Source organism: Panthera onca, chromosome A1 (genome assembly GCF_046562875.1).
Source record: "Panthera onca isolate mPanOnc1 chromosome A1, mPanOnc1 haplotype 2, whole genome shotgun sequence".
In the NCBI taxonomy this organism is placed as follows: Eukaryota; Metazoa; Chordata; class Mammalia; order Carnivora; family Felidae; genus Panthera; species Panthera onca.
The window spans coordinates 137,509,915-137,654,093 of record NC_138339.1 but is presented as its reverse complement, the minus strand read 5'-3'; the positions used below and the strand labels follow the sequence as shown (position 1 = coordinate 137,654,093).

Here is a 144,179-nt window from a genome sequence, read left to right as displayed (position 1 = left end):
TTCTTTTAAGTCTTTGAGGGTAGCAGTTAACTTTGTATTTCTACCCCACCTTTCCCAGCCTCCTCCCAAGGATATGATATGGCTTTCAATTTACTTTCTGACGGGAAGAGGAAGTTCTAAGAGTTTTCCTGGGTCCTTCCTACCACAATAGGCTGGGGTGACCATACAATGTATCACTAAAACCAGTGTATTTTTGATAGTGAATGGAGTACTCTTAATGATTATGCTGGAAAAACACATTTTGGTGCCTCAAGGGTCAGGAATCCAGTGCCGGGATTTGGTCAATTGCTGAGGTTATCTGTACGGATAGTGCACTTAGGAACCAGGAAAATCATCGGATGTGATCAGGAACATGCTGGGCCTCCTCAAGCTGGATTCGGGTCGCAACTATCATCATTACCTGATCTCTTTTAGCCTCCATTCTCACCAGTGGACCACACCAACAGTCTCCCCAAAATTAGCGTTCCCGAAAATTAGTGTTAGCTCAGAGCCAATGTCCAACAACCCCTGAGAGGACGGGGTATTTCCCTCTCCTCATTGCACAGTCGTTCTGGTGAATGAATAATTTCCTTTGTGGAGAGCTGGAAACAAAATCATAGAACGTACTAGCATATTACAGGGTGCTTTCTTCAAGGCATCATGCCTCCTCTCCATGCGTTAGGGATACATGTGTATGGACTCCGGTCTGAGACTTGTAGGTGAAAATCTGTGGTCATTCTGGGAGCTGAAAGCAGGCCTCTCCAGGCCCAGAGGGGGTATTGCTGTTGTTAATAGAAATCAAATAGAATCTCTGAGGGCTATTCTCTACAGGCTCTAATTATAGGCTTGGAGATTATCAGGGTCAGTGGAGGTCAGGCACAGGGACTCAGATTTCCCTTGCGTGAAAACTTCCTCAGGTAAGGCTATTACAAACGCTTCAAGCAAGATGGTTGCAGACTTATCCAAGGAGGAAAGAGACTACCCTTTGAGAAATTCTCCGCCTTCCACGTATCCTCATTGCTCTCCTTATAGATCCACTCTTTTTCCACAACTGCTCTAATTGTCACACAAGAGATGGAGAAGAGCTGTGGATTCCGTGGACATGATTCAACAGCCCACCAGATCAAATTCTGAATTTTATGTCTGGCCATTTTAGTCCAGCAACTTAAAGAGATGGAAGATTGTGTGTGTGTGTGTGTGTGTGTGTGTGTGTGTGTGTGTTTTGTAAGCCCTGCTGTAGGAAGTTGCTGTCATTCACCAACTTCAAGCCTTTGGGAACCAAATGGAGCAACTCTTTTGTCTGGTTTTCCTCAATCCTTATCCTAGGTTGAGCCTGAGATTCATTGTCCGTGCCAGGATCCTTGGGAGAGTGAAATGGGTATGCTAAGGAAAGTTACACTAGGACAGGAAGCATAAAGGATCCAGGAGACACTGGACGTGTCAACATTCACCTCAGGCTCTGTGTATTGTGTTATGGCATTAGCCATGGGGCTGCGGAAGGTCTTATCTTCAGTGGATATTTCATTCCAGGTGATCATATGATTAAATCTGAATGAATAGGCAGCCAGAGAAGCGTGTCTTAATACTTGCTTATAAATCTTGGCACAATAGATAACCGATCCCAGACTCTCCGCATTTCCGTCGGCATCTGTTGCCAGGAGTTTCCCTGTGTTCACTCGTCTTACCAATTTCTTACCAGTTACAGTATGACTATCAAATGATACCTGACAGAAAGCGTTGCATTGCCTGCATTCCCATTAAGTACCTGTTTTACTTCAAAGGATGGTATGTTCCAGAGTGCCCAGAAGATGTGATGTGGGGTCATCTAGTTCAGTGGTATCTGATACCAACATCAGATCTACCACAAACGGCCTAACAGCTCTCATTCAGTTATATGTTTGACATCTAATTACTATCATGTACTCTAACGGACCATCGCCTAATTCAAAAATAATTAACACGAACCATTTGCCTTCTACATAAATGAGGGCATATTACATAGTCATTTAAATGTGTGTTTTAGCCAAAGCAATATATTTGTGTAATTTGCAGGTCACTTCGGGCTCCATGATTCTATGAATGTAGAAAACTCCAGCACGGAAAAATATCTGAATAATTACTTATCCCTCAGTGTCACGTCAGAGTTACTGTAATTAATTAAAAGGTATGTGCTTACAAAGCTTAGGGTGGTTTTGGTTTTGGTTTTTCGTGCATGTAACAGAGGTGGGCTGAAGGGAAAAGAGCTGTCAGGTTTATTCCATGCTTTGGCAGAAGGAAGTCAGTGTAGGCGTAGTTCAGGAAATCACTCTGTCACCAGTCTGGAAGATTCTGAAGAGAGATGCTTGACAAGAGGGTGAGCATGCCTGAGTAGAGGGAACCACCCTTACGGACTTTGCAGATTTCAGCGTGGGTGTGGTGCTGTTGACTTTTTCCTTTTTGACATGGGTTGCACCCCTTACCTGCCAAGTTGGATTTTAAGCCTTTCCGGCTATAGGACTCTACCATTTGCAACAAGATATATACATTTCCTATGTGGTTACAAGAAGCCTTGCTTTGGGAAAGTTGACGTGACTCATGATCCAAATGTTGCATTCTGGAAAATGAAACGATCTTTTCATGGTTCTATTTTGAAAAGTTCTTTGGCGATTATTTAAGCGACCCATCTTAGTACCTTTGATGTCAAATAATTGTGGTCTTCTCTTGGACGGAAGCCTTGTTACACAGTAAATGTTTCCCAGAAACTATATTTTAGAAAAGAAACCGAAGGAAAGAAATATTTAAAAGCAGATGTCTTACAACTGCTTTTGTGCTTTAGAGGCAGACACGGTTCATCTTCTGCCATGTCTGCTTTGTGTGTGTAGGAACTCTTGGATTTGGTTAATAATGATGAAAAACAGTATTATAAAATCAAGAAAGCAACCACAGCTTGTCCCTGGAAAGTCATTTTTATTGAATTGCCCCAAAACTACTCAACTGACACGTACCAAGCAAAACTCTGTGATTTGATGTTCCTTTATCTTGAATCCAGTTTTCCCAGTTGGAAATGTGGGCTTTGATCTTTATCTGTGAATTGCTTAATGTAGGCCTCAACATGTTCCATTTTGTAAGAAATTACGGTGCTCCACTTCTGGAATGAATTTCCCCAGGGCTTCTTAAATGGTTTGCGCTTTAATGCATGATAGTTGAAAATTTTCCCAATTTGATCAATTCCTTTTAAATTTGAATGAGACGCTACTTTTCCTCACGTACTCAGATAATGCCATTGACTCACGGCCAGAGGGGTGTGCATTTGGAGTAGATTTTGTAGCAGTGGTGATGTGAATCCATCGAGACCTGGATTACTCTTGGCCACTGGAGATGCTTCTGTTAGGATACTGGTATAGTCTTTAGCTGTAGATCAGAATGAAACCCGGAAGTTCACACGGGCCCTACTTGTAGCCTGGGTCACCTTGCCACTGTTTTCTGACCAGTAGAATTAACTGACAGCAGACAGTTATTTTCATCTCTGAAGTAGATCCAGGCTTTTGCTGTCTTGTTTTCTCTTTCCATTTCCTTAGGTTGGAAATTGCTTTATTTGCTGATATTTCCTAGCTTGGGTTGAGTTTCAAGCCAAGGACATTACTGCAAGAGGAACAAGAATAGAAAATCAATACCATATTGATTGCCAGTGAGAACGATTATGAATAACTTCAGTTTCCTCTTTGCAGGTTTGGGCCCATTGTTCTATCTTCGCCATTTACGGCTTTCCGAATTTTTACAATGAAAATGTTGTGATTGAATCAAAGGCGTGGACAAAAATGATCGTGTCTATACAAGTTTGTAAATTCTTAAATGGTATGCATTTTGAAAAAAAGCTTTCATAATGGATATCAAAAGGATTATTTTCCTCTGTAGCTTTTTCATAAGAAAAATGTCATTTTCCTGATCACATTGATGGTAAAACGGTCATGTTTAGCTTGATCAAATTTAAGCTAAAAATACTTACCTGTTCACAGTAATTTTCACTCAATTTCAGTACATAGGAAAATATATTGTTTGTATGATGATGCATTTATTTTAGATCTGGCGTTCCTTTCAAACTTTGAGCATGAAAGAGACTATTTAGCAAGCCTATGAACTTAGACATGTTTTAAATTTTAAAGAGATCCTAAAGAACTAGGTCAAGGCTTAAGCAATTTTGGGCTTTGGAGAACGTATTCTTTAGCTGTGTCAGAAAGTGGGGTAGGAGGAGGTTGAGATGGAAGAATCTGCCTTCCTTAGTAGGCTCCTGAAGAAATACCGTTCTGCAGATAGAAGGCGGTTCTTTGGGGCCCTCTAAACTGCAAGGACATTGAACCCCACTTTACCTTTGGGAAGGCTAATTCCGAAAAGAACCAGAATCTTACTCTCCTCTTCAGTGCTGAATCACTGAAGCTCCTTTGGTTGCAGGCAACAGATACGACCTCAGCTCATCTAAAGGAGAAGTCATTCACTGGAGGGAGATGGCTATTTCCAAAATCCAGGAAATACTGACGATACAGACTTCAGTAAGGACTGAAATCAAAGCAGTGTTGGTGATCTAGGTGTCCCACTGAAGTCCAGATTCAGGAGTGAAACAGCATCGATTATTTTTCATCCCTCCTGTCTTTCCTTTCAGATTCAAATGCTGAGAGAAAGAGAGAGAGAGAGAGAGAGAGAGAGAGAGAGAGACAGTACGATTTACCTAGGTAGGGCTCTGGACCTAGGGCGGGCAAGGCTCTTTGATGGATATATTATTATGCCTTTATTCTTGGGGGATGGGGAGGGGGTCTCAAAAGGAAGCAGGAAACTATTACCAGAAGGGCAGGGACAAACCAAGAGATATCCCCTACAGGCAGTATTTTTCTCCCTCTAACATTTTAGGACTTGTTATAATCATTGTGCCCATACCTTCATAGCCCTATATACTCGACACTGTCCTCAGCTCTTCCCTACCCTTTCCCCACTTTTTCCACCACCCAAAAAGGATTTTAAAACTCTAGTTAGCTTTGAGAGGACTAGGCATTGAGGAGTTCTTGCTTTAGTTAGGCTATGCCTTATGGTTTAGTTCTAGCATAGGCTCTGCCTTGCTCTTGAGGTCCTACCTTCTTGTTTCTGAGGTTCCAGTTTCTGTTGACCATGACCTTATCTTATTTCCTGGATCTGAGTTGGACTTGAGCCCTGATTTGCTTCTTGCTAGGCTTGGGTGATTTCCTTCACTTCCAGTGGGTACCCGGTGCCCTGTTCTCTTCCAGAAAACTCCTCTGGAGCTCTCTGATTGCTTCTAGATTTCCCAGCATAGTGTTTCTCTCATCAGAACACTTTTGATATTCCTGGTGGGATCCTACTGAGGCCAAATGACTATTTGCCAAATTTTCTCTCTCTTTTTTTTTAATGCAGGAACACCTCTTTATACAGTCTTGGCTCATCCAATATTCCCATTTAACTCTACCTTTTAAATTTGCTTTAGTTAAATATTGAATAGACATAAAATCCTAATGATAATACATGTAAAGTTTAAAGAAATACCAAATAATGATCTCCAATGTACTGACCGCCCAGTTTAAGAAACATGATGCAGGGGTGCATGGATGATTCAGTCGGTTAAGCCTCCAACTTGTGATTTTGGCAAAGGTCATGGTCTCACTTTCATGAGATTGAGCTCTGCCTCAGGCTCCAGGCCTGAGAGATTCTCTCTCTCCCTCTCCCTCTGTCCTTCCCCCACTTGGGTCTCTTGCTCTCTTTCTCTCTCTCTCAAAAAAAAAAAAAGAAAGAAAGAAACAGGATGCAATGTCATTCTCTCTCTCTTTTTTCTCATTAGATATTAATATTTTATTTATTATTTTTATTTTTTGAAGTTTTTATTTAAGTTCCAGTTAGTTAGCACAGTGTTATATTAGTTTCAGGTATACGCTATAGTGATTCAATACTTCCGTACATCACCCGGTTTCATCACGACAAGTGCCCTCCTTCATCCCCATCACCTGTTTCACCCATCCCCCACCCCCACCCCCCTCCTGGTAACCATCAGTTTGTTCTCTCTAGTGGAGACGATTTCTTAGTTTGCTTCTCTCTCTCTCTCTTCCCCCCCACTTTGCTTGTTTGTTTTGTCTCTTAAATTCCACATAGGAGTGAAATCATATGGTATTTGTCTTTCTTTGACTGATTTTACTTAACATAATACTCTCTAGCTCCATCCATATCATTGCAAATGGCAAGATTTCATTCTTTTTATGACTGGGTAATATTCCATTATATATATTACATACATGTAATGTATATATACAAAGATATATATATATACTTTAATATTTTATTTATTTTTGATGGACAGAGAGATGCAGAGCACAAGCGGGGGAGGGGCAGAGAGAGAAGGAGACGTAGAATCTGAAGCAGGCTCCAGGCTCCGAGCTGTCAGCACAGAGCCCGACGCGGGGCTCGAACTCACAAACTGGGAGATCATGACCTGAGGCGAAGTCGGACGCTTAACCGACTGAGCCACCCAGGCGTCCCTATATACATATATATTTGTATATATACATATATTACATATGTATATGTATACATACATATATATGTATATTACATATTGTATATATACAATATATGTATATATACATAATATATGTATACACACACACACACACACACACACACCCCACCACTTTGTTATCCCTTCATCAAAGCCAGAAAGAATATCCAATGGGAAAAAGACAGTCTCTTCAACAAATGGTTTGGGATAAGAGGTCAGCTACATGGCAAAGAATGAAAGTAGACTGCTTTCTTACACCATACACAAAAATAAATTCAAAATGGAATGAAGACTTCAATGTGAGACCTGAAACCATAAAAGTCCTGGAAGAGAACACAGGCAGTAACCTCTTAGACATTGGCCACAGCAGCTTCTTTCTAGATATGTCTCCTCAGGCAAGGGAAAAAAAAGCAAAAAACAAATGATTGGGACTACATCATAAAAAGCTTCTGCACAGCAAAGGAAACAATCAACAAAAATGGCATTCTCTCTGAAAGTAATTCTGCCCGACTGGTTAGAATGGGCCCATCCACCTTCGAGGTCAGAGAAAGCGTGTTAGAGCCTCAGCTCTAATACTGCCTGAGTGATTTTAGGCTACTGCACCTCTCTGAAACTTAACATAACCTCACAGTTTTGTTATTTTTAAAAAAATTTTAAACGTTATTTTATTTTATTTTTTTAATGTTTATTTATTTTTGAGAGACAGAGACAGAGTGTGAGAGGGGGAGGGGCAGACACACACACACACACACACACACACACACACACACACATAGAATCGGAAGCAGGTTCCAGGCTCTGAGCTGTCAGCACAGAGCCCGATGCAGGGCTCAAACTCACAAACTGCGAGATCATGACCTGAACTGAATGAAGTCAGATGCTTAACCGAACCAAGCCACCAAGGTGCCCCAATGTTTATTCTATTTTTGAGAGAGAGAGACAGAGAGAGAGAGCATGAGCATGAGCATGAGCATGAGCAAGGGAGGGGCAGAGAGAGAGGGAGACACAGAATCTGAAGCAGGCTCCAGACTCCGAGCTGTCAGCACAGAGCCCGACGAGGGACTCAAACTCAGGAGCCGCAAGATCATGACCTGAAACGAAGTCAGCGTGTAACTGAGCCACCTAGGTGCCCCTCACCTCATAGGTTTGAATTAGATGACAACATGTTTAGCGCTCCGTAGATAGAAATGTACTTTTTTTTAATCTGAGGGCTCTCAGTGAAGGTCTAGCACACGGTCCCTCCTCTCAACCTTTTCAAGCCCATTTTGCTCTGATGTAGGATGTTCACTGGAAGTCGAATCAGAGATCTTAAATTCATTTTGATTGAATACTACAGGATTGGCCTTAGAGCAGACCAGTGGGGACCTAGGGGTCCTGATATGGGAAACAAGGATACACAGAGAGGGACGCCTGGGTGGCTCAGTCAGTTAGGTGTCCGACTATGGCTCAGGTCATGATCTCGTGGTTCATAGGTTCAAGCACCCCGTGGGTCTCTGTGCTGACATCTTGGAGCCTGGAGCCTGTTTCACATTCTGTGTCTTCCTCTCTCTCTCTCTCCGCCCCTCCCCCTTCATGTTCTGTCTCTTTCTCTCTCAAAAACAAATAACCATTTTAAGAAAGTAAAGAAGGATACACAGAAGGCCACGTTATTTGAGGATTCGTTATCCATACCCTGAAGTTACAAGGTTACATAGGGAACTGAAGGTTTCATAACAGAAAATGATCCATCTTTAACCTGATTGCTTAAACACTGATCCCCTTTAAACACCCCTTCTATCTTAACACTAAATCATCTTCATTGTGGGTCAGTCTTTGCTGGAGTGTCTCCATTGTAGAACTTATTGTGCTAGATGTTTACTATTTGTTTAAAGATTTTCTTTCATACTAGACAGAGCTCCTCAAATGTAGACATCTTTCTTGCTTTTCCTGTTATCTCCCTGTACTCAGCACTGACTGACTCTTAATAATAAATGTTTCATGAAAGTTGGAGAGGCAGGATTCAGCCCACCCAGCCTTTCTTCACATAACTTTGATCTAAAAATAGCAATTAAGTTTTACGTATGCAAAAAAAAAAAATGCTCTAAGATTGCTGCTTTGATACTTAAGAGGAACCAATAACCAAATTTCACACATGATTCCTAGAAACGTACAATGGTGTCAAATTGCCCTTTTGTATAAATTTTAAAACTTGTAGCCTGTGTTCCAAACTTCTATCTTGTGATTCCGTCGTTAACTGCTACCCGGTTCTGATTCTCTGTTTCAGGCTGGCCTTGCCTTTTCTTGAGTGGGCAGGGAGAATACTCTATATTCAGCCAGTGACAGTGTGCAGGAGCTCTTAATAGGAGCACTCAATCTGCCCCACAGCTACCACATACACCCTGGGTTCCCCACCCCCAGTGTAGTGTCACATTATGAATTTAGGGAATGCTCTACAAAGTTGGCAGACAGAACCACACCCATCGGTTAGTTAATTTCAGTTTAAATGGTTACGTCCAAGGGAATTGCCACCCGTATGTGAAATTCCCTGGTTTATATAATTCCAGTTTTTCTTATCTTAAAAGAAACCCCATTCTGCTGGGAATAAGAATTGTGCAAAATTCTCACAATTGCGAAGTTGCCTTGCAGAGGTCCTTAAGAGTCTTTTAAAATCCATCTCAGAGAAAAGGCTGTAAATATGTAAAATGTTGCATTCAATTAGGAAAAACAACAGAATTTAACGTATCAGAGTCTAAGGAGGACATAATCAGTACTTTAACAGTTACTGCGTGTGGGTTGATTCTGCAGTGGCTGAACAGCTCAGAATATTGAAAGAGCAGTATTTCTATGCGTGGGTAGTGGGCGGGAAGGGATGTCCTAGATGCAGGCAGCTAAATGGCAAACATGTTTGCGATTGCAACGCAGGGGGAAACACTGGCGAGGCTTAGGAGGGTAAAACAATTAAACACAGACTTCTAGTCGCCGGCATGCATCAAAGCCAGGGTCAGTAACCTAAAACCCATAGTCTAATTCTGGCTCTCTTAAAAGAGTCCTGAAGAATCCTCAGTCTGGCTCTCACCAGCCCAAACTAGATCTGGCCAGACGCACGCTGCCAATTTGAGATATTGTAACTTCCCTTTTTTCCCCCTGAAGCCATTAGGGCTTCAACAAAAATGTACCACTGAACCCCATTCCAGGTTCCTGAATTTAGAATTCAGTTGTGGTTGGCTTTGCATGACTGAGAAAGAGCTGAGTGACATTTTAATGAGTAAATTCCAAGGCGTATCATTCTTAAAAAGATGAATTTCTAGGCTTTTTAGGCATACTGGGCTTTCAGTCTTTCTTCTCTTGTCAGTTCTTGTTGTGTTTAACCACGTTAGGGAAGTGAAACCTGTTTGTTTTGGAGGGGTGGGGAGGATAAAAATCATATTCAAAGGCAATTTGAGTCTCGAATCCTTTTTAAAAATTTTATTTATTTATTTATTTGAGAAAGAGAGAGAGAGAGTGGGGGGGGGGGAGGGGCAGAGAGATGGAGACAAAGGACCAAGCAGACTCCACGCTGTCAGCACAGAGCCCAATGTGGGGCTTGAACCCACAAACTGTGAGATCATGATCTGAACCGAAATCAAGAGACGGACGCTTAACTGACTGAGCCACCCAGATGCTCCCGGAAGTCTTTTTTAAGTGAAGATAATTATTATTAGGTTAAGCACACTAGAGAAAAGAACCAGCAGAAAATGAAACAGCCATCACACGCAAACACACAAAAACACCAATCAAATGACAACTCTTAAATATAAAAAAATGTTTGAAAATGTACGGGAGTAGGACAAGAAGAGGCTCCAATGGGAGCACTCTAGGAAGAAGACAAGACTCTTGGGAAGAAGTCTACGCTTTTCGAGGGAAGACAGTTGGGCACTCCAGGAGGCTCATGCGCGGAGGTAAGGAAAACAATCACTTTCAGAGTTGGAGCCCAGGGATTCTGGGAGGGTTTGTCTGCAACAAAATTCTCACCTACTTTTTGGTATCTCTCTCCCTTGAAATTCCTCCTGGAGAGATTCTTGGGGGCAAGGAGTGTGAGGGGTTGTGTCCACCAAGTACCATGATGGGTGTTGCAAATGTCCCCAGAAGTGGTTGTTCTGCATTATTATTATTAATGGGGAATTGTTTCATCTAACATCTAAAGACTTGGATGTTCAATGAAAATTAAGAGAGGGAGATCATTTTGGAGCATGGACCACTGCCATGGAAGTATGAGAGCACTTGGTTAGGACTGGAAAGATGGGAAAGATTCTAGTGCATTAGGAAATGTGGAAGGAGGAGGCATGCTGGGGGATGGGGTGGGGAAGGCATTCTATTTAAGTTATATTTCTTCTTAGGACTTTAGGACTACTTCAGTTTTAGTTTTCTTCCTTTTTCTTTATGTTGATTTATTTTTGAGAGAGAGAGAGAGAGAGAGAGAGAGAGAGAGCTCGCGTGCACACACAAGTAGGGGAGGGGCAGAGAGAGGAGGAGACACAGAATCCAAAGCAGGCTCCAGGCTTTGAGCAGTCAGCACAGAGCCCCTCATCTGGGGCAAACTCACCAACTGGGAGATCATGATCTGAGCAGAGGTTGGACGCTTAAACGATTGAGCCACCCAGGCACCCCCAGTTTTAGTTTTCTAAAGTTAGGATAAGGATGATGTTTTATGCTTTCCGGTAGTTTCTCCAATCACGTGATACAATGTGAAGTGAAAAGAAGCCACGCTTCAGAATCAGAACCCAGTTTGAAACCACTCTCCACCTCAGGCAACGCGTGAAGTCTCTGAGACTTAAGCGGAGTTAACCATATGGTTAGTGGACTTATGTCAGTTACCTATCCAGGCTTCAGTTCTCTCATTGGCTGTCTTGGGAAAATCCCGTATGTCACAGCCAGTGGAAGTCTGGCAAAGATGAGAACCCAATCTTACCTCTAAGAGTTGACTTTCATGGGTGTAAGCCAATCATTTCACCCAATTTAGGCTAGAGCTGTATGGAGAGACATTTTAAGGGGACTTTCGGGATATGTACTAACTCTCCTACTGTAAGGAACACTCTATCCCTATATATGGTGCCGAGTGTTGATGGGAGTCTCAGAGCAGTTGCAGCCATTATTCTACCAGAAGGAAGTCAGCTGACAGTGAATTTGACACATGAAAGAGGGCAGGGCTAAGGAAACTGCAGAGAAATTCAGCCCCAGCAGTCTTGACACTGTACCTGAAACCCCACCTACTGCTGGACTTTTTAGCTGATATATTCCTTCTGTTACCAAAGCTGGGTTTTGGTGTATGTGCTGTTATTTGCCATCAAAAGATTGCTTAACCCATACGTGTGTGTCTTGCAAGTTTTGTGAAGATTATGGCCTAGCACAATGCTTCGTATATAAATAGTAGTTCAAGCAATTGTAGTTCCTTTACAAAAATTAATTGAACAAATACATGAGAGAACACCCATTAGGCCATTCTATATAAGATGTGGCACCAAGTTCTAGGTCTAATGCAGATAAATAAGACTGGATCCCTGCTCTCAAGGAGTTCACAAACTACTAACTGGTGTGTACTAGTCTTTCCATAAAGTCCTTGACGATCACTGAGAAAGTATAAGCAAGCAGAGACTGGATTCTTGCATGTGGAATAGAAACTTAGGGTACCCAGAACTTAAAAAGTTAATTCATGAATGCAGAAATAATAGACTATAACGCTAAGTCACCTGACTATATTAACATGGGCTGTAATAAATAAGGCAGTCTAATACTTTCTTGAGAAACTTACAAATGGCACAGAATCAACGTTAGGTAGGTTTTAGTTGTGCTTTCTATGTCTCCACAAATTCCAGTGACTGCGGGGGCCCCTCTTGGTATCGTTTAAAAATACAAACATTCTTCTGTGATTCAGAAGAATCCTGAAGTCTAAGTACAGCACGATTGTGAACATGTTCTATTTAAGTAAATTTAACACAGTTCTAAAGGATCTGTAGATATTTCGTAACACAGAAGCATTCCTTTCAAGACTTCCAGTTGAACCTCTGTTGCTAGTAGTGTGTGTGCAGTGGGAGAGTAGTATTTTTAGAGCCCAAATACAGTTGCTATTATGAGCATTTTCTTAAGAGGAGTAATACTCACTGGTAAATATTACTTAAAGCCAGTTGGCTTTTGTAGTGAGTTAGATCTATTCCTTGAGAGTTTGGGGAACACTACCTGGTATATTGTTATGACTCTACCTAATGTACTTCTTACATTAGTGTCACATGCAATTGGGTTTCATAACAATTATTTGCATATTTTAACTGTGCAAAGTAATTTCCTTCCGCTATGTCGTTCTTTGCAAATGGGAGCACCAACCCCAAAGTGGGTGGATCATCCTGAAGTCAGAATTGGGGCACCTGGGTGGCTCAGTCGGTTAAGCGTCTGACTTCGGCTCACGTCATAATCTCGCGGTCCGTTGGTTCGAGTCCCACGTCGGCCTCTGCGCTGACAGCTCAGAGCCTGGAGCCTGCTTCAGATTCTGTGTCTCCCTCTCCCTCTCTGCCCATCCCCCCACCCCCCAATAAACATACTTTAAAAAAAAGTCAGAGTACATCAATAAAGAATTTAGAAAATGTCACTTATGTGGTAATTAGGCTGGTTTCAAAAAAGCAAGCATGGGACCCAAGCTGTGTCTAAGATAATTTCCTCTGTTGTTTCAATGCAATCCACTTTAGCCAAAGGATGTGCTACTCTTTTTTTAGAATCTCAAATGTTGGCCTATTTAAATGAAATTTCAGTAAGGAGTTTCAATAAATAATATCCAGTTTCACTTTCACAGGCAAAAGTTAATCGATAATCAAGTGTATGGAGTTAAAGCAGCTTCTCTCCCAGGTAGGACATAATATCCATGTAGTGCTTCTTCAGGAAGCAATATGGTTTCTCGAAAAACGAGGATTGAACAAGAAAAGAAGGAAGATAAGGTACTAACATAAGGAATAAATACATGTTACTTCTAATCACCATCCTGATGTCTCATTTAATTCAGGGCTGCTCAGAGGCGCCTGGGTGGCTCAGTCAGTTAAGCGTCCGACTTTGGCTCAGGTCATGATCTCACGGTCCGTGAGTTCGAGCTCCGTGTCGGGCTCTTTTCTGACAGCTCAGATCCTGGAGCCTGGTTCAGATTCTGTGTCTCTCTCTCTCTGACCCTCCCCCTGTTCATGCTCTGTCTCTCTCTGTCTCAAAAATAAATAAACATTAAAAAAAAAGTTTTAATTCAGGGCTGCTGGATGATAAGACGTTCTGTGCTCGCCCAAGATTTTGAGCTAAACTTTTGAATCTCCTGTTTGATCGATAGCTACAGCTGCCCTCCACGTTTCAGAAATCTTTCCCAGTGCAAGTAATACAATGTTAGATATAAAAAACTTTGCTTTACATTGAAAACATGAAGCAGAGAGGTAAATACCCAGAAAAGATGGACTGGCCAGCAGCGATTACAAAGAAGAGAACTTTGTTCCCTGTTTCATGTTGTTGGTTTGTTTTTTCTTCTTTGTTCATTTGTGCTGTATCAGCTTGAGGTCAATTCCAGTGATGAATGGCTCTGTCTCCTCGTCTTCTTCATCGTCGTGGTAAATCCTTGTCTGCTTATGCAGAATTCAAGTAATTCAAGACCTTTTGGAACTGAGTCAGTCCTTGTGCATCTATGATGAAAAGTGAAGGTCACTTTCAAATGAGACAAGGTGGTGTAGACCTCTTTTTCCCCTGTGCCTTCCTGCTAAGCATAACTATAAGCCTTAGAAATGGTGCAAGAGACAACCAAAGGAGAAATGTAAAATGTGTTTACAAGAACGGTAGTTAGGGTGTCTCCTGTACTCCTACCCAACAAAAGAAGGTCACCCAGATCCAGAGTTTCTTGACTTTCAACTTAGCAATAGAAGGCAGCTCAGGTGGGCTCACTCCTTCCCCCAGATTACACTGAAGTCCCTCTAACAACATCAAGTGAGCCTGACATTGCCAAGAAGGGGGATGGATTAGGAACATTGCCAGAAATAAGAGACCAGAGGAGGTACTGTTTTTTTCTGCTGGATCTGAGACTCTCCTTTTCAATCCTTTCCCACTGAGAGATAGTGAGGGAGATAGGCAGGGCTAGCAGATGAGAGTCCATAGCCTGATCTGGGAGATCTCTTTGTCCCCACAGGTCTGAAACTGTCCTCCTTCACTCATAAACAGCCAGAGCAGCATGGGGAGGTGGGGTGAGGAAGCACAAGTACCAGAACCTCTTTTAAAGATGAATTGATACCCATTTTACACAATCTCTTCCAGATAAAAGAAGAGGAGATAATGCTTCCCAACTTACTTTTTGAGGCTAGTATTATCCTCATACCAAAACCAGACAAAGTCCGCACCCAAAACCAAACGAACAGCAAAAGTACAGACTAATATTTCTCATGAACATAGATGCAAAAATTTTTAACCAAAACATTAGTAAACCAATCGTAACTGTGTTAAAAAAAATGTACGTCATCATGAGGAGGGATTTATTCCTAGTTTTACAAGGCTGGTTAAATATTCAAAAATCAGTCAGTGTAATCTACCATGTAATAGGCTAAAGAAGAAAAATCATAACATCATGCCAGCCGATGCCTAAAAAGCATTTGGCTGCAAACACCTGTTCATGATCAACACGTCCAGAAAATTCGGAACATCAGGTCATTAGCACAACCCTCTACAGAAAACCTGCAACTACCATCATACTTGATGGTAGAAGACTAAGGTCAAGGTAAGCACACCCACTCTCAGCATCTTAATCACCATAACAACGGGAGTGCTAACCACTATGATAAGGCAAGAAAAGGAAAGAAAAGGCTTACATTTTAGAAAGGAAGAAATAAAACAATCTCTCTTGGCAATCGACAAGATTATCTACCCACAAAATCTCAAGAAATCTACAAAATAAAGCCCCATGGACTAGTAAGGAAGTTCAGCAAGATCACAGAGTACAAGATCAATACCCAAAAACCAAACACATTTCTATATACTAAGAATGGATATTCAGAAACTACAATTAATAATGCAGTTACTGCGGTGCCTGGGTGGCTCAGCCGGTTAAGTGTTCGACTTTGGCTCAGGTCATAATCTCACAGTTCGTGGGTTTGAGCCAGCGTTGAGCTCTGTGTTGACAGCTCAGAGCCTGGAGCCTGCTTCCGATTCTGTGTCTCCCTTTCTCTCTGCCCCTCCTCCACTTGCACTCTGTGTCTGTCTGTCTGTCTGTCTGTCTCTCTCTCAAAAATAAATAAAACATTGTAAAAACTTTTTAAATAATGCAATTACCATTTATCATTGCTCCAAAGAAAATGTAATACTTAGATATGCCTATAAGAAACTTTGTACAGAATTTGTATGCAGAAAATTCTAAAAGGCTAAAAAATTTTAAATGCTGACAAAGGAACTCAAAGGAGACATAAGTAAATGGAGAGACATATCAAATTCACAGAGTGGAAATCTCAACTGAGTAAACATGTCAATTCTCAAATTCTTCTATAGATTTAGTGCAATTCCTATCAAAATTCCAGCAAGAGTTTTTGAGGACATAAACAAGCTTATTTGAAAATTTATATGGAGAGTTACAGGCCCTAGAATAGCTTTAACAATCATGAAAAAAGAATAAAGTGAAAAGCATTACTCCTCCTGATAGTATGGCTTTATAATTATATAGCTACAGTAATCCAGAATATGGTATTAGCAGAGGGATACCCATAGAAGTCAATGCAACAGAATAGAAAACTTAGAAATAGACCCCCACAAATATACTTGACTGTTTCTTGACAAAGGGGCAAAACCAATTCAAAGGAGAATGGTAGATTTTTTCTTTAGAAACAGAGCTGGAGCAGTTGAAAAAGCAATTAAATAAGCAAAATGAAAAAAAAAGACCACACACACAAAACCTCAAACTTAACCTCAAACCCATATAGATGGCAAGGAATCACATGAAAAGATGTTCAAAATCATTAGCATTTAGGGAAATGCAAATTAAATAACAATGAGATATCACTACACACCCACAAGAATGGCTAAAATAAAAAATAGCGACAGCAGCCAGTGCTGGTAAGGCTGTGGAGAACTGGGGCACTCATGCATTGCTGATGGAAGTTTAAAATGGTTGGGCCATTCTGGAAAAGAGTTTGGCGGTTAAAACAAAAATTAAACATCTAACTACTACCCAACTCGGCGATTGCGTTTCTGGGCATTTATCCCGGAAAAATGAATACTCACATTCACACAAAAAACTGTACTCAAGTGTTGATAGCAGCTTTATCCATAGCAACTAAAAATTGGAGTCAGCCAAGATGTCTTTCTGTAGGTGAAAGGTTCAACAAAGTGAGGTAAATATGCTGCATGGAAAACTACTCAGCAACAAAAAAGGATGGGATACTGATACGTACAACAATTTGGGTGAAGCACCAGGAAACTTTGCTAAGGAAGCCAGTTCCAAAAGGTTACATACTGTATGGGTCCATTTACATCCCACTTTTGAAATAACAAACTTTCAGGGGAAGAACAGGCTGCCGGGAGTTGCAGTGAGGACGGTCTTTTCAGAGGAGGTGGGAGGAAGGTGAGTGTGCTTATTATAAAGGAACAACTTTTATTTTACAAAGAGAATGCAGAGGGATCCTTGAAGTGTTTAGTATCCCAACTGTGGTGGATATATGAACCTACTCAAGGGATAATATTGTATACAAGTTCACGTACACACAACTAGGTATAGGTAAAACTGGGGAAATCAGAATAAAGTTGATGGATTTTATTAATGTCAATATCCTGGTTGTGATATTGTACTGTAGTTTAGCAAAATGTTATCATTTGGGGTAAACTGGAAATAGTGTACAAGGGATCTCTGTATTATTTTTTTTTTTAATTTTTTTTTTAACGTTTATTTATTTTTGAGACAGAGAGAGACCGAGCACGAACGAGGGAGGGTCAGAGAGAGAGGGAGACACAGAATCTGAAACAGGCTCCAGGCTCTGAGCAGTCAGCACAGAGCCCGACGCGGGGCTCGAACTCACACACCGCGAGATCGTGACCTGAGCCGAAGTCAGATGCTTAACCGACTGAGCCACCCAGGCGCCCCTGTATTATTTCTTATAAATGCATATGAATCTATAATGATTTCAATAAAAATTTCAGTTAGAGGTGAAGAAAGTCAGCTATATACATCGAAACATAAAGTTTGCAAAGTTAGGACAATTAAAAAGAAATCAGTTGCAAATGTATGCACCTTCATGGTCTAATTTCAGAAGCTGGAAAACAAGGACAGAACGAAATAATCTGAGATAACTTTATACAAATGATGCATCCATAAAGGATTCTCCTAGGTAATTAGGTTCTTTGTCATTATATTTAAGCTTTAGGAGAATTCATGCCCTTTCCAAAATGCTCTTTGGTAGGGGCACCTGGTTGGCTCAGTGGGCTAAGTGTCCAACTTCTGCCCAGGTCATGATCTCACAGTTGGTGAGTTCAAGCCCTGCTGACCGCACAAAGCCTGCTTCAGATCCTCTGTTTCCCTCTTTCTCTCTCTGCCCTTCTTCCACTCACACACACACAGACACACACACACACACACACACACACACACACACACTCTCTCTCTCTCTCTCTTTCAAAAATAAATAACAAAATGTTAAAAAAACGATCTTTGGTGCTTCTGACAGAAATAACACAGTATTTGGAAATTGGCTGGTAGCAATTCTAGCATCAGTGACTAGAAATATTTTGACATGTTTTTGAGGAAATATTCCTGTATAAGTTCAAATTCCTCCAAGTATTTAAAAAATCTTGTAATGTTTATTTATTTTTGAGACAGAGGGGTGGGGGGGGAAGGGCAGAGAGCAAGGGAGACACAGAATCTGAAGCAGGCTCTGGGCTCTGAGCCGTCAACACAGAGCCCGATGCAGGGCTCAAGCCCACTGACCATGAGGTCATGACCTGAGCCAAAATCGGACACTGAGCTGAGTCACCCAGGCTCCCCAAATTCCTCCAAATGTTTTTAATGTACAAGGAACAATCTTGACTTATACTCAAATTTCGTGTTCTCAAGAAAATGTAATTTTTAAAAAAGTGTTTATTTATTTATTTATTTATTTAGAGACAGGGCATGAGCAAGGGAGGGACAGAGGGGGTGGGGGGTAGAGAATCCCAAGCAGGCTCCAAGCTGTTAGGGCAGAGTCCAATGCAGGTCAAACTCACGAATCATGAGACCATGACCTGAGCCGAATTCAAGCGTCCGACGCTCAACTGACTGAGCCACGCTGGTGCCCCAAGAAAGGGTAATTTTTAATAAAAGTATAACTTATAAGAAGAGCTTAGCCGTCTACTGTGACCATTTTCTACTTTTGTGCTGAACCAATTCATGAGGTCATCCACTGGGACGTTAAGTTTTCTACATGACCAACTTTATCGTTTTTATAATAATTAAGGTCATTGTAAGGAGGCTAAAATATAAATCATTCCAAGATATGTAACATATCACTCGTCCAATGCTCCTTTCAGCATCGTTTCAAAAGTTTTAGTGTAAGCAACCTTCAAACAAGAAATTTTGGTATGGTTCCTTAACATCTGTTGTCCCCCTTAGCACAGATTGGAAGAGAGCAAAAAGGAAATTGGTGAAAACATCAGTTGGTGCTAACCTTTTTTTTTCCTGTATAAGATGAATATATAGGGGTACCTGGGTGGCTCAGTCAGTTACGCATCCAATTTCAGCTCAGGTCATGATCTCATGGTTCTTGAGTTCGAGCATAGGGCTCTCTGCTGTCAGTGCACAAGCCTGCTTTGGATCCTCTGACCTCCTGTCTCTCTGCCCCTCCTTCACTTGCACTCTCTCGCTCTCAAAAATAAGTAAACATTAAAAATTTTTTTAAAAAGTTGAATATAGAGAACGACTTATCCATGCAAATGGATAAACCTATGCATGACAGTATGCCAAAAGGCTTGATATGTCAATATGGTTTTCATCGCAATGTGGTAATACGATTTCCATCTGAGCTTCGTTCTGAGGTTGTGATCTTCCCCGGTTCATCCCTTGGCCTACAGAAAACTATTGAAAGGTTTAACTTTAATCAAGGGGTCAGCCTATGATGGCGGTGAGGATCCCAAAACAACAATAACGACAGTAATAAATTAACGTATGAGAAGGCAGTGAAGTTAAGTCAAAGCTATAAGCAGACCAGAAATTACATGCCTAAAAGCCCTTCAGTGTGGAAATGGTCTGAGTCAGCCAGAATTCCCCTGGCACTTACACCTCCAAGAGTCAGTGGAAACCACATCAGTTCTCAGAAGCATGTGTGCGTTTGGAGCGGTGGGCATGTTGCCAGTGCAGTCTCTCCATGGTGATCGTCTTGTTATAACATCAACCATCAGAGAACCATCAGCCCGTGAAAGACAAAGCAAAGGCAATATTTTAACCTTAGTTAATATTTTAAAAACACATATTAATATTAGACATTTGTGTAGCTGGTACTAGTTTTATGGGCACTGCAAATTTGATTATAATTTCAACTCTTAACAGTCATTGGGTTATCTGTTAATCTTTCAAAATGTACTCCATGGTGTTTCAACCCCTGAGAGTTAATTAAGTTAAAATGAAATGCTATCCTGAGCATCAAAGAACAATCCCACTAATGAGGAAAATAAAAGAAGGTCCCTATTTTCAGGAGTTCTGCTATTAAAAAGGATATTATAATAGAAAAGGCTGTTTTGTGATCTCTTACTGATAGAGAATAAAGGACAAAAGCTGGAGTGTCTTGGCAAGCATCAACATCCAGAATATTTTTCTAGGACCTATACTGATACCAAGAAGTATTCCTAGTATGGTAATAAGGCAGATTGACATGGTCAGGTGCTGGACAGCCAGTTGCTAAATAATGAGGAATTTTGTAAGATGATTGGTACCACGTTGGCAGCTTAAAATTGGCCATGGTGGGAATATTTATATCGCAGAAATTAGCAAATTCTGCAAATCATATCTTCCTTCTCTTCGGAGAGCCATTAGTTAAACACTGACCACCATAGCACTGGATGTAACTTACGTTGGTGGTGTAAGTGGTCTCTTACGTTTGTAATTTTGAGAGGAGGATCTGAGAAAGGTCCTACCTATTTTGAAATCACTTCGTAACTAGTTTGCTACAATAATCATGAGGCCACCGTTCGATAGAGTAATGTACCCAGAAAGTCGGTCTGATGGTGAGCGATAACTTAGAAAATTAGAGCAAATTGCTGTGTATACTCTTGTCTAGGTTACAGAGCTCTCAACGTGGTTGGTGCCATTCGATCTTTACAAACAGTCCTGGAAGGCAGGTTTCAGTGTTATTCTCATTTTACAGGTGTGGTAATTGAAGCTCAAATGGATTTAGTATCTTGTCCAAGGTTACACACCAATGATGGAATGGATCGACTTAGGCTTTCCATTGCTAACTTCGGAAAACTTCTATGTCAGGTCTTAGAAGGAAAAGTATGCTAAGTTGGGCACACACGCTAATTTGTTTGGACTGGGAAATCTGGGTTGGAGAAGGGTGTGGACGATGAACTGGGGCTCCAATAATGGGTAGAGTATTCCCAAGCAGCAGGGAACAATAAAATAGTACTCGATAATTAAGCAGGGAATAGCTCGGGAGAAACTATAATATCAGAAGAAGGCTAGGGATTGTGCCAAAGGTAAGGCTGCCTTCAAACACAGGTGATTAACTGAAGTCATCAAAAAAAAATCTAAAGTATTATAAGATCTGGAGATTAAAATCGGGAAGTTAATGTCTGGAAATGAGCAGTTTTAGGAAGTGGCTCCACTCCTAACCTTGAAGATACTTAGAGACGTAAGTTTGGTTAAGGGTCACTTTAGCAATTTACATCATTCTAGTTAATGGGGTGGTTTGTGTGGGTATAGAAGTAGGTTGGTGTGGAGAACAGGAAAGGTAACTAAAGAGGCCAGGGAGAAATGATCATAGGGACTTTGTTCTAATGTACAGAGGCCTAGGATGTAGACCATTTGAACCAAAGAATGATGTTGCGATTAGCTCAGGTTCTAGAAGTGGGATTAAAGTGGAATTCATTTCATAACACTTGGATCTGACTTAGCTTCCAAAAACAGAGGTACCCTTTACTTCCTGGGCTTTATTTCCAGTAATTTTATGAAGCCAGTCGTCATAATCCAATCTGAGATCTGGGAGTCTACAGTTTGTAGAAAGAGATGGAATTAAAAATGGGTGGGGGGAACCCATTTATACCAGAGATCAACAAAACTTTACTCTGGAAGGGGCATGGGTCCAGGAGGTTTTTTGGAGGTTCATGTGGTTCAATTTGTTTGCTCACATGAGGCCATATGGAGTCAAGGTCCTTAAAAGTATGTGTGTGCTTGGGTGGTGGTGGGGGGGGGGGGGATGGGTGACATAAAAAACAACTACACTCCACAACAGAACACCTATCTGTCTTTCTATGTTATATACATAAACATGCTTATATATTATACACACATATATACATTCTGTAACATATATTATGTATGTGTTATAGAAAGGCAACATATTATACACACATACATTTAGAATCTGGGCAGCTACAAATTTACCGTGACACCCCTTGGGTCTGCCCACCCCATCCTGAATCTTGTTCAGGCCTGCCCAATGGTATGGTGGCAGTCTCCTGCCACATTAAAGAATCCCTGAAACATATAATCGACTTGCAGACAGTAGAGAGATACATGGGAAACTTTTATTACTGAGACCACAAGAGAGAGATCGTAAAGGGAGAAAATACATTTGAGGCAAGAAGGGGATAAGAATTAGACCTTTGGGGGCACCTGGGTGGCTCAGCTGGTTAAGCGTCCAACTCTTGGTTTCAGCTCAGGTCATGACCTCAGGGGTCCTTGAGTTCGAGCACCGTATCAGACTCTGCACTGACAGCATGGCACCTGCTTGAGATTCTTTCTCTGCTCCTCCCCTACTCATGCTCTCTCTCTCTCGCTCTCTCAAAATAAATAAACTGACAAAAAAAAAAAAAAAGAATTTGAGCTTTGATGGGCTGGAGTGTCTACAACATCATGCTAGATCATTTTGTGACACGTTTTGTTTTTCAGAAGCATAGATTTGATAACCCATGATAAACTTATTTTAGTCATGTTCCTTAGGGTGAGACCTGACAAAGATGTGGGCTGATTCTCACATTTTCACCTCAGACTTTCCAGGCTGTTAGAGTCCCTGCTGCATTGTTTACGTTACATGGGAAAACTCTGTGTTAAGGTGAGACGGGTGGGGAAGGCATGTAGAAGGGAAAAGTCAAGAAATAAGTAAGAGGTTTGGGGATCTAAAGTTATTTCAAAGTTTTTGTCTCCATAACTTCTGCTCCCCTGTGTTCCTCAACACGGTGGATTATAATGATCTGTTCAAAGGAGAACTGACGTGGCATTCACCAAACGGGAACAGAGTAAGGAAGGAGGCGGTGTTCTCTTATTCTCCCCACAACAAAATCACAACCCTTCACTGGAATGCAGCCCATATGGGTAGCATCAAATCATGAAGCAAAGAAGGCCCTGGCTTCACCCTCAGCATGGACTGCAATGACAGGGGCACTTTAAATTCCGAACACTTGACATTTGATAACCTTCATTTAGCCTAATGAAAGCCTCTTGGCTTGGAGAAAGAAAAGTGGTGTGCCCTAACACGCACACACACACACACACACACACACACACACACACATTAGTTATATTCTGAATCGAACACCTCTCCACACCTCCACACATAACTGCCTGCACAGTCTCACCTCTTCAGAGCCACGAGAGAGGTCTTCCCATGGAAATCCAATTATGGCCAATTCTTTTCTAGAATTCACCAGCCACTTCCCTTTACATACCTCATTTGCAAAATGGACTTAATAAAAGTCCGCACTCACGGGGGTTCTGAAATTAAAGGAGTACTTGGTATATGGTAGGCACTCCATAAGTGTTCAGTGGTATCTTTGTTATTATTAGTGTTGGTATTATATTGATTTGATGTGTAATGATTTGAGAGTTATTTTGTACTTAAGATTTTTGGGGGGAGGCGCCTGGATGGCTCAGTCGGTTAAGCATCTGACTTCAGCTCAGGTCACGATCTCAGGGCTCGTGAGTTCGAACCCAACATCAGGCTCTCTACTGACAGCTCAGAGCCTGGAGCCTGTTTCAGAATCTGTGTCTCCCTCTCTTTCTGCCTCTTTCCTGCTCATGTTCTCTTTCTCTCAAAAATAAATAAATGTTAAAATGTTTTTTTCCATCACTCATGGTGGTTTAGTTGATAGTAGCTTGGGAGCGTCATTAACCACTGCCAAATAAACAAGTTCCCGTGATTATACATTTTGAGGCAATACATAAAGAATGCCACGTGAAAAGCATCTTCTTGCGCAAATGATTGCCTGCCCTCGCTTCTCTGTTTGGGACTATATTTGAAAATGCTGTTTGTTTTCTCTGTGAAAAATGTATTGATTTAATAGCACATTTGTCCTAATTGGCAGTCATATGGGTTTCCTTGTACCTAAGTTTTGGCTGCATCAGAAGTGAAAGGCCTTTCTCTTTGAGGCACCTCTTTGGAACCCCTGGTGCGAAATTGCGGAGTATCATATTTAGGTCACACCGGCCCAAATACACTCTCCAAATTTGAAAGAACAAAACTAGTCATTTTCATGGAATGTGCCAAATAAACAAACAGAAAAACTTTTGTCACCTATTTTCTATACTTCTGTGTCATTATCAAAAGAACCACAACAGATAATAGTATAACAAGATAAAAATAATGGGGGAAGTAAGAATATGTAAAACAAGATTATTCCAGAGTCGGTTGACCAACATGCATGTCATAAGGTACATGGACTATTTAGAAATAGGCTACGAAGCCAGCTCTACACTTCCTAGGAATCAGCCCCTGAAGTAAATATAAGAGTTAAATGATTTATCACATCTGGTAAGATGAGAGCAAACTAGCTGTTTAAAAAAAGCACAGCTCCACCTGGTATTGTAACTGAGAAATTTGTTCCTTGGGTCCTCATGGAGAAGACATGATGTGATATAGCCAATATCATCCCTAAATATATTCCTAGTAATTACCATAATGAGTTTCACAGGCCTGTTCCTTATAATGTCCCTTGATGTCAGCAAGGTCATAACAGAAGGGAACGGTTTGGTAAAAGCAAATCTATAAAGGTGTGCATTGGGGGCAGCGGAAGAGACACAAAATAACGTGGGCCAGGTCTATCTGACTAAATACAATGATAAATTTAGGAGCATCTCCAGAAACTAGACTGTATATATTTTAAAAAACCCCCCAAAAATATTTTTTCAGATTCATTTTCAAGAAGTATTGCATAATAAGGCGGTTTAAAGTTACCCTCTCAAACAAACACCTCTCTTGCTAGTTAATGGCAGACCCTTTAATTACAGTGACATCCTCTTATCAAAGCCAAGTGTAACCAGGGCGTGTTTGGACAAACACTCACTTCGAACAATGTAACCTCCTACCGAGTCCTCAAGGATAAACTAGCTGAAAAGAGTATCTGGTATATGGAATTTTAAGGAGTTCAAAGTTGGAGAATGTTTACTAAGATTAATTATTAATGACGATTGTGTACATATGTGGCTGAAAAGAGCAATATACCGTACAATGAAGCCAATTGTACACAAGCAAATATTGATGCTTTGATTTAAAGAACCTCTCGCTCTTTGGGACTTGACATTTAGAGGCAGAGTTGATCAAGAAGCATGACTACAAACCGAGGTAATTCTCTGACTGGTGCTGTTTCCGGTGAGTGCTCTAATGCTCGAAGCTGTGCATAGAAAAAGGTCTCAGTTTTTCCTCGGCCTGCCCTTCTCCATCTCTCTCCCATACACGTCCTTACAGTTGCTCTGATTCGGCTTGGTATAAATTACTAATTTAGGATCCCTCTTCCCTGTGTTCCTCCTTCCCTCCGTCACTCCTTTGCCAGCTGCGATGCACGGGAGTCGTTTTACTAAGAAATTCCTCAGTATGATAGTACGTGCCAGGGTCTCCTTATTTACCTCTCCTGCTACATCCTGAACAGCAGTATAAATACACGGACTTTGGAGTCAGACACACCTGTATTCAAATCCTAGCTCTGCTATTTACTAGCTGAGTGATATGAACACTTTGCTGTAATTCTCTTCGAGTCTTACCTTTCTCATCTATGAAAAGAAGAAAATGGGGCGTCCGGGCGGCTCAGTTGGTTGAGCCCCTGACTCTTGATTTCAGCTCAGGTCATGATCCCAGGGTTTTAGGATTGAACCCCGAGTCGGACTCTGTGCTGAGAGTGGAGCCTGCTTAAGATTCTCTCTCCCTGTCTCTTTCTCTCCCTCTGCCCCTCTCCCCTGCTCTCTCTGTCTCTTTAAAATAAAATTTTAAAAAAAAGAAAAGAAGAAAACGATACTTCTCTATGACGATTAAGAGATGTTTTCTAGAAAGTGCCTAACACTTTATTTAGGCACTCAGTAGTTGTTAGTTTCACTCTATCCCGGTTCCTATTACATAAGGCTTACAGGCAATAGTGATAAAATGATTCTAAGAGTGATGTTTGTAAGTATGGGGTTCTTAACAACTGGGGTTAGGATTTACCTTTTTTTAAAAAAAAAAATACTCAAACTCAACAGAACAAATGAATCACCAAACAAAAAGCAGAATCAGACCTGTAAATATAGAGAGAACAAACTGATGGTTGTCAGAGGAAAGGGGAGGGTGGAGGGATGGGCAAACGGGTGAGGGGGGAGTGGGAGGAACAGGTGTCCAGTAAGAGAATGAGCAGGTCACAGGAATAAAAGGCACAGCATAGGGAACATAGCCAATAGCAGTGTAACAGTATTGTCTGGTGCCAGATGGTAGCTGCATTTGTGACTAGCACAGCTACTGTATAGAGAAGCTGAATTACCACACAGTGAACGAATGTGCCATTGTGTGCCACCTATACTCAAACATTTTTGAAAAATAAATAAAGTCCTCAAACCCTTCTGTTTGACGTGGTGCCTCCCAGAATAATGGCCCCCGAAGATACTCACACCTTAATCCCCAGAACCTGTGACTATATTATCTGACATAGCAAATGAGGCTTTGCGTTGAGATTAAGTTAAGAATTGTGAGACAGGGAGATGATCCTGGATTATCCCCGGTGGACTCAATGCAATGACAGGAGCTCTTACGAAGGAAAGAGGAAGACAGGAGAGTGAGCGACAGAGGAGGTGTGGTGAGAGAAGCAGAATTCAGTGAGGTGATGCTGGTCTGAAAAATGAAAAGGGGCCTTGGGGCGCCTGGGTTGCTCAGTTGCGTGGGTGTGTGACTTCTGCTCAGGCCACGTTCTCGTGGTTTGGGAGTTAGAGCCCTGCGTTGGGCTCTGTGCTGACAGCTCGGAGCTGGAGCCTGCTTTGGATTCTGTCTGTCTGTCTCTTTCTCTCTCTCTCTCTCTGCCCCTCCCCTGCTTGTGCTCTGTCTGTGTCTCTGTCTCTCTCAAAAATAAATACAACGTTAAGAAAAATTAAAAAAAAAAAAAAAAAAAAAGAAAATACCTGTCAGGTCATGATGATTTCTTTGTGTGTGTTTATTTGAATTTCCAATTCAAATTCAGGATACAAGGCCGTTTAGTTGGTCTTCTTTTTTAAAAAAAAAAAAGGTTATTTATTTATTTTGAGAGAGAGAGAGAGAGAGAGAGAAATAGAGTGGGGGAGGGACAGAGAGAGAGGGAGAGAGAGAGAATCCCAAGCAGGCTCCATGCTGTCAGCACACAGCCTAACGTGGGGCTTGAACTCACTATTAGATTATGACCTGACCCAACGTCAGATGCCCAAATGACTGAATTGCCCTGTACAAGTGCTCTGTAGTTGGTCTTTTTTTTTTTTCTTTCCCATCTGTATCAATATCAGGGATGGCAGAATTAAAACACACCATAATTACTCATTTTGCTTCGTCCTATATCACAGTCTCAGAAGAACTACATCAATACTACTACCAACAATATCATTACTGAAAAGCCAAATCAAAACAAAACGAAACAAAAACCACATCTTTTTTTTTTTTTTTTTGGTAATTTTTTGTCCTTAGGATATATCTCATGAGGGATATATAGTCAAATTACTATATTTTAAAATCACTTGGAAATACAATCTTTTAAAACATCATTTAACATGTGCAGGAGAGAATCATCCTCTTTTCCCTCTACTTACCAATCATCATGTCCATATCTGCCAGATAATTATTTCTGTTGCTGTGGACAATGTTGTAGTCTACTGAGTTTAATACTAACAACAACGATGATGATGATGATGAACATTTACTGTAGCAATCACGTACAATTGGGTTTTCTTTACCTGGATATGAATGAATGCTGAAGCCAGCTTCTATTTTCTCTTTTGCAACCTTAATTGTGACTCAGTAGCCTGTTCAACACTACTGATAGACTTCCAGTAAGATATTAATGCCTTGTTTAGAGGCGCAGAGGATGAAAATGAGGACCACAGCCCAAACACTGCACACATAGATTCTCTTTAATATTTATTTTTTTAAATTTTTTTTAATGTTTATTTATTTTTGAGACAGAGAGAGACAGAGCATGAATGGGGGGAGGGTCAGAGAGAGAGAGGGAGACACAGAATCTGAAACAGGCTCCAGGCTCTGCACTGTCAGCACAGAGCCCGATGTGGGGCTTGAACTCACAGACCGCAATATCACGACCTGAGCCGAAGTCGGATGCTCAACCGACTGAGCCACCCAGGCGCCCCTCTCTTTAATATTTTAAGACCAGAACGAAGCTGATAAGGCAGCTTGCAAAAACAAAGACTACCCCATCACTAAGTACTGACATAACTGTAGTAACTTTAGAATGTGCAATGTGTTATTTGCTCCATCGTAAAGAGACCCAGCTGATTTGTCTTTGCTGATATGAGTCAACAAGAGTTAAAGAACACAGGTAATATATGGAAAGGAAACGAGACAGAGGGTGAGATTGGCTTTGATGGTCATGACAGTGATTGACAAAAATACACTCGTAGGAGTGAGAGTAACAGTTCTAGAAAGCAGCAAGTATTGGCATTTGGTTGAAGTTTCTTCTCAGTTACATCAGGTCACCCAAGCTGGCAGAACACAAAGCATTAAGTCACAGTCCAAAGGGTTAGGTCTGCGCTTGGCAGGGTTCCAGCCAGAAGCTGAGGTAGGGCTCCGGGTGACTGAAGCAGACAGCTGCAATGAAATACAAAGCTTTAGCAGGGTGTGGCCGGCTTTGTCAATTAGGAGAATATGAGCCTAAAGCCACGGATCCTCACGACAACAGTAAGGCAGAGATTATATTAGGGTGAAGCCAAGGGAGCGAAGCAGGACTGAACCACAGCTCGGAATTCAAGTGTTCGTGTGGACACAGAACCAGGCCTCACGAGAAAGGATACAAGTAGGAGACAGCACTGAGCGGAACCAAAAGCCTAGTGATCAAGATTCTTCAGTTGAAAACAGTAGAAATGGACTCTGGGGAATGCAAACAAAACAGAGTTGTATGAAAGTTGTATCTCTGGTTGGGGCCGAGGTGGGGGGGGGGTGGGTCTTACAGAATTGTCAGGAAGCTGGAAGTCCTATTTTGGGCAGAATCCAAAATACTCCGAAGGCTAAGATGCAGAATGTAGGAGCTACGTGGTCAAGGTGCTGCTCTTGGAATGAAGTTGTCATTCCAAATATTTTTAGATTCCATGTACCTCCGCTCAAGATTCAAATCTAGGGAGAGAGCATCCATTTGGCATTCTTTAGACAACGTGTTCCCCATTAAGTCTCCCCACCTAATACCACAGAGCCCCTGGCCAGAGACTACAATGACAGGGAGAAAATTCACCAGAAGTAAATTTGGGGGCTATTTAAGAGAGGGTAAACAGGTGCTGGACAGCCACTATACCATAAATGTCCAAAGATACATGGTAAGATCAAGAGAAACGGGGCCTGAGGCAAATTTAAATAATGTTTTGCCTGTAGACACAAAACCCATTCTGTATGTCTTAGACTTTTGAAGCTATGGAACTGCTTGGAGACCTGACATATTCTATTTTTTATTACCGTTCATGTTGGATTAGAAAATACAGTTTCCTAAGGGTCACGTGACAGCTAACAATACATATATACTTACTACTTACTCTACACCAGACACTGTGGTAAGCGCATTACAGATACGTCGTCGCATTTAATCTTCCGGTATCAGTGTGATGTAGGAAATACCGACTCACTTTACAGTTGAGCCAACTGAGGTTCAGAAGCCTTAAGTGGTTCAAGGAAGGGAAATGGGAGGAAACTGCAAAGCGGTATAGTCCTACTTATAGGAGAAGGAGAATGAGAACCAAACGGAAGTGAGGCTCTAAGCAGGGTATCCTCCCACATCGATTTTAACTTCTGTTGACCCTGCGACCATGTTCAGTCAGACACGGCAACAATAGCATAATAGGAACAGTGGGAGGATGAAGACATGTCAGGAATTTAGCAATACTGGTTGGTGAAGAGGGGGTTGAATTTAAGACCAAGCATGACAGAGACTAAAGAAACAATTAGACGCAGACCCAAACGAGGTAGTCCTCTGTTTCCTGTCCAAAGGGCACATGAAGGTCAGACATGACTTAGACAAGCTTTAGTACCAATGTGGTCTTGTCCAGAAGAAGATTATAGTAAACCAGTAAGCCTAGTCAGTGTGTGGTATTTGGAGAAGTTCATTGGTCTGAGAGTAATCCATCCTAGCAGGACCCTGGCCAGAGACGTAGGGTGTAGTCAGAGCTGGGATTAGAGAACAATTTTCCATGTTGGATGGAGTTCTGGGAAAGTCTATAGTTTCAATTAGAAAGGGACACTAAAGGAGGCGATCAGTGCTATGGACTGGGAAAATATTACAGGGGAAAACAGATAGGGAAGGGGCATAGTTACCCAGAGTAGCACTCTGCTTCTTCAGCCAGAGGACTGCATGATTCTCATGGGTGAGGGCTGATGAGACACTCAGTCTTGGTCAGATTTGGCTCATGCAGTGGGATCTTGGAAAATATAGTTGTGGGGAGAAAAAGAATACCAAGGGATGGAAAATGGAGCAGGGGTCAATCATTACAACCATCTCTAAACCTTAGATTCACATATTACCCGGAGTTCAAGTTGTTCTTAAAACCAATACAAAAAAAAAAAAAAAAAAAAAAAAAAATCACAGCTTTAGCTAACTCTTCCATTTATCACAAAACATTCTTCAGATAGCCACAGTTGCTCACAAGCTTCCAAAATTCAGGCCTACTAATGGAAAAACACAAAAATTAAATTGCCTAGCTAGAGATTTAGCCATTCTTTTTGGCAAGACTCTTTTACACTTTTCATGGTGTTTAGAGCGTTTCTCTACACGCAGTTTTCTTTATTGAAGCTCTTTTTCTCAATAATGTATTCTTTCCCTCTTTGAAGGTTTAAAATTGTTTGTCTACCAGTTGTCTTCCTTAACAAATGTCCTAACCTTCAATTTCTCTTTTATTTATAGATGGCATACTCTACGTAGAAAGTATTCCTTTGAGGATTGGTATGCCCTGAATTGTGTCCTTCTCCCCAAAATTCATGTTACTGCCCTACCCTCTAATATGATGATATTTAGAGAAGAGGTTTTTTGGAAATACCTAGGTTTAATTGAGGTCATGAAGGTGGGGGCCTCATGATGGGATTAGTGTCCTTTTAAGAAGAGCTAGAGAGAGCGTGAGAGAGATCCCGTGCAGTGAAGAAAGTCTGTAAGAACATACAGTGAGAAGGCGGCCAGCCATCTGACAGCCAGGAAGAGAGCTTTCAGCAGAATCTGACCATGTTAGCACCCTGATATCAGTCTTCTGGCCCCCAGAACTGTGAGCAAATAAATTTCCGTTGTTGAAGCCCCCCAATCTATGATAATTTTGTTTTGTGAGCCTGAGCTAAAACAAGGAGTCTTAACAATGTGATTTTTATTGCACATTACTTAAGATTATTATTATAAAACACAACAAAACCTTTCAGAGAAGTTTTGTTATTCTGTACCTGGTTGTTGTCTGTGACTGGCTTTTTCCCAGCATCTTTCCTTGCCTTCCCCTTGACTGCAAGCTTGACTGGGAAAAGGTTATTTTCCTGGTCTTAGTAGAATACGTTGCTGTGCTCCCGGGCTCTGACTGTTATGACAACGTCTCATTTTGCATCCCTCTTGTTTCTACTTGAGCATTTACTTTTTCTTGATTACCTCTTTCTTCCAGGTAGTTTACCTTAACGATAAAAATGAAAAGGAAAGACATAGTTTGGCAATTTCTCAAGTCCTAGACTTTGTCAGTCAGCAAATCACCATTCTAGGTTTACCATTACAGTTAAATAAAATATTTGCAAGAAGAGAATGAAGGCTTCTCGTTTTCATTTTGAAAAGTTTTCGTAAATATCTTAATCTCATGATTTTATATTTAAACATATTTACTTATTACATCATCTTGGGCAAGCTAATTAACCTCTCTGAGACCATCATTCCTCACTCCTAACAGGAAAAAATAATAACAGCTGCTATATTACTTGACAGGGTTGTTGTCAGAATCAGACAGAATGATTACAAGGAGTTTGTACAAATGTCTCCTGTTACATTGTTAGCTGGGAAATATCTGCCTGTATTTAACTCAGCCACATTGGCCACATAGTTGATACACTGCACCAGACTAGAGGGCTAGGTTCATCTTTGGTGCTCTTTTGTATTCGGGGGTTATTTCTTTTTTTTTTTTAAATTTTTTTTTCAACGTTTTTAATTTTATTTTTGGGACAGAGAGAGACAGAGCATGAACTGGGGAGGGGCAGAGAGAGAGGGAGACACAGAATCAGAAACAGGCTCCAGGCTCCGAGCTATCAGCCCAGAGCCTGACGCGGGGCTCGAACTCACGGACCGCGAGATCGTGACCTGGCTGAAGTCGGACGCTTAACCGACTGCGCCACCCAGGCGCCCCTCGGGGGTTATTTCTTGATGAATTTCTGCAAAACAAGTTTGGCCGAGGAGGGCAGTTTAATGGCATGAACAAGGTGTGTAGGATGGAAATGATTATAGTACAAATCTCTACGCTGATGCTCTCATAATCCTCAACGGTGTGCTAGGAACTTGGAATTATCAAGTTTCTCTTTTGACAAAATGCTTTCTTTCCAGGTCCTACAAACGCGTTGCCTGAGAGAATGTAGGTATATTTTGCGGAGAGTAAAGCTGGCCACTTCCACTTTTTGTAAGCAGTAAGACTTGAAGTGGAAGCAAGAAGGAAATGGAATTGTTTTCCTGCTTAAAACTCTCATCGAAGACCTTATTTCGACACTCTCCATGGGTGTGTGTGTGTCAGCGGGGCTACTAGGCATGCACAGGTGTGAGAAGGGGAGAAAGAGAAGAATCAGAACATGGAAGGGAGACACTGGAATATTCACACTGTCTCAGACGTGAAATTAAAGGCCCCCAGAAAATTTCACTTTCTTTTTCTCCTTTCCTCAAACATCCACTTGATAAATCCCCTTTTTTCCCCCCTAAGAAATATATGGGTAAAACTTCTGTTGGCTCTTTTATCCTGTTTTTCACAGTAATCTTTGTGGTTGTTACATGTCTAAACAGTGGAACAAATATTTACTTGTGTCAACAGAGGTACACATTCAAAAGAATAAAGTTCTGGGGAAAAAATGTGACACTGCTTTGCAAACATGTAAAATATTAATAGAACATAAGTATCTGAAGAGTGGCAATGCTAGGGAACATAAAAATTAATTGTCGTTGATGTATCATACAGCAGATGAAAAACTGTGATGTCTGTTTATGTTGAGACATTATGCTGCAAAACAAAGTTTTGGTAGAGATACCTGTGGTTTTTTCTGTCATTAACATAAGCTATCTTCACACTAGCAAAATCTTCTTACAATAGAATGATATGGCCATCTCATCGGCTTCCTACCTAGGTTACTTGCCAATTTTAATCTATAGCAACTTCTAAGCCTAACTTCAACAAAAAAGTCTTTACTTAAGGGTTAAAAAATGTAAATCTTTATTCCTATTCACATCTAGACATGTGATTTGATCATATACTTATATACCTGTATTTCCTTTTTAAAAAAATATTTATTTTTGGGAGAGTGCAAGTGGGGGAGGGGTAGGGAGAGGGGGACAGAGGATCCAAAGCCAGCTCTGAGCCGAGGCCAGCAAGCCAGATGTGGGGTTTGGACTCACAAACCACGAGATCATGACACTGAGCTGAAATCAGAGCTGAAGTTAGATGCTCAACCCACTGATCCACCCAGGTGCCCCCATATACATGTGTTTCTTTTCCTTTTTTTTTTTTTTAGCGTTTATTATTGAGAGACAGAGCATGAGCATGGGAGGGGCACAGATAGTAGGAGACACAGAATCTGAAGCAGGCTCCAGGCTCTGAGCTGTCAGCACAGAGCCTGATACGGGGCTCAAACCCACGGACTGTGAGATCATGACCCTAGCCGAAGTCCACACCCAACCGACTGAGCCACCCAGGCGCCCCCATATACATGCGTTTCTTAAGCATTTCTTAGAACTTTGAGGGGTGGGTAGGAGGTATTCTTGATCTAAACTGAGCTTTTTGAGGCAGAGTAGAAAACGGTTTGTTAGTTGCCGATTACAATGTTTGGAGTTCCCTGTATTGCAGACATTTTTTTTTCCCCTTTATTTGAGATAGGGTTAACTTTGTTTCCTGTCCGGTATTGGACCCTGGCAAAGATCAGAAACCTTGGGATATTCAATCTGATTAGGCAAATTATTCTCAAGTCTGATCATGCAAAAATCTTAGTTGCTTCTGAGTCTCTAATAAAATGATGGTGGTCTGGTAAACAGAGAAGCAGGGCTCTTATCAGTACCAAGTGATAGCCAGTTCTTCACCTCCAGTTTAGGAAAGAGTGTGAGGAGAGTGGTAATCAATCAATAAAAATCGATTGTAACAGAAAACAACAACAGCCTCTTTCCGTATAATTACGCCTGTGAAGTTTACACATTAACCTTATCATCAGGTAGGGAGGGTATCATCAGGTAAGGTAGGGAGGGAGAATATTTTCATTATTTTAAAGCGCATTGGTTTCACTGGAGACTTTTAAGTTTTTCCTGAGAGTGTGAGACAGAGACTCAAGCGTCGTGACACAGAGCGCATCAAAACATAAAACTGTTCGATACATGAATTTTTAAGCAGCGCCAGGCTATGAGTTTTCTTCATGCACACCTTAATGCTTGTCTTTTGAAAGAACTCGAAACGTAAGTAGTGTTAGGTAATCGCTAACAATTAAAAAGCTGTATTTTCAGAGTCCTCTGCAAATGTCTTCACGGCGAATCCATTTCCGTAGCGGTCTTTCAAAGTGGCATTATCTTCATCCCACTTAACCAGCTGTTAAGAGACAGCGAGAGAGCGAGAGCGAGAGCGAGAGAGAGAGAGAGAGAGAGAGAGAATGGCATCTTCTGCGTTTTCCGTGTGGGCAGATTGGACTGGGAAGTGGAGTTAGAAAACACCGGTTCCAGTCTGTGTTCGACAACTCGACGACCTGACGGATGTTTGGCCTCCCGAAACTTCAGGAGGTTCCCTTGAGACACTGAGATGGTAACGATCACGTTATACACGACCTGAGCCCACCAACGGAGTTCTCTACAGGCAGCAGCTGGGATGCAAACGTGAGCCACAATTTCCATCTCCAAGCAGCCGCATCCCTGCTACAGCACTGGGGTTATAACAAAGTGTATGTAGGGGGGGGGATGTCAACCCAGTGAGGTCACTCCTTTAGGCCGGGGCCCCCAAATTCTGCACCTGGAGGGCTGTGCCCCGCAAAGCCTCGCCAACCCGACTTGGCACAATGGCGCCCTTAGGCTCTTGGCTCACCCAAGCCGCGGAATTTTTAGCAGCTCTCCTTAATCACGGGAGCCTTTTTCCTCCCAGTTCTCCCCAGAGACCTCGTCAAGCCTCTCCTCCCCTGGCCTCGCCCAGGGAAACGTACCCGTATCCACTATTACTCCACATTCCCCCTCACGCACCGCTCGTGCGGAGGTGGGGGAATGGAGGAGTGGCTTGGCTTTTATACGCCTTGCCAGCCAATGAACGTGCCGCCGTTCTTCCGGTCGGCGAGCCGGCCAATCCGAACAGGCCGGTGTAATCTTCGGCTCTACTCGGCTCTTTTCGCTGATGCGGGAGCTTGGGGGCCACCGCCGCTAGAGAGACGCTTTCCTTTTTTTATTTTTTTTCCATGTGTTCACTTCCGGGTCCGGCGCCGATCCGGATGCCCGAGGCAGAAGGATGTTTGACCTCCGGATAAGCGAGGCGCCGCTGTGCATTCATTCCCGGCTGCATCGGTGGCGACAGCAGCGACCCGGGCGGCGACTCTCCGGCCAGAGGCGGCGGTAGGAGGCACCGGCAGTAGTGCGGGGACCGAGTCCGAGCCGAGCTGCGTTCCCTCCCTCGCTCGTTCCTTCCCCCCCTACCTCGCTCGCTCCCTCCCTGCGTGGCTCGCTTTCCTCCTCCGGTCGCCGGCGGGTGTGATGTGCTGCCGCCGCTGCCCCCGCCGCCGCTGACTGACGGAGCAGGGGGCGCCGCCCGCGCCCGGGACCGACCCCGCGAGCTCGCGGCCGCGCCTCTGAGGTAAAGCCCCCTCCGCGGTGGCGCGCGGCCGGCCGGCCCCGGCCCGGCGGCAGCCTCGGCGCGGCCGCGGCTCCCTCCTTCCCGGGTGGGGCTGGGTGGGCTGGGGTCCCGGGCCGGGAGGGCTGGGGGTGCGGCGGGGGCGGCGCCGCGGGCGGGGGCCGCGGAGGAGGGGGTGGGAGAGGATCCCGGCTGGCGGAGGGTGGGCGGGAGGGGCCGCGGCCGGGGGTGAGGGCGCGGAGGGGGGCGCGCGGGGAGGGGGCCGCGGGCGGCGGGCCGGGCGGGTGCAGAAGTTGCCGAGCGGTGCGGCGCGAGTGGGGACGCGGGGGAGGTGGGCGAGCCGGGAGGAGGCGGGGGCTTCCTCGGGGAGGGGTTTTGAGGTCGCGAGCGCAGCCCCAGCGCTCCCGATTGTGTCCAAGACAATTACCTTCGGAGTGGGGGTTCGGGAGGGCGGTCGGGCGGGAGGCATCGGGCTGCTGGAAGGAGGTGTCAGGGGCCAGCATTCATTCCAGGGGTAAACTTCCCGCTGGCGTGTTTGTTGGGGGCTGGGGGGGGGGGTCCGGGGTTTACCTATTTCATAGAGCTTTCGACTTAGCTCAAAACTTAACCGAGGCATATGTGGGGGGTAACAAAATTTCTCTGCTGGCTGCTGTTACCGTGCTGGTTTGTTTGTTTATCCCACATGCAGGGGAAGTGACACACGGAAGCGTCCACAGCTCCCACATTTCTTTTCTGGGCGGTGGGGGGGGGGGGGGTGGTGATGGAGATGTGTGTGTGCTCGTGGGGTGAGGGCAGTTAGGCCTGTGTTAGGATCCTTCCAGTTCCCCCAGGGAAGGAGGAAAAGTTAATGGGTGGGAGAGAGCCAGGGAGAGTCTGTGTGGGAGATGGCTACTGTTGCTACACTGTGCGAATTAGTTGTAACTGTTGTAATGAGGACCCAGGCTGGCCAGTAAGTGACCCCTTTTTAACCTTTTGTTTTAGAACGTCGACTTTAATTGGAAAACTAGAAACCTACTGATTTTTAGTAAGTGAAGAAAATAAGTCAGTATTTATTTCCTGTGCAGTTGCTTCTTGTGAATGACATTTGCCCCCAGAGAGGAGAAGATGTTGAGCTCCATCTAAGGAATACTTAGGATACTTTTTAAAATGGAAAATACCTACTTTTTAAAGCCTTGTATGTATTTGTGAGGAATATTTGCTTTCCCTGTAAATAGAGAGTGGAAGAAAACACACATTGTAAGAATAAGGCAGGATTAGAAAGATTATGAGGCCCGTTTAAGAAAACGTTTTCCACCAAAAATCAGTTACAGTTTGTGACATTCTTAATAACTTTTTGGGGGGGTGGGGTGGAGAGATGTGCTTAGTGTATTTCATAACTATTCCCAAACTTTGTTCCAACCGTGTTCTGTATTTTGTATATATTAGCTTTTATAGTTGGACATAAAGTGAAAATTGTATTTATGGGCATTGAAAGAAAGATACCAAATAAACTGCATTGGCATAGATTCTCTGAAGTGTACAGACTCATTTGCTTACAGGGAGCTTGCATTTCTGGAAATGCATCAGGTAGTAGTTTTTATTAGAATGGGGACAGAAAGGTTCATTTTAATGTTGATATATATGAGACATTTGACGGGAGGGGATATTAGAAAATGATCATCTTCAGGGATGATTTATTGTGCTCTTTGCCCTCCTCTGCTATTCATCAATGCAAACATTAATGTATTATGTAATTATTGACATTTTCATTGTTAGATTTCCAAGCAGTAACCGTTAACAAAATCTTCAACACAGGCTCTTCATTTATTCCTTCAACTAAAATGCCTGGGATTAAAATCAAGGAATAGTGTAGTTCAACCTGGACCTTAACCATGTACAAAGGACCTTTACTCTGTGGTTAGAATGGAAGAGTGGGTCGACTATGAAGATGAGTCAGACCCTGTAGCTGTCTTAAAGGGAGACTCGGACATGCAGAGATAATTGCAACACAGGACACCTGTGGGATTTATTAGAGGTGAATGGAAGCATGGTGTGTGTGTGTGTGAGAGACAAAGAAATACTAATTTTTGAGTGAGGAATTATGAATGACTTTAGAGCTGCTAACACTCCATTTGGGCATTAAAATATGTTAAGGGACAAAACGGGGGCTTCGTGTATGTGTGTGTGGTTGGGTATTATAGGGCCTGTTGGTCTGGACATGAGGCTGCTGTGCCACGAGGTCTGTGTGGGAGAGGAAGCTGTGAAAATAGGTGGATATCAGGCCATGGAAGTCCAGAATGCCTTGTATTTAAAAATGAGTCAGTTTGAGATATAAAGGTCCAAATGTACAGATTTTATGCTTAGAGGAAGTAGGTCGGCAAATAAGGATGGTAAGTTGAAGGAAACAAACTATAACAGAATAATCAAGTTGTTACCATTCCTGCTGATGGGAGGAAAGCAAAAAAGTATGTAATCTAAAACACTTCATACCTGGCTTTGTCCTGTTTCTTTACTTGAACTTGAATATGGGTGTGTCTGGTAATCTGGTAATTGGTTTTATATGAAATGAATCCAGGCTGTGAAAAATGTGCCTTTGGAAGAAATGGGCAGCTCTCTGTTTATTTCTCTATCCCCTCTGTAATCCCCTGCATACTGGCAATAGACTATTATTCTAGTGTAGTTTATAGATTAAGAGATTTTCAGAATGGAACAAGTGGTTGTTTAAATTTCAGAGGGTTTCCCAAAAGGATGTATCAAACTATAGAGGGAATGCTGAAGTATTAAATTTTTTAAGTGTTTATTTTTGAGAGAGAGAGAGAGAGAGAAAGAGGGAGAGAGCGCAAGAGTGAGTGTGAGAGGGCAGAGAGAGAGGGAGAGGCAGAATCCAAAGCAGGCTCCAGGCTCTGAGCTGTCAGCCCAAAGCCCAACGCTGGACTCGAACCCGTGAACCATGAGATCATGACCTGAGCTGAAGTCGGGCGCCTGACTGATTGAGCCACCCAGGTACCCCTTGGGAATGCTGAAATATCAAACAACAAAGCAAAACACAGGTCATTGGAGAGTTAGATTATTGTTAATACATTCGTAGTGAGATTCATCATGAGTAAACTGAAATGTAAGGAATCTGTGTACAAAGAGAATTGACCATAACAGTGGAATGATAAAATGGGAAATGTCCACAGTTCTGGGTAATATGTATAAGGTTTTTAGTTATCTTAAATATTAAATGGTCCTAAAATAATTTAACCCCTAAATTTATCCCTATCAAAGAAGTGCTTCAAAAAATACTACCCTCACGGTAACAGTATTTAAGTCTGTGTATACTCACGAGGAAAATTGTTTGATGGGTTTTACTAACTATTGCCCTCTAGGTTTCCAAAAAGGATTAACATTATAACTGAATCTGTATTGTCTTGAACGTTCTAGTGACAACACTAATACCTGTTAAAATTTATTAAGTGCCTACTTTGTAGAGGGAGTATATAGATTATACTGTTAAGACAACTCTATTTGTTAGATGGCGTATAACCCTTGTTTTTGACATTAGGAAATGGTCATCCAGAGTTTAGGCAACCTTTTTAAGATCTAGCAGAGTGCGTATTTAAATCATTTTTTTTTTCTGACTTCAGAGTCTTAAACTCACCCATCTGTTGTTTTTATAATTTTCCATCCTCTTTGTGTTTTCTCGAGTGGTTGGTGCTTAGTGGTATTGATTGGTGTTGTTAGTGTATTTCTGGGTGTCAGTTCTTCAAAATGTAACTTCTTTTTTGGAAATGGCAGTTTTTGAGGTGTCTGTAGTTCTCTAATTATAGAGATTCTATAGGAACAGCCAGAATGGTTCTGCCGACAAAAGCTACTTCAGAGTATACTTTAGTGACAGTCTCTAGGACAGAACTGTATTTGGGATTATTAATGTGTAGAATCAAGTGTGTATTATCTGTTAATGTGAAGTGAGTTTGGAAAGGCTCTGTATTACTCAGAAAATAAGGAATGAGAGAGAGATGTGAGGACAGATAAGTTTTGCAGACACTTTGGAGCCTGCTATTAGGCATGTTTTTTCTAGCTCCTCGCTCAAAGCTGGGATTTAGAAACCATAAATGTTTGGGTTTCCTCCTGTAAGGGGAGCTCAGGAAGGTGTGTGGTGATTTGTCCTTAAACTATAGTAAGTGACTGGTTATATTCTCTCCTGCCAGTCCCTGCCCATCATTTTTTTTTAATGAGAAAAGAATTCTTGACAATGATCTTGAAGTGGGTATGTATTTGGTAGAAAAGACACACACTTTGGTCATTTCCTTTACTAATGATAGATGTATCATACAGTTATAACTTACTTTCGTGGAAATCCATAGCTAAGTCATGTCCACATATGCCTAAATCACATCCACATTTGTTTTTACAGCTTTCACTGGAATTAAGTAAAATCTCAGAATAGCCTTTTTCTTAAGATACAGATGAGTTGTTAGAAGGTTGATTGGTGGCTAGAATAGGCAGAGACTCTTGGGAACAGCCTACTGTTGCAGGAGACTCTCTTAACCCTACCTGTTCAAACCCACTCAGAAGAATTCATTCATTTACTGCTTGATGCCCATGCTACATCGAATGGCAGTAGACTAGGCTCTAGTGTTTTTTGTTAATATTAAAAACATTTTTCTTAATGTTTATTTTTGAAAGAGAGAGAGAGGGGCAGGGTGTGAGTGGGGGAGGGGTGGAGAGAGGGAGACAGAATTTGAAACAGGTTCCAGGCTCTGAGCTGTCAGCACAGAGCTGCATGCGGGACTCGAACTCATGAACTGTGAGATCCTGACCTGAGCTGAAGTCAGCCGCTTAACCAACTGAGCCACCCAGGTGCCCCTTTTTAAATATGTTTTTAGTGTTTTATTATTTTGACAGAGAGAGGGTGTGAGTGCGAGAAGGGGAGGATCAGAGACAGAGAGAGAGAGAGAGAGAGAGAGAGAGAGAGGGAGAGAGAGGGAGAAAATGAATCCCAAGCAGGCTCCATGCTGTCAGTGCAGAGGCCTGATGCAGGGCTTGATCCCATGAACCATGAGATCATGACCTGAGCCAGACCAAGAGCTGAATGCTCTACCAACTGAGCCACCCAGGCGCCCCTCTTTAGTTTGTTTATGAACTTTACTTTCTTTCCTTTTTTTAAAAAAAAAAATATTTATTTTTTGAGAGAGACAGACAGACAGAGTGCATGCATTGGAGGGGCAGAGAATGAAGGAGACACATAATTCAAAGCAGGCTCCAGGCTCCTTGCTGTCAGCACAGAGTCCGACACAGGGCTTGAACCCACGAACCATGAGATCATGACCTGAGCCAAAGTTGGATGCTTAACTGACTAAGCCACCCAGGCACCCTTGTTTTTGCACTTTTAATCCCACTAGTTATTTGATACTTACCAAGAATTATTTGTGTTTGCACCCAACAAGTTGTTGATGGCAGTTGTACTTGATGTCTTAATTACGTAGTTGAATGAAACATTATTCAGTGAACTTTGGAGGCAAAAGTTATAGGGGAATGTAGGTGTGGGTAAGAACTTTTTAAATTTTTTTTTAACGTTTATTTATTTTTGAGACAGAGACAGAGCATGAACAGGGGAGGGGCAGAGAGAGAGGGAGATACAGAATCTGAAACAGGCCCTAGGCTCTGAGCTGTCAGCACAGAGCCCGACGCGGGGCTCGAACTCACGGACCGGACCGTGAGATCATGACCTGAGCCGAAGTCGGACGCCCAACCGACCAAGCCACCCAGGCGCCCCAGAACTTTTTAAACAATTAGGGGAAAACACCCTAAAAATCTCAAAAAAACTCTATAATAAGATTGCTTTTAAGCTCTGTGAGATGTCTTTCTATGTTTATGAAACAGAAACTGGAAATCACAGGTGATTTATAGTAGGTGTGGTTTTCTCAAGAAAGACAAAATAGAACTGCAGTCTGTACATCCATCCATACTTGAAGGAAAGGCCTTGGCCTTACATTCAAAGATTGTCTTGGGAATATACATTTTTATATTTTATTTGCCATAAAATGTTTAAGATGTAGATTTTTTAATGATCCCCTTTTTAGCTTAGGAGCTCTTGGTTAATATATTAAAGAGGGTATCTGCTTCTATTATATCATCTAGCTTATGCTCTCTCTTAGAGATTGATTTAATAGCATCCTCTTATAAAAAAGAAAGAAATTCTCATATTCCTGGCTGTATTCATTCAGACCTCAGGGTAAATTGTTTAATTATGTAGTCAGGTGATCAAGCTGCAGTTCTCCCATATTTCCCTATATGGTCCCTGATCTGATTTCGTATTCTTCCTTTCAGTTTTTATGTAGAGAGGAGCCTTCTTAGAATCCCAACATCTGCTCAGCCTGTGTAGGGACTGCTGGAGTGAATTGGTAGAGGAAGTTGTCCCTGGGAAGAGGAAATGCCATACCCTTGAGGTGTAGCAGGAGCCCTTGAGCTTGGTACAAAGCATGCTGGCTGGCCTAGCAGCTTAGAAGAGCTGTCCTCCTGTCTTGTCTAGCTCAGCTCAAGTAAAAAGGAAAACTTTTAGGTATAAGAAAGGAGGTCCAGGTTGGGGAGGAAAAGACAAATGGGGTAGACTGTTTATCTTGGTGTTGCCTCATTATACTGCCTGAAAGGCAGTAGGTAGTTTCTGGTATGGAACACTGAAATACTGAGGTAGGCTAGGTTAGTTTTTCAGAGCTTTGGTCTGCCTCTCAGTGATTTTTTTGGCTCTGCTCTTCTCTTTGTGTTGGATTCATCCTCAGGGTGGTAGCAAGATCACATCTAGACATGCATTGGCCAGGAAATGTTTTGCACAAGCTCACCAGCATACTTTTCCTTTCATGTTTTATTGACCAGAATTAGGTCATGTGTACTTCCTCGCCAGTCATGACAAAGGGAATGGGGTTATCATGGCTGGCTTCTGTTAATCAGGATATATCCCCTGCCATAGGGAATGGGGTCACATTTTCCTGAGTTACATGGTGAGGGGCGGATGTTTATATATTTTTTTAATTTTCTTTTAATGTTTATTTTTGAGAGAGAGAGAGAGAGCACGAGCGGGCCGGGGAGGGGCAGAGAGAAAGAGACGCAGAATCTGAAGCAGGCTCCAGGCTCTGAGCTGTCAGCACAGAGCTCGACGTGGGGCTCAAACTAACAAACTGTGAGATCATGATCTGAGCCGAAGTTGGACGCTTAACCGCCTAAGCCACCCAGGTGCTCCAAAGGGTGGATATTTTTAAAAGTTGTGGGAAAGAAGAACATGGAAGCAAATGGATCTGTTAAAGAGGCAATCAATAGTGACCACTGCATCTACTTGTTTTGAGAATGAAAATAAATAATGCATATAAATGCACTTTGAACTTTAAAGGGTTGTACAAATGTAACGGATGAAAGATTAGAGAGCTGCTTCTATGTTGCTATCTTAAATATGCTCAGGTATGAATATTTTAGGAGCTAAAACACTGTTAGTTTTCATATTGACTAACTTTGAGTCAATAAAATCAGTTATCTAAGTTGTAACATTGTACCTTTTTTCCCTGAAACTCATAAAACTATTATAACTTTAAATTAAAATTTGTACCTGTGAACTTATTTAGAAATATTTTTCTGAGTCGCTGCCCTCTCTCCTCTCCAAAAATTGCACATTGCCCAGGCTTTTGATCTCATCGCATTTCTTTAGTCACACCTAGAGGACAGTAGGTACCTTGGGGAAATGGGAGTTTATCAGTCAGAGGAAGGGTTCGACTTGAATCATGGAATCATAGTAAGATAGGAGGAAAGGATAGTTTTTACCCATCTTGAGAAAAGCAAAAAAAAAAAAAAAAAAATTGGTGGGGGCATGGGGAGGCAGGGGAAAATCACAGAATTTTGGAATTGAAATGTAATGAAATGAATCCTGGGACAGTTTGAGTGAAATGCTCAAGTCACATGCCTGGTGGGTGGACTCTTCTATGCTACTTGCTGGTGAGGTGTTCTTTCTGACCCAAGAGGTGGGACGCCATGAAAACATTTGTCTGCTTTGCAGTTTTGCTTGGGACCATGGGCTAGTTCTGGAAAGCCGTCAGCCAGCTGCTGTTAGTACAGATATATGTTTCCAGGCTTTGGAAAATTTTAGCTAGAGGATTTTTTTTTAAATAAAGCAAACAGATTTTTAAATCTTCCCTGAAGCACAGCAACACAGACACACACACACAGACACACACAGGCACACACACACACACACACACACACACACACACGTAACCTCCAAACTGGCCTGCTTAAATAAAAATGCAGAAGTAGAATAACATATATTTTTAAGTTCAAGAAAGTTGTTATCTTAAAGGTTTCTGTTTCTGTAATATATATAGAGTGTGTGTGTGTGTATTGTACATGTATATTGAGATATGTGTATGTATATATGAAGGATTTTGACCGTTGTAATTCTGGTCATTGTAATTGTTGCAGTTGTGAATATACAGAGTAAATCCATCCATTCTCTGCAAGGATATTTATGTTAATGGCAGTTATTTATGAATAGTGACATTTAGAATGATTTTAATTTTTATACTCTTTATGTGTCTCTGTATCGTTTGGATTTTCTGCTATAATATGCATTATTTTTGCCATCAGGAAAAATAGTAATTTTTTTTTTTTTTTTTTTTTTTTGAGGAGGAAAAAAATAGAATCCTGGGGTAGGATGTTTTCTACCAACTTAGATTTTAACATATGATTTTGCTTTTATTGTATATTATCTTGAGTGAAGTGTGCCTGGAATGTACTCATACTTTGCTTTTAGAATTTGCTTTGCTTTTAGAATTGTGCTTATTCAAATTATTTACCTTAAAATTATAAGTTGAATTTGGCCATGTAATACCTTTTGTGATGCAAGTGAATAGTATAAAAGCAGACTTACGAATATTTTGTAATAATTGTGTTACCTATTTTTTTAACTTGTTTAAATTTCAGGTGGTGTACTTGGCATTGATTTAGAGTATGTTGTATTAGAGTCAGAGGTGAAGTCACAGTTTCCCTCTAGTAAAAAGGGAAGTGAAAATGTTTTTTTCCCCATATAGCTAGTCTATGTCATGTCTGTTTTCTATTTTTGTGAAATACTTATATTATAGTCTAGCAATGAATATTTTCAAATGGTAGGCAAACATAGCAGGTAATGTCATAGGCTGAGAATAGAGAAAATTCCTGGTATTCCACTAGTTTTATGGTGTGCAAATACATGCCTACAAGAGCTTTTAGCAAAATCCTCATGTGAAGAGCAGATGTTAATTAGTATTGTTTTGGAGGTGGAAGCAGTACATGTCAGTTGTTGGCGACATTTTTAAATACTGGTGTTTGTAGATGCAGATTTTTATAAGATTTTTTAATACGATTTTAATATTATTTTATGTGCTTTTATTCTAGAGATATGAAAACAATATGAATCGAAAATATACATCTTACAGATGTGGAATCTTGTAATAGCAATATTCATTTAAAAATGGTAGATTATTTACTGGGTTCTTTCTTCTTTCATGTGAGTGTCAGGGCATATTGTGGCTCATATTCCATTATACATTGGGGTTCTGAAAATATTTGTACTTAATGAAATATCAAAATGTAATCAGCTCTTCGAAATCATTCCTTTGATTTTGATTTATTTTCTGATAATCTGTTAAGGTTGGTAACTGACATGTGTACTGTATGTATGTATATTGTATGCTATGCTATTTATACACATTCCAGTTACCAGCTACTCATGGACTGACTGAAAACTAAAATCCTGATTGTTGGGAATGACAATATGAGATAAGTCGAAGTGAATTTTACTATATGCACTTGTTTAAAATTTTCCAATTGAAAATCAGTAATTTTTTTTTTTTTCTGTGACCGAGGAAATGAGAAGAAAAATGGGTAGTTTTAAAGATAATGCTTGCAGCCTTTGCTGTAGGGAGTATTACCACTGAGTTAAAAATAAGAGAGGCGAGCCTGGGTGGCTCAAGTTGGTTAAGCGTCCGATTTCTGCTCAGGTCATGATCTCACAGCTCCTGAGCCCCGTTTTGGGCTCTGGGCTGACAGCTCAGAGCCTGGACCCTGCTTCGGATTCTGTGTCTCCCTCGCTCTCTGCCCCTCCCCCACCTATGCTGTCTCTCTCTCTCTCTCTCTCTCTCTCTCTCTCTCAAAAATAAACATTATAAAAATTTTTTTTTAAAAATAAGAGAAAGCATTTGTGGAAAAGGCAGTGTATACCAGTGGCTCTCAGCCCTGACTTCACATTAACGTTTTTTGGGGACCTTAAAATGGTAGATACTGGGCTTTTATCCCTGCTAATTGGTATCTGAATCTGGGGAGTGGGGCCAGGACATTGTTACATTTTAGGTTACTACAGGTGATTCCAATGTGCTGCAGGGTTTGACAATGACTGATTTCTCCTTGTCTTTATACATATCCCTTAGCTCTTAAATTTGAAGTTCCCTTTTTAATTGGGATGGGGTGTGAAAGTGAGACAAGAAATGCACGGACATTTGCAAGAGGACCAGGTTAACAGCAACTTCTCTTTATAGTTTCATACCCAGAATCCTTAGGGATGCCATTGTATTCATTGCTTATTAGCAATTGTTGCTAAGTCCAGCAGCAAAATTAGAGGATTTTTAAAGTTTGGAAAATTTGTTAAAGGGAGATTTATCAAGAATAATTTAAGGCATCGTCTCAGATGCCCCTGAAAATGTTAAGAAACCTAAGTGGTAAAAACAGTCTACTTTTTAAAGTTATGTAAAGTATAAGAAGGCAAGAACTGTTGCTCATCAAAGATGTGTTAGTTTTAGCATATATTTATAATATCATTGAGTTGTATTTTTCCTGGGGCATCAGGATGGAAGAGGTCTTAATAGTTTAGTGTAGCTGCACTTCTGCTTTACTCTCTTTCATACCCTTGTTGATGAGGAATATGTGTGTTCCCCCAAGTGGAAACAGTTTACTTCAGTAACAGTATATTGTGTATGTAGTATGTTGTCTGTATTGTACATAGTCCGTAACTGTGTACATATAAATGCACTATGATAATAGGGTTTTCTGGTTATTGTATCTTGTCGTTTATGACATATCAGGGTCCTTTTTTGTGACTCATTTGCTGCAGCTTCCTAGGTCACAGACCCCTTTACCAGTTATAGCCTTTTGTGGCAAAATGAGAACAAGCCGTTTTATAATGAATTCATTATGTTAAATTCCATTCAAAGAACATGGCTTTCATGGTGGCAAAATTGGATTTAGCAGTTCCTCTGTAAATTTAAGGGTTAGATATTTTGTAAACTGCTCTAGTAGGAGAATTTGTGGTAAAGAAATTTAAGAGTGGGGGTGCCTGGGTGGCTCAGTCGCTTAAGCATGTGGCTTCAGCTCAGGTCATAATCTCATAGTTTGTGAGTTTGAGCCCTGCATCAGCCTTTCTGCTGTCAACATGGAGCCCACTTCAGATCCTCTGTTATCATCTCTCTCTGCTCCTCCCCACCTTTTCTCTTTCAAAAAAAAAAAAAAATTAGGAGTGGCTAGAGTATATAGGACATGTTCTGTGTGAACCTGAAGAAGACTTGTAGAATTATTTTGTGTTCACCAAAATTCCACAAGAAAACCAGCACATGACAGTGAGGTTACCGGTAACATTTTGTATATACAATTAGTAATTGAGTAATGGCTACCATTCTAGGGGACCGTAATTTCGTATCAACTATTCTAACATCCAGAGTGCTTTGAAAACCAAAAATATTTTCTTGTATGTTTGGCACAAATTGTGTTTTTTTCCATGAAACTTGTTTTGAACTGTTGTGTCTCTTTTTCATGAATTTGTAGGTTTCAGTGCAGAAATAGTTAAGTGTCTGATTATAATGTTCTGTCCTGTATCTTCCCGGCCTTTGCACAGAATATATGGTGCATACACATGTATCACCCTTCAGACGCCCCTAGAATTCAGAATTCCCAATCACGTTTGACTGCAAGAACTTTGGAAAAGGGCCTGTGGAACTGCATTAATTTGTTTCCACTTCTTGATAGAACCTACTCAGTATCTCATTCCTCTGAAATGGACTTTCAGTAAGTTGCTAGTAAATTTCTCTCGCTCTTCTGCTCTTATAAATCTATACATGCCAAGAGGCACTTTATTTTAATTCATGTTTGTTTAACAGTTGTTGGAAGCTTTTCTGTTTTTTTGGCACTGAGTTATTAACCCTGGTCCTGTGGGCCCCAGTGTGGTCCCAGAAGCATTGTGTAATTAGGATGCTTGGGATGGAAAATGTTTCTGGTAACTGGCATAGCTGAGTATTCATCACACACTCTTTTTAGTCCTTGGGGTTATGTAATTTTACCTCTGTGCCTGGTAACTTCATGCCAAAACACCTGCAGGCAGCCCTCTTTTTACATATCTTGGCTTCCTTTTTCATAACAGAAAGAAGCAGGGGTGTGGTTGTAATGCCTCTGTTTTAGTTTCCTTAAACTTCCTTAATTTGTTTTTAAGACCTCACTGCAAAAATCTATATACTTAACTCAGGCTTTTTGCCCCCCAGCATCTTTACTAGTTTTTTTCTTTTCTTTTCTCTCCTTTTCTTTATTATTTCACCCTCCCTGCACCCTTGAAAATAATACTTCTCAACAAGAGAAGTTCATGATTATGGTATTGTGAATTAGGGAAAGTTCCCTGCTGGTGGGAAGGTGACAACTATGCATATCTGGTAGTTCCCTGGAGAGGACCTTACTGTAGGGGAGTGATGACTGCACTGCTAGATAGTATTCTGTGGACATGGTCTTTGCCTGCTTTCCCTCCCTAAACATCGAGGGGTGATTGGGTAGTGACCACTCTGGTGCATGCGCTTTTAGCTGTGTTTCTGAGTTCACCAAGATAGTAGGCGTTTTAAGGTGTAGATCCTAATGGGAGATACAGAACTTACAGAACTTATGTTCCCTTGCTGTGTGCTCTGAAAGCACTATAATTCTCATGTTCATATCATCTTTATATTATTATTTGTTTAAGCTGTGTGATGTGGCAGGGATTGTGATGGTCTTGGGTGCCATTTGACTTCCTGTTTTGGCACATGATAGGCCTCTTGTGATTGCTCTTTTGTTGAATGAATGGATTGATCATTTTATCTTTTTTATTAGGGAGATTTAACATGGAAGAACCTTGATTAAATGCCTCCAGAGGCACCGTGCTCACTCCAAACCACTTTAGTCTGAATCATCAGAGTCGTATGAGATATCTCTAACAAATACATTGGTTCTCCTTTAAGTAAAGCAACAAACACAAGCATCTGACTTTGTTACTCAGGCTTAAAAGTAGAGAAATACTTTATAGAAAGGTTTTTCTTTCTTTCTTTTTTTTTTTAAATGGTGGAAGTTGACATTAAATGCATTTATGGGCTACCTGGAAAACTTAAAGGAAATACTCAATTTTTTGAGCATTTCACTTAATTCTGATTTTTTCCCAAGGTATTTTTTACATTAGATACAGTTTTTTCTTTCTCTTTTTAAAAATGTTTATTTATTGGGGCCCCTGGGTGGCTCAGTCCATTGAGCGTCCAACTTCGGCTCAGGTCATGGTCTCATGGTTCATGCGTTCGAGCCCTGCCTCCGGCTCTGTGCTGGTAGCTCAGAGCCTGGAGCCTGCTTCGGGTTCTGTGCCTCCGTCTCTCTCTCTGCCCCTCCCCCTCTTGCACTCTGTCTCTCTCAAAAATAAATAAACATTAAAAAAATTGATAAATAAAATGTTTATTTATTATCGAGAGAGAGAGCCAGTGTGCGTGTTGGGGGGAGGGGTAGCAAGACCAGGAAACAGACTTTCAAGCAGGTTCCTCGCTGTCAGTGCAGAGCCTAACGTGGGCCTTACAAACCTTGAGCTCATTATCTGACCCCAAATCTAGAGTGGGCCATTTAACCAACTGAACCACCCAGGCACTCCTGTTTCTCCTGTTCTTAAATTTTTGCACGCTAAAATTCACTGCCCCTATAATTGATGCACAAAACAATTCCATTAGTCCAAAATATTCCCTCCTGCTGCCCCACTTGTAGTCAACTCCTTTCCCCACTCCCAGCCACTAGCAATCCCTGGTCTCTTCTTGGTGTCTTTAATTTTGACTTTGTCAGAATGGCCTGTGGTACGTAGCCTTTTGAAGCTAGCTTCTTCCACTTCGTATGGTGTATTTGAGATTCATCCGTGGTGAAGCCTGTGTCATTTCTTTTTGCTGCTGGTCAGTATTCCCTCATGTGGATGTACCTCAGCATGTTTATCCATTCACTGTGCGAAGCGTTAAGTTTCCCGATTTTGGCAGTTAGGAATAAAGCTGCCCCAAACACCCGTGTGCAGTTTTTTTTTTTTTTTTTTTTTTCGTTTTGGTGAATTTAAGTTTTCATGTCATTTGGTAAATTTCTAGGGTTGGAATTGTTGGGTCATAAGTGAAGTGTGTGTGTGTGTAAGTGTATTAGAAACTGCCCCAATTTTCCTAAGCAGCTGTATGCCCTTTTGCATTCCCACCAGAATATAGACGAGGTCTAGTAATAAGCAATTCCTAAAATTTAAAATTGCCATATTGAATTATTTTTTAGTAATTAGCTTGTGAACTTGGTTGCATACCAGAACATCATGACAATAACATAGTTTTGAACGTGATATTTTTATTGCTGTAAACCTATCAGATAGATAGTGATTGGGGTGGGGGGGGTTCAGTTTCTAGGGCATGCAGTCTTCATTATGTTTTGGAACTTTTCTTTCTTGCTCAGGTAAGAGAGCCCCGATCTCCGTAAGAAACACTAGACCTTAACCCTAGTGTTCCTATTGGGGCCTAAGTGTCTTTAAATTCTGTGTCTCTCTCTTCAGGCTTTTGCCCTTAATTTTGAGAAGGATTCTCTTGGTTTGGTCTGGGCCGAAACAAATCCTTAGTCTGGAGAAGTGGTAGTTTAAGATTTTCTATCACTTGTTGCATGTTTCATTCTAAAATTGTGTAGAAGTTGACTTGGTTGTTCATGATTTACTGTAAGTTACAACGTCAAGTTCTTGCTATGATGAAAATTGACACTATTAGCTTCCGAAATAAAATTCTCAAACGTTGATTCCCTTGAATGAACCTTTTAATTTTGTGACCTTTGCCTACATGAGGCTGTTACTTGTAATTATATTTTTCTAAATTAGGAAATTGGCGCTATAGTCAGGAAGAAAAATATAATTTCATTATGAGAACTACATATGAAACAGCTACTGACTTTTCTGAAGTACTTTCTCATTTATCTGGCATTATTAGTCACTGGCCTGTTAGACCAATTAGAAGATTGAATTTATACTAAAATGTTTTCTTTTAGTATTTTTTCAAGCGGTAACCTTTTCAAGTACACTTCTCAGTGTTTTCTAAACATACTCAGATCTTGCTGAGTCAGGGTTCTCATTTTGCACATCATTTAGTGTGCTGTTATGCATAGACTGTGAATCTATTGAGGTGTATAAAGTTGTCTTCTTGGTTCTCTGTCATGTTTTGACTAGTCACTTCAATTTTTCCTTTTATGTTTGATTTCTAATAATAAACTGATCAGGATTATTTTAAAATTAAGGTAAAATATAGTTTAGGGGCTCCTTTTGTTTAATGAGCAGAGTACACATTTTGTGACCTCCTTTAAGTAAATTTTTTTCCTCTGGTTCATAGCTCTGTTTTGGAGAGTTGAAATCACAGTATAAATGACCTTTGATTTGTGAGGTGTTACTCTCCTTGTAGTACCTCTTAGAGCTATAAATTGCCTGCCTGTCCATACCTTTTTCTTTCCGTCTCTCCTTGAAAAAGATATGATCTTAGAAATTAACATTCCTGACCTTGCAAGAGGTAGTTTCTCTGTTCGTTCGTTCATTCATTCATTCATTCACTCATTTCTGCAATAGGCCTTTAACAAATGTCTGCTCTGTATTATGTGTTATATTAGACAATGGGGAGACTGAGTTGCATAAAATCTCCTTCCGTTGAGGACATCAGATTAAAAAACGGGTTGTCTCAAAGTTGAATAGTAAAAACATTGCATCTTGTCTTTCCTTTAAATTGGTTGTAAGGTGGAGAGGTTTCATCAGTTCTCTTCTTCCATCAGGAAGCTCAAAGGTTGTCTTTCTTTTTGTGAAGTTAGCAGCAGTTGGTACTTTCCTACTTCCATTAGTTCATTAGGAGTTGCATAATGATGGTATTGGAATTCTGTCATTTCTTACTCATTAGATGGGAATGTATTTAAAGAGAATATTCTCCTCATCAGTTAGGGCTGATCCTCATGATTAACAGATTCTATATTTGCAGTTTTCTCTCCTTGCTAACATTTATTTGTAACCCTCAAATCCACATTCTTGGTGCTTTTCCAGGCATTCACGGATATTCACATGCGCGGAGTGGCAAAAAATTCAAAGTACCTGATGTGCATGTTCCCACCTAAAATTGAACAAGGTGATGTTCTACCTTCTTTTGCTTTTTGGTGCATTTTTGAGGCCTTTGGATTTTGCTGCTTAAAATGGCCCCCAGTGTAGCACCGAAGTACTCTCTGGTGTTCCTGAACTCCAAAAGGTTGTCGTATGCTTTATGGAGAAAAGTATGTTACATGGGCTTCATGGAGGTATGAGTTTTAGTGCTGTTGGCTCTGAGTTCAATGTTAATGACTTAATAACATGTATTAAATAAGGCATCTTTAAATTTTTTTTTTTCAACGTTTTTTATTTATTTTTGGGACAGAGAGAGACAGAGCATGAACGGGGGAGGGGCAGAGAGAGAGGGAGACACAGAATGGGAAGCAGGCTCCAGGCTCTGAACCATCAGCCCAGAGCCCGACGCGGGGCTCGAACCCACGGACCGCGAGATCGTGACCTGAGCTGAAGTTGGACGCTTAACCGACCGAGCCACCCAGGTGCCCCGATGGCTTGGAGTTTAATACCATTCCTGTGTTTGGGGTTTTCAGCCATGTTTACGTTTATAGACGATGAGATGACCTCCTCATCGACATTGATATGGTGAATATTCCATTAATACAAATTTGATAAGACCTCTACTTGATTTTTCATTCCCATCATGCTTTTAAAGGATCAGGAGATGAGGGTGATGTATGCTTCTCTGGCTGTGTATATAATAAATGTTTGGGGTGCTGGACGTTCTCAAATGAAACATTCCCTCCTGTTCCAACTATTGAGAATCTAGCTGTGATAAGGGGTATTTACCAGTGAGAGTATAAATTCACCTGTGAAACTGCAAAGAGGAGGAATAAAAGATACTTTGAGGACCTATGAAATAGTCATATCCTAGTTACTAGAAAGTGGTCAGACCTGGATAGTTAGAAAATTAACTTAATTAGGGGCGCCTAGGTGGCTTAGTCAGTTAAACGTCCAACTTCGGCTCAGGTCGTGATCGCACAGTTCGTGAATTTCAGCCCCGCGTGGGGCTCTGTGCTGACAGCTCAGAGCCTGGAGCCTGCTTCCCATTCTGTGTCTCCCTGGGTCTCAGTCCCTCTGACTCACCCCTGTCTGTGTGTGTGTCTCTCTCTCTAAAGAATGAATTAACATTAAAAAAAAATTAAAAAAATTAACTTAGATATTCAGTAATATTTATGTACATTAAGAAAATTGAGACTTCAATAAATTTTTCTCTTTAAAAATTGACTCAGTTAGGGGCCCCTGGGTGGCTCAGTCGGTTAAGCGACCGACTTCGGCTCGGGTCATGATCTCACGGTTTGTGCGTCGGGCTCTGTGCTGATGGCTCAGAGCCTGGAGCCTGCTTCGGATTCTGTGTCTCCCTCTCTCTCTGCCCCTCCCCATTCATGCTCTGTCTTTCTCTGTCTCAGAAATAAATAAACATTTAAAAAAAAATTGACTCAGTTATAACTGGTTATAATATAGTATGTTTTGATACTCCTAGGCTATCTCTTTCAAACTTAGGAATACTTTTTGACCACAACTCATAGAAATATATTTGTCACAACCTATAAAAATATATTTTACATTGTGACCCAGTGATACATATGCATTGATATAAAGAACGAAAACAAAATCTCATTGAACTAAACTATTCTTCATGACATATGTGTACTCCATTTTCTTTTCTAATTAATACTATTTCATTTCAACAAGTGCTGCTTGAGACTTATTATATTAGTTTAACAACCTGCTAATTTAGGGTCATGATCTGCAGTTTGGAGAACACTGCTCTAATGGAACTGATGGCTGTTTTTAAAGACTAGAATATCCTGGATCTTGATAGGCATATACAAGGGGCATCACTGAAATCAGGTTTAAAAAATGTTAAGTGTTGTAGATGAAAGTTACTAAATATCCGTGAGACAAAATAAGTTTCTGTAGTATGCAATTAGAGAAATTAATCTCCATTTTTGACATTACAGTTAACGATTTAGCTTTTAAAAATAAGTGTTTAGTCTTTTCTTAGACAACCACCGTTGAGCTCATGCCAGAAACCAGTAACTGGGACATTTGCTGCTAATAGAAGCATGTGATATAACAGCGAGCCGTCATATCACAGATATCTTTCTTCATTTAAATTTCGGAGAAGCCTGGAGACATGTATTGTAATGTAATTTTTAGAGACTGAATAAAGCATTTGAAACACTGAATGGGTTATTTCATATACTAAACGTGGACTTTTTCATTTAAGGTAACAAAGCAGTGAGAAGTCGATGCTCTGACAAGCAACATGTGAAAAAAAGTTAATTTTATTTTTGTTTTTTATTTATTTATTCAGTTTTTAAAAATGTTTGTTTATTTTTGAGAGACAGGGAGACAGTGCACAGGCAGGGGAGAAGCAGAGAGAGGTAGGGAGACACAGAATCCGAAGCAGGTTCCAGGCTGTGTGCTGTCAGCACAGAGCCCGACGTGGGCTCGAACCCACAAACCTTGAGATCATGACCTGAGCCAAAGTCAGATGCGTAACCGACTGAGCCACCCAGGCACCCCAAAAAGTTAATCTTAAAATTTCTGTCACGTCTAATTTTGTGTTTGCAAAAGACCTTGATTAACGTGTTCAGCATGAAAAGATAACCGTAGGAAATGTTCATGCTTGATATTACAGATTCACGAAACAGTCTGTATGTACTGCAGCAATATTTGGGCAAGTAGGTGGAGTATTAATCAGCATTTAAAAAGATTTAGAGTTGCTCATTAATATTTGAAAGCCTTAGCTGGCTCTGGGTGGTTTTTTATGAGGTAGAAGATACTATACTGATAAGTTCTCAGACTACCCTGTTTCATCTAGTTGCAATCTAAGAGAAGGTCAGTTGGCTCCATAACATTAAATTATTGGGCCATGAAGATGAGAGAATCTGATTTTCTGTTTTCTGTTTTGAAGATTCATCAGCGATCATCAAATGAGAAGTATGCCAGTGGCCTACATTTCTGTTCATCTAATCAGATTATGTCTAATGTTTTTTGTATTTAGCAGCTCTTTTTTATCTTTATTAGTGGATGTTACTACATCAAAATTGTAATTGCTTATGAAAAGCAAGGCAGTTGATGAAGCTTATTTATCTCCTCTTGAGGATAATTTAAAGATACATCACTTTAATAAATTCTGTCTTTTAAATATAGATATTGAAGTCAGTATGCCCAGAATAATGATAGAGTCAAACATAATTTGGAAATATTTTGTTAGTATTTGTGCACATTCATGTAGTTTTAAGCACATTAACTAGATCCGGGTCTATTCATTTTGGTTGTAGAAGGTTTAGGGTTTCAGTTAAAGGGGTAGTATCTCTTATAAAAGTTAAAACATCCTTAAGCCATATAGATCATTATTTAATTCGTGTTAAAAGGAAGCATATGCCAGCCATATTTGTATGAAACTTTCTTCTCTCAGTAGTTTTGTTATCTCTGGATGCCTCATTTTGAAGTTTTCACGCTGTATTTTTCCATTCTCTTCCTTGTAGTTTTTGAACTTAAAACTGCGGAGAGAAATGTTCTCTTATTGCTATCAACTGCATCTATAGGTATAATACTCTACCAGGATTATGTGTGGGCTTTAGCAACTGGGGTAGCTTTAATGGACTCTCTGAATCTTGTATCTGCTTATATTTGTTTTTGCGTGACAATTAGACATCAGAAATCAAAAAAATAAATTTGTTAAGTATGGGTAGTGAACTGCATGGTATCCGTTTTGTATTTAGTATTACATAGTTCTGTTTCTTTTGCTTTAAATTTCTTTCTTTATTATTATTTTTTTAAGTTTTAGAGAGAGCATGAGCAGGGGAGAGGGGCTGGGGGGGAGAGAGAGAGAGAGAGAAAGAGAGAGAGAGAGAGAGAGAGAGAGAGAGAGAGAATATCTTAAGCAGTTTCCACATTCAGTACAGAACCTGACGCAGGGCTCTATCCCACGACCCCAGAATCTTGACCTGAGCTGCAGTCAAGAGTTGGACGCTCAACTGACTGAGCCACCCAGGCACCTCACATAGTTCTGTTTCTAACGTGACTTAACTTTTCGCTTGATTTCCTCACTTGAAATTTTTCTCAGTTGTTTTGTGGTGTGTTTATTGAAAACTGCCCTCAGTTCGATAACAAGGTTGGCTTTTTAATAAAGTACAGGTGTTATCTGGTTTTTAGGATAGATTGTTCCTGAAAATGTACCTATAAAGTAATTTAGTGAGAAAATAACAATACACTTTTCAGTGGTTCTTAACTTTTTTAGGATCATATAATGTTCTGATGATCTGTTGCAAACTGTGGATTCTGTCTTCATGCTCAGGAGGTCCCTGGAGTCCAGGTTAGGAATTCTACAACTGTTTCCAGTGTTGGTGGACTCTGTTGTCATTCAAAATAAACCAAACCAAAACAGAACAAAAACTATGATTTGTAGAAGCACTTAATACTTTACTTTTCAATAACTTGAAATATTCTTATCAAGTTTTGACAATTTTTTAGTTATTTTAGGATGAGTTATGTATTTATTCACGGTAGAATTAACATTTTTATTAAGTTAATGACTATATTTGCTAAAAGCAAAGATGTATTAGTCTCTTGCCTCATATTCTAATATTTGAATTTTTCAATACCACTTTTTTTTCTTGAGGAAAAATTAAAAACCTGTCAATCGAGGTGCCTCGGTGGCTCAGTCGGTTAAGCGTCTGACTCTTGATTTTGGCTGAAGTCATGATCTTATGGTTCATGGGATCGAGCCCTGAGTTAGGCTTTGCACTGGCGAGTGCGGAGCCTGCTGGGGATTCTCTTTCTTTCTCTCTCTCTCTCTCTCTCTCTGCCCTTCCCTGTGCCCTTCCCTTGCTCACGTGTGCTCTCTCTCAAAATAAATGAATAAACATTAAAAAAAAAACACAACCTGTCAGTAAGTTATAAAAGGGGAAAAGAAAATTCCTTTGTACAGGGTTGTTTAATCAGGGTCATAGACTGAGCCACCCAGGCTCCCTCACCTGTTGTCTTCTGTGGCTTGTTGAATGGTGAGTTTTGCGGGGCTTGTTGAATGGTGAGTTCCCTCCTCTACCCCAGGTTGGTTCAGGTTATGATCTGGCAACATTGAGGTGCTGTAGATACTGAGAATATAGGCTGGCAAAAGGGAGCAGTCCCATGCTGCAGATCCAGATAGAAAGGTACCGGCTATACACTAGGAGGTAAAGTGGATAATAACATGAACTCAGGAATTCTACTTTTTGTTCATCATGTTCTAGCTATACCACGCACATACAGACTTGTTGATGCTGGTCATGGTGGTGCGATTTCTTTACATGTTTGTTTCCTTCTTGGTAAAAGTAGGGGTTCATTGTAATCCTACTTACAGTTTTGAGAATTGATGGGCTCATCTATTTAAAGTACTTAGCATAGTAAGTGCTCAGCAAATAGCAACGATAGAAATTTTACATAAAAATATTGGCTTCTGGGTTTTCTGGAAAAATTGGAACATCTAGCTTCCTGAATGGCAGCAGTTGTTTACAGCTGAGTAATAGCTGCCCCTTTGGAATGGGGATATGCTTTCCAGTTTGCTCTAGTCCCCAGTATTTCTTCTTGTCTTATTCTCTGCTTGATTCACCCATGTATATGATCTGCCTTACTCATTTGGACATTTGGATTTGTGACTCATGGTCTACTGGTGTTATAGCTGAAAAAATATCTTCACTTTTCAGAACCGATTTGTCTCTGGTGCTAGGATGAGTCAGTATGGAAAGCAGAAACGCAGACAGTGTTAACAGAGTACTTCAGGCGAGGGAGTGCCCTCTCATCCAGGAGATCCTTGGGAGCTCTGGTAGCACACTGACTGGCATACGAGAATGAGGTTCACTGAGGTGTTTCAGATGAACGAAGAGCCTGATGTTAGGGAGCCTGCTGATATGTAACTGGGAGGGCTCTAAGTTGGAATCGTGCAACTGAAACCTGGAAATGTTTAGAGACGGGAAGAATTCATTTATTAATATGCACTATCTCTTGACTGTCCTACATGCCCAGTGGTGTGCTAGGTTCAGAGATCACAAAGTTACATATAAGAGTACTTGTCATCAAATTCAACAGGCAGTTAAAATATTGCACATAATGTAAGAGTATCCTTAGAAGTCTCCTGGTGTAATTCAATTTTATAGTTAATAAGAGAAGCATAGATGAAGCCTTGCCCAAGCCTTCACAACTAGTTGGTGTTCCAAGACTTCTTTTTTCTAATCCTCCGTAGGCAGGTAGCATCAAAGAGGTCTAGAAGGATATAGCAAGGATTCCCAAGACCTGGGAGAACTGGCATATTGGAGCAGGGTACAAAGATTGGGACTTAGGTATGAGGGAAGGTTATTTGACCTTACATAGAAAATTGGAGCTCGAGATTCTTTTTGGAGACTCAAAGAAGTAAGTGGCTATGTTGGAGAAACCCATGTGGCAATGAACTGTAGATAGCTTCTGGCACCTGTAGGTATACTGTGTAGGACCTGAGGGTATCCTCCATCTGGGAGCCAGCAAAAAGCACGGGCCCTTACTTATCCATGGCAAGGATGTGAATTCTGCCCGTAATCTGTAGGGGTTTGGAAGAGAAATCTTTCCTACGTCAGCCTCCAGATACAAATGCAGCCTAGCTGATACCTTGAATGAAGCCTGTGAAACCCTGAGCAAATGACTCGGTTGAGCTGTGCCCAGACTTGTGATCCACAGAAACTGTGAACTAATAAGTGTGTATTGCTGTAAGCCATTGAGTTTTTGGTAATTTGTTATAGTGCAGTAGAAAGCTAGTAGTTTTGATCACGCCCAAGTGTACCGTATTCTCCAGTAGAGTGCTAAAATAAACACATTGCTTTGCCGTCTCATTTGAAATACACAGTCCTCACTCCACTGTGCTTTAGAAGCGTGACAGTCCCAGCAGTTTGTGGTTTGTGCTGCGTTGTGCAGCAGTGGGAAAGGGTAAGAGTGCCACATATGGTCTCTCGTAACTACTCAGCTCTTGTAGCATGAAGCAGCCGTGGAGATATGTAAACAAAGAAACGTGGATTCATCCGTAACACAATTTATTTGTGAACAATACAGTTTGAATGTCATATAATTTTCATGTGTCACAAAATATGATCACTCTTTTAATTTTTTCCCCCAGCCATGGAAAAATGTAAAGACCATTCTGAGTCTGCAGGCTGTTCAAAACAAGCAGCAGGCTACATTTAGTCCGCAGGCTGGAATTTGTGGCTCTAGCGAATAGCTACAGTTGTAGGCAATTCTAACACTATTAGACAGTTGCTATAATAGGGGAGAGTACTAGCACTGTTTGAGATCCTTAGTAAGAGAATATTCTAACAAAAAATCTAATTTGTTAAAAATATTTTAAAGACTAAGAAATCTATTATTACAGGTTTATGAAGTTTCCTGAGTGTGGTGACCTGGATGGAGTAAAACAGGAAACAGCTTCATTTCTCACTAACCAGTATTATCATATATCTACTTCGATTATTCCCCCTTTGCCACTCATAGATGGCGTCTCAGTGAGTTTCTATTGCTTCCTTGTCACATGTTTATAAGAATAAGTTCACGTTTAGCAGTGGACTTATTTTCAGGTATTAAAAGTACCTGTTGCAATTTTGAAGTTCAATTTTAAGCTGATAGGTTGCTTATTTCTACCACTGTCTCCCCACGTCCCTCTTTCAGGTTTGGCCCTTGGCTCCAGAACTTTGGGGAAGGGATTTGGGTTTGTCTCATGACTCTCTGTTCCCCCCATTCATTATGCTGGTTTGCTCCTCCCTGGTCCATGTCTGGTAGAGGGGTACGAAGGAGAAAGGGCATTAATAGCCCTTTAATGTATGAAACACTTTCAAATGCAGGCAGGTTTGGTTCTTTAGAGGTTTCACAAGGACTTCTGTAAAACAAACAGCAGACCGAGAAATAGTGCATTTTGTGAGGCTATGCATGTATTATAAAAAAGGCATTACAAAAAAAGCGTACATACCAAACTGAAGGTAATTAATGGTTATTACTTCTGGGTAGGTAAAGGAGACGAAGGACAAGGGGTATGGGTATCCCAAGGGGTATTTTTACTTTATTATTTGAATTCCTGTTATACATTGAATGTGTTTTGGGTGTTTGATTAAATATAAACAAAAAGCTACATGTATTGAAAATAACATGAAAAATTATAAGAGGAAAATTACTTCTAGAAGTAATAGAAGTATAGAAGGGCCCTTTAAAACTTCTAAAATAAAATACTGATATGTTCCTTAGCTTTAAAAAAAACATTTTAAGATAACTTTTATGATAATGTTATAGTAGGGAGAAAACATACTTTCAGCTAACGCATTAATTGTTTTGGATGTGGGTTATTTCTCAAAGTCACATTTAAAAAATAAATAAAAGTCATACTTTGAAGTGTTCCTGACATATAATATGATGCAGAGGTTTTAAGTATAGTTTGATGAGTTTACAAATGTAAACTCCTTTGAATACTCCTTTGAATACAAATGTATTCACCTTTGTAATCCTCTCAGTTACGGTGTACATTTCCTTTCCCCAAAAGGTTCCCTCATGTTACTTTTCAACCAGACTTCCTAACACCCTAGGCAACACTGATGTGATTTCTGTCACCACAACTCATTTTTGCCGATTCTAGAACTTCATATAACTAGAATCATCACTCGAATATCTGAGAGGTTTTTCTAAAAAAATTAAAAATTTAAAATATATACAGAGCTTGGGGCGCCTGGGTGGCTCAGGCAGTTGAGCATCCGACTTCCGCTCAGGCCATGATCTCGTGGTCTGTGAGTTCGAGCCCCGCGTCTGGCTCTGTGCTGACAGCTCAGAGCTTGGAGCCTGCTTAGGAGTCTGTGTCTCCCTCTCTCTCTGCCCCTCCCCCACTCATGCTCTGTGTCTCTCTCTCTCTCTGTCAAAAATAAATAAACATTAAAAAAATATATATACAGAGCTGTTGATATTTTCTGTTTCATCTTGTAACCATATGTTGGATTTTTCAAGAAATTTGTCCATTTTATTTGACTTACCAAATTAATTGGCATAAAGTCGCTCATAATTATCCTTTATCCTTTTGAAATCTATAAGTTCTTCAGTGATATTCCTTCTTTCATTCTTGTTTTTTGTTTTTTGTGGATTTTCTCTTTTTATTTTTGGTCCTTTTTTCTAGGAGGAAATTTTCTAGGTCACTTTTATTGACCATTTTCAGAGAATGAATTTTTTGGCTTTATTTACTTTCTCTATTATTTATTTTCTATTTTATTGATTTTGCTCCCTGGATAATTTCTTTGGATCTCCTTTCAGGTTCATTGACACTTGGTTCTGCTTTATGCAATTTACTCTTAAGTACATCCATTGAAGTTAGTTTTTCATTTCAGATATGAGTCTTTGAGTTTGCATTTTTTTGTTTGATATTTTGTCATTTATCTGCTGAGAATTCCTGTGTTCATTCATTGAAACTATATTTACGTACACGTCCATGGGATATTAACAATAGCTCTATTAAAGTACTTGTTCAAGTATTTCTATTTTGCTCTTCTCTAGCTTTTTAAGAAGAAAACCTAGATCACTGCCTAAAAACTTCTTTTCTAATGTAGGCATTTAAAGCTTCTAATTTTGTTCTAAGCATTGATCTATTTGCAGCTTATAAAATTTAATGTTTCATTATTACATTTAGTTTTTTTCTGATTTCTCATGTGACTTGTTTTTCACCTTATGAATTATTTAAGTGTATTTAGTTTTCAAGTATTTGTGGATTTTCTAGATATATAGTTTTTGACTCCTTATTTACTTCTGTTTTTTTTTAAATGTTTATTTATTTATTTTGAGAGAGAGAGAGAGAGAACACAAGTGGGAGAGGGGCAGGGAGACAGAGAGAGAGAGAGAGAGAGAGAGAGAGAGAGAGAATGAAAATGAATATCCAAACAGGCTCTGCTCTGTCAGAGCCTGCACTGTCAGCACAGAGCTTGACCTGGGGCTTCATCCCACGAACTGTGAGATCACGACCTGAGCCAAAACCAAGAGTTGGATGTTCAACTGCCTGAGCCACCCAGGTGCCCTAATTCTGTTTTGATGAGAGAATATGCTCTATAATATTTTAGTTATATGACACTTAAATTATGGTACTGCATATGATCTTTCTTGGTGAATGTTTAAAGGAAATAGTATTCTGCAGTTTTTGGATGTTGTATTTTGTAAATAGTACAGGGTCATTGATGGTAATATTTTGATCTACTCTATCAGTATACATCCTAATATTTTTGTCTTCTGCTTCATCATTTACTGAAACTACATTGTTAACATTTTCAACTATCATTGTCTTTTCCCTTTAGTTTTTTTAGTTTTAGTTTTGTTAATTTTAGTTTTTAGTTTAATTTGCTCATACATATTTATGACTTTTATGTCATTCTGTTTAATATTTTTGTATTATGAAATGGACTTCTACGTCTTTGGAGATATTCTTTTGTTTTGATATTTACTTTGTATGATAATATTATATAGCCTCTCAAGCTTTCTTATACTTGCTGTTTGCATAGTATATCTTTCTCTCTTCTTTTACTTTCAGTTTCTTTGTGTCTTTGTATTTGAAGTTGTTTTTAGAGATGCATAGAGTTGGCTGTTGCTTTTTTATATTGTCTGACTATTTTTGACTTTTGAGAAAATGGTCCATTTTCATTTTATGTATATTTGTAAGTCTAGCGTCTTGCTGTTAATTTGTCCTCTATCTTGTTTCTCTTTTGTTTTAATGAAATGTTGTTTACTATTTTTATATTTTGTCTTAGCTTTCTGGCTATTCCTATTGTAATTTATTTTTATATGTGGTCTAAGTGTTAGAATACATATCTACTTAATATTGAACCACATTATTCCTCACCAATATTGTAATTTATTTTTATATGTGGTCTAAGTGTTAAAATACATATATATATGTTATATGTATATGTGTTCTTTATACATATATATATATGTAGCTACTTAATATTGAACCACATTATTCTTCACCAATATAACAATCTGAAAATAATGTAATTTCATATACCATCCCCCAATATGTGTTTCCATATATTTTACTTCCATTTTTGTTATAAATGACCCTGAAAAATTATTTGTGCTTCAAATAGTATTTTTTAAGGAAATGAATACCATGCATTTCTGATTTCTAGTGCTCTTGATACCTTTTGAAATTTCCACATTTCCTCAATTTGTAGGTTAATGTTTTTCATGGAACTTGGGACAATTTCAACCATTATTTATTAAAATTTTTTTTTTTTCTGCCCCATTCTCTCTCTTTTTTTTTTTTTTTTTTTTTTTTTTTTTTTTAATGTAATAGAACTTTAATGGCTATTTAGTAGTTTTGAAGACCTCTTTTCTAATTTCAGTATCAGTCATCTTGGAGTCTCATTCCTTTGACAGCTTGGTTTCCTGACTGTGCAGGAAATCTGTTTATTTGCATCTCTGGTAATTTTTAACTGTGTGCTAGACATTTGATTTCAACTTTGTTAAGAGTCCGGGTCTTTCGTCTCTTTAAGTTTGTTGAGTTTCTGGAATGGAGTTAATTTAATTGGATTATTCTTAATCCTATCTAGGCTTGGTTTTAGGCTTTAGTTGGGCCAGTCTAGGGTAGTTTTGATTCTAAGGTATGGACCTTACTCTTAAGACCTGGCCTTTGTGGTGGGTCAGCTCAGTTCCTGGGACATTACTGAGATTTCTCCATCATGACTACATAGGAACTTAAAGCTCTCCCAGCACTGTGCAGCCTTTAGTATGTCCATTATTCATTTAACCCCATAGTAGCCATGATCTACTAGATATTCCAGAATATCGCCACCCATATGTGTAGTCTAGTTTTTTGCCCTACCACTACCTACCCCCCAGCACTGTACCACTGCCTCACTTTGTTTACCATGTCCTGCAAATTTCACTTGCTTCAGCAGTGACTCTGATCTGTGATCGCTTTGTACTATCTGTGTTTCACCTGTTCGTGCTGTAGTCACAAAATTATTTCTGGCTAGAGAGCTTGGGTAAAGGTGGGACTGACGTTATGCATTTCCTTCTTCTCAGATATCACAGACCACAGTGCCTATTATCCAGTGCCTGAAAAAGAAGTTTCCTAAGTTTTATCCACTTTTACAGTTATTTACAGTAGGACATAGTTTCAGTATCAGTTATTCTATTATATTTGGAAACAGAGTAAACGGTATGTGTAGAACTTATTTGGTTTTACATATACCAAACAGAGGCTTACAGTTTTATCTGCAAACTGTCAGTATGGCAAATATAATAAGAAAATGTATAAACACATTGGGTGTTAGAACTAGTTGCATATTTGAGGGATTGTTGGAAATTGATCAGAAAATACTGTTTGTTTCAATTTCTGTTATGATTGCATTATGTACTCAGTTTCAGAAATAGGAATAAGACATGATATTGATATTCCTCCTGGTTTCCTTATGTTTTGACGTCAAAGCTTCTTTAGTTGCAGAGTAGGAATCCACTCAAATTGGTCAAACAAAAGTAGGAGGATTGCTTACGCTTGCAGAATTGAGGCATGTTAGATGGGTGAAATTCCTAGGGGAGATGAATGGGGAAGCCTCCTCCAAAAACTTTTTTTTTTTTGACCTTTACTGTTTTCATGTATATATTAGAAAATTAGAAAACATATCACTCTTCTCTACTTCATGAGGTTGATTCCTGCCAGTATTTCTTAATCTTGTGAAATTACATTTATATTTTAAAGTCTAGTTCAAATGTTCCATAAGAATTAATTGTTTCCTGAGGGTGAGCAATTGCTCCTGCAGTGAGTGGACTTGTGACTCTTGATCTCAGGGTTGTGAGTTCGAGCACCACTTTGGGTGTATAGATTACTTAAAAATAAAATCTTAAAATAAAATTGTTTCCTGTGATGGGTGGCAAGAATATTCTTTGTACTACCACTTCTGAAGTACATTTCTGTATATAGGTAATGGGGTAATAAATATTTGAAATAATGAAGATCAAATGAGAATGTGTATTCAGAAAGAACTTGAGAATTATTGTGTATGGACATGTGGAAGGACATTTTAAGTAAAGTCTTTCACTCATTTGCAAAATGTATTCTCTTTTTCTGCTTTTAAATGGAAAATCTTATATTGCCTTGCTGGTAAGAATTGAAATGATTTTAAGTTGGGAGGTCTTAAGTTAGTGAATGTATTATATTAGCTTATGAAATAGTACATTTTTATTACATTTTTAATTTTTAATACTTTTTCTTTGGTTTTGTGATCTCTTTGGTATTATAGGACAGATAGTAATGGCCACTTTAAGTCTCCTGTGGTTTGATTTAAGTGGGAATCCATAAATTGCAATAATCCATTGCCTAAACTTAATGTTATTAATTTCCCCAGAACACATTCTTTTAATTCTCTAAGTTGACCAATTTTTCTTTCTTAATATTTTAGCTCTCTATCAATATCAGCTTACATCGTTGAAAGGATAATTTGGAAGACATGTTTTGCTGAAAGGACAACTGAGAAAAATTTTACGAATGGGATGAACACGCGCCAGTTAACAGACTACCTACTGCAATTTGAATGTTAACAATTACCCACCTGGTACAGTTAACCTAGTGATGTACCTATTCTCACAATACCCTATTTCAGTGTGCTTGTCTTGATTAAAGAATTCAAAGTGGAGTACCGCAAACTTGATATGGATAATAAAAAGAAAGACAAGGACAAATCAGATGATAGAATGGCACGACCTAGTGGTCGGTCGGGACACAATACTCGAGGAACTGGGTCTTCATCTTCTGGAGTTTTAATGGTTGGACCTAACTTTAGAGTTGGAAAAAAAATTGGATGTGGCAATTTTGGAGAATTACGATTAGGTAAGACTATTTTGTTTATTCCATTATGTTTGAAGCGTTTTTTTAAAAGCTAAAAGTACTTTCTAATGAAAATCGTCTAGTTACTGTTTAGTTGTTTACCTGTGGTAATTTTAAAGAACATAAATATTGGAAATTTCTTATGTACTTGTATTTTTGTTTGTAAGGAATTCCCTACTATAAGAATGTGTATTTACTTGAGATCACCCATCTGGAATATGAGTAAAAAGAAAGTAAATTTCAAGCCCCGACAAGCTGATAAAAAACACCCCATAAGGTGCCATTTGCTGTGTATTTTTAAGAATGATGTTTAGGCTACTTTTTCAGATTTGAAAACATTTAGTTAACTGATCACTTCAGGAGGATATGTATGGCTTAAAGTCAAGGTAATATACTGAAACTGCCAAAAAACCCCCAAAACAGTGAAATTTACATATATCTAGAGTGGCACGAAGAAATCTATATTCTTAATAAGGCACACAAGGTGCTGATTCAGTTTATTTTTTCTAATCAGGCAGGTTTGGTAAACATTGGTCTAATTAAATCTCCTAACTCTACATTAAAGGCAATTGAAACTCGGTGAGGGAAAGTTATCTGCCAGATGTTACACAGCAATTTAATGACATAGTTGGGACTAAAATCTAGGTTTTTAACTCCTACAACAGTAGAGATGTGGCTTTCTTGAGTGAAGAGAAATAAGAAGAGGGTAGCATGGTTATATGGGCGTCAATATTGAGGTACCCTGAGGCTGTGGTCAGTGGACCACTGAGAATGCAAACTTGAGACGGAAAAAGGAAAAACTTGGCTTCACAATTTTCCTTAGATGCAATCCCACTTAGAAGAAATAAATCCAATTGTGTGTTTATCTATTCGATTAGTTCTCTTCATCTTGTAAAACACCTGAATTTGTAGGTCACCCTTCATTTTAATACTACTTTGTGTTGTTAAGGCACATTAAATCTTTGAATGAAGCAAGCCAGTAAAAGCCAATGACATACTTTGTAAATAGCTGTGATTGACGTGTTTGGCAGACTCTTGCATTTTAGTAGGGACTCAAATGTTTGGAAGGGTGAATGTTTCACAGTTTACTTTTTAGGAGATTGAGCTAGATATTTTAAAATTCTTGACTGTTTCTGATTTTGGAATTAGAAAATCTAGGTTATTTACTTACTAACTCTGAGCTCCATTTATCCATCTATTCAAAGCGTGTTGCCTGTCCATCATGTATGAAGCATGACTAGGCACTGATAATACTGGAAAAATAGAAAAATTGTTCTTGCTATTATGGAAAACATAAGTCATTTAACCACTTGAGGCCTCAAATTCCTCAACTTGAAAATGGAATTCTTCCTGCTTGGGATTCTCTCCTCCTCTCTCTGCCCACCCCCCCAAACATAAATAAATAAACTTAAACAAAAAGGGGCACCTGTGTGGCTTCATCACTTAAGCATGCCACTCTTGATTTCTGCTTACGTCATGATCTCATGGTTTGTAAGATTGAGCTTGCATCCGACTTTATGCTGACAGCAAGGAGCCTGCTTGGGATTCTCTCTCTCTCCCTCTCTCTGTGCCCCTCCCCCGCTCGAGCATGCACATACATGTACTCTCTCTCTCTCAAAAATAAATAAAGAAACTTAAAAAAATGGAATTATTGCTCCTTCTTAGTTGGTTGTGAAGATAAAATTCAGACGATCATGTAAAAGGACCATCAGTATACCTGCATATTTTAGGAAAGCATTGACCTGCATGCTTAAAAGATATTAAAATACTTGTTCTGTTTTAAAATAAAAAATATGGCCTATTGTAGTGTATATATATATATATATATATATATATATATGAAGTAGTTTTACAGGTGCACATTATTTTATATGTATGTGTGTACCCTATCTCTCTTTGGGATCTGACTGTTATTACTATAGTGCTTTGGCCATTTTTATTTAAAAGTGATTGCATATAATTTATTTCAAAATAAATACGTATATGTTTACGAACACATCTGTGTGTATGTATGCACGTCTGTGTGTGTATAAACACACAGAACAATTCTAGCTGGCCCTTTTAACTGGGGTAATATGAGAAACTATGTGTACCTTATATTGAAACTATATATGCTGCATAGTGAAAAACCAGTAAAATACCCCTTTGTGGTGTGTGAATAATTGGAAACAGGAATAAGATGATTAGTCTGTCCATCCATCCATCCATTTGTCATCTACTTATCTATCTGAATCTCTGTATCTGTCTAGGGTTATTTGTTGTATATTTGTATAAATTGATTTATTTAAATGTGTTCTCTATACTCTATTTTTGTGTTTTATGCATATTTATAAAATAGATAACACCTATACTTAGCTAATTTATTAATTTTATTCCTTCTTACTGACAGGACACTAAATAAAGTGGCATTTTACTCCTTTTTTAAAGGCCCCAAATAATTTCTTTCTATAAAAACAGTTGTTGAAACATGGTTTGTATACCTGGATAAACATGCTGATGTTGAAACCTGGTTTGGATTCTTAAAGTGCTTGCTTTAAAACTACATTAAAGACACATCTTGTGTATTTGATTCCTGGCACTAAAATTTTTGTGATTAGTGTTGGGTGAGAAAGAATATAAGGTATACGTGTTATAGGTAAGGAATTTTCAACACAGATGCTGTTGGCACTTTAGGCTAGGCAGTTCTTTTTTCAGAGAGGACTTTCCCAGATATTCATGTTGTTTACAACTTCCGACTTCTTGGGCACTAAATAAAAGTTGTAACTCCATGCACAACCCCAAATGCCTTCCCCCAGCCATTTAAAAATTTTTTTTTTTTTTAAACGTTTACTTATTTTTGAGACAGAGAGAGACAGAGCATGAACGGGGGAGGGTCAGAGAGAGGGAGACACAGAATCTGAAACAAGCTCCAGGCTCTGAGCTGTCAGCACAGAGCCCGACACGGGGCTTGAACTCATGGACTGTGAGGTCATGACCTGAGCCGAAGTCGGCCGCTTAACTGACTGAGCCACCCAGGCGCGCCCCCCCCCCCCCCCCAGCCATTTTTAAATGCCCCAGGAGGAGACAGTATTAAGCACTGTTGAAACTACTCATACAAGTAATGATTTAAAAAAAAAAAAAAGTGGCATAAAACTTTGGCCTTGAGATTTAAAAAAAAAAATAGGTAAACATTGCAAATAATCTAAAATCAAATTTAAGTAATTGAGAGTACATTTTTATTTGTAAGTGAAATGTTCAATGTGTTTTTGTTTTATCTTTATATGTATGGTGGTAAGGCTTGCATTCTGTGCGTTTCTGATCCGTTTCTAGCTTAGACAATCATCAAAAACCCCTAGAAAGTTTCTTTTTAAAAATTTTAAGGCGTTTTTTTTTTTGTTTTGTTTTGTTTTTTTTTTTTTTGAGAGAGAGAGAGAGAGAGAGAGAGAGCGAGCAGGGGAGGGGCAGAGAGAGAGGGAGACACAGAATCCGAAGCAGGCTCCAGGCTCTGAGCTGTCAGCAAAGAGCCCGACGCGGGGCTCAAACCCACGAACCGCGAGACCATGACCTGAGCCAAAGTTGGATGCTCAACTGACTGAGCCACCCAGGCGCCCCTGGAAATGTTTTTGATAGGTACTGAATGAGAACAAACATAGCTAGCTAAAATATAGTGTTTTATTGTATTTATTTGTTTTTTTGTGTATTATATTTTGACCTCTTAAAAAAAAAATCTTTCTGACTGGAGAGAGACTACTCCCGCTGGGGCTAGCCAATTCTTAGAGACAGCAAAGGATTCAGCTGGGAGCATGCCTCTGATCTGCAGAGTAACCAATCTGGAGCCATACCTCCTTTGCCTGGCCTGTATATTCCAGCAGGCTGGCTTCTACTTCATTAATCATCCCATGACGAGGTACAAGACAACAAGAGACCCCTCCTATAGCCCAAAGACCACCAGAATTACTCAGACTACTTAATCCTAAACTGTTTGCCCTGCCTTGCCTTGGCTTTCTGTAGAAACTCCAATAAAGGCTTTGGCCTGAGTTTCTCCTCCCTTGTTTCTGTCTTCCACCACTTGACCAAAATAGGATCCTTCTCCTCTAGGACCTGTGAGCATAATAAACTTTGTTTTCCTGAGCCTCTGCTATGTCCCCTCTTGAGGTTGCAACTGACTGACTGTCACCTAAAAGAACACAAAAAAGGGTGCTATAAATTGCTGGATGAGATACCATGTGAGTGTGAAATAAGCGGCTCTAGTTTTTGACATCATTAGGTATATGACAGGAGTTTCAATAACTTTTCTTATTTTTGTCTTCTTTTTTATGTATAGTTCACAGTTCTTGTTGGTTTTTATTTAAGAGTTGTTTTGAAAATTTTGCAGGCCCTACATTCTATATCAAATATGCAGATTTGAGTGCATTCATCATTTTTTTATGCTTACTGATTTTTTACTGTTACTAACTGTAGTGTATTATAAAACTTAATTGAAAAATGTACTAATCAGTAACAGACGGTGATACTCTAAGAGATCCTAGAATATAGAGTGTTAAGCAAAATAGGTTTTTTTGCTTTTGGTTTTTGGTTTTTGTTTCACGTAACACCAGAGGGAGAGCCCTTGGGGCTTTTTTTTTTTTTTTAATGGTAGCACTAGGGTTTATTAAGCTGCACCTTAGTACAGGCATTGGGGCTTGCCCATGGTGCTCTTGACGTATAAAGCTGGACAATCTGCCAATTCTTCTTTAGCAATGACACCAGGAAATTGACAGTTAAGTGGATGTTGTGTACAAGCTCATCATCTGTCATGTTCACGTGGCCAATGGCCACTGCCAGGCAAAGCAACTTCATGTGGAATTTGATCGTGGACTTCACCTCATCCACTTCGGCCACCATGTTCTCACTGTGGGTCAGCAAGGAAGGAAACTTGCCAGCCTTATTCAGGCCAGGGCCCAGGCTTTGTGGGGTCTGCTTGATCAGAGATTTGGAAGCCGAAACGGCATCATGGCGGTCAGGGCGCCTCTGCGCCCTCAGTATATGGATTCAGTCTCTGTGTGCAAGGTGATTGCTCCTGTCTTTGTCATCTGCCAGCCAGCCAGCTAGCAAGAGGAAGAAGAAGGATCAGAATGTCAAAAACACTCATTTTTGGAAGTGAGGAGTGACAGACCTATGTCCCCTCATACCCAGAACTTAATCACATGGTCACACCAGGCTGAAAGAGAGGCTGGAAATGTAATCTCTAGCTGGACAGCCATTTTAAAATGGACTGGTTCTATTATTATAGAATGGAGGGCATGGATACTGGTGGGTAACTAATAGTTCCTGCTATAAACAGATACGTAGTTTTTGTAGAACAGGGTTTTCTATGATAATTACCACCCAAATACTCAAAATTGGTAAAACCATCTTTTCAAGTTCAGTAGAGCAGAAAGCTCTCCTGGAAGTGACCTTTGAAATTGGATTAAAACATCAGTTAATTGGAACCACTTTGCTTGGCGCCTTGTCGTAACTGGATTCCCCTTATACATACATTCCCTCCCTGTCACACATGTAATACACACAAACACATACCTACAAGCAGGTCATTTGTTCATGCCCGAAACAACAAACACTGATTAGAAGCCAAGTGTGTGAGCCTATGCCTATGTTAGGTGATGGGGATGTAACAAAAATGTATTGTTTAACCATTGTTCATGTCTAAAAATATAATCCTCGAAGTTCAACAAAATCTGTAATGTTCAAAAAAAGGATCATGCTTTAAGGATTAAGTGCTTTGTACCATGACCTAAAAGACATTTGAATGTAAATGCCAATAAAAGCAGTACTTTTAGATGAATTGGTATATTTTGGTTCTGTGGAATCTATATATAACTTCTTGTCCTGTGAATAATTTTCCCTGTGTACCTGTGACTAAACATCATATAGTTAGGAAAAGATAATAATGTCTTGAGGAAATACAAATTCTGTCTTTGAACTCAAAATGGCATTATTCCTTTGTGAGACACAGTTCCTCAAGATAAAGTTCCTCACCATATCATTAAATTATTCACTCTTTGCCTACTAGTGGATGCCTGAAATTTCATGTATAGTATATTCTTGAAAGTATACATGAAGGCACATCTAAATGTTGAACTAATTGACTAAAAATGTGATAGGTTTCTGGTATGATTGGTTTCATATTTACGGGATTGGCAATTTATATTCATGAGCTATTTAATATATAGATTATGTATATTTAAATACATACAAATATATATAATATAATAAATATATTTATAACTTATAATACGTTTTTATATATACAATATATACAAATATATTTGTATTTGTAATATATTTATATTGCTAAACATTCACCACATTTGGCACTCCTGTTGAGTTCCATCTCTGTGCCAACTGTCATGGGTTATGAGACCTATCTATTAAGTGTTAGTATGAATGCTTGTTTTTTTTTTAATCTCTCTTTTTTCCTCATTCATTTTTATAAAGTAGGGACGAGATTCAAAAAAGGAGTACGGTATTTGGATGAACAGACACTACTGTGTAATGGCGGCGACCTATCAGGGACTGAAATTTTGCCTACAAGTTTTACTGCTGTTCATTAGCTGCTGTAGAAAAGGAAGTTAGGGGTATTATGGTAGAAAATCCCATGTGTCAAAGTTGCTCATTCTGTGTTCAGCAGCCAGTGTGACCAGGGCCAGTTACTGTCACAGTTAAAAAAACAAAACAAAAACACTTATCGTTTTTCTGTTTTTCTCATTATAAAAATAATGAATGCCTATTGAAAAAATACTGGAAATTCAGAAATCACATGCTGTTTTTGTTCTTTTTCCTGTGCTTGTGAAGAAACACTTTAATTTAGGTATTAGATTGTTCTTGTATACTTATTGCTTCTAAATTTTTCTGTACTACTTCACTTGGGCTACAGATGCTGACTGACCCAATGGAATTTTCTAGATTATTTTCCATTGGCAATGCCAAAGATTACTGTAGTTCGTTTGAATTCTTTACATGTTATAGATACTGAGTTTTTATTTTGGTTTGTCAGTTACCTATTCTTTGTATATGGTAAATGTTTTTCAATATACAGATAGAGACGCTTAATATATTTTATGGTTTCTAGTCTGTATAAAATCTTCTTTTTACCTTTTCCCACCTTTTAAAATGCCCATAAAGACTTTCATATATTGGGTGGTAAGCATTTTTTCTTGTTTTATGGTTTATATCTAAGTTTTTAAATGTTCAGCATTTAATATGGGTATAAGGTAGGGTGCTAATAAACCCATTTCCCCCTCAAAGTCATTAGCTAGTTTGTCAGAGCCAATTATTAAATAATATGTTTCTTACTTTATTTCATTTTTAATATATTCCAGAGTTTCCTGTGTGTATAATATATTTAGTAGATGACATATGAGCTCTAATGAGATTACATACCATAATAATGAAGGATTTATTTATTTATTTATTTATTTTTAATAATGAAGGATTTAAAATGAGGCAGTGATTGGGAAAGGAATTTTGTATTCCTGTTTTCATATAGGAGTTCTGGTTTTTAAATGTATTTTCAGCATGTGTTTGACTATTGATTTACTTTCTGAGTTGTGTGCAATATTGCATCAAAATAAGAATCTTCTTATTTTTGTAAGTGGGCTACCTTATTTAAGTATCACTTTCTACTCTGAATCCAGGTGAAATGCTAAATATGTCCTTGGGTGGATCAATTTAAGATTTCCTTGTCATTGCTTCGATCTCTGGAGCAAAAACCTTTGCTTCATTTAAATGTATTAGTGCTTTCTTTTTTCACCCAGAGTAGAGTTTTACATAATGTACCTTTTAAAATCAGTTATTGATACAATCTGACCTTTCTTCTTTCTTTTTCAAGGGAAAAATTTATATACAAATGAATATGTGGCAATTAAACTGGTAAGTTTGTGTTTCTTTTTTTTCCCTTAATTATTTTCCTGTTTTTCTTTGATGATTAGTTTACATTTTAATTACTTTTTTGGTTTCATATCATTTATAACTTGAGTGTTTATTGGGAAAATGATATGCATAACTGGTTTTTTGTGTGTGTGATTAAGCTCCTAGCATCCACATGCCTCTCAAGTATATGATAATGTGTAAAATGTCTGTATTTTCCATGCCGTGAAAACTCAATCCCTTTACTTTGATATCATAGAATTTAATATTTGAGTTTTGGCACAATTTGTAATTTAAAGAAACTGGCCTGTTGGCGTTTTTAATTAGAGAAAAACTAGAAAGCAAAATTTCTCTTAATGATTTAAGTATTTGGACAAATGTGTCCTTAGTATTCTGGATTACCCTCTTTCCTGGGGTGCCTGGGTGCTTCAGTCGGTTAAGCATCCAACTTGGGCTCAGGTCGTGAGTTCGAGCCCTGCATTGGGCTCTCTGCTGAGAGAGAGGTCCCTCTCTGCTGAAGCAGGTCCCTTGTCCCCCTCTCCTGCTGCCTTTCCCCCCCTCAAAAATAAACATAAAAGAAAATTTGACAATGTCCTTCCAGGTAGCTTCCAGTATCTCTTTTTCCGTTGATATTTTGAACATGGTAAAAGTGGCTATTAGTTGACCTTCAGGGGTTCAGAAATTACTGATGTGTGAGGAAGCTAGCAGGGAAAGCAAACTCCCATGGAACCACTCTCAAGTCCTCAGTGTGCCATCTCTGACAGCTGTAAGGCAGCTCTGTTCTGGAAGATTGGAGATCTGGGAACTTTTAGAAGACACAACTTTGTTCAGGCACCACTTTTCTCTCTGTCTTGCCAGCCAGGTTTCCCTGAGGCTAAGCCTGGCTTGGTTTTTCCAGTCTGCCTGCCATTGTCAATCTTGCCTCTGCCAAAATAACCACTGTTACTGGGGTAATGTGAGATTAATAAATCAGGAGAGAGAATTAGAAGAAGAGGCTATAGAGAGAAACAGAAAAACTTTGGGGATGAGGTAGAAAACCGTACTACTCAATGTGAAGTGTCTCAGGGAGTGTAGACCAAGTTTCACCGTAACGAATGCTGTGTATTTTCACTGGGAAGTAAAGATGCACAGTAGGTTGTTAGAGCCCCCAGGAGAGACTGGCTGGCTGGCTGACATGTAGTTTGGGCCTGGCCTTGACCTAGATGAGTTCACCTTGGTTTAAGGTCTGGCCCTTGGCTTTATGATGGCAAATCTGGTTGGGTCTCTCTTCAGACTGTCCCTGTTAATTAAAGGTAGATGCACAGTAATCATTCAGTTCACACAGTAATCATTCAATTCCCCAGTAATCATTCAGTTCACACAATCAGTCAGGCTTTCAGAGATGTAAATACTTGGAAGCGTTAACTTCTAATTTCAAACGAGGTATCTTGCCATTAATGTCCACAATGCCCAACTCAGTATAAACGATATGTTTGCTTTCTGTAGGCTGATCTACAGAGAAAGCAACTTAAAATTACAGGGTTCCCTTCTGAGCGTGAAATCAGAACAAGGGGAGTTAGTCTGTATGAATCAGAATAGGGAGGCCCAGGATGCAGGGACTGGACAGTGTTTGAAAGGGCATTGCTGACTTTCATTTCTTTGGAATTCTTCCTTTTTCCATGTTCTAGGCCACCCGTCTAGGATCTAGACAATGTGTGGTGTTGAGAGTGGGGGTGGCCCGCAAGGATAGGAATGTAGCAACGCCCAGATAACTGCTGCAGCAGCCTGTGGTGAGCCGCTCCGCTCCCTGGGGCCTGTGAACGATGCTCCCTGACGCGCTGAGACACGGAAACCATTGTGTCAAAGCAGGAGCCACTGCTCTAGACTGTCCTTTCCTGGTCTGTTTCGGTCACTAATTGGTGACCCGTGGGTCCTGTTCTGTTCAGATTTGGGGCTTGTTGACGCTGTTGGCACCATTGGGGCCTTAGTAAACAATCAGTCTGTCATCTTCCAGCCTTCTTATGTATACACGCGTGTGTACAACTCTCTTTAGTTTATCTTCGTGCTGTGTCACTCTCCCCTCGTTTCTTTCCTCCTTCCTTTTTTTGTGGACAGTCATTCTCTGGTGTGATGTGCCCCCTTTTAAAGCACAGTGGTCGGCACTACATATAATAATAGTGTTTTTTTGTAAAACTGGCAATTTTGGGGGCTCTTTTTTTCGTATTTTGAAATATGCTACACAGCATCGTCTTCGCCTCCACTTGATCCAAAAATCTATTTGGTAGAACAGAAAACGTTTCACATGAACGACTGGACCATAGTTTGGTACTTACTTCATTAAATATTTATGTATATAAAATATCCTTCTGTGTTTTATTTGTATATATTGTATCTTTAAAACAGATCCCAGTTTTCTTCAGAAGCTGCTTTAAAAGTAATCACTTGAAAATGTTAAGTTTGGATGCTTTCAATGCTATCTGATTTCTCTAGTTTGGTAGAAATAGGGGCATTTTGATAACAGTGGTGTTGAGAGAGCATAGTCACTGATAACTTCAGCTCTGCTATCTCTTAGAAAGGTTTTTACGTTCATTTAACGTTATGCTAGTTCAGATGGATAGTTAGTTTCAGGGTGAGTTGTTAATTTGACCTCACCTGGCACCCTTATATGTTGTTATTTGCACTTATATAATAACCTGTTGCTAATGAATCATGAAAATGTCAACGTGTGATGAGGTGACTTTTGTTATATGGTGGTATAATAAAATTTTACTGCTGGTAAAGTACTGGAATCAAGCTGAACTGACTCACCTAAATTAGATCTGAGTTTCTGTTTTTCCCAAGGGAGTTTGAGTGATTGAATAAGTTACGTGTTTAATTTCACTGGTGATTGCATACGTGGGCATCTTTCTTTACATTTTATAGTTACATACTTCTGTACAGTTAACTGAAGAATTTATAGTTATGATAGCACTCACTTTGTGGAGGGCACTGTTTTCAGTCATGTATATACATGTGTATACATATATATATAAAATAGGAATAAATATATGCGTATATGTATAATGAAAAAAGATAAAGTTTTATTCCTCTTTTATAGAGGAGGAAACTGAAAAGTACAATAAGGTTGGTAATTGGCCAAAGTCTACTCAGCTAGTAACTAGTGGATTCAGGATTCTGACTCCGGACGCTTTAGTTTTAGTGTCTGTGCTTTTTCGTGTCTGTCCTGCCTCTCAACAGCTAAGCTGTTGGTTTTCTCTTACGACGATCTTTAGGACTATAATTTTTCCCCTGGGATTTTAATCATTCCTGGTCTGAAGTGTTTGTCATGGGTCATAGTTTTCATGACGCTATGTTTTGAGATAGCCTTGTTTTTAGTTATTCTGTTTGGGATCCATATTCCTCCTGAATCTGTGGTTTGTTGTGTTTCATCAGTTCTTGCAGATTCACAGCAATTGTTTCTTCACTTAACTGCCTCTGCTCCCTTGTCTCTCTTCTTTCCTCCTGAGACTCTTATCAAATGTCTGTTAGACCTTTTCATTGTATTGTCCAGATCTCTCATGGTGTGTGTGTGTGTGTGTGTGTGTGTGTGTGTGTGTGTGTATTTTCCATTTTTCTTCTTTCATATTGCATTCCATATGATTTACATAGATGGATTCTACATCATGTTTTAGTTCTGTAGATGTTTTTCCATGTATCTTCGAGTTTCCTACTTCTCTCTTCTGTTGTATTAATCTGCTGGCAGACTGAGTTTGTTATTTCGGTTATGGAAGCTTTAAAAATATTTTTGAGATTCTGTTGATTTTGTTCAAATCTTGTTACTTTGTTATACTTTTCTATTGGGTCTGGTACAGATTTCCTGTTCCTCTGCTTTGTAGTGTCCTGCAGATGTTTTCATACCTTTATTATTTATTTCTTATGTCTAAAATTTCTGTTGCTTCTGCTTACGTTGTTTCTCTGTGTGTAAAGTCTCAAAAACATTATGTTGAGTGAAAAAAACCAGATACATATAAAACATAATGTCATTTATATCAAATCCAACAACAGACAAAACTCATCCAAAGGTGACAGAAGTCCAAAAGTCATTACGTCTGAGGGAGGGATGATGGGAATGTTCTAGAGGTTTTTTGAGGTGGTGGTTGCAGGAGTATGTATAGTTAACTAAGCTCTCGGACCTAATGCTCACAAATGGTGTGTTTTATTATAAGCTATACCGTAGCTAAAAGAATTAAAAAATATATTGTTGCTCCTGTGGAAAGTTTGATATTTTCACCCTTGTTCTTTCTTACTTGTCTATAGTTCCCTTTAACCCTAAAGCATTACGTGAGAAATACACAGTTCAGAGGTGAATTTCTGGGAACAGGAGAAAGAGTAAGGGCTACCATTTCCCTAGTCGTGAATGTTCAGAGTCTATTTTCCTTTAGGGTCAAAGAGTCAAACATAGATTTCCTTACTGCCTCATCTAATAGCCACTTAACCTTATGTACATGTATGGCATCAATTGATTTTAATTGAATGCAAAGTTCATTTTTATTTGGTTCTAACTTTAGAAAAAGCTGCCTAGTAGAATGTTCAAGTATGTAAGAGTTGGTACCAAGATTTGGAACATTTCGAATAGGGACTTAGTGATCTTTTAGTAACTTAAATATTTTTTTTGTTATTTTTGTTGATTTTTTAATTAGGAGCCCATGAAATCCAGAGCACCACAGCTACATTTGGAATACAGATTCTACAAGCAGCTAGGATCTGGAGGTAAAGTCTTACATTAATTTTTAAATTTGTAATAAAATGAGTTGTCATGATTAATAACTCTTTGGTTTCAAAGAATAGTATTTTAAATTTGGTGAAAGTGAATCACTTCTTAAGGCTATGCTTACGAGACACTTCCTTACTAGACTGTTAATGTTCTCTTTTTATTTTACTTACGACATTTTTGGAGCTGACTGTGTTGGTGCTAATATGAATAGAGAACATTGTGAAAAAAATTTGAGAATACAAGCTGCGTATAGCTAATATCCTTAGCCTTTTTGGTGACATTACACTTATTAAAATGGCTTAGCACATAGTGGTAGGCTGAAAAATGGTCCCAGAGAAGAGATCCATATCATAATCCTTGGAACCTGTAAATTCACCTCTGCAGGAATGATGAAGTTAAGGATCTTGTGATGGGTAGATTATTCTGGATTATCTCCATGGCCCTGAACACAGTCATAAATGTCCTTGTGAACGAGAGGCAGAGGGACATTTTACATACATAGAAGAGGAAAAGGCTAAGTGGCTACAGAGGCAGAGATTAGAGTGATAGAGCCATAAGCAGGGAATTCTGGCAGCCACGAAAACCTGGAACAGCCTTCTAGGATTCTCCCTTGAACCTCCAGCGGGGATGCGCCCCTGCTAACACCTGGATTCAACCTGGCGAGACTGATTTCGGATTTCTGGCCTCCAGATCTGTGACCAAATAAATTGCTCTTTTAAGCCACAAGCATGCAGTAATTATATTGGCTGTAGGAAATTAATACAGGTGTATTTTTATAGAAAGTCTAAAATTAGTGAGAATGGATTATTTTTTGCTGTTGGAAAAAAGTAATGAGAAATTTTCCTATAGTATGTTGCATTTCCTTTATGGAGAAGCTTCTCACAGCTATACTTTCTCTGTTCACATCTATTCTGCTAACTATAATGATTTTTGTACGTGTGGTTTCTTACCAGGTAGGGATATTTTGTTGCCCTGGATTTAGTAGAATGTGATTTTTTTTCCCCATGTGTCTTTTTGTACGCACGTGTTTACATTTTAGTTGATAGAGTTGAGCAGTTCTTAACACATTATTCATTTTGCACATTCTTTTTTCCTAAGAGCATACTTTTCAAATGAGTAGTCATTATGGGGACGATGAGTTGACATTTTGTATTAATGTTTTTATCACTATTGGCTTCTTGTAATGCATTTTTAAGTCTGATACAAATAGTCCTCCAGGAGTTATCAAAATTTTCACTGATGACTGAGGGATTTAAAGAATAGGAAGATAAAACTAATTCTAAGTGAAGCTGTACATATTAGTTAGGACTAGCAAGTGTGATAGAAAGCCCTAAGAAGCGAATTGGAGGGGGGGGAAAGGCTTTATTGGCTCATATCTTGGAAATTCAGGGAAGGGACCAATATATTAAGACATTATTGTGTCCAGGACTTCAAATACTTTGATCAGGGACATTTGTGAATTTGTGTCTGTGCTCTGCCTTTTTGTGTGTGTGGAAGCTTCATTTTCTGCTTGGCTCTTTTTATGAGATAGCAGAGGTGATTACCATTAGCCTAACTTAGCAATTATAATAGCATTCCTTTCCTAAGAATTCTAGCAGAAGATTTAGGACTGAATCTGTCTTATTTTGTGTCCTGTGCCTTTCCTCATTCTAATCACTATGAATTTGATTTCCCAGACTTAGATCTTATGCTCATTTCAGGAGCTACCTGAAACTCAGGGACTGAGAATGGGGTGAGGTGGTTGCCGAATGCGAAGCTGAGGTGTTAATCAGAAGGAAGATTGGAGGCTGGGCCAATAAAGACAACAGATCTATCATTACTTAAGTAGTAAAACTATCATTTGGAAAAATAGGATTGAACACTTTAATTAGGTAAGAATGAATAAGTCACTTTAGAGTGCAGGGAGTCATTGAATTGAATACCAAAGGCGCCCTTTTATTATTATATTCTTTGCCTTTTTTAACCTTTAGAAATTATGTCAGAGTAGTAATAAAAATAAGGGGCGCCTGGGTGGCGCAGTCGGTTAGGCGTCCGACTTCAGCCAGGTCACGATCTCACGGTCCGTGAGTTCGAGCCCCGCGTCAGGCTCTGGGCTGATGGCTCAGAGCCTGGAGCCTGTTTCCGATTCTGTGTCTCCCTCTCTCTCTGTCCCTCCCCCGTTCATGCTCTGTCTCTCTCTGTCCCAAAAATAAATAAAACGTTGAAAAAAAAAAAAAAAAAAAATGAAACCTATGTCTCTACCACTTGAATGCCAAAGGACTGCAGTGTTCCACAGTGAGCAGGGGCTACCATGTTCCGGACAGTCTGTATATATCAGGGTGTCCCCTGTGCTACATGGCGTAGCATTTACATAGGTTGAAATCTGAGTGGTATTGCATGAAGCTGCCAAATAGGAATATTCTTGAGCGATTTATGTGAATCATGTGAATTTTGGTTCCTAGGTAGTATTTTATGAGCCACGAATTTTAAAAGCATCTTTGAGTACACATGTGAGCTCTGTAGAAAAAAAAAAGTTTAATTGTTTGGGGAGAGAACCATGATTTTAAAATAGTTTGATTTTGGAATTGATACTTGATTATCTTTTCAGACTCTTCTTAATCAAAAATGAGCCATTCAAAGTAATTTAACTCCCTCATGGTATTTTATTTGAGTAGTAGCTTGCTTGTTAGTGTTCTCTTTAAAAATAGGTTATTAACTCAATATCCAGACTGTTTAAAGAACTCCTAAAACTTGACCACAAGAATACAAACAATCCAGTTCAAAAGTGGGCAAAGGGCTTGAGTAGACATTTCTCCAAAGATACACAGATGGCCAATAAACAGCTGAAAAGATGCTCAGTGTCACTAATCATTAGGGAAACGTAAATCAAAACTACAAAGATAGACCACTCCACACCCATAGAATGGCTCTTACCAAACAAATGAGAAACAAACCAAAGACCGGTAAACAAGTGTTGGTGTGAATGTGGAAACATGAAATCTTCATGTGTTGCCAGTGGGAATGTAAAATGGTACAGCTGCAGACGATATGGAAAATAGTATGACTGGTCCTCAAAAAAAAATTAAGGATAGAATTCCCATCTGATGCAGCAATTCTCCTTCTTGTTATATATGCAAAAGATTGCATGCTAACAGAGATTTGTACCCCTACGTTCGTAGCATTATTCGCGATAGCCAAAGGGCGGAAACAGCCTAAGAGTCCATCACTGGATGAATGAAATGTGGTGTGTTTGGACACATGCTACGAGATAGATGAGCCTTGAGGACATTAGGCTAAACAAAGTAAGCTCGTCACAAAAGGACAAATACTGTATGATTTCGCGTATTTGAAGTACCTAGAGAGTCAGGTTCATAGAGACAGAAAGCAGAATGGTGGTTGCCAGGGGCTGAGGGATGGGGGAATGGGAAAATAGTATTTAATGGGTATGGAGTTTCAGTATGAGGTGATGAGAAAGTTCTGGAGGTGGACAGTGATGGTGGTTCCACCAGTGCTTGTGAATATTTACCTCACGGCCCTGAACCGTATACTTAAAAATGGCTAAAAAGAACAAATTTTATATTATGTGTGCCTTACCACAGTAGAAGCAGAAGTCAAAAGGTGGATTTACTCAGAATCACTTAGTGAGATGTGAAAACATCTATAACGTATCTAGTTCTGCCTGTCTGGATTTTGAGCCTCCGGTAAGTCTTTCTCTTTCTCTAGTTTCCCTGAAAACATCCCTCTTTTCTCTATTATTTGTTCACTGAATCCGTTCTGTACATACAGTGGGACTGTACCACTTGACTGCAGTGTGTACGGCTGACAGGTTACTACTCAGCTTTCCGTGGGATTAGAATATTGTTTTATACCATTATCACTTTCTTCGGTAGCGAAAATGTAATGTGTCGAATAGCCTTATTTTGTCACAGACACTCAGCATTTATTGGGTAAAATGAGGGTTGAGATTTAGCAGTCATCAGCACGTAGGCGGTTTCTAAAGCTAAGGGAATGGATGAGGTCTCCCGCTCGGGTAGAGTGTCACGTGAGAAGAGGAACGGGGAGGAAACCATGCTGACCCCTGCATTGGGCACGAATGAATTTGACAGTCGATAACAAAAATCATGACGACAGTAGTTTAAACAAGTCAGGGGATGTTCTGTGAGGGAAAATAAACAAAGAGTTGGAGGTAGACGGTTCTGAGGTTGATACAGCTTCCCAAAAGTGAGGAATCTACTCTCGTTAGCTTCCTGCTCCTGTGTTTCGAATGTGGCTTTCATCCTTACGATCCTGGAAGTTTTTGTAACAGGAGGGAGGGAGAAAAGGATGAAATTGCTTTCTAAATAAGGATAACTTCTAATTCTTTATCTCCTGCTTCCATTCTTAAAATCTACTTACTTAAAATCTACTTACACGTATATCCATAGTGGAATGAGATATTTTTTCTACGTAGATTTTCAGTCCCTCCCTTCTCTTCTCCTTTTCCAGTGATTTTTCTCTCTTTCCAGAGAACTGTTTGCTCTTCTGGATTATCTTGTTCCGTTAGTGGCACACCCATTCAAATTGAGAAAGTTGGTTGTCTTTGATTTAAGCCTTTTGGGATGATCACAGAATTCTGTCGTATCATTTAGTGTAAAGTCCGAACTTTTTTCTCTTTTCTACTAATCCACTTTTTGGTTGCACTGAACATACTCTTCCTTGAATAGATCTTATTATTTTCATCTGCCTGTATTCTCCTTTGTGGAATGTCTTTCTTTCTCAATGAATTCCTTCTTTCTTCAGGCCCTCGCTAAATGTCACCTCTTTTGCAATGCATGTTCTGACACTGGTTTCTCTCCAGAAATGCTTATGTTTTGACCTGAAATTATTTTGAACATATCTTTACTTTTGTATCGTACTATGTGATGTGATTATTTGCTTGTGTCTGTCTCTTCCACTGACCTATGAACTCTTTGAGGGCAGTGAAATGCTATATTTGCTTTTTTATCCTTGAAACTGAGCAAAATACTTGACAATTGTAGGTCCTTGGTAAATGGTTGAAATGATAAATTCTTAAATGAGAAAGACTGTTTTTTCTCATAAGATGTGAAGTTACGATATGTAATGTCCAAAATTTCCTGTAGCTTTTTTAAACTTGTATGATTGATGTTGAAAGTTTGATATTCCAATATTATAAAAGATTGTTATGTTATTAAATTTTGAGTTTCATTTCTGATATAGAAACATAGCCATACAGTTTCAAAAAATTTTTTTTAAGTTTATTTCATTTGAATTTTTCTCTAATTAGGTAATTTTAATTCCTCATTTTAGGGATCTAGAAACAGAAGGAAAAAAATCAATGATAAGTATTTTTTAAATGAATGGAAATGGTAAACCAAGGAGATATGCAGATCGTTATCTAATTAACTGAACTGTACCATTCAGCCATCTAAAAATAATCACTTTCCAGAGAAGCATAGGTTTTTAATCATTTGAATAATTTATTTTTTTATGTATTTGAGAAAAAGTTCAGTTGAATTGTTGATACTTTATGAGAATGCCTGGAGTATATTTTGAAATTGATGGAGAGATTTCCTTTGATGAACAGTGATTCTGAGTATTGCTTCTTTATGTTATTTCCTTCCCGTCAGTTGGTTTTAATGGGCTATGTTCGGGGAAACGTTGCAATTATGTGTTCCTCAGAATTTCTCTATTAACTGATACCTTTATAATGGTAAAATAACCTTATTTTGTCATAAACTGTTACTTCCCAAAAGAAGTAGAATAATCTTTTTTTCTGTTATCAATTACTGTTGTTGGCAACTCTGTAAGTATAGAAATGATATTAAATATACTATTTGAGACTATGCTTATGTTAAATCATCGTTTCTAAGTTAGTGTCTTGACTTTTGATGTGCCCTGAACTGTGTAGTTCTAAACAGTAATTTGATAATGGCATCGGTGGCTGTTTCAAAATTATACCTCTTCATAATACTGCCTTCTGAGAGCTGTTACTTTAAAAGGCTTGTTTTTCTGCCTTATACTGACCCCTGTGCCTTCTCTGTTTGTGCCTTGTTAAGTCAGGATTTAGATGTTCCCTCTGTGTTTTGCTCTGGTGTATAGATGCCTCCATTTGCACATCCTTTTCCAAACTATTTATAGGGTCTGTCTGCTAGCTAAAAGACTGTTGGTGATTCCATAATGTATGGACATTTGATCATAGTACTTTTAAGAACAGTTGTATTAGGGTCACACCTTGAAACCTGGCTATATACATTGGTTAATATCTAAAATTCCTTTAATTCTTTAAAAGCCTGATTCTTAGAGTTTGTCTGTTTTCAAGAAATTTAAGAAATGTTCCTCTTTCTGTGTAATCTTGTGTCTGAGAAAACAAAGAGAACATTGTAAAAAACCATGGCAGTTAAGTGAATAAACTAATGAGAACATCGCCTGTTGTATTTTGGTATTAATGAAAATCGTGAAGAACACTCTAGCGGTGGGTCAGTGGTTAGAGTAGACGTCATCTCAGCTCACGTAGGGGACAGTCGACGTAGCAGCTTCTGAGAGTTCCCTTCTCTGTCTCTGCTTGCTTGATTTCAGAAGACATCTTAAGTGTACATAATACTTCTGTTCCCTGTAAAGGCTTCTCTGTATGGGAATTTCTGTAAGTTATGCATTGCTGAACTTTTACCGATTTGTACATGACTGCATATGTACATTGCTACTTTGCATAGAAGCGTACACAGTTTTTGTGTTAAAGTCATTATAGTTGATGGAGAAGGTCTATTTGTAAAGAATGCTATGCATTATCAGTGTAAGAAAGAAGGGTTAACTGATAGTGGTTTCAGTTTGGTTTACCTGGTGCAGGTATTAGGATGGTTGTATGGTGTGTGGTAATTAGAGCATTTTTAGTGATAAATTAATCACATAAGAATTTTAAATAAATCCGTACCTTGGAATAGGGTAGGACTAAATGGTGATGGGTTTAATTTTCTACGATACAGCCTCATTTTTAAATTTCTGTACGTAAGAGTAAAAGATTGAAAATGCAAAGCCATTAAAAACAATAGGATGATTTTTTTATTTCCTTTTTTTAAATGTTTGCTTATGTTTGAGAGAGAGACAGAGTGTGAGGGGGGAGGGGCAGAGAGAGGGAGACACAGAATTCGAAGCAGGCTCCAGGCTCTGAGCTGTCAGCACAGAGCCTGCATGGGGCTCAAACCCATGAACCTTGAGATTGTGACCTGAGCCAACATCAGATGCTTAACTGACTGAGCCACCCAGGTGCCCCTTCATTTTTATTTTTGATTTAAATATAAAGTAGCACATGGTGAGAAAAAAGTTTGTAAACTGGAAGGTTGGAGGTGAAAATGATACAGAAATCTTATTTTTTCCTTAATTATTTAGGCCCAGAGGATAAGTGAATAATGAATAATAAAATATAACATAATGGATGTGATTTTATTCGTTATTCATATAACATTCAATATTCAATATAATGAAAAATACTTGTTTGTAGGTGTTATTTTTTTTTTAATGTTCTTTAACATTTTGAATAATGTCAGAATTTGTAAATAGAATTGTCACAGAAAGGACTATTTTTTTTTTTTCTCTTTACAGTGCGGTGGCTTTATTTTATTTGGGGTTTATTACTAGAATTTTATTACTAAATGTGGGTGCTGGGTGCTGTGGTATTTAATGGAACCACTCTTTGCCAAGTCTGGAACTCATTGCACCTGCCGTTCAGATCAGAGCTTGGTGTTCAGTTGGGTCAGCGATTCTCAAACTTCTGGGTCTCAGGATCCTTTTTTACAATTGAAACTTCTTGAAGATCCCAGAGAACTTTAGTTGTTGTGAGTTAGAGCTATTATTTACCACATGAGAAATTAAAACAAATATAAAAACACTGGTATGTTAATTCATTTTAAAATGGCACTAATGTTTTAAAATCCCAACTAACCATATTTTCCAAATCAAAAAACTGTGAGAAAAGTGCCCTTGTTTTACAGATTTGCACAATTCTTTAATATCTGGCTTATGAGAACACACAGCTAGATTCTCCTGTCATCTTCATTACTCAGTCTGTTGCCATATCGCATGTCGTATAGTCTCTACAAAATTAGCCTGTTCGCTTGTGAGAGAATAAGAGTGAAAAAGGTAAATGACATCTTAGTATTATTATAAAAATAATTTTGATGTCAGTGACCTGAAAGGGTTTCGTGGACCACCCATCCATTCCCCCACGTATCTCCAAACCACATGTCGAGAGCTACTGACTTGAGATAGAAGCCTTTATCTTAAAGGTTGAGAAGGCCTTAAAGTAAAACTTCTTTGGAAAAGGAAGTTTTCTATGTGATAATTCTCTATAGTATTTCTAATCAGATTTTAGGTTTTCTTAGTCACCTCTGTGGGGTTGAAATTTCCCAGTCAGAGCCTGAATGCTTTTGTTCTGATCCTTCCTAGATGAACAATATGAAAATGGAAAATGGAAAGAAACATCATGATATTCCTTCTTTTAATGACAGGCTACACTATCACCCAACTGGAGGGAACTGAAGTACTTGACCGTGTGGCACAAAGTACTACGCAGTCTTTAAGAGTGTTTGTTAGACCTCCTAATGTTGTGACTTGAATTAATTAATATTGTTTTGTCATGGAAATAGCTGAACTATAAATAATGAAGTGTTTAATGAAATTAATTTTGGGAAACTACGGGTGAGATTGTATTTTCAAATAATATGTGAATTTTGTATTCTTGCCCATTCTTCAAATTCTCTTGGAGAAAAAAAAGTATACTTGTCTTGAAAATGAGGGCTGTGTAGTATTCCATTGTGTATACACAATGGAATACTACGTGGCAATCAGAAAGAATGAAATATGGCCTTTTGTAGCAACGTGGATGGAACTGGAGAGTGTGATGCTAAGTGAAATAAGCCATACAGAGAAAGACAGATACCATATGGTTTCACTCTTATGTGGATCCTGAGAAACTTAACAAAAACCCATGGGGGAGGGGAAGGAAAAAAAAAAGAGGTTAGAGTGGAAGAGAGCCAAAGCATAAGAGACTGTTAAAAACGGAGAACAAACTGAGGTTTGATGGGGGGTGGGAGGGAGGGGAGGGTGGGGGATGGGTATTGAGGAGGGCACCTTTTGGGATGAGCACTGAGTGTTGTATGGAAACCAATTTGACAATAAATTTCATATATTGGAAAAAAAATAAAAAAATAAAAATTCTCAAAAAAAAAAAAAAATGAGGGCTGCCAGTAAGCATCAGTGATACTGGAAGTTATCAGAACTGACATTCATAAATTCACAGTGGATGACCCTTTATAGCTGGCTCTTTATGGTAGTCTCAGAAATAATTTTAGAATTGTGTGACATATACGTTTATACTTGAAAATTCACTGGTTGTAAGACCAAGCTTGCTCTTGCCCTTCGATTGGATTGCATTCATGCGATTCAGTCCCCAGATACTTTGATCAAGATACTTTGATACTTTGATAAAGGGGTTAGTAACTTAACCCCTTTCTCACTATTCTTGCTAAGCCTTCTTTCTGCCCTGTGTGCTCTCCTTTTGCGCCCTCTTTTCCTTCACCTGTCTTTCTTCCAGAAACCCTCTTTCCTGTGGTCTTGCTTTCCATACTCATATTGGCTGTGGTGGTGGTGTTTTATTTTTGCTTAGGGTACTCCCCAGCCCCTGTTTGTTATTTGCAATGTTTCCTAACTCCTAGCAATTTAATTTGTTTGCTCAGTGTTAGAAAACTGCCCAGACTTGTCCTGGGAAATGAAATTCTAGTTTGACCTTTACAGTGTTTGCTTTATGTTGTTGATTTACAAAAAAAAATTACAACTTTTGATTTTGTCCTTCAGTGACATGAGATTCATGTTGAAATACGTTATTAATACTTACCTGAGAAGTTTCTACACTCATTGGTTTATAGAACCTTATGTATCTTAAGGAGTCATTTAGAGTTGATTATCTTTTGTTATTCGCCATCTATGCTGACTCGTATTTGAAGGTAAAATTATATTACGTGATAAAGCTGAGGTATTTTCATTCAAATTGAAGACTCCGTGTCTGTTTAATTTACTCAGTGAAATGTAATACTGTGTATGGAATTTAGCCATCTTGGGTAAGTTAGAGATACATTCTTTTGAAACGCTTTGAAACTATTAAAGAAAGGAAATTTTGGAGAAACCTGAAGCAATTTTTGTCCCTTTACTGATCTTTGTCATGGTGTTATTATAGAAATACGAAGGTGTTTTATGTAAATAGCTTGATTGAATGTACATGGTTGGTATGCAGTAATTCTCCTCCCCACGGCCGAGTTGGCTTATCTGAAGCAGAGCAGAGCAGATTTACTTATGCACACTTTTCCTCATCTAGGAGAAATTGTGTGTGAATAATTATAAATTTCGTGTCATGCTTAATAGAGATAGTTTGGTAAGAGGAGATTGGAAGGTTGGGTCAGAAGAGAAGTTGGCAGCTTGGATGGCAGAACTAGAGTAGAAATTTTTGAGATGCAGCCTTAGAAGAGTTCAAAATGAGGCAGAGTAAATCTGAGCCTTCGAAACGGTTCTTTTTGTTAGTGAGGTGTGGTGGGAAGGCAGGGGGAAGCCAAACTTAGATTATAGGGCCACAGAGTCCCAACGGGTGTCCCTTGCTTTGTTTCTAGGAGCTCCAGAATGAAGCTAATGGTTGATAAGAGTAGGGGTAAACCTATGTAACTTTCAGCGTTGGGGAGACTGTTTTGGGAACTACTTCCTGCTCAGTGACAGTTAGTTCGCAGATTAAATAAATGTAGCCTAAATCTTTTAACAATTCAAGTTTTTCTTCGCGGTCCCAGAGGAATCCAAATCATGAGCATTTTATTCCTGGTTGCAAAAATAGCATGTGTTCTTCTTAACAGTTTGGAAAAGTTCAAAAAAATATAAAACTGGAAGGAGAAATCAACTGTGCTTCCAGTAATCGCTGTTAGCTTTGTGGTTTTTCCTTCTAGTATGTTTGCATATGTGTGTTTAATGAGTCATTAAAGACATTTTATTTTAAAAGTAATGTATGGCTGTTGTAAACAACAAAATTAATTGATCACTTTAGAATCGTAACAGTAGCAGAAGTTTGCCCTTCACAGTTTTCTCTAAAGGTAGTTAAAGGTTGTGTTATGTTCCACAGTATGGGTATGACATAATTGGTTTAATTCGTCGGGGGGTTGATGAATGTGTAGGTGGTTCCCAGTTGCTTTTTTTTTTACACTGTTAACAACCATGCAGCTTGAACATAGTTGTATGCATACATTTGCTTATTTTGAAAACGTTAGGGTACTTTTCCTCCAAAAACATCCCAATTCATGTTCTCCCCAATCAAGTTTTTAACTCACAACTTTGTAAATCTCGGTTAATTAGCTTTTAAATTATAAATACCCTTCTGATACTATACTAAAACTTGACCAGTGATAGTTTCTTAAAGTTGCAGTGTAGAGTTAGTAGACATCAAAACAAAACAAAACAACTTTTCCTACTCTTTCTTACATTAAAATCCCTTGTACTTTATAACAAGATCATTTGCCTGTGCATGATTTTGTAAATACATGCATTGGTGACTGGGAACATACTGGTTTACTGAAACAGATTTTCAAATATCGCCATATTCATTACCTAACAATTAGGGCATAATAATTACTGTCACTACAGTTTCATCAGAAAAAAGGTACTGTGTTTTTCTCTTTTTATTTTTTTAAGTAATATAAAATTTTTATCTATCTATATCTATCTATCTATCTATCTATCTATCTATCTATCTATCGAAGGAAAGAGAGGGTCTCAAGCAGGCTCCACAGCATTGTGAGTGATGAACCTGGAGATCGTGACTTGAGCAGAAATCAGGAGTCATTGCTTAACTGACTGAGTTACCTGAGTCACCCAGGCACCCCATGTGTTTTTCTCTTTTTAGTATTGGGAAGCTTTCAAAGGTCATCCTGGCAGAAATGAATTTAGCCAAAATACGGTTTTTACGTGAAAGGTTGAATTTTATTATTGGTAACAAATAGGAATGAGTAGTTATTTCACTTTTTCTTTCTTTAAAAAAAAATTTTTTTTTTAATGTTTATTTTTGAGAGAGAGAGTCAGAGCACGCACACAAGCAGGGGAGACATGGGAGAGAGAGGGAGACGTGGAATCTGAAGAAATCTCCAGGCTCTGAGCTGTCAGCACAGAGCCTGATGCGGCGCTCAAACCCACCGACTGTGAGATCATGACCTGAGCTGAAGTCCCATGCTCAACTGACTGAGCCACCCAGGCGCCCCTATTTCACTTTTTCTTAAAATAGGAGACTCTGTTTCCTAGAATGTCTGTCTTTCTTTCTTTCTTTCTTTCTTTTCTTTCTTTCTTTCTTCCTTCCTTCCTTCCGTTCGTTCGTCCTTCCTTCCTTCCTTCCTTCCTTTCGTTCTTTCTTTCTTTCCTCTTTTTTTTTTTTTTAACTTCATTGCACTGTTAAATGCAAGAGGTAAAAGTGAACATCTTTGTCTTACTCTCAGTCACAAATGGAAAGCATTCAGTCTTTCACCATTAAATATGATGGTAGCTGAGAGTTTCTCTTAGATGTCCTTTACCAGGTGGAGGAAGTTACCTTCTGTTCCAGATTCGCAGATGCTTTCTCCATCTCTATTAAGATGATGACTGGTTTTTCGTATTTATTCTGTTACTCTGATGAGTTACGTTGGTGGATTTTGGAATGTTCACCTCAACTTGCGTCCCTGGGCTAAATTATCCTTGATCATGGTGTCTTGTCCACTCTTAATCCCTAATGTTTCTCCTAGTCCCACAGGGATGTATTGGATGTTCAGTAAGCATTTGTTGAATTAAGACAGTGAGATTTCTTACATGATTTTCTATTCTTGGAAACCTTTGAACACATTTGAATAAATCAGTCATTTAATAAACCAAAATATATTGCTACCTTATTGAGCGATCATTTCACAACAACTTCAATTAGTAGGAGTGTAGGTGATGACTCAGAAGGAAGTCAAAAAGCTCTTTGACAGTCCTTTCATTGAAGAGCTTCAGAACATGTTTATTTTTACATTCCGTATATAGTCCTAACAAGCTTGATGATCTGGTTCTCTTGCCTCCTACAGATCAGAAGCAACAAGCCAGAGCGTAGGAGATACTAGAGATTGCTAAATTAAGAGTATAAAGATTAACAACTGTCAGTGGCAGAGAGGGGAAAAAAGGCATTGTAGGAATAATTTTAAAAGCTTAGTAGCTGGGAACTCTTCATGTCTTAATTGCGGTTCCAGGCTCTTAACAGCATAATAAAAGCAGCGTAGAGCATAATAAAAGTAGCATTTTCGAGTTGGAATACACTTCAGTGAGCTTCTCATTGACTATTTCTGAACTTGCTTTCTGCTTTTACAACATGTGAGGGGTAGATCTGACACATGCATCCGGGACTGGCTCTGGCAAGAGTGGCTTACACCAAAATAGTGATTCCCAGTGGCAAAGGGAAATTTGTAAGTTGGGTGGGTGTGTGTGTGCGTCCCCCTAGTGGGACCTTAATCACCTCACCTTTGTCACATAACATAACCTGATCATGAGAGTGAAATCCGGGGTCTCACCCCCACTCACAAGGAGGGAATCAGCTGGGGTGGGTGCACCCGAGGTTGAGGATCCTGGCGGGTGAGCCCAGTGTGATGCTTGCCTCAGGGTTATTAAAGAGAGCAGTCTCTTCTGTGTTAAAATAAAAATTGAATCTTTCCTATGTGACAGGCATTTCTCTAGGCCCTGGAAACATGAGGCTAAGACGCGCAGCCCCGCCCCCGTGTCTGGTGCGGTGTTGGAGACCCACAGTGGAGCACTGTGTGTAATGTAATGAGCTGCAGTAGAGGTGTAACCAGGCTACACAGTGAACGTCCAGGAGAAGGTGCAGTGAGGGAGAACATTGGCTCGGGAAGAGTTAAGTGTGCGAATGGAAAAAATGAACACGTTGCTGCAGTTCTTGAAGACACAGAGAATGCTTAAAACTGCTCGTTGATTTTCCAGGAAGGGCAGTTTGGGATTCAGGATGAGGAAACAATTAAAATCCTTCTTCTTTCCCCCCAGATGGTATACCTCAAGTTTACTATTTTGGCCCGTGTGGTAAATACAACGCCATGGTGCTCGAACTGCTCGGACCTAGTTTGGAAGATTTGTTTGACCTGTGTGACAGGACGTTTTCTCTGAAGACGGTTCTCATGATCGCTATCCAGCTGGTAAGGCAAGCAGGAGGCTCTGAGGCTGATCGAACTGCCGTGCGGTTCGTTTGGTCCCACGTTTATGTTGAAAGTTTAAAGTCTGTTCTCTTTACAGAACGCGTGACCTCATGAAGTTTCTGCTTTTCCTCCCATTGTCTTTTTAGGATGCAAATAACTTAAAATAACTGAGCCAAGTGTATTTTATTTGGGTGGAAGAATTAATATGTTAACTGCTTTCAGATCAGAATGCTGAGCTTGAGAATGGTTTCCAGCCCTCTTTTCATGTCACTGATGAGTGCTTAGAAAAGAGAGCCCTCGGAAACAGGGTTTATAATGTTAGTCATAAATTCTAATGGCCTAGAAAAAGAAGAAACAATGGAAAGTCTTATAAATTATTGAAATCTCAGGGAGCCTATGGGAAAACAGCTTAAGAGGATGATTTAAGGTAGTTTTGAAATCAACTCCAGTAGTATGTTCCAGAAATCTCAAAATGGTTTTCCTCCATTGACTCATTAATTTATCCTATGGTACTGTTCACATATGTACTTAAAGCTATTTTTGCAACGATGTTTGTCATAAAATGGGAAACAACCCAAATGGAGAGAAATAATAGGGTTAGTTGAGTAAATTATTCATAGCCATAAAATAGTACCCAGCCATTAAAAAGTGTGTATTAAAAGAATGTCTTATAACCTGGAAAATGCTCGTAATATATCATTAATGAAAAGTGTAGGTCATACAATATTGTATACCGTGATCCAGAATTTGTTAACAATCTAAAATGGCCTAAGTGGCTATATGTTTACATTGTGTTGTCGACCATTATTATCACTAAATGAAGCAATTTTATTTTCTTATTTATGATGTCCTATTTTGTGACAGTTTGTAGTATATTACTATATTATGTGAATATCACATATAGTATGTATACATTCACTATATACTATATATCGTATATAATATATACTATATTATGTGAACGTGTACTGTATAATCATTAGAGTGGTATCCCAGATTTTTCTGGTTTCAAGATCTTTTAAAATGTTTAATACCTAAGGAAAGACACGAGTAAGTTATAAAAAAAGAAGAAAGATATCCCAAAGGGTACTGTGTTGTTTTCATTTAACAGTTTAGACTCTAAGTTTCTTTAATATAACTGTAAAAGTTGCTTGGTGATTGAAATAATTGGTAAGAACAAATTGCACCTTTATGAATATGTCTGTTTATACGTCTCAGTTCAAGAGTTAGTAAAGCTTTTTGATTGTCTGAGGTGGCATCATCTGTAAGCGCTGACTGAATCAGGCTTACCAATATGAAAGGCATTCATGAAATTCAAATACTTGATTTATAAGTGATCATAGTAATACTGAAAGCAAAGACTTTTAGGCATAACTGGATATATATTTGAGAAACTGTAGACTGATACCATGTTATTTGTAATGGGTTGAAACAATTTCTGATTTTTATGTTGTTTTCATTTTAAGAATTTCATCTTGTGTCTATCATGCTTTTTTATGCTAGTCAAAGCCTAAAATAAAACATTCTTTCTTTTTGTTGTTGTTTTTGTGAATCAAGATTTCTCGCATGGAATATGTCCATTCAAAGAACTTGATATACAGAGATGTAAAACCTGAGAACTTCTTAATAGGACGACCAGGAAACAAAACCCAGCAAGTTATTCATATTATAGATTTTGGTTTGGCAAAGGAATATATCGATCCAGAGACAAAGAAACACATACCATACAGAGAACACAAGAGCCTTACAGGAACAGCTAGATATATGAGCATAAACACACATTTAGGAAAAGGTATGTGTACCTTTTGTAAGTATGGAATTTGAATTCAGTGCCTATGCAAACAGTGCGAGTTTTTATTTGTTATTATGGTTCAGTTTTGGGGGGCTTACGCTTGCTTCTGTTGTAATTTTTATTTATCCCGTCTAGCTAGAGTTTATATTTAATAAAACTCTTTTAAAGTAAGGTGCCCTAGAGTAAATGAACGGCAAATTTCTTATTTTACTGTGTCTGTTTTTTATATGACAACTCGAAATGTTCAACTTTGATACATTTTAGGTTGATGCATTTGATAATTTTTGTTAAAGAATATGAGAGAATCCTTAACTGTGGCTGAATTTAGTGTGTGAAGATTCTTGATTGAGACTGTGGCTCTCTGATAACAGCTAGCCAGGGAGACATGGCATCCTGCCCAGTACGTTTAATGCTAGAAGTACATACCTTAGTGGTTTTCTTCAGTGTAGAAACTATATGACTTCGGGCAAATTATTTAACTTTTTTGAAGGGAGTTCCTTATTAATAGAAAGGATAAACTAAGATCAATCTCACAGAGTTCTTAAAGGCTTTTTTTTTTTTTTCCCTGTCCAGAATCCAGTTCAGGACCACACATTTCATCTACTTGTCACATCTCTCTAGTCTGTTTTTATTTAGAACACTCCCTTGCTTTTCTTTGCGGTTCACGGCCTTCATATTTCTGTGGAGTACATACAGGGTATTTTATAAGCTGTCCTCAATTTGAGTTTGATCATTTCTTCATGACCATATTTGGATATGCATTTGTCGCACAAATACACAAGCGCTGGGTTGTCAGTGCATCGTGTCAGGAGGCATGTGATATCACTTGGTTGCAAGTAGTTTTGGTCACTTGCTTAGGGTACTGTCTGCTAAGTTCCTCTACCTACCAGTTTCCTATTTTCCCTTTGTAATTAAAAATAATTTGTAAGCAGATTTTTGAGATGATGTAAATATAAGTATGTTGTTCCCATTAAATTCTACCCACTGGATTTAGTATCCGTTGATGATTTTCTAATTTATCATTCCTTGTGCATTCATTGGTTGATAATCTAATGTAAGCAAAAGCTTTTACTTCTTTTCCCGTTTATTCACTTATGTCAGTGTGGACTCATGGACTCCTAGCGTACTGACAGCAGTATAGTACCTTACTGTCAGTATTTATTGTGATACTCATACTGTCCCACATTTGGCCACTGGTTGTTCCATCTGGCTGACTGCTCTGTCTTTGTGGCTTGTTCTCACGACTCTTTGAGAACTTCTTTACTTTCTGGTGCAATGAGTTATTGTAGATTTACCTTGTAGTTTCTGTGCTCTAGCCCAGAAACAGACATTTCTCCGAGTAGCTCTGGAGCTCCTTTTATTGGGTAATGTTAGGTAGAAACCAAGATTTGGGCACTGGGTATACTCATTGCTACTGTTGTGTTATTGCTGGCCCCGTTGGTGGCGGAACTGAGAAATGCACGTGTGTACATGAATCACATGTACGCACAGATACACACATGCACATATGCCTGCACACGTATGTGCATCTATGCATCTATTAATGCCTATCTAATAAGAATCTTGAGTTTATATTGATAGTTTTAATTTCATTCCAACACCACAAAGTAGTGTCCCCCTTTTCCACATTTGTTATTGCCTTCTCTTGTCTGTATTTTTCTGTCTTCTGGGCTGACAGGGAGAAATCTGGCTACCACTTCTCTCTTTACTCATTTTTGGAAGCCTACTACGATCCTCAGAATCTAGTTTCAGAATTGGTAACTGATAACAGTATGTCAAGCAAGCTTACCAAAATTAACAGTATTTGTACTTAATTTACTGAAAAGTTCGTTAAAAAAATTTTTTTTAACATTTATTTATTTTTGAGAGGTACAGAGAGAGAGAGCAAGAGAGCACCAGTTGGGGAGGAGAAGAGGGAGAGAGGGAGACATAGAATCTGGAGCAGGCTCCAGGCGCTGAGCTGTCAGCACAGAGCCTGACATGGGGCTCAAACCCACTGTGAGACCATGACCTGAGCCGAAGTGGGACGCTTATGAGCCACCCAAGTGCCCCCAAAAGTTCATTTCTTAAATTGAAATAGAATTTACATTGAATTAAGTTTATAACATTTGAGTGTATGATTTGTAGTTTTTGACATACGTACACACCTACATAAGCCCCAACTCTGTCAAGATTTAGAACATATCATCATCTCATAGACTTCATTCTTGCTCTTCCCCCACCGTCTCCCAAAGCAGCCATTGCTGTGATTTCTATCATTAATCTAGCATAGTTTTTTTTTTTTTTAAGTTTTAGTGTTTTGGTTTTTTTAGTTTTTTAGTTTATTTATTTATTTTGAGAGAGACAGAGCACAAGTGGGGGAAGGGCAGAGTGAGAGGGAGAGAATCCCAACTAGGCTCCCCACTGACAGTGGAGCGCCTTATGTAGGTTTCGAACTCACAAAACTGTGAGATCATGACCTGAGCCGAAATCAAGAGTCACTGACTGAGCAACTGACTATGCGCCCCTTTCATCCATTAATTTTGCTGATTCTGTTGCTTCATATATATGGAATTATCTGGCTTCTTTTGCTCAGTATAAGGTTAGGGTTTGTTTTTCAAGTATCAGTAATTTGTTTCTTTTTAAGGCTAAGTAGTATTCCATTGCATTAATATACCATAAATTATTCTAATGTTGATACACATTTTGATTATTAGCAGGTGTTTACTATTATGAATTTTTAAATCTTTCAGTGGACATATGTTTTCAGTTCTTTTGGGCAAATACTAAGGTTGGAATTACTGTGTCATGTGGTGGGTATTGTTTAACTTCATAGGAAAGTGCCAGTCAGTACTCCAAAGCATTCATGCCATTTTCTGTTTCCACCAGCAGTAAATGAGAGTTCTGTTTGTTTCATAGTATTGACAGCTTTTTGGTGTTAGCCTTCTTTTTCCTTCTAGCCATTGGAGTAGATATGTGGTGGCATTTTGTTTTGCTTGACTTATGATTCTGAGCACTGTTTCTTGTGCTTGCTTGTTGGCCATTTGCTTATCTTCTTTTGTGATGTGTGCCATTTTATTGTTGATTTGTAGGAATTCTGTAATATTCTGGATATTCATTCTTTCCCAAATATATGTACTGTGAATAGATTCTTCTGGTCTGTGGCTTGCCTGCTCGTTTTCTTAATGGTGTCAGTAGATGTGCCCAAGTTGTGAATATTTGTGTGGTCAGTTATTTACCAGTTTTTTGTTTTAGGATTGCTACTGTTTGAATCCTAAGAAATCTTTGTCCCCGTGAGATGCAGACATTTATGTTTTCTTCTACCATTGAGAATATATTTTTGGATGATGTGAGTTAGAGGCTGAGGTTCTTTTTCTGATGTCATATTCTTTCCCATTGAGTTACTTCTTTGCCTTTCTAAAAAAATCAGTTCTGGGTTATGTTTTTGGTAGTTTATTTTTAAGTCTTACAAACCATGGTCAGTTTTCATATCAGAGGGAGACTTAATTCTCTGCTTTTATTTTACTTATTTATTTATTTTTAAATGTTGATTTATTTCTGAGACAGAGAGAGACAGAGCATGAGTGGGGGAGGGGCAGAGAGAGAGGGAGACCCAGAATTCAAAGCAGGCTCCAGGCTCGAACTGTCAGCACAGAGCCCGACAAGGGGCTCGAACTCACAAACCATGAGATCATGACCTGAGCCGGTCAGTCGCTCAAGCGATTGAGCCACCCAGGTGCCCCAATTCTCTGCTTTTAGATTGCATTGCTGACATCTCACTCACAAGGAAGAACAGACAAACGTAAACCAGTCAGTACTTACCCGGCATCACTGCCCACATGTACCCTAAAGACCTACTTTTTGTACAAGACCTTAGGAGTCATCTGACCCAGCCTTCAACTCGTGGTCGTAGCTTCTTCTCTATCCATTCTTCCCAGACTTATCTGCTGTTTACTGCATGTCCCTGCTTCTTCCTCTCAGTCAGAACAAGTAGCACTTGGAATTTTCCCTGACAGCCTCCTGATAGGAGAGCCATGGTATTTTTTTGTCTTCAGGTGTCTGAAATGCCTGAAAAATGTAAATTTGTCTTTCTTTAAGAAAAGTTTCATGGATCTAAAATTATAAAGCACACGTTGCATTCAGGTGGTATTTGGGGGAGGGGTTGCCTTTCAATAGCAAACTTTTACGATAGATTTAAAATAAGATTGAGGAGATACACAACTTTCAGGATTGTGTTTGATGTTACAGTCAGGCACACCTGTATGTATATGAGCTGTGTCTGTGAGAGATTTTCATTTTGTGGTAGTTGCTAACAGCCTATTTTATAACAACTAACAAAGGTTCACCACCATTTTATTGTGAGACATGAAGTCACAACTTCCTTATGGCCTGATGTTTTTTTATCTGAACAATGGTAAATGTAACAGCCTTCTATTTGTAGAAATGGCCAAGTGAATCTGATATGTTTGTCCTTGTTAGGAGAAGCCTTCAGAGCTTGGGAAATGGCATTTAACTATTGTAGTCATCTCTTTTTCCTCCTTTTTCAGGAAGAAAACATAAACAAAATATTTCTCGGGCAGGTACTGCAAAGAACAAAAGCTTTAATCTTAAACTTACTTTATCCCATTTGTAAAAGCCCTGCTTCCAGTCTCGATGTAGAACTTGGAAGTAGATGGGCAATGTTAATAGTGAGAAGATTTGTTTGCCAGGTTATGTGAGTTCCTGTTTTTTAAGAAATTAAGAGTAAGCTAAAGTCGTGTGAGTTTAAGTGCTGAAGAGTTAAAGCATTTTATAAGTGAGATGGCAGTGAACACGGACTTAGTCGTGTGTGGCGTTTAGAGCACTTGGCTTTGTGAGGAGTCATGAGTAGATAAAAAAGAAAAAGTGGTGAAAATGTGACCTTTTAGTGGCGATTTTTAATTTGTGTATATATAATTGCTGTCTTTCCTACTCTGCCTGGACTTTGGTGATTACATTTAAAGCCTTCTTATTCATTGCTTTATTCTTGTGTATTTAAGGACTTTGTACACACAGGAGCATTTCGAAATAGAGAATTTGGTCAGACGAACATTTGCGCAGATTTATAAGTATTTTTCCTTTGTGGAGATCAGTGCACTGTTCCAGGTTTAAAAAGGAAAAAGGTGGAAGAAGAGTGTAACATCACATTGTGGAATTTTAGCCTCTTTGTTCCTGTGGTATAGATCTTTTGATCTTAACTGGGTGATTAATATTCGGAAGGCACAGATGTAGTGATTCTTCTTGTGTACCTTCTCATACCTTCTTAAGTCCTTGTTTTGGATGCAATCTCACTAAAGCTGTGTGTGACCTGACTTTCTTTGGTCGCCTCTTGTGGAAGCCTTCTTTACCATTTTCATGTCGAATTGTTATTTTAAATTGTGTCTGCTCACGGTCTCCTTTTTAATATCTTTCCAAAGACTTTTTTTTTTTTTTTTTTTTGTCAAATGCTTTGAACCTCATTTCATAATCTTCCTTTGGATCACTCTCTTTTCCCTTCATGAAAAGGCAGCTTTTGTGGAAGTCATTTGAAATTAAGTAAATACCCTGCATTTCTCTTTAGTAGGTAGCATTAGAATTGTCTTGTTTTCAAAATTATTATGGAGTATTCATTAATAAAGAGACTAGGATTTGAGGAATAAACTTCAGTTGCTTTGCAAGTGTTAATCTGTTCTCTGTAGAAGAATTAACATTTCAAGCCACTATGTGGTAAGCTCTCTGAATAAGAGTGAAGGGATCACAGAATTTATGGTTTTACAAAAATGCCTTCTTTCTGTGTTGTCATCTTAGGATGTGATTCATTTAATTTCTAGGTTAATTGCCCAAATTCCTGAAGACAGCTCTTTTAGCCTCCCAAATAGCTTTTTCGCAGTTTAGAAACATGTATTTACGTTTTATAATTATGTTTTAACAGTTTAAAAATGTATTGCACAATCCCTTGCTTTCTGAAGCATGATGAGCATAATTTACATTCTCTGGGTGATTCAGCATCATAATTTTTGCATGATTACTATTATATAGTGATGACCTCAAGTTTAGTGGAGGAATGTTAGGACGTATACCTTGAACTAAATAAGTGTAGAGAAAATGCGTTTAAATAGTAGTGTTTTTTTTTTTTTTAAACAGATGTTACTTTTTTTGAACAGTTATTATTTTTTTTTTAAGAGCAGTTTTTGATTCATACCAAAATTAGGCAGAAGGTACACAGGTATTCCTTATATTTCCTGCCCACACACATGCAGTGCTGTCCCCACTATCAACATTCCCCACTAGAGTGGTACATTTGTTATAATTGTTGAACCTGCATTGACACATCCTTATCATCCAGAGTCCATAGTTTACTTTGGGATTTCCTCTTGGTATTGTACGTTCTACGAGTTTGGATAAATTACAATTTTTTTTTTTTAATGTTTGTATTTATTTTTGAGACAGAGACAGAGCCTGAGCAGGGGAGAGGCAGAGAGAGAGGGAGACACAGAATCCGAAGCAGGCTCCAGGCTCTGAGCTGTCAGCACAGAGCCCGACCCAGGGCTTGAACCCGTGAACCGCGAGATCATGACCTGAGCTGAAGTCGGATGCTCAACTGACTAAGCCACCCAAGTGCCCCTGGATAAATTTATAATGACATGTGTCTACCATTATAGTATTATACAGAAGAGTTCCACTTCCCTAGGCATCCTCTATACCTAATATCTTTCCTTCCCCACCAACCCCTCCCTCCCTCCAAACCCCTGGCAACCACTGGTCTTTTTATTTATTGTCTCCATGGTTTTACCTATTCCAGATACCATATAGTCAGAGTTAAGCAATATGTAGCCATTTCAGACTGGCTTCTTTTACTTAGTAATATGCTATGCTTTTAAGGGTTCTGCATGTTTTTCCCTGGCTTGATAGCTCATTTTCTTTTAGTGCTGAATAATATTCCATTGTCTGGATCCTCCATAGTTTATCCACTCATATACTGAAGGATATCTTGGTTGCCTGTAAGTTTGGCATTTATGAGTAAAGGTGCTGTAAACATCCATGTGCAGGTTTTTGTGGGACCTAAGCTTTCAACTCTCTGGATAAACTCCAAGGAGCTCAGTCCTGCATCATATGTTGAGAATATGTTGTAAGGCACCCCCACACTGTCTTCCGAACTGGCCATACCGTTCTGCGCTCCTACCACCGATGAATGGGAGTTCCTGTGGGTCCACATTCTTGCCAGCGCTTGGTATTGTTAGTGTTAGACATTTCCACCATCCTAACGGGTTCCTGGGATGAGCTCCTATGTGGAAAAGGGCTTTTCCCCTCCACAATACCAAGCAATTCTCAGCCACCAGTAGCATGTCTGAGAATTCAACTTAATACTGGCACTATTTATGTGGAGAAAGCATCAGATCCCAAGGTTGAGGATTCGGTCCTGTAAGACTCCTCCCCTCCCCCTCTTCGGGACTCCAGTTTCAAGCTCTGGGCTATTACTGGTGCTTCTGACTGATCAGCTACAGATTAGAGGTTCTAGCTACCTCCTCCTTAAGTTCAATTTATTTGCTAGAATGGTTTCATAGATTCACATTTATCAGTTTATTGTAGGATATGATAAAGGATACAAATGAACAGTCAGATGAAGAGCTATGGACAGTGAAATCCCAAACAAAGGAGCTTCTGTCCCTAAGGGGCTTGGGGCCTGGCTTGGTGGCACATGGGAGTGTTCTGGTTCCCCAAGTGTGGAAGCCCTCCCAAAAGGACCAAAAAGCTGCCCTCCTGGGTTTTTATGGGGGCTTCATTACATAGTCAGGATTCACTAAGTCCATGGCCATTGGTTGATTCAGTCTCCAGCCTCTCCTCCCTGGTGGTTGGGGGGTACAACTAAAAGTTCCAAACCTCAATAATCATGTATGGCCTTCCTGGCAATCAGCCCCTGACCTTGGGTGGGTCCAGAATTTACCTTCATTAATAATAAGACACCCATTTCACCTTTCTGGTTCTGAAGTGTTTTCAGGAGCTATGGATGAAGACCACATATACCTGAGAAATATATTTTGGTTATCTGAGTGACGAAATATATATTTCTTGTAAATCATTATTTCAAGTAGTGTTATCTCATTGTCGTTTTAATTTGTGTTTCCTGATGACATATGATGTGTATGTACCATCTTTTCATGTGCTTATTTGTCATCGATATATCTTCCTTGGTGAGGTGTTTTTGAAGGTCTTTGGCCCATTTTTAATCAGGTTGTTTGTTTTTATTATTTTTGATTTTAAGAATTCTTTGTATATTTTGGGTAACAGTGCTTTATGAGACGTATCTTTTGCAAATGTTTTCTCCCAGTCTGTAGCTTATCTTTTTATTCTCCTGAAAGTGGCTTTAGCAGAGCAGAAGTTTTAGTTTTAATGAAGTCCACTTCACCAGTTATTTCTTTCATGAACATGCCTGTGCTTTCATATCTAAAGAGTCATTTCCAAACTCACAGTCATCTAGATTTTCTCCTACATTATATTCTAGGAATTTTATAACTTTTCATTTGACAGGTCTTTGATCCAGTTGTGTTACTTTTGTGGAGGGTGTAAGATCTGTGGCTAGATTTATTTTTTTTATATATCGATATCCAATTGTTCTAGTACTGTTTGTTGGGAAAAAAAAACAAAACAAAACAAACCTTTCCTCCCTTCTGTTGCCTTTGCTCAACTGTCAAAGATGAGTTGACAGTATTTACGTGGGTCTGTCTTTGGACTGTCTTTTCTCTTCATTGATCTGTTTGTTCACAAATACTGCATTGTGTTGATGACTGTAGCTTTATAGTTAGTCTGAGGGTAGTGTATTTTTTAATAGGGTTTTTTTTTTTGGTATTCAGATGTCTTTTAGCCTAGTATTTTTTATCATGGGTAGTGCACCTATTGCTGGTGGTACTTTGCTGTTCCCTTCTTTTGATTTGCTTCTTTTGATAGCCAAACTCACTGGATTTTATCCAATTACGAGAACTGGATTTGAAGAAGACTTCTTCAGGAATTGCATGCATGTGCTGGGTCCTGTTGCTCAGGAAACTTTGTTTTTTGCTAGATTAGGTATCTGGACTGGTGAGTTGTTACTGCACATTGTCTTATATATTTGTGTCTTTTCTTTTCCTGAATAGGTTCGTATTTTCATTTAACAGTACAACCATTGTAATTATGTAATCTCGCAAAAACGTTAATGAGCTCCATGAATCTTGAGGAAGAAGAGTATTTATTTATTTATTTATTTTTTGGTGGGGTACTGGGGGAAAAGTAATTTTTAACTGTTTAGGAGGAAATATAAAGTGAAACTTTTACTTGTTTCTTTTTTTTTTTTACTTGCTTTAAAAAATGTGAACAGGGTGTATATAATAAGGGCCAAATTACCTTGGGAGTTTTTTTTTTCCCCCATGAAACAGAACTGTTGAAGGTCTGAAAAGGTATTCTTTAGTTACTGGGTTTCCAAGATGAAGCCTTCCCTATGACTTATTACTCACTATGTGGTGAAATTTACTTCCTGACTAGTCAGTGGATGAAAGAACACAAGGAAAGAATTAGGAGGAGAAGGAGCATTTCAGACTGAGTTTCAGTAGTGGTTAATTTTACTAGCTTGTTTTTATGGCTTGAGTTTTTAAATACTGTGTAGGTTTTGAGACTAATACTGTTCTTTGAGACAGTCATATAGGCAAGATCTAATCATCATGGCTTGTTGACACTGGTAACTAAAACTTCCAACTTTGGATGGAATTTAGAGGGAAGTGCTTTTTATATTGAGTTCTTCTCCTTAACAAAGAACACACTACTCTAGGGGTCAGTATTTACGATCATTTGGTCTTTTAAACTGCATGCTATATAATATGCAGGTCTTGCCTATGTATTGATAAATTTTCCCCTACATGTTTCACATTTGTTGGTGCTGCTGAAAATGGTATTGCTTTTTAAATTTGTTTTCCAGTTGCTCATTGCATGCATAGAAATACATTTGATTTTTATATATTGACCTTGTATCCTGTAACCTTGGTAGAACTCATGCACTAGTTCTGATAGAGTTTTTTAGGGGTAGATTATTTAGGATTTTCCACATATACAATTATATGGTCTGCAGAGAAAACTGGTTTTACTTCTTCATTTCCAATCTGATTTGAATCCAGATTCAATCCAGTCTGAATACCTTTTAATATTTTTTCTAGCTTTTCTGTACCAACAAGAACTTCCAGTACAACACCGAATAGATAATGTGAGAGTGAGCATCCTTGTTTTGTTCCTAATTATAAGGTTGCCTTTCCCCATGTAAGAATTATGTTAGTTGTAGGTTTTTCATGCAAGTCCGTTGTCAGAATGAAGTTTTTTTTCTATTTCTTGTTTAACAAGTGTTCTTATCATAAATGCATGTTGTGTTTTAATAAGTAGTTTTTCTTTATCTTTTGAGGTGATCTTATGATTTGTATCTTTTATTAATAAGGTGAATTATATCAGTTGGGTTTTGAATGTTAAACCAACCTTAACTTCATAAGATGAACCCTACTTAGTCATGATGCATTATCTTCTTAAGGATTTTGTGTCTGTGTTGAGGAACATTTCTTGTATTTTCCTTTGCTTGTATTACCTTTGACTGGTAATATCATGAAGGAAATAAGAGTTTGTGTAGAGTTGGTATTATTCCTTAACTGCTTAATATAATTCACCAGTGATGCCATCTGGACCTTTGGTTATATTTTGGGAAGATTTGAAATTATAAATTAAATTTCTTTAATTGGCATAGAGCCGTTCACATCTTCTTTGTAACTTGTAGCTTTTACAATACTTGTCCATTTCTTCTAAGTTGTATGGAGCTGTTCACATCTTCTGTGTAACTTGTAGCTTTTAAGATACTTGTCCATTTCTTCTAAGTTGTTGAATTTATTGGCATAATGTTAGCTCATAATATTCTTTCATCATTTGTTTAGTGTGTGTAGGGTCTGGCCTGATGACCCTTTGTTCCTCCTGATACTAGTAATTTGTATTTTCTTTTAGGTTAGTGATAGGATCAGTTTTATTGAACGTTTCAGATAATCAGCTTTTGATTTTGATGGTTTTCTCAGTTGATAGTCTGTTTTGTCATCACGGTTTCCTCATTTATCATTATTTTTTCCTTTTTTTTTTTTTTTTTTTTTTGGTGTTATTGGCCCAGACATAGGTAAATGAGTCAGAATACAGAGTCCTGAAATGGACCCCTACATAGAGGTCAGTTGATATTTGAGAAGGTGCAAAAGTAATTCAAGGGGAAAGGAAAGTATTGTAAAGAAATTGCATGGTAATAACTAGATATCAGTATTGAAAAAAAAATGAATTTAACCCCTTTTACCCCACAGTGAACAAAAAGAAGAAAAATGACTTCAAATGAATCACAGATTTAGATCCAAAACTGTAAAATTTCTTTAAGAAAAAATAGGAGAAAGTCTTTGTGACCTTAGACTAGTCAGAGACTCTCAGATAGGATACAAAAAGCTCCAACAAGAGGCACCTGTGTGGCTCAGTCGGTTAAGCAGCCGACTTTGGCTCAGGTCATAATCTCACAGTTCATGAATTCAAGCCCCACTGTCTGTCTCTCTCAAAAATAAAGGAATATTAAAAATTTTTTTTTTAATTTTTTTTTTTAACATTTACTTATTTTTGAGACAGAGAGAGACAGAGCATGAACGGGGGAGGGGCAGAGAGAGAGGGAGACACAGAATCGGAAGCAGGCTCCAGGCTCTGAGCCATCAGCCCAGAGCCTGACGCGGGGCTCGAACTCACGGACCGCGAGATCGTGACCTGAGCCGAAGTCGGACGCTCAACCGACTGAGCCACCCAGGCGCCCCTAAAGTTTTTTTTTAAAAGCATAAACAAACACAACCACAAAAGCCCTGATAAATTGGGCTTTGTCAAAGTGTGAACTTGAAAGCAAGCTATAATTTGGGAGAAAATGTTTGCAAAACTTGTTGTATGAGAACAACTTGTATCCAGAATACACAAACAACTCTTAACTTTCTGACAAGACAAACAGTACAATTAAAAAAAGTGAGTAAAATATTTAAATATTCACTTCACAAAAAAAGATGTATGAATAAGCAGTAACACATGAAACAGTGTTCAAAAACATTAGTCACCAGTGAAATTCAAATTAAATCACAGAGTGCTAACCCCTCACAGCCACTAGCATGGCTAAAATATAAAAGAGTGGCCATGCTAAGTGTGGGATGGGCACTTACACGACTGGAATTCTCTTAGGTTGTTGGTGGAAACAGAAAATGGCACAACCCCTTTGGAAACAGTGTATTCGTGTCTCATAACGTGAAAATTACACTTTTCCATATGAAGCAATAATCCTCCTCCTAAAAATTTACACAAGGGAAGTGGAAACAAGAATGTTCATAAAAGCTTTACTCACAAAACCCCCACCTGGAAGTTATTCATGGTCCATCGGTAGGTGACTATATACATATATTGTGATATATTACTCAGCAGTAAAAAGTAATGAACCACCAGTGCGTGCAAAACATAAAAACATGATGTTGAGTGAAAGAATTCGGGCCCAAGGGTCCATACTATATGATGCTGTTCATATGAAGTTCTATAAAGAAATCACATTTAGTGTAGGCTCCCAGAAGCAGGTTAGTGGTGGTTTGGAGACAGGGGAAGGGGAGAGTAACAGGCAGGGGGGCATAAGGGAACTTCTTAGAGTGCTGGAAATACTTCTTGATTGTGGTGGCTCGTGTGTGTGTGTGTGTTTGAGTGTGTGTATGTGTCGTTAACATTTTTTAAATGGATCCTTATAATGGGTGCATTTTATTATATGGAGATTATGCTTCAATCAAGGAAGTTTCATTTTTAGTGCTTATCAAATCTGGCTGTATTTCAGAATCACCTGCTAAGTCCTTTCAAAATGCACATATTCTTCTAGCTCCTGTCTTAGCCCAGGAATCAGACTCCATCGAGAGGCCTTGCTCACCTGAGGTTTTTAAAAGTTTCAGAGGTGATTCTGATTCTCATTGGGACTTTAGAAGTAAACTTTTTCCTTTGCATGACTCTTTATTCTTAAGGTTCCCAGGATCTAATAAGGTGAAATTGTATATAAAAAATATATTTTTTTTTTCCATGTTATTCACATCCCCACTTTTATTAAAGGCTACAAAGAGACCTTAAGTCTCTTTTACTTATTTTGAAAGTTTTCTATTTTTAATAGCTTATGCTTACATTGTTACAATAGAAAATACCAGCAAAAAAGAAAAACTAGCCATTATACCAAAATTTGAGTATATAAAATGGAAGGTGAAATGTCCTGTGTCATCCTCCAATCTTATAGCCCTGATTGCTAACGATTTGATGCATATTCTTCTAGATATCTTCCTTTACTTCTAGGAGAGGGACACATAACTAGTATTATGTCTTTTCAAATATTCATTTTTATATTTAAAAATTTTTAAGGTTTATTTTTGAGAGAGAGAGGTGGCGGGGGGGAGGGGTAGAGAGAGAGAGGGAGACACAGAATCCGAAGCAGGCTCCAGGCTCTGAGCTGACAGCACAGAGCCCCACGCGGGGCTCAGATCCACGAACCGCGAGATCATGGCCTGAGCTGAAGTCATATGCTTAACCGACTGAGCCATCCAGGCGCCCCTTTTCATTTGTTTATATCTAAATAGTATGCTCTGTGGCAGCCATTATACAGTCCTGAGGACAGTGAGCCAAAAGACATCTGCCATCCTATAACCTCCTGTTTGGTGGGAGGATAGATATTGACTAAAAAGTGACGCAACATATATACACAAACTGTAGGAAGTGTTACAGAAGACAGTTATAGAGTGGGATTGCATAGTAGAAATGATAACCTGTTCAGAGTCATGCTTTGAAAAGTTTTCTTTTTCAAAACCACTGCTTAGATAGTATGATGATTACTCATTTGGATAAAACATCTTAACCCATGAACATCCTTTTAGAATTAAACTACCGTTTTTGCCTCTTACTGTTAGAGTTTTTATATTATTTTTTTAAAGCTTATTTATTTTGAAGGAGAGAGACAGAGCAACCACGAGCAGGGGAGGGGCAGAGAGAGGGGGAGAGATTATCTCAAGCAGGCACCGAACTTTGAGCACAGAGCTAGACTGAGGGCTCAAACTCATAAACGGAGATCATCCATGACCTGAGCCCAAATCCACAGTCGGATGCTTAACTGACTGAGCCACCCAGGCGCTCCTGTGTTTTTTTAAAATAGCAAGAAATTGGGGCGCCTGGGTGGCTCAGTCGGTTGAGCGTCTGACTTCAGCTCAGGTCACGATCTCACGGTTCGTGAGTTCGAGCCCCGCGTCAGGCTCTGGGCTGATGGCTCAGAGCCTGGAGCCTGCTTCCGATTCTGTGTCTCCCTCTCTCTCTGCCCCTCCCCAGTTCATGCTCTGTCTCTCTCTGTCTCAAAAATAAAATAAACGTTAAAAAAAAATTAAAAAAAAAATAAAATAGCAAGAAATCTTCATTATGTAACTTCAGTGACAAAAAATTTCACTCAGCAGATAATCGTAAGTACCGTTCTGAATCTTCATCTGTAATTGTCACTCAGTTATGTGCTGTACCACATTTTGTTGCTAAAACGACAGTAGCAATTTGAAAATGGCAGTTTGTTCAAAGCAGCACATTTTTGGTGGTGGCAGAGGGGTTATTAATGTTGATATGTGTCAAACACGGGTGCTTTAAAAAGTATATTGCACAAAATCCTAATTGCACTTAATATTAATGGGAGAGTGTATAGGATGGGTGTTTTATGCTCCTATAAGTTCAGGAAGTGCAGGGTTACATTTTATCTTTAGGTTTTTCCACACCTTTTAATATGTTACATCCTGGGTCTTTAGGATAGACCTACAATACACAGTGACCCTGTATTTGACCATGGAACCCTTTCTGCCTTGCTATATACTTCTTGGGATAGATATCTAAGGAGAGAAATGAATGCCCAGTAGAGTCTTTAGAAAACAAGAATTGTAGGGCCATGTTTTAAAGATGCACAGGAATTGTAATGTTAAAAACATTGTTTAACCAGACGTGATTGGTTGCTTAAAAGCACTAGATCTCTTATATTTATATACTGAACTCTGGGAATTAATTTGTATGTAACAAAAGAATCAGTTCTCCATTCTTGCATCCTTAACTGGGAATAGAAAGTGAAATTGATGTTTCTCTTACATTTCAGAACAAAGTAGAAGAGATGACTTAGAAGCTTTAGGTCATATGTTCATGTATTTTCTGAGGGGCAGTCTTCCTTGGCAAGGTTTAAAGGTAATTGTTTTTGTGTTTCCTTTTGAATTTAATAAATTGGTGCTGTGTTAAGCTTCTGTCCTGCAAGTGGTTAATTTTAAAATTACCACCTTGCCAAGATTTTTTTTTTTTCTTTGTGTTTCAGGCTGACACATTAAAAGAGAGGTATCAGAAAATTGGAGATACAAAACGAGCCACACCAATAGAAGTGCTGTGTGAAAATTTTCCAGGTAATGAATGACGCCACACTGACACATGTGCTTCTATGCAGAAAACCAGAGCGGTTAATTTTATTGCTCAAGTTTATAAATACTTTTTCTTCATACTCAGATGAGTTCACAGTAGGACTTAAAAGATGTCACCATTTGATGCATAGACCACAGGGTCAGTTTTTAAATTGCTTTATTAAGATGGTATTAATAATAGAAGAAAGTCCCATCTTTTAATAGTGTTGACCGGTATCAGCCAAAATATCACTGACATACTTTTACTAAGTTAAAATATTTGCTGAGAAATGCCAACTGTAAAGTTTTGGCGTACTTGGCTAGTCACTTGAGTCTCCGTGCCATGCTCAAAGGGGGGTGTGATTTAGTTTTCGAAGTACATTAAAATCTTACCAACCTTTCTACTCTTAGGCTAATGTTACCTGGGGGGATGGGGATGTGAAAATAGTTTTATTTTCGTGTAGATTCTTGACAGTTCCGATTAAGCCAACCGAAATTCACTTGAGATTCCTGAATCAATCAAGGAATACGAATAATGTGTTACTAATGAATTAAGCAAAATGTGACCCAAACGTGAAGATAAAAGACTGAGTTCACAGCCCGCTTCCATATTCACAGGCTCTCCTGCACAGGGCTGGCCTTCTGGTGGTAGTCGTAGCAGCCACGTAATCTCAGGTAGCCCTTCCTCAAGTTTGCTTATATCGTTCTCAGACAGCTAACTTTAATTTCGTGTTTTTCTCCTTTGCTGTAACATCTAGAACTAGTAGGTTAAAAACAAAATACGGGTTGACCCTAGCAGTATAGGCGTAAGCAGATTGGCCGTGTGTTATTGGGAATTTCTGTACAGGCTTCCGCAGGAAAAAATGGGGTGTCAAAGTAAGTTAACCTGGTGTAATTAGCTGGAAGGTAATGCTGAGAGTCACCCTGTGAGGACGGTCCTTGCTGGGTTCCGCTCTCACCTCCCATTGGGCTGGGCGTCATCCTGTTCTTACCGGATCTGCACTGGATCAGAAAAGCACCCAGGAGTAACTTTCCATCTGTTACTACAGTGAATTTCTGTATCCTGATGGTGAAACCCTGTTTTACTAATTGCTCACCATTTTACCTCTTCACTTTCATGGCTTACAAATACATGTCTCTAAAACATTTGGGAATTACACGGCATGGAGAGATTTATGTATTACCAAAATAATTGTTAGATGACCAGAAATCCAAAGAAGAATTAAACTGTGTTTCTGTGTTCTATTTCTGAGATCTCTTAGCTTTATTTTGCTAGGTCAGTTGGTTAGAATTCTGTACATAGCCCAAGTTCAGAATTTGAATCCTCTCTGGGTCGTTTAGTGTATGTGACTAAAAGAAATCCAGCAAGGTAGTGCAGATACTTTCATATATAAACCAATTCCTACCACTATTTTCTTTTTTCTTTTCGTTTTGTTTTGTTTCTTTTCTTTTGCTTTCTTTCCCTTTCCTTTCCTTTCTTTTTTCTTTTCTTTTCTCTTCTCTTCTCTTCTCTTCTCTTCTCTTCTCTTCTCTTCTCTTCAGCTTACTTAATATAATTGTTTGAACTGAATGACTGAAATGCCCAAGGCTTTCTTTGCTTTGAATCCCTTCATCCAGTTGACAAGTTAAATGTTCAGTTTCTCAGAACTTACATTTTTCCATAATATTTTTTCCTACCAGTATTTTAAATAAATTAGCTGAGTAATGTGCTTGTGTTTAGATAATGATACGTTATTTTATTGAAAAAAAATTTTTTTTAACGTTCATTTATTTTTTTTGAGACAGAGACAGAGCATGAACGGGGGAGGGTCAGAGAGAGAGGGAGACACAGAATCTGAAACAGGCTCCAGGCTCTGAGCTGTCAGCACAGAGCCCGATGCGGGACTCGAACTCACGGACCGCGAGATCATGACCTGAGCCGAAGTCGGCTGCTTAACCGACTGAGCCACCCAGGCGCCCCAAAATAATGATACGTTATTTTTAATTCAACCTTTAGTACAAGGTTTCTCTTCAAACTAACAATGTAAGATAAAAAATTTAGCCCTTCCTAATAAAATGAAGCAAATGTATTTGTTAAATGAAACCTCTCGTTTTTCTTTTGACTGTATGTTTTTCTTGCCTTCTCTTCTTTTTAACTTCATTTTGATTAAATTCCTAAAATTTGAAATTGCGTTAGAATGTTGTTACTGTTTTCGTGTTTTTATAACACTGTGCTTTTAGATATGATATTGTATTATCAATAAGTACATAGACAGGTGTGATCAGAATAATTTTTATTCCTTTCCAGAAGAAATGGCAACGTATCTTCGTTATGTAAGAAGGCTAGATTTTTTTGAAAAACCAGATTATGACTACCTAAGAAAACTTTTTACTGACTTATTTGATCGAAAAGGATATATGTTTGATTATGAATATGACTGGATTGGTAAACAGTTGGTGAGTACTTTATTCCTATATAGTGAAGGATTATTTGTAGTACTTCATTTTCCACAGTACAGTTTTTTCAGTGAAAAGAGTTGAGTACAAATACCTTTTTTTAAAAAGATTCATTTTAATGGACATTTTAAGTAGCCCCATACCAAAATTATTCCTTGAATTTTACAAAAAGCCCACATTAGGACTCCTTACTTTTTGTTTTTATTTACTTATTTTTTTCAAAGTTTATGTATTTATTTTCTGAGAGAGAAAGAGAGAGAGAGAGAGAGAGCACAAGCCGGGGAGGGGCAGAGAGAGGAGAGAGAGAGAATCCCAAGCAGCATCTGGGCTGTCAGTGCAGAGCCCAATGAGGGGCTTGAACCCACAAACTGTAGAATGACCATTTGAGGCCAAACCAAGAGCTGTACGCATAACCGACTGAGCCACCCATGAGCCCCTGGACTCCTTGCTTTTTAAAGTAATGAGTTACTTTGCACTTTTCATTCCTGATTTAGTTCTTTAAATTTTTTTTTAATGTTTATTTATTTTTGAGAGAAAGACAGAGCATGAGTGGGGGAGGGGCAGAGAGAGAGAGAGGCGGGGGGGAGGGAGACACAGAATCCGAAACAGGCTCCAGGCTCCAGGCTCCAAGCTGTCAGCACAGAGCCTGACGCGGGGCTTGAACTCGCAAACTGCGAGTTCATGACCTGAAGAGGAGTCGGACGCTTAACCCTGGGCCACCCAGGCATCCTGTCATTCCTGATTTAGTTCTTAATATGAAATATATATTTTTTTGCATAATATCCCATTATTTTAAAAGATCTGTTATACATTTTGCTTATTTCAGCCATTTCTCAAAACATTTGTAATTTAAATTTGTAAGTTCTAGCTATATTAGCAGTTTTAGGCTATGTCTTGAAATAGATACTTAAAAATTGGAGTGTGTTTTGTGTTTTTAAATCTGTTCTAAGTTTTTATAACTTAAGAAAATTTATCTTGGTTATAACTAGGATTGGTGATCACTTATAAAGGGACTTGCCATTAAATTCTTTATTTTACTTATTTGTCTTTATTTTATTATTATTATTTTTTATTTTGAAGAGAGAGTGCACGAATGGGGAGAGGGGCAGATGGAAGGGGAGAGAGAGAGAGCGGGTCTCAAGCAGGCTCCATGCACAGTGTGGAGCCTGAGGCAGGGCTCAATCCCACAACCCTGGGATCATGATCTGGGCCCAAATCCAGAACTGGCCGCTCAACCGAATGAGGCACCCAGGTGCCCCTAAATGTTTTCTTTGAAGAGGCATCTTTTAAAATACTTATTCTCACCAGTTTTGTTTTTTTTTTTTAATAAGTATGAGTGTCATACAAGATTTTCTTTACTTGTGGCTCACTGTTAGTGAATTTTTATCCGTATTTGGAACTACCAAACTCTCAGATTCACATGTTTTTGAACAATGGCTTATTTAAGTGTTTAATCTATATTTTTCTTTAATCCAAAGTGATTTGACTGTATGTGGTATCTATGATGTCAGCCCGAATAAACTGTGCTTAAAGTTTTTATGTTAAGTTTTGAAATATATTTGAAAAATAAAAATTTTTGTAAGTCTCTCCTGTGCCAGAATATTGACAGTAAGCCATTTCATGACCTTATTTAAAAAAATCATTTCCTCAATTTTCTTAAAATAATTTATTGTGTTTATACATTAGCTTTGAAATTGAGAGACATGTACACATACACTTTCATTTTTTTTTTGATACGATAAAGTAACCTAAAAGTAAAGACAGCATTAGAAAGTCTTGTATTGATGTAAAAAAGTGAATGCTTGATAAAATATCTAAATATTTGGAAAACCCTCTAAAGAGTAGCTGCGTTTCCCTTGTGTTAGCTTGTTATTTTTAATGACACAGTTCAAGGATGGTATCTTCTCTTCAGGCTTTAAGTGTCTTTAGTTTTTCCTTGATTCCCTTAAGCAGCTAAACGATTTTAAGTGAGACTTCTGAAATAGAGGGTATTGATGTTAACTATTGTATTGTAGCCTACTCCAGTGGGCGCCGTTCAGCAGGATCCTGCTCTGTCCTCAAACAGAGAAGCACATCAACACAGAGACAAGATGCAACAATCCAAAAATCAGGTTTGCTGCCCTTTCAGATTTGAAATGTCTAGATTTCCTTCTGTACTACCTTCTGAGAGCTTAAACATATTTGGTGGTTTATCATGCCCAGATGATAGCTTTATATGTGTGTGTATATGTGTGTGTGTGAGCGTATACACACATGTAGATAGATACCGAAGGATTGAAATACCTAGTTTTTCTTCAATAGACAAAAAACAGATTATATACACACCCATATTAAGGATTGAAGATACATAGATTTGCAACAAATAAACCTACTCTTTACTGTTTACTAGTTTCCCTGTTCACTGTTTACTAGTTTAAAAGTCACATGAAAATGTGTCATCATAAATTTCTAATTAGCAGTATAAGTTGGTATAAACTTTGAGAATATTTGATATTCTGTTAGAATGAAAGTATTTGGATATGCTGTTGGAATAAATTGTAATAGCGGTTGGTATTTCTAACTATAGTCTGATTTAGTGGAAAGTAAGGAAAACAGTGTGACCTGTAAGAAGTTGTTGTGTAATGAGCGGTTAAGAGCTCACTCAGTCTCTGGAATTGGGTAGATCTGGATATGACTTGATCCTGGAGAAATTACTCTATCTTTCAAAGCCTCAGTTCTCTCTTCTGTGAAACAGAAATAGTGATTGTTAATTCCTAGCATAATAGTAAGCATTCAGTAAACCTCCACTCTCAAGGCTGTTATGATTATTATAATACACTCGTAAATAACTATGTTGCCAAGCAGTGTAAGCTCGATCACATGAAACATACTAATATAGTACCATGAAGGATCACTGAGTATGTGGCATCTATAGAAATTTTTTGGAGAAGATGGCTTTTGAGATGAGCCTGAAGAATGAAGGGAATTTTTAAAGGCAGATGAGGCACAAGGCCATTTTGGGGGAGAGTGAACAGGGTAAGATATGAAGCAGAAGTTGAAAAATGGAGAGTTTGAGGAATAGTGAGCTTTGCAGTTTGCTTGGAGCCGAGAGTAGGTTTGAGGCAAAGCGTAGAAGATAAACGGGCAGCGAAGAGTGTGTGTTTCCTGGGCAGGGTAATTGAAAGCTGTTGAAATTTTTGTAAGACGAAGCTTTATTTAACCCATCTTTGACCTGAAACATTTTGCTAATTTGGGTCTTTAGAATTTTCAGTTATAACCCTTTCTGGGGAAGGATCATGTTAACACATGATCCTTAGCCTTTCTTCCTCTTCTGTCTTTTATCCCACTGGAGTTCCATTGAGTTAAACAAGAGATGAAAATCAAAGGAAAGAACACAACTTATTAAAAATCATAGCAAAATAAAGTGCTCCATTTAGGGGATATTTAAAACCATTATGCTTTAACGTACAGCCACTTTAAAAAGAGTAGTTTTAGAATTTTGCCTTAGAAAAATTGGGACAGGAAATGGTCTTCTATAGAAGTTACTTCATATATAAATTACTACTCGTTAATAGCTTGAATACTCTGGTAAGGTGCTGCCTATAGAAAGAAATGGCTCCAAAGTCCAAACTTAGGGTTGGTGTTTTATAAATCACAATTAATTTCTCATTGGGATGAAGAGCAGTAATTCATGTTCTCTGGAAATCACTACTTGAGCTATTAGGTATCACAGTAAGTGAAGTTCTTATTGTCGAGTACAGTTAGATTGTAAGTATTTTCAAGTTTAAGTTCTATATGGTTTAGACTTGTCTTCCTAGCTAGATTGTGAGCTTACTGGGGGTAGGAACCATATTTGTGTGTGTGGAGTCCTTGTTGCACTAAATGTAGGGAGTCGAGTTTTGTTTTTTGTTTTGTGTTTTTTCAGGAAACCCTTTAGGGTAGCTTACATATTAAACTTGAAACCTGGCTATGCAGACTGTCATCATAATGGAAAACTCAAAAACGTTTCCTAAATACCTGTGAAGCAGTAGACAAATGTTTCAGTCCTGTGAGAAACCCAAAGTTGACAGTCGCAAAAGAACATGAAATTGAACGGCTGAAATGTCGTAATGTCCCCAGATACACAATTTGTAACCTGAAGTCGATGGTTGAAGTTGCAGGTTTCCTGAAATTTTAGACACAGTGTCAGGTGCGCGTGACAGTGGATTCTGAGGCGAGGCTGTCGATAGAGCTTTTACTGTCTTCTGAATGCAGTCCATGACCCTCTCATGTCACCTGTTGTTCTGGGCAGCATGGAGGTATTTGTCTCTATTTCAGCAGCATTTTCGTTCTTTCTTCTTCAGATTCATTCTTATCTAATTTATCTCAATTTAAGCTACACACCTGCCAGATTTGGGTCATGAACATGGAGGGTTTAATGAAAAGGCCGAGAACTCTTGTAATTGTTTTGATAGACATACTTCATGCCATCTCACACTTCGTACATAACTTGGCCTTGTACAGTTTGTTTGGGAAGCTTAGTGGTGGAACATTTATTCATTGTGCTCCTTGCACTTAACATCTCTTCCTGCCCAGGGTTGCTCTGGCTACTGATAGGCTCAGGCTCCCGACAGCCTAGTATACTCGGTGGATTGTGGCACGTTGTTCTTTTTTGTGGCAAGTTTTTCTTGACTTAGGTTGAAAAAGAGAGGAAGAAAGGAGGACTGAAGACTTGAGAACATGTGTAATTGTATTAAGGAGCTAGGTAGTACTATGGGCAGAGCAGAGCAGTTGGCTCTTGAGTTTGAATCCCTGCTGTATTTTGCAATTTCTGTGATCTTAGGCAAGTATTTAAAGTCTCAATCTCTTCATCATTAAAATGAGGATAATACTCTGTATCTCAAGATGAGATAACACCGACAAAGAAGCTAATGCAGAACCAAGTTGTAAAAGAATTTTAAATATTTTATCCCTTGCCCTTCTTTTTATTAGTGTCATCCACATTTTCCTGAAACGTACACATTGACCCCTCTTAAGCAACTCCTGATTCTGCTGGTAGATTATTAGTTTGTGGTTATTGCCATGCACGTTTGCCGAGTCATGTAAAAGCATCAAGAATTATCAGCCTGTCCTGGGAATGGGTTCCTTAATTTGAACCAGATAAAAAGAGGTGAAGGAAGCAAAGGGATTCATTGAATAAGTAGGAGTGTCAGTGAACAACAACAAAAAATTGCTCGTCATATACATTTAGTGTTTTCTCTAACACTGTTCCCTTTTCAGAGAGCTTTTCTGTTTTCTCATATTAACCTCACAATCAGAAACATGGTACTAAGCAAGAGAGAAAGATTTTTTAGGATCTAAGTACAGCTATTTAAGGACTATCTTTTTTAACATTGCTAGAAGTAGTCCCTCATCAGAAAACCAAGGGGGACCTCTACTGTAAGAAAATAATACTGGATGGCATCGTAGTACTTCTGTGATTTATTTGGAATGCTTTCTGGGGCACATCAATTTTTACCTCCCTGGTTCTTTGTTAACTTCACTTATAAAATTCAAGGGTGGAGCCCATGGTATCTCAAGTCCTTTCACTTCTAAATTCTATGGTTCTGTTTTACTTCTTGTGGTTGATCAATACCTAATAGTAGCCATTTAACTAAGAACCTCTCCACATCCAGTACGCAAAGGTAACTGCAGCTATGATTCAGAATAGTGAGGGTATTTTAAATTTCCTTTTATACATTTGTTTTCTCTATTATAAGGATGAGATGTTTAACATATTGGGTTTTTCTTCTTCCATGCATGCCACATGCATTAAATAAATGGCAGTCGGCAGACCACAGGGCAGCTTGGGACTCCCAGCAGGCAAATCCCCACCATTTGAGAGCTCACCTTGCAGCAGACAGACATGGTGGCTCGGTACAGGTATTTTCTGATTTTTGCATGAGTGATTATTTCCCAAATTTATACAACTAACCCTTTTTTGAAACTCATGGCATGACTTCATATCCTAATGAAAAACTTGTTGCTGAACTCTCCATAATCCTATTCCTTTGTATTTAACCAAAAAAGTGAAATTAACATGGCCTAGAAAGACCACCAGCGAGAGATACTACGATTTTACCTTTGTTCATTTTTGCAAGTATAATCAACAATAGTTAGGTAAGTCATACTCACAACAGGTTAGAAAGACAAACTGTATTGTGTGAAATATGTGTTAAGCTTGATTTTCCAATAATAAGCTCAGTCTTTTTTAATGTGTTAGGTAATAGAACACTTTCGTATCTTTTTTCCCTTTTGTTGATTTTGCCTTCTTCAAACTTAAGTCAGCTAAATAGATATGAAACTTTTCCATCCTTCATACTCAGAATGTACTTTCTGATTAACTGGTCAAATAAACATGCCCTTAATTTTTATAAAGGTTTATTTTGTTTGTATTTGTTGAAAATAGCATTTGTTGAAAATGGAGAAAATAATTTCAAGGGCAAGTACTTATTGAATGCTCCCTTCAACTTTCTTTATAAAAATTTAAAACAGTCCTTCATTTATTTATTTATTTGTGATGTGTTCGTTCCCGGACCCGTTTTCTGTGCACTTAGAGATAGTTATATCTTGCCCTCTCATGCCCCCTAAATTTCCACCTTTTATGTGTATTGTAGAAAGAGAAAGGTTGCCAAGTCTTTTATTTCTTTTTAAAATGCCAGCTTAAGGTAATTTAAATGCTGGTTTAAAGTAATTGAGATAACAAATGTTATCTCAGTCCATTTCAATTTAGAACTTTCTTTAAAAGTTTTGACTTTTTTCCTCCACGTATTTCCACTTGAATAATTTTCCATTATGGTTTACCAAATTTGCATTTTTCTTAGTGTGTATCTATATATATTTAGTTTATTGGAGCTCTGCTCTGGATTTTAGTCTTTCTTGCTTTGAATTCTAAAAATCCATTCTTGATTAAATCTCCTAAGTTCTCATGTTCTTCTCACATTAAATCTTAGAGGCAATTTAAATTACGTAACCCAATATTTTTATAGAACTTTGGAGTATGTGGAACTTTCAGTCCTGTGTAACAGAGATATTTGAAGAGTTTATAAAAATTTAGACTGAGGGACTCAGAGACAAGGGTGCCTGAATTGTAAAACTTTATTATGACTCCAATTCATATCCTTGGAAAAGTTAATGGAGCAAATTACATTTAGTTTCATAACACAAACTGGATTGTGTATGTGTCTGTATATGTTTACACGTTTCTAAAATGTTCTTTGTTACAATAGCAGGTGTCTTGCTCAGTGTTCAGGGATGTCACAACAGTTAAGACACTATTAGAAAGCCTTCCCACCACTTCTGTACCATTACCACTCTTGTATTTTCTTAGTTTCTTTTTATTCTGTGGGATTCCCAGAGGTAGCTCATGGGATCTCTGGACAATCAAAGGGTGAATGAGTTTGATTGTGGGCTCATGACTCTGGTATTTTATGTTCTCTTTTTTCATATGTTCCCAAAGAGACGTTTCAACTCTGGTTCTTTCTCATCCCCTCTTCTTAAAGCTTCTCTTCCTACAGAGACTACATCTGGCTTTATCCTAATATGTAATAAGTGATCAGTTTTACTTCCTAGAATTCTGTATTCATAAGTAAAACAAAAAATTTCACTATTTTCATTGACTTCCTGAATTTATTTTACAACACTATTTAAGCTGACATGATGGGACACTAAGCCAATTTGACTCCTGTGAAAAATTTACTAGCAGAGTAAGTAGGCTCATGCCTGAATCTTGTTCTATCCTAAAATATTGACTTCATTTATGCTCTGTGTCCTCCCCACTTAAAAAGTTGAAAAAGTTACAACAGGACACTTGTGTAATTGGACTAATAAAATTGTAATCTAAAACTAGTAATAAGAGGAAAGAAAGGTGCCTAAAATCCGAGGTAACGTGATAATTATAATAAATGAATACTACGTTTGTTTCTGAACAAAGGAATCTTGTCTGATAAAGGGAAGAGATAAAGAGAAAAACCTTTTTGTTAATACACAAGTGTGAGGATAATTTGCCTTGAGATTCTTTGTGTGATGATCATTACATGACCCATTGGACAAAAGTTTCCAGTGTTGACTTCTTATGGCAAGTAAAAAATTGCCTTCAACAAATATTAAGGACATGTTATCTAGTAGTTTCTTAGGAAAGACGTTACCATAATAAGTAAAGAGCTCTCTGGTGATAAGTAAATACAGTACACATTTAGGATATTTGGAAGCAGAATCAAGAGTTACCCCAAGTGAGCGATTTGGGGCCCATGGCATTCATTCTGCACCTATTACTGCACCCTTTTCCTGGAACTCCGAACTGCTCTCAGCACGGCACCTCAAAGCATTCCAGGCTGCTTCCAGTTGACATGCAAGATGAAACCTCTTGCCATTTTGACCTACAGAAGGATCCTCACTTACTCATTATTTTGCATGTGCTTTGAATAGGAGCTGAATAGTGGAGTCCAAATGTGAACGCCTGGTTTTTCCAGAATTACTATATGCATTACAGATCAAACAGATAGGTTGCCAAGTTGATTTCACTGTGTTTAAGAGCGCAAGCCCTGGAGTCAAATTCGAGTTACATTCTATGCCTTATATTATTCATCAGTAAAACGGAAACATGAATAACGCCTCTATCTCATTGTTTTGTCATGAGAACTTAAAAAGTATTTAGCATAGAAGGTGGGGCTTATGAAATACTATATACTAGAATAATCTGTTGCTTTTTCAGATTAAGAAACTTGATTAGTGTCTGGGAAGTGAAGTCTAGTGGTACAGCCCAAAGAACGCATTGTCAAAGTGGAATTTATCTAATTTTATTCAATATCTTTAGTGTAATCATATTAATTCACTGACCAGAAGGCTCCAGCTATACATTTGATAAACTTTTCCCACTTGAGAGATTAAAAATAATATTTAAGTATCTGAGGACTTTATTTTGCATCTGTTCTTGGCTTATATGTGTTTTGGGAAAGTTCCCAGGGCAGTCAGCTTGTGCCCCTTTCTGCTTCCTTTAGAATCCTTGGTAATAAATATGGCTGAGAAACTTAGACCCATTACTTCCAGTTTCTTGGCCATGACATCATTCTGCAAATTTATGTAAATGTCTACTGGGAGGTGCTAGGCACCCTGCTGGAGTCTTTGAATAAAAAGGAGGAGTAACAGATACAAGGTGCCTGTTCCCATGGACCTTTCAGTCGATGGGGAGGGTTAATTAAACAGGCCGTGTGATAAGTGGAGAAAGTACAGGGCGCTCTAAGAACGTATAGGGAAGGACCTAATTTGGATTTTGTAGGTTTAGATTTCCTGGAAAAAGCAATCTCTTTTTTACCTGAATCTGTGTTTTCACCTGTTTTTAACGTGCAGAATCAGTAGGGGTTACCGGTTAAAGAAGGGAGAAGGGTCAAGGGAAGACGGTCCCAGGCAAGAAAACAACACATGTAAGGTTGTGCAGGAGAGAGAGGCTTTACACTAAGCCAATGACTACCGTCCATTCAAGCTGGTGTGTGTGTTGAGAAATGAGACTGAGAGGTGGTCAGCAGGAGAAAAATCATGAAGGACCTAACAGGTCCCGTTATTAAATTTATACTTTATTTGAGAATGTTGGGTGGCCGTGAAGAGATAAGCAGGGTAACCCGATTAGTGAGGAGACTTTTGCTGGAGACTAAACTGGAGGGAGGACAAGTCTAAGGCAGGTCTGGCCGAGGGAAGTGATGGGCAGCGGAGATGAAAAGACGGGAGAGGTCTGGAGAGATACTTAGCAGGTAGAATCTAGTTTGGGGTGGGGGCTGAGGGAGGAGGTAATGTCATTTAGCCCTTTTTGATCCCTTTCTGCCTGGCGAACCAGGATCTCCAGAATGAGCTTTTATTTATTTTTTATTTATTTTTAAAAATTTTATTTACAGAGAGAATGCGCAAGCAGGGGAGGGGCAGAGAGAGGGAGAGAGAGAGAGAAAAATCCTAATCTTCACTGTCAACACAGAGCCCGATGCAGAACTCGATCTCACGAACCGTGAGATCGTGACCTGAGCAGAAATCAAGAGTCGGATGCCTACCCCACTGAGCCACCCAGGCGCCTCCAAAATGAGGTTTTAAAATGTACCACTGGCAGCAGGCAGTGCTCCTATCGCATCCCATGGGAGCCATGCCAGTGGCTGTAGCATGACTCCCAGGACACCAGGCCACCTGAGAGCCTGGTCTGGAGAGTGGACAGGTGCTTTCTGCCAGAGGGAGGAAGACAAACGGTAAGGGGGCTCCTGGCAAAGTACGTGAGACGGCGCAGCTCCTGATGGTTTGGAAATCTCCTCTAGTTGTACAGCCTTGGGTTGCAGTTAAGGAACTCCGTGGCTCCGTCCCCCTCCACCCCCCGACCAGGGGGGAAGGCCAGAACCGCAAACAGTGCTGCTGTGTGGTGCAGCCAGGTCCCGGGGATGGCCACGAAAGCGTGACAATTGTCGTACCGGGCGCTGTGATGTTGTAGTCAGCGTGACTCGAAAAATACAAATGCAGGTGATGATAGCAGGAAAGAGACAAGTGTCTTTTGACAAGGTAACACGTATGGTTACAAGTCTCAGGAGTCAGTACCACATCGCAGTCAGTCCTCCATTGTGCCCGTCGTGAATACTGATCTGTCTAAAACACTGCAAATAACCAGTGTCAGCTTTCTTCATCAAATCTTTCAAAATACGGAGGTACTGACAAGGGGGAGGAATGAGTGACCAGTACAGTCCTATCTTTCTGTCCTGTTTTCCAGGGCACTGAAATCTGCTAGGGGGAGGTTGTGCAGGGAGAGTAGTGTGCCTTCAGGAGATAAATCATTTCCAGCTCAGCTCCTGCCGTTTATCTCAGGAGACTCTTTGTCCCGGTGCCACTGGGGTAAATCCGCATTACAGGTTTACTTTCAGATTCTGCTACCATAACATTTCCAGTAACATCTCCAGAGCCTCGAGTACTCAAAGAGTAGAGGGCTCTGCTTAGGACTTGCATCAGCGGAAGTGAAATTGAAATCCATTTTGGTGCATCTTTGCTGAAAGTCCGTGAGGATGTCCCTGTGCCTTCAGGATGTCAGTTGGAAATATCAAGAACACCAGTTAGAACTGTCGCTCTAGGTTTTTTAGAATATGTAAGAATGTTGGTTCATGTGGTAGGTGTGAACCCTGACCAGGGTCCAGTGATCTCTTTGGAAATTGTTCTAAACTATGTCTTCATAGTGTGCCTTCTTACAGATGACTTTTAGAAAAAGCTTAGGGCGTAAGTGAGATATATAACATTTCAATATTTCTAGTATATTTACTGGCTGGATGGAGATCTGGTTAATGAAGACAGAGAGCCTGTACTATGCACCTGGCAGCATGCTTACCATAACTCAGATAGAAATTAGGAAGGTGGTAGTATAACTCGTTTGTATGAAGTCACTGGATTTGGAAAGTAAATAAATTGGCCTTCTAAAGTCATTGATGACAAAGGTAGCGTGTGTTGTCTTTGTACTCAAAAGTCTATGAGAAGGACTTCTTTTGGAATCCGGTATAGTGGGCAGCCCTTAAGTGAACCATGAGTTATCTCCCACACTTAGCTGCAGGCTGTTTCCACATTGTCTCCCCTTAAACTCCGCTTCATCTGGTTGCCTTGTTATTTCTTTTATTTTTCTGTAACCTCTTAAAATAAAAATTAGAGTGAGTTTCTTATCACCGTGAGACTATCAGAGAACATTCCTTTAAGAACAGCAAGAACAAAACACCCTGTAAAACACCTGAGTTATTTTTCCAAATGTCAGACTTGAAAGCAGCTGTCATCTTAGATACACTTTTGTTACAAAAAATCAGCCATTGGACGCTCATATTTTGTGGACTTGTAGGTAGGTTCTAGTTCAAGTTATAATTCTAGAAATGTCACATAAATGAAATCATTCTTTAGAATTTGGTTGATAAAAATCATTTGTGTATATGTGATCGATTTAGGTCTCCAGGAATATAATGACCTAGCATTTATAATACTATGTCTTTGGGGTTTTTTTTGTGGTGTTTTGTTTTTTTTGTAAAATCCCCCTTTGCCAAAAGACCTTAGTTTTCTTAAGTGAAAATTTTACTGCCCTGACATACTCTTATGTCACCGGTATTAAGTAGGCTGCTTTTATAGGAGAACTCTGTTACCATGTTGCTTCTCTTCTTAGCCTGGGATGTTAGCCTCTACTTACAGAGTTAGGGAATCTGGGAAAGCAAAGAAAAATTACATTAAAGAAGGACATAATCGAAGATGTCATTTCCTTCTCGTCTGGTTCTGGTTGACCACGTGGAATGAGATTGGAAACATTTCAGTAGAATAAAGCTTATTAGAGTCAGGTATGACTGTGTGTGAACGGAAGTAAGTCGGATTGTATAGTCAGCATGCTCTTACAGTTGCTCTTGCTGGAAATTTAGAATACGTGAGGTGTAAATTTTCAGTTATGCCACTTAAAGTAAGGGAAGACATGTTCGAGGAGCTGCCTGTAGGTTGAGACGGGACCCGTCCAAGTGTCTAGGGCTCTGGAACACAGACAAGGAAGAGAAACCTGTGACTATTACGTGGAGAGAAGAGCAGTGGAAATTGTTCAGTGAACTGTTTATCTTCTGTATGCAAAGCATCCTGAAAATTACAGATAGTGGCGAGTACAAGAGTGTAAGATAAGAATCCTGCTCTCCTTTGTAATTCAGTGTAGGAACTCTGACGTTGTAAAAATTAAGAATAAAGAGCTTAATTACGTTTGATAATTAGAGCAAATAGCGACTGTTACGTGTTTTCAGAAAGAGGGAGAAATAAAGAGAAAAAATTGCCTTGGAACTCAGTAGAATGCCAGGAAGGAGGAAGCTGGTGTCTCAACAGAGGGGCAGACTTAGAAACAAATAGGAGTGTTCCTCTCCTTGGGTTGGTTGTCTCTGAAGATGACCTGGGTGGTTTTTGTGTGTTTTTCAACCGTGGCCACAAATGTAGTGTTCATTTGTAGGTAGTAGGTCCACATAGGATATAGGAACCTCAGCCTCCATGATTCCTGCGTTAATCTAGATTTGTAGGTTGACGCATAGTTGCTTTTCCTGGCATGTCGTGACCTCTTATTAAGAACATGTGAACTAGTGAAGTTTCAGTAAAATGGGGGCTCTGTAAATGGACCCAGTAGCCAGCTGTCAATGTGGTGTCCAGGCCCATGATACGTTAACATTATTTTTCTTACGACAAGGTCAGGTGGGGGAAGCAGCAGCCTGATTCTTCGGTTTTGAGCCTGGAGTCCAGTCTGGGAAGATGGTAGGGGTTACTGGAAATTGGAACCATAGATACAGGAAGAGAAGCACATTTAAGAGGGAGTATGAGAGGTTCGATTCTGGAAGTACTGAGTTTGAGGTACCGAACTTGGTCTGAGTGAGTGTGTGGGTCAGTGGTTGGCTCAGCAGGTGCTTTACGTAGGGGTTGTGGCTGAAGCCACGAATGCAGGCAACACTGGCAGAGTAGTGGTGGCCGCCATTCATGGAGCTCGTATTACATGCCTGTCACTGCGGTTTACATAGCGATTCCGTTTCATCCCCATATCAGTCTTGTTAAATAGATATTCCTGTTTCCCATTTCATAGTTGAGCACACTGAAGTTCAGCACGATGACATATCTTTCCTGGGTTGCACAGCTGTTAGAGCTAACTTTTGTTTCTAGACCCATCTTACTCTAAAGTACCAACTGGTGCTAAGTGATACAGAAATGTACAGGAAAATGCGGACCGAGCAAAGAGCAACTGAATCTATTTTCTAGGAATCGGTAACCTTTAAGAGCAATCTTAATAGAAATCTGATGTAGGGACAGAGTACAGATTGTAGGAAGTTAAGGAATGAGCGAATGGCAGATGAAAGTGTTAAGACTGTTGTTTTGAAGAAGTTTAGGGGAAAGCAAGAAATAGGATAGTAAGATGACTTTGTACGACCAAGAGGATTGGGGAGAATGTGGGTGTTTTGCCATGATTTTTATTTTGTTTCAGGATTTCACTCATCGTTGCATGCATTCATTCATTTATTTCAACAAATATGTATTGACTTCTTATTCTGTGCCAGGTGTAGCGGGTAGATATAGAAGGGAGCAGTACAAAATTCTTGCTGTCATGGAGCAGGAGGAGGTGGGAGTGGGTGTCAGTCCACATAATCAGAGGATCACCTCTGAGTAAATGCTATACAAAGAGTTAGCAGTAGAGTATAACGTGACATAGTGTGTCTGAATGGAAGTCTTAGATTGTGTGACGGAAAAGGCCTGCTTTAGAAATGTTCTCTGAGAATCTGAAAGATAGGAGAATGGCCATTGAGCAGGAAGAGAGTTCAGGCATTGAGATGATACCAAAGCCTTAAGGCAGGAATAAGTTTGACATACTGGATGGAGGCTAGTGAACAAAGGAAAAGGTAATAGGAGGTCAAGGGGTAGGCAGGGTTCAGACGTGGCGCTTTGTAAATTGGGGTAAAGAATATGGATCTTTATTTTAAGTGAAACGGGAGGTTGACCCTTGAAAAGATTCAAGCAGATAATTATATGTGATCTGATTTCCATCTTAAAATGAGCGCTCCGGTTGTCATGTGGCCCGTCCATTAATGGAGGGTAGGGACAGGTGAAAGCAGGACTAGTTAATAGGTTGTTGCTCTCATATCCACAAGAGATCATTGAGGTGGCCTGAACCACAGCCCTGGTGGTAATAGAGGTGGCCAGAACTGATTCGTCTGGGGCTGTGTTTTGGGGGAGGATTTAACGGGCCTCGCTGATGGATGAAATGTAGGGTTTCAGTCTGAGAGTGGAATCACAGTGACTCCTGGATCAGGGGCCTGACCAGCCAGGTGAAGGAGTCGGCAGGAGGCGAGGGAGACCCATGCAGGGGGTGCAGACAGAAACACAAGGTCTGTCGGAAGGAGCTGTATGGATGTTCACAAAGGGACCAGTTAATGCCGTAGCCAGGTGCCTAGGGAGATGGGCACACCTGGGGGAACTGATGGGACTGGAGCACAGGAATTAGCCTTAAAAATAGAGGCAAAGAGACAAGACAGAAATTTCAAGATGAAAAGGGAGTTAGTTGGAAAAGCCAATATTGGATAGCCTTGATTTTTCATACAGTATTAGACCTGTTACTTTATTCAGTTATGAACAACTCAACTACATACTAATTGTTTTGTGTTCTTCGTATTAACTTTCTAATTTGCATACTTTAATCTTAATTTTTATCATTGTATAATCTGTTACTTTGTGTATATGTAATTTTTTTTTTCTTTTCGGCAGGTTGTAAGTTCGACAAATGGAGAGTTAAACACAGATGACCCCACCGCAGGACGTTCAAATGCACCCATCACAGCCCCTACGGAAGTAGAAGTGATGGATGAAACCAAGTACGGATTTGTTTTCCTTCTTTGTTCTTAAACTATGCATGTTTGAGAATTATAGTCATATACAAGTATTCCTGGAGACTTTTTTTAAGGGAATAGGTGCATGCAAAACAAGTGATATTTGTAGTTATTTTAACCACTAAGTTGAAACTAGTGCTATTTCAGTAAATAAGTTTTACAATACAAAAATAATTATTTAGGAACTGTGCTCAATTTCTTACTTAGAATTAACAGCCTGTTTTTAGCATTTTATTTTTAGGAGCGTTGATGCATGAAAATTATTTCCATAGGATAGATGCTTGTTTTTTTCTGTAAGCATAAGAATATTAATTTTATAGTATGCTGCATGTGTTCATGTTAGTTTCACAATAGTTCTTCTATGAATGTAAATGATAAAGCTGCTTGGAAAAAAATTAAGCATGAAAAACAATGTGATGTTTTCAATGTGGGCTACTTCTGATGATCTCTTTCTCTCTCTCTCTCTCTCCCTCCCCCCCCCCACTCCCTCTCCCTCCCTTTCTCTCTCTTTTTTCCTTGTATTTTTTTTCTTTTTCTTTTTCTTTCTTTCTTTCTTTTCTTTTTTTTTTTTTTTTTTTTTGTGTATAGCTGCCAGAAAGTGTTGAACATGTGGTGAGTTTGCAAGTGTAGGCAGGCAGAAATAGCTCCCTTGACTGTCATTTCAAAGATTTTTGCTTTTTTAAAAAACATACCTTTCAACATAGAAATTATAATTGGTAAAAGTTGTTCAAAAACATTTGGTGTCATTTATTTGAGGTCTGAAAAGCAAGAAATAATTGTTTGAGGAGCTCTTTTGCCTGCTGCAACTTTTTTTTTTTTTTTTTTTTTGCTTTAAGTGACATAGACTTGGGGGTACTTTTTAATTGAGTAGTTGATAACACCCACTCTGCTTGTGCTTGTGCATTTGTTTTGTAACACAGAGGCTTTATTTGCTGTTTAAACAGAAGGAAGTTTGAGTTTTAAGCTCTCTCTTTTCCTGTTTGTAATTTTTAATTCCCGTAGCAGATCCCCCACCCTCACCCCTGTAGTGTCACTAAAACCATATGTCATTTACTAATTGTGTTGCCATTGAGTATACATGGAATACACTGATACATTTCATGATTAACTCTAGAGAGAGAGTGTTAGGGAAGTCCTCATCTAAATACTTCCTGCTACATGCAGATATTATGAAAAAAAAATTCTGTTAGTTGAATTAATGTTGAATTTAAACTATCCTCTGCTTTTTTCTTTTTTCTAGTCCTAATGCCATGTTTAAAATGTTCCTCTTAGGGCACCTGTGTGGCTTAGTCCATTAAGCATCCGACTCTTGGTTTTGGCTCAGGTCATAGTCTCATGGTTCATGGGTTCGAGCCCCATGTCGGGCTCTGTGCTGACAGCTCAGAGCCTGGAGCCTGCTTCGGATTCTCTGCCCCTCCCCTGCTTATACTCACTCTCTCTCCCTCTCTCCCTCTCTCAAAAATAAATAAAAGCATTAAAAAAAAATTTTTTTAAAGTAAATAGAATGCTCCTCTTAGGGCACCTGGGTGGCTTATTCGGTTAACTCTTTGACTCTTGATTTCTGCCCAGGTCAAGATATCACGGCTTTATGGGTTCAAGCCCCACATTGGACTCTGCGCTGGCAGCGGGGAGACTGCTTGGGATTCTCCCTCTCTCCCCCTGTCTCTGTCCCTCCCCCCACTCACGCCGTGTCTGTCTCTCTCAAAATAGATAAATAAATTGAAAAAAAAAAAAAAAAAGATCTTGGGGCACCTGAGTGGCTCAGTCGGTTAAGTGTCCGACTTTGGCTCAGATCACGATCTCAAGTTTTGTGAGTTTGAACCTCGCCTTGGGCTCTGTGCTGACAGCTCGGAGCCTGGAGCCTGCTTCAAGTTCTGTGTCTCCCGCTCTCTCTGCCCCTCCGTTGCTTACGTGTGTGCACGCTGTCTCTCTCTCACACAAAAATATTAAACATTAAAAAGAAATTTTTAAATATGTTCCTCTTAGTTTTCAGGACAAATTTTGAGTCCACCTGGGGGTAAATAAAGAAAGTTCCTTAGATTAGTAAATTTTGGAACATTCTTTTCATATCCAAGAGGAACCTTACATAAATTTCAGAACAATGCTTATTTGCTGGCTGCAAGATCAGGAAACTTCTTTTGTGAATATTTCTTTTTCAAGAGCCGTAGTGATCAAGTATCCATTTTTATCACTTGTGACTATGGCCCTTATTGACAGTCTGACTTATTTTAGTGGATTTGAGGGTATAATTAGCTACATACTTGGGCACTTTTACCTCAAGAATAAAAACCGCAGTTGATGTTTGTGCAGACGTAAGCTCACTTACAAAAGTAGGGTGGCAATGTGTCACGGTGGGGAGCACGTGTCCTGTGCAGGCAAGCACAGGCTGTAGAACCCTGCTTGTGTCACAGTTACCTTCTTGAAGTGTACTTCTTGTTCTGCAGAACGAGCCTATGAATACCTCCTTCGTAGGCTGTTGAGGAAACGAATGGGGATAAAGCACCGCTTGTTTGTCTGGTGCGTGGAGGGGGCTCCGTAACTATCCCCACCCTATTTATTCCTCCGCTTCCGGCTGCCAGTGACCTTCCCCATCTCTGTGTTCTCAGCTGTGTGCTTCTTCCATCAGTGTCTCATATTTTCACTTCCATACCCACCCTCTTCACTGAGACTGGCCGTTCTGTGCACACATCGTGCCAGACACCTGCTTTTAGCCAAATCGATGACCTTTTCCCGGTTTATTTAATCACCAGTTACACTGCTTGGATTTTAGAATATCTGAAACTCCTTGCCCTTAAGTCGATTGCACACCAGCAGGGAGGATTGCAGTGTATCCGCATGCATATGTAATTTGTACATGATAACTACCATGAAAAGGTATAAAAAACCTGTAAGGGCTTACAAAGAAAAGGCTTACTTACTGCCAGGGTGATCAGAGCACGCTTTCTGGAGGTGGCTTGGAAGAATGGCATGGTGATTTATTTCGCTGGGATGGGTGTGGGTGTATATGTTGTATATGTTTCTATCTGTAGGTGTTAGAAGATGAGAAAAAAAGCAAGTGTGGTGGGAAGGTTCTTCCTGAAGGAAGGGTCCTCCGTTGCCTGGAGATTTGAGTCCAGGTTCCTTGGCTTGGTTGGCCCCAGGCCCTTCATCCCCCTCCTAGTCTGGCCTCTGCTCATCCTGGCCAGCCCCATTCTCCATTTTGAACACTATTCAGTGGGTTCTTTCAGTCTGCTGACGGTATATTGTTCTCTTGACCTCTCTCCAGCTTCTTGAAACTTCTTGAATTTCTTGAAAGCAAGACCTTTTTCATCTTCAGATCCCCAGTGCCTAAGACAGGATGATGAGTTGTTACTAGATAATTGCAATTACATAATGTGGTGTATCCATACAATGGACTGACCATTGTTTGCTGGCCACGTACAACACCGAAATCAGGCACGTGATGCTAAGTGAAAGAAGCCAGGCACAAAAAATACCCCAGGATTCCATTTTTGTGAAATGTCCAGATAGGTCAATCAAGAGAGGAATCCAGTCATTGCCCAGGGCAGGGGAGAGGGGGCGGGAGTGACTGCTGATAGGTGAGGCTATGTGGTTTCTTTTGGGGGCAGTGAAAATGTTTTCAGGTTTGATTGTGGTGACGGACGCAGGGCTCTTTGAATATATTAGAAACCACTGAATTGTACGCTTTAAAAGGGTGAGCTGTATGAGATTTGAGTTGTATCTTAATAAAGCAGTTATTTAAAAAAAAAAAAAAATGGATAGCAACCCATGATTTCAGTAAAGCCTTCCTGCAGACGGGCTACAGAAATCCTCTGAACTTCCCTGCCTCTTCACTGGCTAAAAACTCTTTCAACACCTCGTGTTGGTTTCCCTTTAATCAGGGTGACTGTTACATTCATACCTTCTTAGTCTGTAGTGAAGACACGAGAGTGTGTTTTTTCCTAAATTGCATCACCTGTCGAGAATTCTCTTCCACACTGCGTTTCCAGCTTCCCCTCTTTCTTCTTCTCTGTGACTGACAGAGATCGCCCTCACCCCACCCTATTGATTATAATTTATTTTACATTGGGCATTTTATTTATTTTTGAGTATTTATTTTGAGAGAGAGAGAGAGAGAACAGGGGAGGGGCAGAGAGAGAAGGAGAGAGAGAGAGAATCTCAAGCGGGTTCTGCACCGTTAGTGTGGAAGCCAACTTGGGGCTCGAACTCACAAACGGTGAGATCATGACCTGAGCCGAAATCAGGAGTCAGACGCTCAACTGACTGAGCCACCCGGTGCCTCTGGACATTTTCGAGTCTCGAGGTTCGATACGTGATTTCCCAATGATGGAAATTACACTGTTGTCCAGCACATTAAATGGCTCCTTCGTTAGTGATGAGATTTCACTTTCTTCTCTGCATCAGAGAGTTTTTTGTTTCTTTTTCAAGTTCGGTGATACAAATGGTAGCACCCTTATCTTTCCCTCCAGGAATTTAGGAACACAAGGCTTCTTCTGGTTTAGTTACTGACTTTTTAAGTATTATGCCATTGTATTTTTTCATCTCCTTTGCTGTCTTTCCCTTTTGCAACATTTGCCGAACAGTTACTGCATATCTGGTAATGTCATGATGAGGAGGAGAAGTCAAGGCCCTGCTGTTCCCTTAGAAAAGATAGCAAGTACCCAGTAACTGTCAGGTGGTAGTCCTCAGTCCTGGCTTCGAATCACAAGCATCTGGGGAGTTTGCAGAATAGGCCAGCCCTCAGGCTGTGCTATCAGTTTCCGATTTCATTGGTCTGTGGTGGGGGTCCGGTTGGCAGTACTTTTACAATGCTTGGAAGCTGATTCTAAGGAGCAACCAGGATTGAGAATCATTGGCCTAATACAAGGTATTCCAGGATTGGCCTCTAGGATATGGTGTTACTGGATTGAAGAGACTGGAGTGTGCACTTCCAGCTGAGAGATCAGAGACATCTTCCTGGGTAAGGGCACATGGGTCCCGGTTTTCGAAGATGAGTAGGTTTGGCAAAGGAGTTGGATGCAGGAGACAGGGAGAAGTGGCCGAGCAGCACGGGAGCGAGGAAAGAATGAGGCAGGTGAGAGGAGTAACCCAGGCACGTACAGAGTGTGTGAACGCATCACAGTGGGAAGTCGTCTAAGTGCCTCATCGCAAAGGACTTTTGTAGGCAAGTAAAAAAAAAAAAAAAAAAAAAGACGTGATCGGTTCTCAAGACAGACGAGCAAGCTGTGGGTTTTAAGCCAAGAAATGGTACCATCAGATGGAGCCTTGAGGCATTTAGTTGGGCAGCACTTTTGAGGCTTATGTCATTTCCTGGGGCTCATTACATTCTATAAAATCCATCCGCCCTCCCTCCTTCCCTCCCTTGTGTCGTATGGGCTGCCTGGACAGGAAGCTTGATGCAAGGTGAGACCAAGAGGGGAGTGGAAATAGATTGGAACCCCATTGTAAGAGCCGTGTGGGCTTAACATCTAGACCGTGGAGAACCATGGGTGAGATAGTAAAGGCAAAGGGCAAGGTCATCTCTAGGAGACAAGTTTGGATGATACACTGGGGAGAAGAAGAGACTTAGCCTGGACGTGTGTTAAGAAGCTCTTAGCAGTGGTGGAGGCCACAGGTTCTGGAGTAAGCTGGCACGAGAGGATGGCCCAACTTTGAAAGTCATTTCAGACTTGAGGGACCGATTGCCCCTGGATGGAGAGGAAGAAGTTGAAACTGAGGATAGATCCGTGGTTCCCAGTTAGTGTGGTTTTGTGGATGGACGTGGGCTTCTGTCTAAACTCTTCTTGCTTAACTGGTCAGTTCGCATGTTTTCCATAAGGGATCCAGATATATGAAAGTACGTTTCATTTATAGATCTGAAGGGAGAAAATCCTTTGTCAAGGAATTAAAGATACGTGTATACTCATCGACCCCGATAAGGAGAGCCTAGGCTCCAGAGTCCTAAGTGGGACGGGTCCAGCAGGTACAACACAGTCTCGCAACCGAAGGTGGAGACAGTGAGTTACTGCTGAAGGGACAGGTAGGAACTTCAGATCCAGACAGAGCAACATGGGTCATTTTCTGGGTAGATGTAAGAAGAAAGGATATGATGTGAATCTCGGAAGACAGTCACATCCTAGAGGAAGCAAAAAGGCATTGAATAAAGGGGAATTGGCGGTATAATGTCCCAAGCAATGCCTTGTCCCTTGTGTTTTCCTCATAGTTGAGGACTTTGATCCATTATGATTTCCCGTTTACTACCTAAACAGTATTTATAGCGACAACCCTCAAGTTCATCGGAAGCAGCATTTACCATTTATTTCCAAAGAATTTAAGAGTAGAGGTGTGGCTTCAACGCTTTTAGGCTAGCTATGGAATCATGTGAGAAGCATGAGCCTGACCTGGGAGAGCATATTAGCTTGCTGGAACCACATAGACATAACCAAGAAAGAGCCAAGAAAAAAAGAAGCATTGACAAGAACATGATTTAAATGTCTGGTAAGCTTAATCCATTTCCCCAGGGTTGTCAAGAGTGGAGATCTGAAGAGACTGCAAATGAGGTGTAGACTAATAACATAAGAAAATAGAGCCCCTGAGCAGCCTGGACAAAAAATGGACTTAAAAAATGTAAGGGTGTGGCTAATTTTCTAAGGCCAGCTACTTGAATTTAGTGACCAAAAGAGCTCACTCCCCGCATCTGTGAGAACTTGTGTACGTGCACATTCCTGCAGTATTGGCTGTTATTTGCAGTTACTGTTAGCAATAACTTTTTTCCTCTTTCAGCTGTACCAAGGGTTAAAATCACATGGCCTCTTTTTACACATTTGCCTGCACTCATATAAATTGATGCCTTGGTGGCCACTCAGTGTCTCCAGCCCTCAGCTCATAGATTCTGGTCCAAGGACTCACTGGAGGTGGAGAAGCTGGAGGGGGGACCTGGCAGGTGCCATGTAGACAGAGCGGTGCCACTTGGGGTGCCACTTGGGATTAGTCTCCTTGAAGAATCTGGCGCAAACCGCTTTTCCCCAGAAAAGCTTCCACAGGCACCAAAGTCTGCATTCAGTGAGATTTCACTAGGGCTTGTGGGCCCCAGGTAAGAACTCTCGCTTTAGAACATGCTTTGGAATTTTGACTCGGTTCTTAGGCTAGGAGTTGCATCTCTGAGGCAAGTCCTCCACTTTTTATTCGATAAAGATTTTGGGGGGATTTTTGTGCCCATTTGTGGGGCGTATCTGTGAGTAACCCCTTAAGAAGCTTCCATTCAGTGTAAGATAATAAGAAAATAAATAAGATAAATTCAGATGAGTCCTGAGGGCGGGGGAGGGGGCGGGGGGGGGGGGGGGGAAGCAACGTAAAATGGTCACGTGACAGAGTGGCCACGTGGGAGCAGCGCTGTTTTAGATTGAAGGGAATTGACACGAGACCCACTTTCTTAATCACTAAGACTGTAAATCATCCGTTTTGGTAATGAGCTTTAAGAAACCAGCCACAGGTTACGCATCAGTTTTCTTCTCAACTTCTACAACTGTAATTCTACTTCTAGAGCATCTGGTCTATGTGGATGCATTCATATTGCATGCAGCAATGCTGCCCTCTGGTGGTAGTGAGTTAAATAGCATGCCAGCTTCCCTGGCAAGTCTTGTTTCAACGGTGTGCTCTTTACTGGTGGGATTTATTTTTTAAAAATAGATGTCTTTTTAAGATTGCTTTTTAATTTAAAAGGTCTCTACAGTTATGATTCATTTGAAAATTTTATTTAGGCTCAAGTGAATGCTTGTTCTGGTTTTCTGTGTTAAATAATACATAATTGAAGGAAAGATTACCTAAGAAATAGGAAGAACTTAGCTGTCTGGTGAATTAGAAAGAAGATTAATGTCACTAGGAAAACAAGTCAGACATGGTGAATTGCTAATAACAGAAGTGTGAGAAATATGGAACTTGTTGGTCAAAATATGTATTGCTTTAAATTCCCTGCACCAAAAGGCTCGTAAACACTTCTTAGAACACCTTTTCAGCAGAAAACTTTTAAAAGATTGTAGTTTAGCATTTGAAAAGACAAATGACAGTATTTAAGAACAGTGAACATTATCAGAACTTTATACTAAATAATAAATATCTATTGAAATGTGATCATGTTCTTAAATTTAATATTCTAAGTCTTTGGTCTCTTCTCACTATCAATTAAAAAAATTTTTTTTTTACAAGATGAACATTTTATGACTCTTTTCTAAGTCCTTTATTAAAATATCTTTTTTTTTGACTAATGGTTTTCATCTCTAACACTTTGACTTAAATAACTTTTTTTTCACTTTTTTATTTGAGAAAATGTATATGTATAACACCCATTTGAGAAAGTATTTAGGTAGCTGATAGTTACAAGACATTTTTATAAATCCAGGAAAAATCCATTGTACCTAGAGCCTTCTTTTCTAGAGGTAGCTCTTTTCAAGACCCTTGATGGGGTAATTTCTCTCTGGTTCCTCTGGTGGTCACCTCAGAGTAAAATTCATAAAGATTGATAGCTGCACATATTTCTAGTTGAATCTTTACCCACTGATATATACAGTTTTGAATTATTCACGCTCCACGGTCTAATCATTATGTGCGGTTTGAGTGGGGTTAAAAAAACACAATCGTGTAATTTGGTTTTGAATGCCCCATAGTGATTTCATAGTCACGCCGTAAATCTCGATAAATGGTCTGAAATTATTTTTGACCAATGATAATGTGGGTGGAGCAATTATGTAATTTAGCCGGACAGTATGGGTTCCTGTTTACATTTCTTTCGCAGAAAGATAGAAAAGATATCCGGGAATTATTTCATCTTCCACCATATTTTGCTGGATAGGACACTTGAAGTTATATGGTCTCCGTTATGCTTAGCTTGAAGCCATTCATGGACTATCCTTTTATGCAGGCGGGCTGCTAAGGATTACAGGAACATCTTTATAAGGTCACATTGTGTTCCGGCTTTGAATTGGCAGTATTGTGTTAATTGAATCACCATGCATATAAATATTTCTTTAATTACAAAATAGGACTGACATATTTGTCTACGCACACACATTGGACTTCAGTGGAAAAATGGAAGCCTCTATATGCGTTGCCTGTCCCCTTGGTATTCTGATAGGTGGACTTTGTGTTCCGTGTGGCAGAGGAAAACAGCCAGACCTTTATTTGAAGGAATGCCAGGCTTTTCGAGTACACATATGCATGTATTTTGTTGTTGTTAGTTGCTACTCGGTGTTTCTCGTTTAACTTTGACTTTGTACCACCCTCGCCATTGTTCTTCACGTGTTACATGTGCTGTCTTCTCATGACGAGGAGAACTTACTTTGGGAAAAACTAGGCCTGTGAGGGGTCATCTCTAGAGTTGTTTTTTACCTAGGAATAAAAATCAGCATGCTGTTCCCTCATAGTCTACAAAACTGAGTCACCTCAATTGTGCTATTTTAAATGTTCAGCGTAATTTTTACCTTAATTTGCCTACGATGAGCTTGACCTTAACCCTTACAGAATTAAAGGAGGCAAGTCTTGACATATTTTATTTTCTCACTTCCAGTTTGTAAGTGTGGTGGAAAATGTTTGTTGAAGAGTGTATTTGGGATTCCTCTTCTTCCTTTTGGAATCTAAACTAATTCTTGCTGGAAATAAAATCCTCACTCTTAGGATCATTATTGGTTTTCTTTTTTTTTTTTTTTTCCTTTTCTGTTTATTCATTATTTATTCATTATTTATTTATTTAATATAATTTATTGTCAGATTGGCTACAGTGCATACCGTGTGCTCCTGGTTTTGGGGGTAGATTCCTGTGATTCATCGCTCACATACGACCCCCAGTGCTCGTCCCCACAAGTGCCCTCCTCAATGCCCGCCAACCCTTTTTATTCCTTTTCTAATTCTAACTCTAGTTCTGACTCCCCTTATGCATTCCGTCTCTTTCTTCCTGGTCTTAAGAATCAGATATAAATATCAGGAAGAAAGGGAGAGAGTGCATAAGGTGAATTTTAGAAAAGCACGCCATTGCCAGAGGTTAATGAGTATTCAGAATAGAATACAGTGGGGTCAGCGAGGATTCACAGTCCCGTGGCTTCTCCGTTAGGCTTGGTGCAAAGCCTTTTCCATTTAGTGGCTCCTTTTAATGTTGCATAGAGTGTCTTGCTATGTTCCTAAAAGGCACGTTGATGACAAACTAGTGATAACTCTGCCGTAGTCTCACTAATCTGTTTGCTTCCTTGGCATGTTCACTGTGTATCTTGCATTAGCGTGTTGCTTTCTATGACCATTGAAATTAATAGGCTAAATTCTGCCTTTCCTTGGCGACCTTTTAGTGCTTTCATAATAAAAGAAGTGTTTCCCTCCGCCCGCAGGTGCTGCTGTTTTTTCAAACGAAGGAAAAGGAAAACCATACAGCGCCACAAATGACTCTGGACACAGACAGATCATGGGGAGTTACTTACGTGTTCATCTGCTGTCTTGTGATTAAAAATCATCTCCGTAGTGACCACATACATTTTCGAGGACTCACTCGTAGAAACAAAAATGTCATACATACTTTCATACTTCATTTTGTGGTTGTCTTACATTCATATTTTTTTCTAATTTAACTTTTATGGAAGCTTTAAAGTTTTGTCGAAACATGAGTGCTTTGCCCGTCGATGAACGGAATGGACCAATGAGGTGGTGTCGATGAATACCGTTCTAAGGACATTTTTCAGAAGCTCTCCTCCTGTTGTAGAAAAAGCAGTACAGTATCTTCAGTGTCAGCCAGTTATATACCTGATCTGGTTTTTGATAACTTCTGTAAGAGCATAATCAAACAGGAATGTCCCTCCTCCCCCACCGCCCCCCCCCGCCCCCCCCGCCCGGTGGATAGTGCAACAGAGAAGACACCGTTGCCCCAAAATGTAAAAGAAGTTATTTTACGGGACGTTCCTTTCTTGTGTGGCATCTGCATCGATTTCAGTATTACTGACGGTACGGCTGTGCGTGAGTCATATTAACATTCTCTCTGTGAAATCATGGTACAGTCACTGCCCAGAGGTACTGAGGAAAAACGCTGTCGGGGTGCGGCCGATGGTAGGTGGTAAAATGGAATCACGAGTCGCGTGGTAAATACGAGCTCTGCTTTTGTTGCACCACTTTGTGAAGTTCAGTGTTGCTGAAGTGGCAAAAGCGCTTTTTTTAAAAGAAGAAAAAAAAAAGCAAAATATTTGTATACTGTAACTTTATGCTTCCAGATAATAATGTATGTTAGACAGCAAGAAGCGAATACTTTGAGAAATGAAATATGTTGGAGTTTTGTTTTTGTTTTTGTTTTTTTTAAAATACACTAAGGAGAAGAAATAAATGTGAATCTCATCGCGATGTGTAAGGTTGAAGTCTGAGGAGATCCCACGGAAGCCTCCTGCTGAATGATTACACTCTCCCTTAAGCAGAAAACTTCGATGTGCCATGCAGTGGTGTCTGTTTGTTAATTATTTGCTCTTTGATTAAAAAAAAAAAAAAAAAAAAAAAGAAAGGACCCCCAGCAATAAAGACTGGGTCACTCTCTTGCCCTCTGTGCACATTAGCCTCTTCTATTCAACTTTGCTGGTTCTCTGGAATTTTCCTACCTTTTAGTATAGTTTTGATGAGTGAGAACTATTTTGGAAAGGATGGGTCAGGTGCTTTGCCTCCACAGTCTGTTGAAGTGCCTGCATATGAACAAAGTTAATCGTTCTGCACAAACAGGAAGCCCAGTCTGCTCTTTTAAGTGTGTTTTGTTTGAAGCCATAAAGATACAGGTGTATTTGGTCACATTCTGCCAGCCAGAAGTTTCAAGCAGAGTTAAAACAAAACGACTGGCCAGAAAAAGAATCATGTTTTTCAGATCGCACACTCACCTTTCATTTATGAAATTGTTACTTACTCTTCCCACGCAGCCCTTCCTTTGTCTTCAGGCAGCATGCCTTCAGGCGTGCTTATTTATTTTTCTCGTCGCAAGGTAACATTTAAAACGTGTAATGAAAGTAAATAAATTACCTTTTTGACTTCCTTATTGCATTTACAGGGATTTGATTGTATCCGTAATTTATTTTTCTTAGTAGCCACAAGTTCCGTGTATCGTTTTTGCTGAATTAGGTGCCCACACAGATACCGCAAATCGGGACATTGTTTATCATCGTTGCTCTGAATCCTGCGATCGTTTCAAGTTCTTGATTTGAAAGGCCCACGCTCAGCCTAGAAGGCATTTGCTGTATAGTTTGGTCAACAGTTTTCCATTCTGTCTGTCTGTATACTGTCATGATGTCTCAAACGACAGGAGTTCCATACTGAGGTTTTCTTTTCGTTTTGCCTTGAGCAACCTAGATGGATGTTTTGGCCGTTATAATGTGAAACCACTTCTTTCTTTACAGTATTTGACCAAATTTGTGTGTCTATGATATTTGTAAATACATGCGATACCTGTATTTCTTATCATAAGCCTATTTAGTTTTATTCTCAGTAGGGTTTTTGGACTGTACAGTGTTTATATGATCTGAACTCCTTATACATAAGAAGGTGTGTATATTAATCCAATTATGGACTTAAAATATTTTAAAAGTATAAATACCCTTATTTGCTGCAAAGACCAGTGTGCAGACATTTGCTTTCTAGCAATATTTTTAAGTGCTCCATTTTAACGCCAAGGAGAGAGTCTTCTGGCGACACAAACTGGTCGGTAATAGGTGATGCAGGTATGTTCAGGTTAAGCCAACAATGTTTTGCATTTTTATGCTTCTTTTCTGTCAACACTAATGAAGTCAACATTGCCTGAATGTCTGAATAATGAAACACATCCCTGTTTAAAAGTATGTAACTGAAAAAGAAATAAAAAATAAAGGTAGTTTTTTTAAACTTGCTTTTTCCCCCCTTCCTCTAATCGTGGGTATAGTGATGCTACTCGTACGAATGTAAGGTAGGAATTGAAAATCTCCCGATTTCCACTTAGTTTCGCCTGTGTGAGATATAGAGCCGAAGGGAGGGATAGGCTCTAGGGGTTTGCGTCTCTGTTAGGATTTTGCCTTGTTGGAGCCCCATCCTAAGAAGTACATACCAGGGAGCATCTGAGCTTTGTTTAATGAGAGTTCAAGAAAAATCCTTCTACACTTCCCTGAGCCACTTGATAGAGCACTTAATTAAAACTAATGCCGCTAATAAACCAAGGAAAAGAGACAGAATCATTTTATTCCCTTTTAAAAATGAAGTCATACTCGGGTGTTCACAGAAATGAAACCTCATCCGTCCAATTTTAAGTGGATGACTTTGTCACTGCAGAGGGAAAGCACAGACCTGTGACAGTGTCTCACAGTTTTGTCTTGTGCCTGGTGCTTTAAGGAGTCTCCCCAAACGGTATTCGTGGTGCCGGGCTGATCGAAAGATGCTGCAGGTAAGATAAGGCAGAGCAGCACACACGAAGCACCAGCATTCGGAGGCAGTAGAAGGAGCTGGAGAAGAGAGCCGGTGGTCAGAAGGCGCTGTGTAGAAAAACCCGATTTCAGATGGGGGTTCAGTCTGAACGATCCCGTGAGCTGAATCTGCCGGCACCTGTGAATTGCCCGTGGCTTACGCAGGGGGGTGGACGTTCTCACACGTAACTGAAAAGACCAGTGCGAACCCTGGCCTCAGACGTACTTGATCCCGGCGGAGAGTCAGGAATCGGTCCCTCTCCGTCTCTCTTTGGTTTGCTCTCTGCTCTGCTGTTTTCATCGCCGGGGAGACTCTCCGTGAGTGATAGTAAAGCGACCCCCCAGCAGCTTCGGACTCGCGCTTTCTTGGTAACCTCAGCCAACACAAAGGGCAACATCTCTGAGCGGTTGCGACAGGATCCTAAGACTGACCTTTATTGCTTGATTGGTTCGCAGGCCCACCCCTGAGCCAAGTCCTATGGCCAAGGGAATGCTGTTTTCCCACCGTTCCAGAGGACACTTTGGACTGAGAAGTGAGGTCCAAGGAGGTGTTACCCGAAGGGAATTGAGGGCATTGTTGCCAGAAGTTTAGGGTGATCGGAAGCCGCTCAGGCAAAACCCACAGATCGTCACCGTTTTGGTGAGAAAAAGAGAACTGCAGCTGGAAGGCACCCCTCGTGATTTTAAGTTAGAAAAACATTTTTATTACTCTGAATGTGTTCCTAGAAGTTACACGTAGTGAGTGAGTGCATTTGAAAAATGTTCTAGACTCAGGTAAAAACAGAGGTCGTAAGTACCTTAAATGGGATGTTTCTGTTCTTGCCTCGTGTTTGAGGGTTTGTGCTAGAGCTGGATTCATAGAGTAAAAAGCTGATTTTTCTACGAAGAGTACAAATAAGTGGAATTATAAAGTTCTGCGGACATTCAGGAGAACTAGTTTCTTCTCTGCCTGCGTCTCAGGCAGAGCCGCCTGTTACTTTCTTAGGAAATTTACTTTGTGAGAATACATGGGTCGTAACCACATATATACTTACTTACGTGTAGAAGTATTATCCAGTAGTGTTGCTGGGATATTAAACTGCTTTTGCTACAAAGAGCAGTTGTTCACGGGGATGTTCACCATATCACAATTGTATTTAAATGTAAAAACAGCCCCCGCACTGCTCTAGACTGAGGGTTGGCACATTTTTGTCAAGTTCAGGCTTTGTGGGCCAAGAGACAAAAAAGGATCTCCTGTACTCCTGTAACTGGAAAGAAAACAAATTTCCACTCATTTTTCTATTGATGAAATCCAAACTATATATTAATACCTGAGAACACTTTTTTTCTTTGTGATACAAGTTTACTAATGATAAGAGCTGGGTTATTTTGAGGGGATAATATTTCACTTAATTGGGGTTTGAAGTCGTGGCAAATGTTCATCTGTGACACCGATTCATAATGGGATTTTACCCATTTCCTCTTTGAAAATGGCTTCACGCAGGTAGATAGTACCAAGTAATGTTATCAGTCCTCACATGTATGATTTTAATTGAGCGGATTTATCATTTGGAAGGTATCTATAGCATTCCATTAGATTCCACTTTTGACATTTGCCTTTTGGTGTATCATTCCTTTGCACGTATAATCACCTCCTATTAAAGCCTAAGTAAATGTTCTTCAGTGCTACAATTAGATGGCTTTTGAAGACGGGAATACCCTTTGAACTCACATTGAGACCCAAAAGTCCGGCTGGAACTGTAGCTGAGTTTGGAAAATAGATACACTGCAAATTTGTGTGGGAATGGACCTTTGGCTCCCTTTGAACTTGTGACAGCGTGTGGGAAGTTGGGTCAAGCAGGTTGACACCACTTGTCATTTACACGTTAGGCGTCCCCACATTGACTTGGCTGCGTGCGGTGTCCGTGTCATGGAAGTGCTATTCTGCCTTGTCACTTTCAGTTGAGTTTCTTAAGAAACATGATCACATCTGCAGCACAAGCAAAATTCAGGGTTCGTGTCTGATAGGCAAAGGTGGCGCTCGCTCAGAAAATTTTGTCCTGGTCCTGAGCGGAAAACATCACCGTAAAACTTGACCACGGCCACCACAGTGCTGCGTCGCTGGGCAAGTCAGGATACTCCGTTTGTATTTCGGACAGAACTTAGTGGAAGTGATGATGGTTGAGACCACAAGGCTGAATTCACTCTTGGCTATACTAGTTCAATAACACGACAAACGCACATATTTTCCACAGACCACCTGCTCACGAGTAATATAAAATACGTACATGGACCGTAAACATTTTACAGTTTTACAAGCTTTGTAAATGTGTGCAGGATACCTTTTCCAACTCCACACGTTTTTACCGCCAAACGTTTGCGGCCACACATCTTAGCAGATTCCGTTTCATTTTGCACCGAATGGGTGTTTTCTCAAGTTCCTTAAAAATATTCGTTGATACAGTTGCTTCACAGAGGCTGTTCATAAAGGCTAGTTCTTGAGTCCCTGCACGCTTAGCATTGACTTCTCTAGTAAACAAAAACCGGGCAGTGTTGAGAATGTCTGTTGCCTCATCA

The 144,179-nt window shown here is 39.4% G+C and overlaps 1 protein-coding gene across 10 annotated transcripts; it reads left to right on the top strand.

Moving 5' to 3' along the window:
• The first annotated feature begins 35,555 nt into the window (after positions 1-35,555).
• CSNK1G3 (casein kinase 1 gamma 3) lies at positions 35,556-139,383 on the top strand. 10 transcript variants are annotated; one of them, XM_060636252.3, is made up of 14 exons: positions 35,557-35,884; positions 65,922-66,349; positions 74,196-74,236; positions 78,892-78,961; positions 93,018-93,166; positions 94,724-94,958; positions 110,122-110,207; positions 110,332-110,416; positions 112,698-112,846; positions 114,862-114,957; positions 118,631-118,726; positions 128,093-128,199; positions 128,803-128,826; positions 138,564-139,383. In XM_060636252.3, the coding sequence occupies exons 2-14, from the start codon at positions 66,172-66,174 to the stop codon at positions 138,616-138,618; spliced, it is 1,371 nt and encodes a 456-aa protein (XP_060492235.1). In that variant the 5' UTR covers positions 35,557-35,884; positions 65,922-66,171; the 3' UTR covers positions 138,619-139,383. The 10 variants fall into 10 exon arrangements, with proteins under 10 accessions (XP_078307648.1, XP_060492235.1, XP_060492240.1 ...); XM_060636257.3 differs by having other exon boundaries at positions 35,557-36,122; positions 118,631-118,720; XM_060636251.3 differs by having other exon boundaries at positions 35,557-36,122.
• Positions 139,384-144,179: the final 4,796 nt, after the last annotated feature.

What these genes read in the sequence shown, in the direction of transcription:
- CSNK1G3 (XM_060636252.3), top strand. Translation starts at nt 66,172, where the DNA reads ATGGATAATAAAAAGAAAGACAAGGACAAATCAGATGATAGAATGGCA. An exon ending in AATATGTGGCAATTAAACTG is followed by an intron (nt 74,237 to 78,891) that starts GTAAGTTTGTGT and finishes TTTTTTAATTAG; the next exon opens with GAGCCCATGAAATCCAGAGC. An exon ending in CAGAAAGTGTTGAACATGTG is followed by an intron (nt 128,827 to 138,563) that starts GTGAGTTTGCAA and finishes CTCCGCCCGCAG; the next exon opens with GTGCTGCTGTTTTTTCAAAC.